The 143396-nt window shown below is 40.5% G+C and overlaps 8 protein-coding genes and 1 long non-coding RNA gene across 16 annotated transcripts in view; 2 read left to right on the forward strand and 7 right to left on the reverse strand.

The window, feature by feature from the left end:
- Positions 1-806: 806 nt before the first annotated feature.
- Positions 807-2772, reverse strand: LOC139066272 (uncharacterized). The gene is made up of 2 exons (XR_011519205.1): positions 2681-2772; positions 807-1524 (listed from the first exon to the last, which is right to left on the reverse strand). It is a non-coding gene; the product is annotated as an uncharacterized lncRNA (long non-coding RNA).
- Positions 2773-17365: 14593 nt separating this feature from the next.
- Positions 17366-19274, reverse strand: tmem18 (transmembrane protein 18). The gene is made up of 5 exons (XM_015947353.3): positions 19093-19274; positions 18885-19002; positions 18258-18312; positions 18088-18181; positions 17366-17993 (listed from the first exon to the last, which is right to left on the reverse strand). Exons 1-5 carry the CDS (start codon positions 19183-19185, stop codon positions 17895-17897), a joined length of 459 nt encoding a protein of 152 aa, XP_015802839.1. The 5' UTR covers positions 19186-19274; the 3' UTR covers positions 17366-17894.
- A 12-nt stretch (positions 19275-19286) lies between these two features.
- Positions 19287-21382, reverse strand: LOC129165258 (required for drug-induced death protein 1). Its single transcript, XM_054747966.2, has 2 exons — positions 20979-21382; positions 19287-20020 (listed from the first exon to the last, which is right to left on the reverse strand). Exons 1-2 carry the CDS (start codon positions 21327-21329, stop codon positions 19883-19885), a joined length of 489 nt encoding a protein of 162 aa, XP_054603941.2. The 5' UTR covers positions 21330-21382; the 3' UTR covers positions 19287-19882.
- A 3371-nt stretch (positions 21383-24753) lies between these two features.
- Positions 24754-25519, reverse strand: LOC139061879 (structural maintenance of chromosomes protein 6-like). Its single transcript, XM_070541784.1, has 3 exons — positions 25294-25519; positions 24976-25172; positions 24754-24826 (listed from the first exon to the last, which is right to left on the reverse strand). Exons 1-3 carry the CDS (start codon positions 25399-25401, stop codon positions 24754-24756), a joined length of 378 nt encoding a protein of 125 aa, XP_070397885.1. The 5' UTR covers positions 25402-25519.
- A 1952-nt stretch (positions 25520-27471) lies between these two features.
- Positions 27472-39260, reverse strand: ak9 (adenylate kinase 9). Of its 2 annotated transcripts, XM_015947354.3 has the most exons (33): positions 39135-39260; positions 38947-39044; positions 38771-38834; positions 38651-38703; positions 38494-38590; positions 38227-38336; positions 37982-38143; positions 37533-37658; positions 36014-36088; positions 35781-35888; positions 35439-35578; positions 35078-35373; positions 34813-34928; positions 34600-34744; positions 34253-34399; positions 33986-34098; positions 33698-33904; positions 33349-33612; positions 33131-33252; positions 32823-33030; positions 31700-31765; positions 31052-31237; positions 30726-30944; positions 30401-30617; positions 30117-30318; positions 29829-29975; positions 29197-29414; positions 28868-29064; positions 28602-28771; positions 28389-28487; positions 28211-28313; positions 28016-28130; positions 27472-27842 (listed from the first exon to the last, which is right to left on the reverse strand). In XM_015947354.3, exons 2-33 carry the CDS (start codon positions 39037-39039, stop codon positions 27637-27639), a joined length of 4791 nt encoding a protein of 1596 aa, XP_015802840.3. In that variant the 5' UTR covers positions 39040-39044; positions 39135-39260; the 3' UTR covers positions 27472-27636. The 2 variants fall into 2 exon arrangements, with proteins under 2 accessions (XP_015802840.3, XP_070399408.1); XM_070543307.1 differs by lacking the exons at positions 37533-37658; positions 37982-38143; positions 38227-38336; ... (3 more) ...; positions 38947-39044; positions 39135-39260 and adding an exon at positions 36950-36970.
- A 264-nt stretch (positions 39261-39524) lies between these two features.
- Positions 39525-109933, forward strand: fig4a (FIG4 phosphoinositide 5-phosphatase a). 3 transcript variants are annotated; one of them, XM_015947355.3, is made up of 23 exons: positions 39525-39917; positions 41493-41591; positions 42365-42488; positions 47316-47472; positions 47805-47855; positions 48258-48421; positions 49389-49517; positions 53467-53567; positions 53944-54106; positions 59364-59461; positions 66159-66292; positions 67926-68042; positions 68851-68896; positions 69871-70019; positions 70865-71031; positions 76484-76622; positions 79726-79784; positions 82196-82343; positions 82509-82592; positions 83279-83474; positions 101062-101150; positions 103925-103999; positions 109552-109933. In XM_015947355.3, the coding sequence occupies exons 1-23, from the start codon at positions 39855-39857 to the stop codon at positions 109727-109729; spliced, it is 2730 nt and encodes a 909-aa protein (XP_015802841.3). In that variant the 5' UTR covers positions 39525-39854; the 3' UTR covers positions 109730-109933. The 3 variants fall into 3 exon arrangements, 2 of the variants coding, with proteins under 2 accessions (XP_015802841.3, XP_054603942.2); XR_011515987.1 differs by lacking the exon at positions 39525-39917 and adding an exon at positions 106509-106688 and having other exon boundaries at positions 41220-41591; positions 109552-109640; XM_054747967.2 differs by lacking the exon at positions 39525-39917 and having other exon boundaries at positions 41220-41591.
- A 9527-nt stretch (positions 109934-119460) lies between these two features.
- Positions 119461-121499, forward strand: gpr6 (G protein-coupled receptor 6). The gene is made up of 2 exons (XM_015947357.3): positions 119461-119598; positions 120333-121499. Exon 2 carries the CDS (start codon positions 120349-120351, stop codon positions 121354-121356), a length of 1008 nt encoding a protein of 335 aa, XP_015802843.1. The 5' UTR covers positions 119461-119598; positions 120333-120348; the 3' UTR covers positions 121357-121499.
- Positions 121500-129589: 8090 nt separating this feature from the next.
- On the reverse strand, positions 129590-131012 carry ccdc167 (coiled-coil domain containing 167). Its single transcript, XM_015947359.3, has 4 exons — positions 130854-131012; positions 130606-130700; positions 130300-130352; positions 129590-130131 (listed from the first exon to the last, which is right to left on the reverse strand). Exons 1-4 carry the CDS (start codon positions 130899-130901, stop codon positions 130013-130015), a joined length of 315 nt encoding a protein of 104 aa, XP_015802845.1. The 5' UTR covers positions 130902-131012; the 3' UTR covers positions 129590-130012.
- Positions 131013-138749: 7737 nt separating this feature from the next.
- The window catches only part of wasf1 (WASP family member 1), a 74414-nt gene continuing 69767 nt past the window's right edge, over positions 138750-143396 (reverse strand). For all 5 annotated transcript variants that reach the window (XM_070543329.1, XM_015947360.3, XM_015947362.3 and 2 more), the window contains 3 exons: positions 142843-143022; positions 142001-142566; positions 138750-140592 (listed from right to left, as the gene is read on the reverse strand). In XM_070543329.1, the coding sequence (XP_070399430.1) occupies positions 140435-140592; positions 142001-142566; positions 142843-143022 (904 nt within the window). In that variant the 3' untranslated portion in view covers positions 138750-140434. The remainder of the gene's footprint in view (positions 140593-142000; positions 142567-142842; positions 143023-143396) is intronic.

A 143396-nucleotide genomic window follows, 5' to 3' on the forward strand; every position in this document is an offset into this window, starting at 1 on the left:
AGGTTGATGATGAGCAGGTTGTGGTTGCTGGGAAAACTGGGCCTGGCTGGAGCGGTGGCATGACAGTATTTTATGAATATAAACCTGCATCTTTCTTACAGAAGTAATGGGGAATAAGCTAGTTATGGTAGAAATGTCCCACATCTGTATTACTAACATTGTTTTTACTGTTTTATGTTATGTTTGCTGTCACTGATAGAAATAAAACAAAGACTAATAACAACAACTAACTTTGAAAATCATTAGAAAATATTCAACATTGATGCCACTTGAAATAAAACAGTAATAACAAAATATATCTGGTAACTGGAAATTTGAGTTTCAAAATGTGAATGTTTCACCTGGAGTTGTGATAAATTAACATTTGAACTTCCGTACAAGTTAGTCAAATCAATAGTCGTTATGGCGAATCTGCAAGCAAGCTAGGTTTTGGACGCAAACATTAGTCCCCTTGGTCTGCCGGAACTGGAAACTTGTGATGCCGGAGGAAACGAGACGGTGCTAAACACCAGTTGCTGTTTCCAAGTTCCAAATGTTTTTTTATTGTCTGCGTTTCCAAATGGTGTTTTTCTTTTTTGAGTAGTTTGTCCCAAAGTTGAAGTGGTAGTAGCTGGCTGATTCTCATTCCATGATATATACTATATCTGATACACACACCAGTGGTGTTCTGCTGCTGAATATGTGAGTGTGTAAGAAGACCTGTGGAAGTGCGGCAGTTTGGCAAGACTGACAACCGCATGGTCCAATCGTTGCTTTCAATCCCAAAATATTATTGGCAGAGGTTTTTAGACAAATGTGAGAGAACCTGTTTCTTATTTTTTTTATCTCCACAATATATCCAATTCAATGAAATTCCATTCAGTTAACAGCACCAAATCACAACAAGAAAGAGTCGTATCAAGTCACTTCATAAGATAAAACATTCCAATTGAGTTCAATTCATTATGCCAATGAGTTAAAGGTTTCTTACATAAAGAACCCGCATCGAGTCACTGACTTGTTGTGTCAGAGACTTTAATGCCATCCTCACAGCAAGCATGTAGTGACAGTGGAGAGGAAAGCTCCCTTTTAACAGGAAGAAACCTCCAGAGGAAACAGCCATCCGCCATGACTTATTTGGGGTTTGAGAAGACGGAGCACACAGAAACACGCACACACACATTTATTGCTATGTTAAAATAATGTTAATAGGAATAAAAAATGTTTAAGCTAAATTGATTTCCAAATTTTTCATTGCAGCTTTAAGCTACAGTTTCTAAATAAGTATCAAATTCTGTTTAACTATGATTAAAAAAATAAACATTGAGAGGTTGAGTTGAGGTGGCTCAGGCATCTGGTCAGGATGCCTCCTGGACGCCTGCCTGGTGAGGTTTTCCGGGCACGTCCAACTAGGAGGAGACCCAAGGGAAGACCCAGGACACGCTGGAGGGACTATGTCTCTCGGCTGGCCAGGGAGTTGGCCCAAGTAGCTGGGGAGAGGGAAGTCTGGGCGTCTTGGCTTAGGCTGCCCCCGCGACGTAGTGGCTGAAAATGGATGGATGGGAAAAAAAAGTATTTTTTGCAAATATCCAAATTTTTCATTTCATTTCATTTCATTCCAGTTTAGTTTGAGCGCGTTTTAATAATATGCAGGAACTAACCTGCACTCTGCAAAGCAGCTGACCTACAGGTCAAACCTTTAATAGATTTTTAAGGCGAGGTGAGGTCACCAAAGTTATTTACTAACATAACCGCATATTTGAAGCTGCTTTGCAGCTGTACAAGTGTGCAGTCAACTCTGCTGAACTTACACTCACATTCCTGCTAGAACAAACACATAACAGCTGCTCTCTGAGTTTAACCTTGTCTCACAACAAGGGACTGGCTCTTGTGTGCAGCTATAAAACCTGCTTAATTCATGATCTTTTTTTCATTCAATAGTAGCAAATAAAATAAATAAATTCCTCCAATTTGAAAGCAAAGAGATACTTTTATGTTTTAAAATATGTATCTTAGGTTTTGACTTAAACTCATTGTGTCTTTTTTGTTTTTTAGTGTCAAAAACTCACAGACGCTCGGATTTTCAAACTATTCATGCAAAAAAAAAATTTAGTTTATTTTCAGTAACGGTGAAATTTTTGGTGCAAGTGTGACAGGGTGACTGTCACTTTATCCTGATTGGTCATGCGCCCTGGCTGAGGGGGATATCCCTTTGGCTAAGCATGCATGACTCCCACCCGGGAGCCTGGGGGATCGAAACCCGCCCGGGCCCCCATCTCCCCACCCTGCCACACAAGCAAGAAGCAATCAATCTAAAATCTTCATCCAGAAAGAACCAGGTAACAACCTCAGCAATGTTGGAGTAATTCCTGGAAAACAGAGTTAGGATTTGCTGAAGATGTTTTGTTTTTTTCAGGATTAATACCAGCTCATTATCTATGACCTCTTTGATTTCCCTTCACAAACCTGAGTCAAAACTCCAAATTAGAAGAGGTTATAATTATTTCTACTTGAAAAAAATAAAATTTTATAAAGCTTTTCCTTAAAACTAACCAACAAAAAAAATATCCAACACTGACATCAGTCCATTTAGACTGCTCCTGGTGGTCACCAGATACAAAAAGTGACAGGAATTGAAAAGAAAAGGTCTGCTGCTTTACTCTCTAACTGGAAGAAGACCACACACACCACCCATACGTACGTAAAAGAAATACGTCATCTGCAGCAGAATGATTGTGATGTATTTGAAACATCATTCTGCTTTTGGAGGCACCCTGTCTGCTTCCAAGAGGCCAGAACTGTTGATGAAAACACATACACATTTCTCATTTTTGTGTTCTCTTCACAGAAAAATAACAATAACGCATTTTGAACAAAAGCAGCATTTCTGGTTAAGATGTTGGGGAAATTTGGGACAAAGTAGTCTACCTAAAATCAACCTGCACTGGAACCGATGCAAACTTTAAAGGGGAACTAGACAGTTTAGGCTTGCTTTTAGCACCCCCTAGTGTCCCTTTGTAGAACAGAAAACAAAACCAATCTCCTTGCTGTGTGTACGTTTTTTTAACACGTTAATCAAACTGCTGAAATGCCTCCTTGGCCTTCATTAGTTTCTACAGGAGTGATTCATCTTTGAATTAAACGAATCAGCTGCATTCACGATCTAAAACACGCAGGAAACGTGCTGGAAGCAGCACCAGGCATGCCTGAAGTTTTAAGTGGAACATTCTGGCCACAGGGGGCGATAGGGGCTCAGTGGCCTTTCATTAACCCTGTATTTTAGCACAAACTGGCTCAAGAACATGATTTAAAAATATGAAAAAGCTGCAAAGAATCCCGAAGTGTGTTTTTTTTAAATGCACCAAGATTCCTATATTCCGACAAATACGCAGCTCATTCCTCAAGATTATTTAAAGAATGGCAAATCTTTGTTTTGGGTTGTTCTGGTGTAACATGGAAAAGAACAAGATAACAGGGTCGTGCACAAAACCTCCATATCAAATCATTGTTGATTTAAGATAAATAATTTGTGGCTTCCTGATTATATCTTTTTGAATTGCATCCATTTAAAGCTCTAACCAGTTTATGATGCCTTTGATCTCAAACCAAATCGCCAAAATTTAGTTTTAATAACGGAGTTTGTATGAGAAAACACACTTAGTGAGAGCGTGTCATTGTGAGTTTGTCCCTAAATCCTGCCTTTTGTCAATAACATTAAAGTTCGTTTACCCACAACTCTGGCCAAAAAACACAGCAGTTCTCATTAATGTCTGGTTGTGCTTTAAAGAGTAACACCTGGCTGGAGAATATGGTGAATGAAGAAAGAAATAAGAGGGTCAAAATGTGTTGAATTTTTTATTAAATGAATAAAAAAATTCCCTTCTTGTACTTTCTTGTGGAAATATATCAGGTCTGACCAGATTAGCGACTCAACCATCTCGATCCGCTTGTCGGACGTCTACAAGTGTCGTCTAAATAGCTCAGAGCAGCAAACTTCTTATTCACCTGAACTCTGAACCAGCCTTAACCTCATTTGACTTTTATGGATACACTTTCCTTTTATGTGTGTTAGACGTCGACGGTGATCTGACACGCTTCTTCCTAACCGCAACACCTTTAAATACATTTCACGTGGATGTAACTCAAGCATAAATCTGGTTGTTAATAGGAAGCAGGTGGATGAACACTGACGCTTGGGTTGGTCACAGGCATCTATTATTTTACTTGCCAGATGCTACGGCTGTAGCTCATTACGAGCAGATGTATCCATATTGTGAGACGAGACCAACTCCAGTCAGAGAAACACAATCAAATTACATTTTGTTGAACTTGTGACAGCTGGTGAACTGTGAATTGGAATGTTTATTATGTGAAGTGCCTTGAGACGACTCTTGTCGTGATTTGGCGCTATATAAATAAACTTGAATTGAATTTAATTTAATTTGTGGTTTAAACAGACGGGTAACGCCGCAGAGCTGTTGATATTCAGTGTTTAAATGAAAAGAAAGAACTGATTTGAGGAATAATTCAAATGCTTTAAAAAGATTAATATCTTAATTTTAGAATTAAGTTCTTACCAAACAAACAAGATAACAGCTAACCACAAATCCAAACAACCCCTTAATCCCGCTCTGAACTTGAGACAGTTCTCCACACCTTCGTCTCCTCACACAAACTACTGTAACTCTCTTTTCACGTGTCTGAGCAGAACCTCCCTGAACCGTCTACAGGTGGTTCAGAATGCCTGTGCTCGGCTTCTGACCAAGTCCTCCAAACACACCCACATCACCCCGCTTCTCCTCCAGCTTCACTGGCTGCCAGTCAGCTTCAGGGTTCATTTCAAGATCCTGGTTCTGGTCTATAGGGCCTTACATGGACAAGCACCATCTTACATTGGTGATCTTCTTAGTCCCTACACCCCCAGCAGGTCCCTAAGGTCCAGTGATCAAAGCCTACTGGTTGTGCAGCACCAGGCTAAAGACCAAAGGTGACAGATCATTTGCTGCTGTGGCCCCCAGACTCTGGACCTCTCTCCCCTGAGCCTGAGATCAGTGGACTCAGTGGTCTCCTTTAAAAAGCAGCTGAAGACTCACCTGTTCAAGCTGGCTTTTGTATGACCTTCACCACTCTCTCTTTATTCTGCTCTCCCCACCTATTCCACCTTCCTCAGGATCCACTGATTTCCCTCTTTACTGTTCACTCTCTCTCTTTCTTAAAATTTTTTCTTTTAAATCCCAATTGCCTAATTTTGCTCATTTTAAATATATTTTTAAACATTTTCTAAATGCTTTTTTATATTTTTACATTTTTTTTTGTTTTTGTGAAGCGCCTCGTGATTTTTATCTTGAGAGGTGCTATAGAAATGATATTTTCTTCTTCTTCTTCTTCTTAAACAATTATAACGCAGAAAATATGAAATAGCTCTCTCCATCCATTTTCCTCCGCTTATCTGGTGTCGAGTCACGAGGGCAGCAGAGAGGCCCAGGCTTCCCTCTCCCCAGCGACTTGGGCCAGCTCCTGGGGGAATCAACAGATGTTCCCTGGCCAGCTGAAAAACACAGTCCCTCCAGCGTGTCCTGGGTCTTTCTGTAGACCTCTTCCTGGGTGGACGTGCCTGAAAAACCTCACCAGGGAGGCGTCCAGGAGGCATCCTGATCAAATGCCTAAGCCACCTCAAATGGCTCAATGTGGAGGACCAGCGGGTCTACTCCTAGCTCCTGCCGGATGACGGAGATTCATACCCTATCTCTAAGGGAGAGCCCAGTCACCCTGTGGAGAAAACTCATTTAGGCCGCTTGTATCCACAGTGTCATTCTTTCTGTCACTACCCAAAGCTTATGACACTAGGTACGGGTTGGAACGTAGATTGACCGGTACAACGCCCGCATCACTGCAGACCCAGAACTAATCCGCCTATCGATCTTGCACTCCATCTTTCCCTCATTCGTGAACAAGACCCCAAGATACTTTAACACGTCCACATGAAGCAGAGCTTCGTCCCTGACCTGGAGAAGGTATTCCACCCGGATGCCTCCACTTCTAAAGTCAAAACTACGTCCATGGCTGCCTGACACCTTCAACAATATGATTCTAGTTTAATCATCTTATTTCTGAGATGACATCACAATCCAATCAGATGTAACAAACTCAAACACATGAAGGTGGATTAGATGAGACATCAAGAGAAAATGGTAAAAAAAACAACAAAAAAAAAACAGTTCTGTTGACATCTTGCAGGAAAGTTGGAGTGAAGGTTGCCAAAAGGCGGCTTCTCCTCTACGCTGACAGAACTCACAGCTGCAGAGGAAACGGCGAGGCATCTTTGACCCACAAAGTTCTAGAACTCATTGCAATAATGGCCTTTGATTCATGCAATACAGACAGGAGCACCACATTGGAATAAGTGACAATGGAGACGCTGACTCTTGAGTGTACATGTCCAGACAGATGGATTAATAGGTGGATTTCATTCAGCAGATTCTCCACTCTCAACTCCATCTTCGTGCATCCTGGAATCATTCTCTGCAGGAAAGTGGGACTGAGCATAAAGTTGACTGCAGCTTGATGAATACATGGTTAATGACCTCACATATTTCAGTGTGTTTGTGTAGGGGCGTTGTTAAAAAGGTCCGCCCATGAATTTACGACATTACGTTGGGAGTTTGACTCACTTGGCTGAAAACACGACAACAATCTGCCTTTTTTGATATCTTTAGGATTCTTCAGTGAATGCAACGGCCTCTTACCTCTGATATTAAAAAAAGTGAGGTTTTGTTGGCTGTTCATTTCACATGTCAACATCTCCATCACATCATAACCTCCAGTCCTTTTTTTCAACATTTTTGGGCTGAATCTTGGATTTTTCCATCAAGCATCTTACAGGCCTGTTTGATTTGGCACTAGATTGAAAAAAAAAAGGTTGATAAATTGGGTGAAAATCAACAAAAGACGAGATTGTTGCCGCTTGTGAAAGGAAAAAACATACGTGAAGATTTGAATTTTCAAACTGCCAAAAAACCAGATTACAAACATCTGCAAAAGCAATAAATGCAGGAGTGTGGCAGCAGATAGCAGGGAATTAAAAATAAAATAAAAATCTACATTTCTTAGATATTTCAGGGTCGTTTTTTTTAATCTTGTGAGTTTGCAGATTTTCAACATGGCTAGCGCGTCTGTTGATCCAGTATATTTATTGCCGTCTCCTTTTTACTGCCTGTATTTACTGTCTCGATGATGTAAGGAGTTTATCAACAACCATGTGGCAGAAGCTGCGCTCGTCAGCTGCAGCTGCCCACAGTGCTACTGGATATCTGAAAGCAATACAAACCAGCGGGAATGTGGGAATGTTCCCGGCGAGCAAAGTCGAGGTGGGGCTCTAGGGAGTACGGTGTCTGTGATGATCTCATCTAAAAATATAAATCAGACAGTGTATCGGTTTATCTGGCTTTCTCTTCCAAGCACACACATCTGTGCTGAGAAACATTCATCAATCTCACCTGGAGCATAAGTCATCCAGTATCAGGTGATTTTTAAGTTTTGATTTGGAAACTGCGATAAATAGATTTCCTTCCAAGAGAGCACATCTGTTTGGAGAAATATGATTTCTGCACCAAGTTGCAAGATTTCTTCTAGGAAATGAAATGGAAATTAGAATCCGCTGATGTGTTGGAGCGCAGCCGACAGCCACTCCTCTCACAGTCAGGTTGAAGATTTAAAATCCAATCCAATCCAATCCAATTTTATTTATAAAGCACATTCACAAGGCATTACAACCAAACAAGGCGCTGTACACTAAAAATTTTAGTTAATTAAACCAGCGTTATACAAACATACAAACAATAAAACTTTAAAAGGTTCCTGACTTTCACTTGCATCGGTTCCTCGTGCTCTGACATCAAGCCAAAATAGTAAAATAAAGGTTTGGGAGATGTTTGCTGATCAAAATATTCACACTTAGTGTTTGTCACCACATAAAACAATGATGATAGAGGATTATTGTCTCTGGTCTATAGTAAGTTATACGGGCTGATGCATGACTCACCGTGCGTAAGTTTGTGTTTGAGTCACGGTCGGCCCCTCCAGGCTTTTAGTCTGGATCCTGGAGACGGACTGCATTTGAGAAAGCAGAAAACGCATTAGTACATTTCACCAGTAGGATTTATATGTTGTAAATGTCACACGTTATGACTTTTCAGATCATCCTGGACATCCATTTTTGATATTTGTGCTTTAATCTTAAGTGGATAGTGGCTGGATTTATACGTCCCCCAGGATGAATAACATGTCTACTAAAATATTTCTCTATAATCATGCATATCACGTTGACTTATTCATAAGCACACGCTGAGTGAGTCATCCGCCACTCCGTCTTCCATCTGCTTATTGCATTACAGAGCATGCTCAGACACATGGTGACTCAACCAGCTGGTAGACACTGCAGTTGCACCATGCTCCCAGCAGGGTCAAGTATGATGGTCTTAACTCGAAATGGCAAAATAGGCTAACCCAGTTCAATGTCTCTTTGTAATTGTTGAATCATGACCTCTGACCTTGACCTAGTGAGACATGCAGGGCTTTAGATTTAGTTCTGGGTTCTTATTTGCTAATTCTTCAGAATGAGGCATGACAGAATGCTTTTTGAGATCTTTTAGCTTGCTTCACGTTGTCGGACAGGTTCTAATGAAGTGGTTCTTAATCTTACAGGTCTGACAAATATTAGGCCTAGTGTAACGATTAAATTTACATATTATTTAATGAACCATAAAATGTGAGATTCCATAGGAAATATGAAATCAACCTTATGGATCTTTGGGTACTTTTATCCAGAAGATTGGATCTTTTTATTGCAGGGATTATGTAACAACTTCGTATTCACTCAGAGACAACAGAAAGAGAGTCAAGTTTTAAAAGTTTAAAGATTTATTACTAAACAAATTAAACTAAACTAACTTTAAACACTAGGTGTATGGTGTCACTAAGGTGAAGTAAGACTGAGAATGGTGTATGTGTGAATATGTTCAGAACCAGCAGATCCGGAGAAACAATTTTTGCTGATGGAAGTGAAGATGATGTTTCGCGCTAAGCTTTTGGTTTGGAGATTATAACACACATTGAGACGCCATTCTGCCGGCCTACGTACCCTTTGCGGAAGTCCCCGTTAGATCAGGAATGTCGAGGTCCAGCTTGACCTTCTCTGGAACCGAAGCCGGTAGGAAAAGCAGCGGTTGCCGGCCAGACCGGTCTTGAGATACTTCCGGGTCACGACAGTTCTATTGTCATCTAGCGAGACCCAAAAGGGGGGTCGTGATGGTTCAGCTTTTATTCTGAAAGGAAACGTTGCAGCAGGTGGAACATGCAACAGATTTAATCCAGCTTGTCGTTGGTTCTTTCGGCTGAAGAGGAAAGTTACGGATTGGCCACTCCGACAACTTCTCTAGAATGCTTTGAACTGAAGTTTAAGCTGATGTGGGCATAGTTTTATAATTTGGATGTTTTGATTTACGGTCAAATCAAAAAAGGACAGATTTACCAAGCACCACCAAAACCTTGCCTCCGTCAGATCTGGAAGATTCTGATTGGATCAGAAAAAGCAATGTGTGATGTGGCTTAACCTTACGTGTAATCAGTCTCTAGTGGAAATATTTAAAGGTATATTACTTATTATATTCTATAGGATTATAATATCAAGTAATTAATATTTTCATTTCACAGATTGGTTCACATTTAATTATTGGCTAACACTTTGTTTGATTAGCTGTATTAAAAATAGAGTTCTTCTGATTTATTAAAAGAAAGAGTCCTTTGTCTTCATTCTTCTCTTGAGCTGGAAAGGAAACACCTTTGGTGTGTTCTTGCTGTGTTTAGTTTCCAATTCCATCTTTCAGTTCTTTTTAAAGCACAGAAAAGGTGTAATTACCTGCAACGTTTCGTTTGCGGCTGCAAACATCATCAGACTGACGCCGCAAAGGAAACGTTGCAGGTAATTACACCTTTTCTGTGTTTTAAAAAGAACTGAAAGATGGAATTGGAAAGGAAACAGTTTAGACTAGGATTAATATGATTAATCATAAATATTTATTAATTCAACAAGGGAGGCTACTGCATTTTTACTCCGAACTAAATTTGTTTGCTATTTTAAATCTTTGAGAGCTAAAATAGTCACAATATATGGTCAAATATTACCGTTGGCACAATTGAGATGTCCATTTTCTTAAATATGAGTTGTTTTTGTCAGCCTGAATTTATACGCAGAAATGAAACGGTTAGATTCAGTGAAGCTCCGCCCACCACCGCTCCGACAAAACGCACCCACAAGGTCATCTTAGGTCAGGATGCTGTTGTATTCTCCCTGGTAGTCCAGTTATTAATGACTACCTTGACACTCTAACCACTGGACTATCAAGTCTGCTACAAAACAACACCTAACATACATGTCAGGTGCTGGCCATTATATATGTCTATGCAGACAAGATGCATGGTTTTTATGGCGATGTTTTAATATATCAGAATATCAGAATATCCAGGTTTCAGAACCGAGATCATCTTCTCGGAGACCATCTTCAGGGAGAGTTTTCATTCAGGCGTTTTCCCGAATTTTCAAAGTAAAACTATAAATTTGCAGCTGATAAAGGAAAAATGGATGACTGCAGCAGAAAAATGATTTGGGGTTGTTTTAATGAGGAAATAACAATATCAAAGGGTAAAAAACTCAAAAAGTGGATTTTCCATTTTGCGTTTACTCCGGTTCTTGGTCAGATTTCCAGATGTGTTTGCTGATCTGAATGATTTAGATATGAATAAAAAGCAAACATGCTTGTATTGTGCGAACTCCAGCCATTCTTTTTTTTTCTCTCGTTAATTCTAATATTAACATTATTGGGCTTTGTGCATTTATAATAACCAAGTTTATACAGGCAAACACTTTTTCTCGTTGTCTGCCTCTAAAAACACACAGCATGAATTTTGGATGGTAAAACAGCCAAATTTACCCTTTCTGGTTTTCAATTTCAAGATAAATATTGCTTAGGTCATGGGGTCAAAGTAGCACTAGAGCTGCAGGTTGCAGACCCCTGAGTGAATAGAATAGAATAGAATAGAATAGGATAGAATAGAATAGAATAGAATAGAATAGAATAGTTCCCAAACTGGTGTCAGAAGCAGTTTTATGGCAGCACTTGCTGTGGTCTCCACTGAATGGAATAAGTACAACAATCAAATGTGCAGAAGCTCTGATCTACCAACTATCCCAGCCTTTTTTTTTAAATTACACGTTACAAAAATCACGCTTTAAATTATTTACTTTTTCCAGTTATGGGGTTTCTTTCCAAGCCGGAATAAAAATGCTAAGCGGTAATTTACTTACTCCCAAGAATCCATCTATTACTTTTTCAAAACTCAGATCACCTCCAAAAAAATCAACTGTTACTAATTGTGTTTTTACAGCTCAGTATTTAAAATTTAAGTTTGATATAAAACTCACAGCTATGTTTTAGATTATTTATTTACTGAAAACCCGGATGAAATCGTTACAGGAGCAGGAAAACCTCTTAAACCTGCAGGATAGAGGGAGGATTTCTGTCTGACTGCTTTAGCGTAATGCTAACCTGGAGCTAATGATGTGTTTTAACTCATAACGCTCAAACTTTTTTATTTTCTGCTTATATACCTCAAACAGTAGCCATCAGAATGAAGTAAAAAGCTTTAATCGTAATTTTTTAGGTCATAATCTAAACCACACCTTTCTTCCACTCAGAAAACGATTTCAAAACAGCAAGGTAAAAATATTTAACTTCTCAATAAATCTGCTTTAAGACGATCTGCTGTGCAGGAATGTCAAAGCTTTTGTTGGGTTGTATAAAATAATCTCTTAATGAGCAAAACACTGAAATATACACAAAATGCTTGCCACACACCAGATGATCACAGGTGTCGAGATTTGAAGCAGAGGCCAAAAATAAACTGCAGACAGAGCAAAAGAGTAGTTTTACTGTTTTCTGGCTTCCTCTGTTCTGACATGCACCAAAATCATAAACCTCATCATTAGAAAAGCATTGATTTTATTTGTGTAACGGATTACTCATATGGGTTTCTGAGTGTTTATGGATGATCTGCAGGTGCTAATTTTAATGTTTCAAGCAAGAAAACCTGCTTGATGTGCATTAATATAAAGAAACTAAATTTAATCGTATTATTTGGATAACATTATAGGACAAGTTGCTCTTAAAGTACTCATTTAAACCCTTTGCATCGTTTTGTTCTGTTGTAAATGCATATTCTGCAGAATTTATTTTACAACTCGGATTATTCATTGCTGTGCTTCAGCGGCAGACTTTGGCCTGCTGATCAGTGAAGCCACGCCACCAAACACACCCCTCATTGAGGTCCGTCTGGGTTTTTACGAGTATTAGTTCCAAAAGGACCACCAGCACGTCCTAATAGTTGGCAGGAATGTAATTGACGTCATCACAGTGAAAAGATTTCTTGGTCTGACAGAGGTTGATGCATTTTTAACAAGGATGTTAAATCCACAGAAGTTTTGGAGCTTTAATCTTTATGCAACACATTGCAAATGCAACCAAACTCTGGAATTTACTACACTTCCTAGGTTTTTAAACAAATGTAATTGTATTGTTGTAAATGTGTTCTGTTTGGTGCACCTAATTCTAGGAGCTCTACCTCTTTAACAAGATTAGCACTCTCTTCAAAATCCATCCATTTTCATCCGCTTATCCGGAGTCGGGTCGCGGGGGCAGTAGCCTAAGGTGAGAGGCCTAGACTTACCTCTCCCCAGCCACTTGGGCCAACTCCCTGGCCAGGCGAGAGACATAGTCCCTCCACTGTGTCCTGGGTCTCCCTTTAGGCCTCCTCCCGGTTGGATGTGCCTGGAAAACCTCACCAGGGAGGCGTCCAGGAGGCATCCTGACCAGATGCCCGAGCCACCTCAACTGGCTCCTCTCGATGTGGAGGAGTAGCGGGTCTACTCCGAGCCCCTCCCGAATGACCGAGCTTCTCACCCTATCTCTAAGGGAGAGCCCAGCCACTCTTTGGAGAAAACTCATTTCGGCCGCTTGTATCCGCAATCTCGTTCTTTCGGTCACTACCCAAAGCTCATGATCATAGGTGAGGGTAGGAATGTAGATCGACCGGTAAATTGAGAGCCTCACCTTCTGACTCAGCTCTCTCTTCACCACGACAGACCGGTACAACGCCCGCATCACAGCAGATGCAGCACCAATCCACCTATCAATCTCACGCTCCAGTTTTCCCTCACTCGTGAACAAGACCCCGAGATACTTAAACTCCTCCACTTGGGGCAGGATCTCATCCCTGACCCGGAGAAGGCATTCTACCCTTTTCTGAATCAAGACCATGGTCTCAGATTTAGAGGATCTGATTCTCATCCCATCTGCTTCACACTCGGCTGCGAACTGCTCCAGCAAAAGCTGAAGATCACGTTCTGATGAAGCCAACAGGACCACATCCTCTGCAAAAAGCAGAGACCTGATCCTCAGGCCACCAAAACGGATGCCCTCCACACCTTGGCTGCGCCGAGAAATCCAGTCCATAAAGGTTATGAACAGAATCGGTAACAAAGGGCAGCCTTGGCGGAGTCCAACTCTCACTGGGAACCAGCCCGACTTACTGCCGGCAATGCGGACCAAGCTCTGACACCGGTCATACAGGGACCTAACAGCCCTTATCAGAGGGCCTGGTACCCCATACTCCCGGAGTACCCCCCACAGGGCCCCCCGAGGGACGCGGTCAAACACCTTCTTCAAATCCACAAAACACATGTAGACTGGTTGGGCAAATTCCCACGCACCCTCCAGGAACCCCCTGAGGGTATAGAGCTGGTCCAGTGTTCCACGGCCAGGACGAAAACCACATGAGGTTCAACAATCCGATGGACCCTCCTCTCCAGAACCCCTGAATGGACCTTACCAGGAAGGCTCAGGAGTGAGATCCCCCTGTAGTTGGAACACACCCTGCAGTCCCCCTTTTTAAATAAAAAAAAAATCTCCTGTTTTAAATTTTGTACATGTCCTCTGCCCTCTAGCGGAGCTTCTAAAAACTACAGATGGCAAATGTTAATATTTTATTAAATATTTCTTTGATTAATATAACTATTATATTATCCTTATTAAAGAACTGGTCAATTTGTAAAATAATTGGAATGTTTAATGGAAATTTACTGTTTTTGCAGCATTTTAAAAAATCTTATTAGCTTCTTTTGTTAATATTTAATTAACCTTAAATTAACAAACCAAAAATAGTCTGGAAATGTTTGACACATGTCAGTGTAGCTGGCCCTTTCACACTAAAATGGGATTTTTTTTTCTTTCCTTCTGTTTAAATTTGAGCAAATTATTTACAATTTAGTTAGCTTCTGGTGAAATGTGCTGTTTCATAGGGTGGCTTGTATTTGTATAGCGCCTTCTTAAGGTTCTACAACCCCCCAAGGCGTTTCACAACACAATCAGCCATTCACACATTCACATGCTGGTAGGGGATGAGCTACGATGTAGCCGAAGCTGCCCTGGGGCGCACTGATAGAGGCGAGGCCTGCCGAGCACTGGTGCCTCTGTCCCTCTGACCACCACCAGCAGGCAAGGCGGGTTAGGTGTCTTGCCCAAGGACACAACAGCAGCATTCTCAGGATCGAACCTCCAACCTTCCGATTACCGGACAACCTGCTCTACCGCTTGAGCAACTGCTACTGCCACTGCTACAATATGACCATCTGCATGAAGGAGTTTTATTTTCTCACGTTTTTCACAATCGCACCAGACTGGATGTCATGCAACGATCCGTCCTACATGAACAAGTCCTTGTGAAGGATGAAGTGCTGAATTTGACTTCTGCATCTCAAACTAGATGAGTTTCACTGCCAATGTTGGTCAGTCTAGTCTAGTGTTTTATTTTGTGAAAAAAAAAAAATACAAAAACCTAAATTAGTTCTTTGTTTGCTAATCTTTAATTTTCGACTGAAATGGACTCAACAAAAAAGCAATGCCACACACACGTTTGGGACAGTGTGTATGTGTGTGTGTGTGTGTGTGGGGAGGGGGGGGTTAACACCTGCTCTTGTGCACTAAGTGAGGTCAAAGTGCAAACCCTACATGCTTAATGTCTCCTGGAACCTCCTACGCCAGAGCTGGAGTCTTGACCAGTCTCCACACATCACCACCTCTGACTGAACAACACACACATTCCTCTCCCTCCCAGTCCTTTTTGATGCGTTCCAGTGCCTGCAGTCCAATCATTCACGTCCAAACCTAATGCATCCTGACAGATGAATGTGCATAAAGCATGCCAACTCATGCCAGATTCATCTGAGAAAACAAATAAGGAGTGATAGAGATTTTCTTTAAAAAGAAGCAGCATGGTCAGGGGAAACCATCCTTTTAAACCCTGACAGAGATAACAGGTGATAAATGGAGTGTGAGCTGAAGATGTTTCTGAGGTGTAGACAGCTGTGGTTTTCATGTCATTGAATCTATGCTGCCGTCTAGTGGTGCACTGTTAGTAAGTGTGCATCGACGTTCTTTAACCTCCTCATTGACGCTCCAGAGCTGGTATAAACCAGAGCAGTGGGGCATTTGTTACTGACATGAATAAAATCAGCAGGTTTTAGCTGATACTGGTGGGTGACCCTCATCGGAGATGGTGTCATGGTCTCCGTCTTTTAAGTTATTTTAGGCCTTCCTATGGAAGAAATGCATCACTATTGTAGGAATTGAATTAATGACATAGAATTTTAGTGTTGGGTAATTTATGTTATTGAAAAATGTTTTTAAGTAAAATACAACAGCAAACATGTTATACGTAAAAACTCTGCAGCAGAATTTCATTTTTAACCCTCCCACTGCCCTAATGGGTGTGACCCCATGAGGAAAGTTGACCACTGAGCAGGGTTGATGGTTTGTCCCTTGGGTCCACGTGGCAGGGGTGAGGAGTGAGCACCACCTCACCCCTGCCACGTGGACCTCAAGGAACAAACCATCAACCCTGCTCAGTGGTCAACTTTCCTCGCGGGGTCACCCATAAAGACAGTGGGAGGGTTAAAAATTCAACATCCAAACTTTGGCAGCAGTAATTCAACAAAAGCCGTCACCTCCTGGGTGAGCCAAGACAAAGTAATCATCACTCGATCGAGTCATCAGAGAGGCGTAATTTGATTGGCTAAAAGCCACTCGACTCGATTGAATGGCAATCATTTGGCTAGGTCACCTTAGTTGTTGAATCTTTGCTGATACATTTTCTACATTCAAATTCTGTTGTTGAATTTTTGAAGATAAAAATCTGTAGAATTTTTATGAATGAAAAAATTTGCTGGTGTACAATTAAGATATATAATTTCACAAAATAAAACTTCAATATCATAAATTCAATGTCTTAAAAAAGTAATTCTGGTGTATTTCTTCCATATTTTTCCAAAGAGAAATACATTTTATTACAAATTCTAACTATAAACTAAATTACTGTCTTCTTAAGGGAGCTTTGGCCTTGTAAAACTCATAGCAGTTCATGCAACTTTGTTTTATGAATCGTTGCATTACCAATATTATTTTCATGATGCATTTATCCGGTTTCACAGATGAAAGCATCCATCCATCCATCTTCTGAACCTGCTTGTCCATGTAGGAATCGGGGGGGACTGGTGCCCATCTCCAGCGGTCAATGGGCAATCAGGCGGGGTACACCCTGGACAGAGAGCCAGTCCATCACAGGGCAACACAGAGACTCCCAGGACAAACAATCATGCACACACACACACCTAAGGACAATTTAGACAGACCAATTAACCTAACAGTCATGTTTTTGGACGGTGGGAGGAAGCCGGAGCACCCGGAGAGAACCCACGCATGCACAGGGAGAACATGCAAACTCCATGCAGAAAGATCCTAGGCTGGGAAGTGAACCTAGGACCTTCTTGCTACAAGGCAACAGCTCTAACCACTGCACCACCCCAGATGAAAGCAGTTTTTGCTAAATTATTTGTTCATTTTTTGGTGCAAATTAGCTTATCACATATATATTATCAATAGGACATAAATACATAACTTAAATTTAAGTATGCAGATTAGTAGGAATTCACCTGGTAAAACTCCAGCAATTCATGTTTTTTACCCATTTGTTAAAATACAAACGTCTGTGTTGATCTGAACCCAGCGAACAATTGATGGCAGCTGAGGCAACAGAATGCCCAAAGTATCATTGAAACCTCAAGCTACTAGAAAAAAATGTGTTTGGGGAAAAATAAGACTTTACTAAGATCAGACCAGGTTATATAAATGTTTGAAGAAGTCTAACCAAAAAAAAAAAAAGAAATACAGCTTTCAGATTGGGCTCTGGAGCAACTATTGGTGTGACAAGCGTAACAGAGTTAAGAAATGTGGTTCTTTTTTAATTGATCACAAATCAACACAAAAGCAGTCACGTCTAATGTGTCGTCATAACAGACTATTTAAATTCTAACAGATACATTCGTCTTTAGCTGTTAGACACACAATGACAAAGCCCCATTCTAATTGTTGTTACAGGAATACAAGGAGGTTCATCTAACACCCCCTTGTTTGAGAACACTTCAACATGTTTCTTCTCTGATTTTAATCTTGAACCAAACAGCAACACAAAAGTTCCTTATGTTGCATTTTGAAACATTAAATACGAAACAGCAAAACGTCTTTGGTCTCCATAAAGATTTAGAGTTAAAGGTCCACTCAGCAGCATTGTTTAACCATCACACCAGGGACAAAAATAGCAGACAAATTTCTGACATTATGTCCATGAGACAAAAGTCCATTTAAAGTCACAACGTAAGATTCTGCATTTACTTTCCAAAAGTCAGGATTAGTAGGGGAGAAATTGCATTAATGCCCCTAAATGAAGTCCATGTACGGACATCAGTGGGATCAGTCATTCTTATCTCTCTTCTCACGCCGTGCTTTCCTCTTCAGCTGAAGTGTCTTGAGTTCAGTCATGGTGGAAAAGGTTCTGTGCACCCACACCATCTGCCAAAAAAAGGGACAGATTTCCATAAACCAGTGGTAAAACTGGCAAATATGCTGCTGTAGTGTGTTCAGATGAAAAAAGGTTCAAACTTACCACAATGATGATTGCATTGAGCAAAAGAGGAACAGAGTAGACCAGAGAGATGAACATGCCCTTTGAGTCAAAATACTGGAAATTAGAAAAAGCCCTGAGAGAAACAAATACGTGGTTAACTGTAGTTTTACAAAGAGAAAAGTTCCAGATACATAGATATGTAACCTTACTTCCAGTTCATGGCTGCCAGCTCATTTAGATATTCAGCACTGTAAACAAGGCTAACTGTGGAAAAGAGTCAGATTGAAGGAAAATTTAGTACAAAAATGCCACTTTCCTATCGTATTCTTGTGTCAGCAGTATCAGGTCATATTTCTCTGACACTAATTTGAACTAAACCCCCCCCCCCCCCCCCAAAAATAAATGACCCACTAAGAGACAGGCTTTTCTATTAAACACAAAACATATCAGGAGACACGTCACCCATGTAGAACAGTGAAATATTAGTAAAAAGAGATGTTACTACACCCAGTTCAAACAAACAGTCATGTTTGAAGGCCAAGATGAGTTTTGTAGATTTATTATCTACTCTTATTAATAAACCTCATAGTTGCAGAGACTGATCTTGCATAACTGAAATAATTTAGCCTCAAATTGTGTAGAAGGGTTGTTATCCAGGTGTCCTAAATTATTTTTGTCAACAATCACATTAACATTTTTGCTGATTACCAGCCTTAATACCTTAAATTAAATTTAAACCACCAATTTAACACTATATAGCATTAAAAAGTCTTTCTCGGACCAGAAGTTTTCATGTACTGATCGGATTCTTGTTGTGATGGGGCTTGAACACGTACCGATGAGCAGAAAGTGGCAGATCTGAGCTCTGTAATACCTGCAGGACACTACAGTCAGAAACAAACACACAACATGAAACACTATGAGTCCAATAAGCCAAGGCTCCGACCACTGCACCTGCGAACCAAAACACAACTATTAGAAGACAGTCGGGAGTGTGTCAGCTAGCATTAAAATGCTAATTTGTGGGAATAAAAATCAACTCACAGACATGAGAAACGTCCATATTGACGTTATTCTCAAGTTGCTAAATCCGTCGATAGGGACTGAGCTGATATTGTCTGTTTTCTGCTGCGTCATCTTCAAAAAACACCAATTTCACTCCTAGCTTAGCTTTAGCTTCAAGCGAGACGGAAATGCGGAAGTAGCAGACGAATGACGTCGCAGAGACAACCAATCAGTTGGTTTCAAAATGTAAACAAACTTAAAACTTTATTTTCATTAGACCTTTTTACAGTTTGTTGATCAAAAGACGTTCAAATGTACTTTTATGTTGCTGTACACTTATTGATAATGCAGAAATGTCTTTTTCTCTTTTGTACATTTATTAACTATTTATTAAAGGGATATTTTCTATGGAATCACAAAGCTTTTCTTTTCTTAATCACTTTCTGCTTCTCCTCATTTGTCCCACTCATAAAAATGTCCCAACTTAATCACTTACAAATACATACTTATCACTGACCTCTTGAGTCAACACATTTGCTAATATCTGACAGATTCCACATGAAAATAATTTTCAATAATGATAAAACTACTTAAGCTAATCCTTAGCTTGGCTATCTGTTTGATGTGCTTTTCAAAGTAAATTTAATCATATTACTGTAGTAAATAATCAAAGGAATAAAAAACAATATTTTCTTTACATTCAACTTAAAAACAGACATACTTAAATGTATACATATCCAAATGCACCAACATATTATAATTAAAAAGTCTGGTCAGAGTCTCTTGTTTTCAGCTTTATACAGTAAAATCTGAATCCATGCACTGTAGCTTATGTCCTGCTTCTGTCATGGTGAAAATCAGGAGAAAAAGCAGCAGCCACTGTGATTGGAGTCGAGTAGGCGAGGGCAAAATTATAAAAGCCAAGCATCAAACACTTCCAGGTGGTTCGAAGTGCCTTTCCAACATTCTGAAGGTAGAAAAAAAAATAGTCAGTTAAACACAATCATTTTGATTCTTTCAGTTTTCTCTGGTGATTTCTGGGAACTTTCAGAAATCGAGCAGGATAAGAATAACAAGGTCAAGATCTGACGCACAACATGATTTCATATCTGTAAATGTGGCGCTTTTGGACACAATAAGAGCAGCAGGAAAAGAAATACGCTCTCCTCTTGACAAGAATGTCCTGTGAGCACTATTGTCTTGTGTATCCTGAACAGGAAAAGGCCGACTGGCTGCAGCAGAAACAGGAAGTTAAAAAAACCTATCAAAATAAAGACCTTATTCTCCCAAAATAGGAAATCAGGAAAGCTCAATCAGCTAGTTTAACAGGGAATAAAACTGGAAATTGAGACAAAGTAATGTTATTTATAAATAATGTGAAATTAATCTGCTGTGCATGATTTCACAATTTATTACACATTTGTACGTGCAATTTTAAAAAGGTTTGCTTCAATATGCATTTACCTTTAGTTGTGCATTTCTATAATAAAATATCAGGGATACAAACGTTAAGTTATGACACGTTCTGCGAGACATGTTCTGTTTTTTATTTTGTATGTTTTCTTGTTAAAAACAATTAAAAAATACTTGTTAGGGGGAGTTTAAATGCAAATTAGTGTGAAAAACAGAAACAATTGCAACAGAGTGAAGTAAACTTCAAATATACTCAGCATAACGGTTTAATTAATAGTGTTAATTGGATCCACCTGGAATGGAGATTTTAGCATCTTGTATAGTTTACTTTGTGGTTTTTAAAATACTTTTCTTTTACAAAATAAAGATGCAGTACTTTCTTTAACCCATCCAACCTGAAACAAAAACCCAAACTCGTTAAAAACACATTTCTGTATCTCCAGCTACATCATCACCATCATCTACATCAGGAAAAAAACTCCTAATTACATATTTAAAAAGAAATTACCAACCTTCTTCACTTTCTTGTAGTTTTCATTCTTTTTCTTCTCTTTCACCTCATCATCCATCAAAGGCTCATACTTCTCTGGTCCAATGGAGAAGTGTATTTCTCTGTGTCGCCTCTCATTTGGTCTGCTGTCATCAAACACTTTCTGGCCGTCATCACAGCCGGATTGATCCATGCAGTCGACATGTAGTTGGTATTTTGCTGAACTCGGAGTTCCACGCGACCTTGTTGCCGAATTCCTGTTAAACAGCCTTGATGGAAGCGAAATGTTCTTCATTTTATCTCCTTGGTCAAGATTTAAAAAATGTAAGGACAGGCGCCTGTTAGCTGAAGAGGTCAGGTATGCTGTCAGCATTCGTTATGTGAATGAGTCTGGGATGCATTCTTCTGATCTGGTGTGTGTGTGTGTGTGTGTGTGAGTTTGGCATGCAGCCCTTAAAGGTGCAAATCCTTCTTCCTCACAAGACTGACCTCAAAAAGGTCTCTGAGCATCAAGTGAAATGCTTTAATCAAAGAGGCTGTTAACCTGTGAAAGTCGAGTTAAGTGCAGGCCAGTCTAGAACCACACACACTCCATCCACACTGAGCCTAGGGCGTTTCATCTAATCTGCACTTTTCTTAACCTTTGTTCAAAGAAAATAGTGAAGCAGTATCGTTTCTTGATCTACTGCACCCCGTCCAACCGCTTAGAGGTATTAATAACGGTTCCGACAGTTAATTATGTCCAAATACTCCATAATTCTGATCTTAGACAGAAAATTATTTTCCATTTCAAACATTAACATTCCTTGTAAAAAATACACAATTCAGATAAAAGAAAAAATATATAAACAATTTTACAGGAACACAATACACGATAACCAAATAAATAAGTAAATCAATAAATAAAAGGCCAAATCTTTGTATTTTATTTCTTTTACTTAAAAGGTGAGATGAAACAATTTCAGTTCATCAAATGAATCCATAAAACAGCTTAATTTATTTTAACCAGAACTTTTACTCTTAGTTTATACTTTTCCCCTTTAATTTTAAATAACATCTGTAAACATCTGGGAAGGAGTTTATAATAAGATTTCTGAGGCAGTGGCGAGCTTGACTGAATCCTAAAACCGTGCTATTCACTCTGCCCCCGGTCAGGATCCTCGACTTGGAGGATGTTGATGCTGCTGCTCGTAGGGAGAGAGCTGGGGGGGTGGGGGTGGGGGGGTAAAAGGCATGACCTTAGTTTAAATTCCTCATTTTTAAATAAAAAAATCTGAGTTTTTTCACCTTATTATGACTGATTTATCACATTTAATGTTTTAATTTAACTGTAGTTTACCTCATGTTCTGCGTGAAGAAAATGAACTGTCTGTGGCGCTGGCTGGCACCTACCTGCAGCATCATGTCCAATGGCTGGTAATGATTGTCGGCCTGGGGCCTCTGAGAACTTTAATTCAATTCAATTCAATTTTATTTATAAAGCGCCAAATCACGACAAGAGTCGTCTCAAGGCACTTCACATAATAAACATTCCAATTCAGGTCAGTTCATTAAGCCAATCAGAAATAATGTTTCCTACATAAGGAACCCAGCAAATTGCATCAAGTCACTGACTAGTGTCAGTGACTTTACAGCAATCCTCATATTAAGCAAGCATTTAGTGACAGTGGAGAGGAAAACTCCCTTTTAACAGGAAGAAACCTCCAGAGGATCCTGGCTCGGCATAAGCAGCCATCCTCCACGACTCACTGGGGATGGAGAAGACAGAGCAGACACACACACACACACACACACACACACACACACACGCACGCACGCACGCACGCACGCACACACACACACACACACACACACACACACAAAGACAAGTAATGTGTCTATAGTTATATTGTGATGTCTGAGTAAATATTCTATTTGGTGAAAGATAAACTTTATTGTATTTATTCTGGTGAATTGATAATTAAACGATGATGATGCTTTTGAACACCTTCTCATCTTCATAGTTGTCGCATGTGAAAGCTCTCAGAAGGCTTTTAAGACATACTTCAACAGCCAGGGCCAGCTCTGGGTCCTTCAGACTAAAGAGGTAACCTGAAGAAGGAAATAAATATAGATACAAGGTACAACAACGTTTATTAACTCATTCACTGCCATTGACGACTAAAGTCGTCATTTGCATTTTTTTTTTACTGTGTGGGCGTCGGAACGAGCCCCCACGCCGGGACAACAAACATCCCAGCTCTAAAGCTGACATCATGTCATCCGCGTACGTAACACGCCACGTGATCAGGAAGCTGAAAATCCATGTGTTAGGAGATCATTTTGGGCCGCTGCTGTAAAAAAAAAGTGAGGCACGAGTCGGAAAAGCTTCTGCCGATCACAATTCGACTATGAGTTTTTAAAGAATGGATAATGCTCGAAACTCGCGGATTTTTCCTGATGTAACAGGTGAGTCTCCGCTTTGTTTTGGTAGTTTTGGTAGTTTTGGCGTTGACATCATCATAGCACGCAACTTTCTGTGACTCTTAAAAAAACTGTGAAAACGCTGGCAGCGAAGGGCTTTTCTGATCAGAAAATGGCTGGCAGTTAATGAGTTAACTCTGTTGGTTTTATAGGATCAAAAACAGAAACAAGCATGACTTTAAAAAGTATTACAATGAAATCTATCATTATTAGTGTTTTATTGTCTAATTATTTATTCTGAATGAAAATTTAGTAAACAAAACAGACAAAGACAAGGGAAAGAGTCTTACCCAGAGGTCCTCGGGGTGTGTGCTTGAACAGGCCTTTTCTGTGGGCTTCCTCGATGTCACTGAGCAGTTCCGGCATCTGATCTCCAAAACGCCGAAGTCGATTAGAGCGGCTGGCCATCATAGTATCTAGTGTCCTTTTGTTTGCTTCAATGGATCTCCGGAGAACATCAAATTCTTTCCTGTAGATACGACAAGAAAGAAGCATTCCACCTCTGTGTCAGCTCTGAGGGAAAATCTGGAGTTCAAAATAAGAACTAAACAAATCTGGAGCCTTTTAAAGGCTGCACTGACAAAACCTTTGATTCAATAATGCATACAGCTCAGCTAAACTTCTCTCTGTTGAAGGTGGCAGAAGAGACCAACACATAACCGTTACAAATGTGTTATTGATCCAGATACCTCATCTTCCCTTGTTCTTCTTTCATGCGGCTGCAGGATGGTAAAATGGTAAATAGTAAATGGCCTGTATATATAGCGCCTTCTAGAGTCCTGGAACCCCCCAAGGCACTTTACAACACAATCAGTCATTCACCCATTCACACACACATTCACACACTGGTGGGGATGAGCTACAATGTAGCCACAGCTGCCCTGGGGCGCACTGACAGAGGCGAGGCTGCCAAGCACAGGCGCCACCGGTCCCTCCGACCACCACCAGCAGGCAATGTGGGTTAAGTGTCTTGCCCAAGGACACAACGACAGCGACAGACTGAGCGGGTCTCGAACCTGCGACCTACCGATTGCGAGGCGAGCACTTAACTCCTGTGCCACCGATACTGGTCAATCTGCTGGCTCAGAGTGGAGCTCTGATGTTCCAGGTTATCCAGCTCAGTCTGAATCTGCTCCACACGCTCAGTCCTCAGCTGGCTTTCTGGATCCATCGTCTGAGTGATGCTAAAGGGCAGAAAAGGTGATCGATCACTACATTTAAAAAACTGGGAATCAAAAAAGGCATTTTCAGAACTAAAATACAAGATGAGCAACCATTTAGTAGAAATGAGACGATGAAAACCAAAGTAACATCCAACCTAAGATGGAGATCTTTTAAACGTGAGGACAGCTGAACTTTGTCCTTTTCCAGATCTCTAAGATTAGTTCTACACCGATGGATGACGAGCTGGAATACACACAGAAAAAAAATACGGTGTCAGTGTGAGAACAGCTTCATAACTTTTAAACAATGCGAGGAAGGACACAGGCTCTCCTAAACCAAACCAAACCCATCAGCTGTAAGGTTTACCAAGATGGTTGTACTTAAACCCTCACCCCAAACTCATCAGAAGTGTCTGAAAACTTTTGAAAAGGGGAACTCCAACCTCGCAGGTCTTGAGGAGTTTGTTGCGTTTTTGGGCCTCTGTCTCAAGTTCAGCACATTTAGGCTGAAGCTCCCCGACTTGCTGGATGATCTCCTCCAACTGATCCTGGATGTGCTTGAGCTTCTGCTCTGCTTGCTCCACCTTATTCTGTGAAACGACATTAAAAATAGAAGGATGTTGGAATTCCAACAGAAACAAACAAAAAAAAAAAACATTTGCTTTATCAGACATGAGGAATTGTCAGAAGAATATCATAAAACTAGTTTACCTTCCATTCATCCACCTTCTCATCATATTTCTCTGTAGCTCGTCTGTCACACTGCAGCTTTTCCTTCATCGGCTCCAACTCCTTCTCCATCTCAGACACCTGAAACATTTATAAACAGGTATATTACAACGCACCAGAAGCATAAGGCCAACTGCAGATCGCCTCACCAAAGCCCACGCCATTTGTTTCTGTAATTCCTCCAGTTGAGTCTGCACTTCATTGATTGACGCCCAGCTTGTGTAACGATCCTCTTTTCCAGGTACTTATGCTTCAAGTCCTTCAAGCACTGAAAAAAAATCATCTGTAATTATTGAACACGATTTGAATAGTGTAGCTGAATCCCAGCCTGTCTGCTAAAGTCACACATACTTCACCCTTTTGGGTAAATATCCCCTCTGTGATGTGTTTTGTGGTTTTAATGTAAATGAAGTAATCTTTCATCTGCTGCAGTTGGGTGGCCTTCATAAAAAACTGCAGGAAAAAAATAATAAAAAGAGATTAATTGAAATCAATATAGTTTATGCATGGACTCGGGTCATTTGTTTTTTTACCTTGTATTTGCCTCCTTCTCCTTTAGATTGCAGGAAGTGTTTGCTCATCTCTTGTGTGAGAACTGATACTGGATTGTTAACCTTTGGGCCAAAGGAGAAAAACCAACGACCACCTCAGGAACACAAATCTATTCTGCAATCATGCAACACCTGGCCTGGAACTAGTGGCTGACAAAAACCTTAAAATCCTAACTTTTTTTGAAGAGATGCACATCACCATTCGCCCTTCATGACAAAGATCTAAACGGAGATCATATTATGAAGTGAAAGAATCAAGTTATTCTAATCAAACCAGATTTTTTTTATGAGTGACTGTTACGTTCCCCGGTAGTTTGTGTGAAGTATATAGTTGTGTTTTAATTTTATTTACTTTTCATGTCACACAACATGGATCCTCTGAGAAAAAGGACTCTTTGACTGCTGCGGAGTTCAGGACCAGCGGCCTTGTGTGAACTTTGCCCCAAATGACATCAACGGACAGCTCCGGAGCAGAGGCTGCAGCTGAGGCGGATTGGGACTGATTGCGGTTGCCACATGAGGAGGATAAAACGTCGTTGGAACCATTACACGAGGAGCAACTCCTAACCCATGGGTTGACTCCACTCCACGCTCCCTTTCTCTGCTAATTGGTTTGGTCTGCGGACGTCTTGAGAAAGTGCTATCTAAATGAGAGTAGATCTCTGTACTTTTCTGGTCCAAACTGGGGAGAGGATTTGTTTTAAACTTGGTGGTATTTTATAACTAGCTTTAGAATCTTTTTTGTTTTGTTTGTACTAGTTAAAGATAATTTGTGGGTAAAGAAATGCCAGCTATTTTTGTTTTTGTGTGTAATAATTCCTGGTCCCAGCTGTGGGGTTTTTGTTTTTGTTTGTAAATCCTTGTAATAATAATTGAACACAAAGAAAGATAAATTATTATTTTACAACCTGTTTCCTTCCCAAGTCTTTCCCAGTGTCTACCCAGTTGAATGGGCTGGGTTATTATGGAACTAGGATTGGGACAATATTCAGCGTAACTTGTACCAAGTTTTGTAACTTCAAACATGTTTCATCACATGTAACTTTGGATTCGTAACTTGTAACTTTGGATTCGTAACTTGTAATTCTCAATTCGTACTTGTATTCTTGTTTTGTAACAGGAACATTGTATTTTGTACATGTATTTTTTATACAAAGTTACAAGTTACAAATCCAAAGTTACAAGTTACGAATCCAAAGTTACATGTGATGAAACATGTTTGAAGTTACAAAACTTGGTACAAGTTACGCTGAATATTGTCCCAATCCTAGTTCCATAGATTTTCTTAACTAGAGTCGAGAACGTAATAGTGACTTCATGTAATATTAAAGCCATGCTCTGCAACTTTTTCATATCTTTAAATCATTTCTTGAATCAGTGTGTGCTAAAACGACCCATTACAGGATAAATGAAATGTCACTCAAGACTTCCACTGCCACTTGTGGCCAGAATGCCGCACTTGCAACTTAAGAGTGATAATGATAATGATGATGAAACTGAGTGTTTTTCTCACACTATAATTATCAAAATCTATGATTGTTACATGCCAAATTGTCCCACGGGTCATATGTCAGATTATAGTTGACCAATAAAAACAAAGATCCTAAAATAATGCTTCAACCTTTATTTCTGATAACATACACGTTTACACATATTTTATGCAGCTCCAAACTAATGACTTATTAAAGTCACAACAACACTTTTAATGTAAATATTATACCAGCTTCTGAAAAATGCTGGCATATTTTACGAGAAGGAAGGAAAACAAGCGTAGCTACAGGTCGATTTGAGGTCCTAGGGCTTCAAGTGCCAGGAATCTGTTTAGTTTGGCTTCAAAATCTTTGGAGCGTTCGCCTGGAGGCTTGTAGGCCCCTCTCATTTCTGAGCTCAGGTAGGGGATGAGTGCGCAGTCCTCCTCAAACAAGGCAAGCTTCCTTTTGTACATCTGCCGAACATGTTCTGGACTCTTTGGATTAAAAGCTTAAAAGAAAAGTTACACAAAATTTTGATTAAAAAGAAAGAAAGACAGGAAAAACAAAAGCTTTAGAAACAAGATGTTAAATTTGGGGGAATGCAAATCTAAACAATTCATTTAACTGACTCACAATATTTTTTGTGATATTTAATTTAAACCTGCATCATCTATAGCTTACCCTTTAAATGGTAGGCGACATAGATTTCAGCTGATCTCTGTATGCTGAGGAAAGGGAACTTGGGTTTGAAGATCCCAGCAGCTGTCATGGCCTTAATCAGCGGCCGTGCCACTCCCTACAAACTCAAAGAAAACGTTAAACTCTCAACGTGCTGTGCTGCTAATTACAGTTAATGTAACTGTGAGGTGGCATCACCTGTTCCAAGTAGCCCATATTTGGAAGGGAGGTGAGGGAAACAGGCTCACAAACAGGAGGGACTTTAACGGGAAGCTTCTGGTCCCAGTAGGTTTCAGGAATTCTAGAGAATGAGTTAAATCCATTTAATATTTTTTGGAGAAACGGTTTCTATATTTTGATTTTAACTATTAGATACCTCATGAATGTATCCTGTTTCTGTTTGCTCTCACAAATGTAGATTCGCTCTTTGTATTCCACCGCATACTCCAAGCTTCCTTGAATCAGAGCTTCGTATCTATAAAGAAAATTATTTTTTGAGGTTTAACATCTGTATTGGATTTGTGTGTTTTAAAGACACACACAACTGGATGATATTTTCTGAATTATATTAGGTCATTAGACTGAATACCTCTGTTTTCCATCCTTATAAGTAACAGGGCAGAAGCCTTGCATTTCGGCTTGTTGTGGGAACTTGGCTTTCACCTGAGCCTCGGTTAGCTTTCTTGGCAGCAGGTGGGGTTGTGGGAGGGTGTGTGGGCAGTTAGGCGCCACGAACTGATCAGGAGTCGACAGGAACTTCTGTTGTCGGGTGAAAATGTAAAAATGTTGTATATAGTTAGACTTTCCCCCCTTTCTGAATGAAACTGTCATCCGTAACACCTCCAGAACACCTACCTGCAGATGGTTTTGGTCACATAACTTGTAATAATGTGTCCTGTACTCTGCGGCATGAGTCAAGGCTGTATCGTCTGAGAGGTCAACCAGGTGCTGATGCAGAGCCAGACAGACAGGACAGTACTGGCCAAACTCTCCCAGCTGACAGGCCAGCTGTTTGGGTGTGATGCACAACCTGCTGATGCAGGCAGCTCGCCCTGTTAAACAACACAGGGTTAGAAAAATTAAACCCACTCACCCATCATTCCTAACGTTTCACCTTTTGTTGAAATTTAAAGATGCTACACCAACATTTGCTCACCTAAAAATGCAAATGATTTAACACTCACCACTTTGTGTCCTTTCTGTGTAAGACTGCATGCGTTTCACGCTGATGCAGACTTCCTTCAAAATGTTAGTAAAGATCCACCATTTGTTCTTCGAGCCATTAAAGATGAACCAGTTCTGATGCTGCTCTTGGTAGTAGCGCCTCACGTGTTCCACCTCCTCCTTGAAATAGTCAGAGGAGTTGTGGAGGATTTCAGAGCCGTCGTTCTTCAGGTGAGGTCTGTAATGAGGGGGGAGGTGAGCAGGACACATTTTGTTTGAGTTGGCTGTCTTATGGGCCATTCCCATCTGTACCGGGTCGGCCCGGGCCGGGTAGCCCCAGTCGGCCCCAGCCTGGCCCGGTTGATTCCACACATCCTTGTCTTAAGCCCATGTGGGCTGATTCTACCCACCAATCAGAGGCTTGCTCTAATGGAAGGTGTGAATTTGCTGTCAGCAGTGGGTGTGTTGGCCCTGGTCGGCCTGAAGCAGACCCCCTCGAGAAGAGGGCTGAGAATGAGCCTTGGTTGGCCCGGAAAAATACCAGGCCACCCAGATATGTAAACAACCTAAGCTACCCGGCCAGGACCGACCCGGTACAGATGGGAATTGCCCATTATAGTAACAGTTCTTTACTAAAAAACAGATCTCTTACTGTTTGGGCATAGCACTGTCTTCAAGGCGTCTTTTGTTCACCTCCACCTCATCAAGCTCAAGCTCTACTACAATCAAAGGGATGATGCTCTCAGACTCCATTAATTTAGCCTGGCTAAGGGTAACTGGAAAGCCATCCAGAACATACCTGAAATGTGCAGGTTTCATGATCAGCACATGTAAGACTGTGGTACTCTTGTTTAAACATCAAAATGCATTCCAAAGATTTCATGAAGGTAAAATTAAAACAGCCTAAAATGTAATAAATGTAATGGACTGATGATTTTACCCTCGCAAGCTGCAGACTGGATTTAGCAGTGCCACCTTCAGACACTGAATGGCCAGTTCATCAGGTACAGCACGACCCTGCGAGAGGTAGCCTCCTATCTGAACCGCTAGCTCAGTGTGACCCTGATCGTTGAGCACCATATGCATGGCGCTACCGATGGACAGATGAACCAAGCCATACTTTTGAGCGAATGTCTCTGCCACTAAAAAAATAAAAAATTAAAAACTGAAAATGTTAACGTTGAGAATAAAAATATATTCACCTTCAGCTTTTCCGCCTCTTACCTGTTGTTTTTCCAGATTTAGGAGGCCCGAGGACAGCTATTTTTATTGGCAACGCTGGAGGGGGCACAGGCTGCCGAAGGTATTTTAAAGGGTTGAGCATAAATTCATCGAGGTTTTCTTTGGATGCAAAGAAATAGATGAACTGATTGTGGATGAGGGGGTATGTTGTGTTGAGAGGCCATTGCGGAAGCACAGCCGCATCTCTGGTTTTGTACAGCTGCACGTCAGGGTTGCGCATGAATAAAAAAGCACATTAGCTTATTTGCTCAAAACAACACCACAAAGCAGAAAACAAATGTATTGTTGGCGTTCCTGTGGGGCCTACCTGGATGGGGTCCCAGAAGCCAAAGGCACTGTGATTCTTATAGCAGGAGAGCAGCAGCTTGTGTGCAAGGCTGACTGAGATGGGTTGACACGTTTGGAAGAGTGATTCTCTGTTTACCAGCAGAGGCTGGATGCCTCGGAGTAGGAGATGCTGAGGAGTCTCGTGCTGGCGTGATGCACTGATTTTCAATGTGGGTACTTTATATCCCCTGAGAAGTTGCTGTCCAAAAACAACAAATCAAGCCTTTATGATTATAAGAATACTTCACAAAATCTGGACCTGATCTACACCAGTTTAAGAGCCTTAAGGAATTTATGTCTGTGTACCGTCACGCCAGCAATGTTGGTTTCATCTGTTTCAAAACGCTTCTCTATTTTCATCTCCAGCTCCCTCTTTACATCATCGCCTTCCATATCTGCCATCTCTTCTTCCTCTTCAGAGGAAGATTCTTCTGTGTCATCTAAACCTTCATCTTCTTCACTAGAATCTTCCTCCTCTTCTCGTCCTCTAAACTGTTTTGTTGGGCGTAAAGGGGGAAGAAGAAGAACAAGAAAGTATCATTTCTATAGCGCCTCTCAAGATAAAAATCACGAGGTGCTTCACAAAAACAAAAAATGTAAAAATATAAAAAAGAATTTAGAAAATGGTTAAAAATATATTTAAAATGAGCAAAAATAGGCAATTGTGATTAAAAATGTTAAGAAAGAGAGAGTGAACAGGAAAGAGGGAAATCAGTGGATCCTGAGGAAGGTGGAATAGGTGGGGAGAGCAGAATAAAGAGAGAGTGGTGAAGAAGGTCACACAAAATCCAGTTTGAACAAGTGAGTCTTCAGCTGCTTTTTAAAGGAGACCACTGAGTCCACTGATCTCAGGCTTACGGGGAGAGAGTTCCAGAGTCTGGGGGCCACAGCAGCAGATGGGTAGAGGATTAATCAATTCTGACAAAATCTGTTGTTAATGATGAGTTCACTCACCTGTACCCTGGCTTGGTGTTGTTCTTGCCCTTCTCTGAGTTCAGCTCTCTTGGAGATTTTCATTTTCTATATCAAACCAAAAAAAATAGTGTCAAATACTCCTATAATTAACTGGAAGCAAATGAGTTCAAAGGTGTTGAAAACTTGTTTAAGTAAACAACCTTTGTTCCCAGAGCTGTGCTTCTTCTTAATTCTCAGTGCAGATAGGGGGAGTGTGCATTACTTGTATGTGTGCGTGCATGTAGTTACATGTGTGTGTGTGTGTGTGTGTGTGTGTGTGTGTGTGTGTGTGTGTGTGTGTGTGTGTGTGTGAGTGAGCCAAAGTTTTAATCATTGTTGGTCATTCACATGTGAGTTTATGACATGATTGTGTATATAGGTTTTATGGGTTTTACAAATGTGTAATTTGGATGTGTTTTTAGAATTTAGAGATTTTAGTGCCGGCTGCTTCACAATGCTGTCTCGAATTGCCCCTCGGGGACTAATAAAGTTGTCTTGAGTCTTGCGTCTTGAGTCTAGTAGGAATGAATGCCTTGTAAGTCATACTGATGGTAGTGGTGGTGGGTGGGGGGTCAGGATTTGGAGTCTTTTACAATTATATATATATATATATATATATATATATATATATATATATATATATATATATATATATACATATAATTATACATTATTTTTGGCCCATTTCATCTTGAACTGGATACCAGAAATGTGATTTTACCACAGACTTGCAACATGAATGTTTTATCGCCACAAATGAAGGAGCTCTGCTGTGTGGTGGAGCTGCTAATGTTGACGTTTAGCTTCTACTAACTGAAACATTCTCTGCTGTTTTCTGGACGCTAAACCAACAACAACCTTCCCCGTTGCAAGTCAAGATGGGCGAGTCCATGAATGCTAACTGACAGCGTGACGTAGATCTGTCAGGATTTTCAAATTCTAGAGTTTCACCGTCTGTTTCCTATCAGAAGCTAATGCAGGAGATAGGTGTAGGAGACTATTTTTTGTTTAGCCTGCATGAAAAACTCAGAGTGAACTATTATAATCAGAAAAAAATAACTACAACATGGTTTTTCAATGTTCCACACCTTTTAAGTTAACAACAAATGATTTGTTTTGTCACCTGAGTCATTTTTGCCTCATGCCTGAGATTCTGATATCTAAGATGTTGCATACGCCATTTCTCCAGGTCGATTGGGAGCAAGTGCTTTTGGACAGCTGTAACATCAGTTTCCATGACTGCGACAACATCAGGGTAAAGGTGTTTTTCCAACATGAACTTTGCTTGGTTGATATCATGAGGGAAGCCATCCAAAATGAAGCCTGTTGACCTACAAAGCAAAGAACCTCCAGCAGATATAGTCATATTTTCTCCAAAACAAAAGGATTCAGGTTTATCTTTGAGAAAAACAAGCTGAAATGTGTAATTACATGAAAGGCTCTTGTTTCCAGAAAGGTGTGACGATCGTTTGCAAGACCTTGGAACTCAGTGGCGCTCCATCAGATAAGTGGGCTTTGATAGCCAGTTCAGCTCCAGTCATCACCGTCTCCGGCTGTAGACGCAAAAACAAAGATGGGATCTCTTATGAGGATTGGTCAGCTTTTCTAAAAGCTAAGAGAAGGAAAGAGTAAAAAAAATTAAAACTGACCTGAAAGTCTGAACAGTTTTCCATCTCTTTCTGGTCTCCCTTCTTAGATCTCTTCATAGAGGCTTCCAGGAACTCACATCTCTTCTCTATCAGCATTTCCTCATCAGAATAAGTAATTTGTTTCTTTGTCTTGGCTATGATCAGGTTTTGGAGCAGTTGTCTGAAATTTATATAGAACAGCCCCAGCTCATGTGCGACGCATTCACCATGAGCGGACTTCTCTGAGCCTCTGACTCCCAGTAAGAGGACTCGTACGGCAGGAGGCTTAAAACAGGAAGAAAAAAAACACGATGAGGGAATTTCTTCTCATCAAACAGCTTCTTTCTTCCTGTTGTTTTGTCGTTTTTACCTGAAGAGGCTCAGTCTGTGCAGTGAACAGCTCAGGCTTTTGAATGAAGGAACGTCTGGCTGTACTGTCAGAAAAGTAGAAAGTCCTCTCGCGGTACACAGTGGGGTACATATCCATACAAGGCTGCAGGACGTTGTGATGTTTTAAAGCAACAGGGCAGAAATGCTTGGTATCACCTAATAATCTTTTGGTTGTTTGGATGCCTCTCTGTGTTGTAAGAATAAATAAAACACACTTTTCATTTGAAAATCGCTCATTTTTAAGTGCAAGTCTTGCTGATTTACTAACTTCATCTTCATCTTTCAATTCGGCATCATCGTCACTGTGCTCTTCAGCCTCGGCATCCTCATACTCCTGCGGGTCAGTATCAGACAACATTCTGGCCACGTACCTAAAGGGTTCTTGTCGAGATCAAACGTTTCAGCAAAAGACCGGATTAGGTATTTTTTAACAAAATGCGACACTTTAAATAACTTTGCAATTACTTTTAAGAAAACGTAGTAACAAGTAACCGTTAAATAAAGATATGTCTACTTTGGAGGGTTTTACACTCACTTTCCATCTGTTGGATCATCTCTTGTAGCAAGTTCTCAGGGCTTTTGCTCTCAATCTCTAAAATGCAGTGATTGTCCGGTAGAGCCTGCTCCATCCGAGTCCACTTGTTCTCAATCCGCAACTTAAACTCCTTCATCTCGGGGACGCCTGGATAACCAAGTTCAAAATACAAAAACAATAGGACTGTCTCCGAAAGTGAATGACTTCTAGATGTACATTGACTAGTGTCTCTCAGAGAGTTTGAGTAAAATCCCTCCATGTTTTCATGAGACGGCTTGTTGATAGACAGGCAGGACACACACCTGCATGGAAATAGCCAAAAATGTTCTGAAAAAGAAAATGTCTACCTTGATTTCCTTCGTCTCTGAGAATGAAGACTACATCTGGCATTATGTCAGCGTCCCGTAACATTTCAACGTGGGAAGGGTTGTTGGGGAAGTTGTCAAACACCCATCCAGTCTTGGCCTCAGCATCAGAGTCCACCTCCTCTATCTGCAACATCAACTGTTTCCCTCCTTCATTTGTTTTAATAACAATAGCCTAAATGTTGGCTTTCAAACCTCTTTTACGCGTTTCTTCAACACATCAGCAAGCAGATCAAAGAAAGAGGAGCTCCGTTTGACTTTCTCCATGGCATAGAACACCATGGCCTCCACGTCTGGATGATCCTCTGTCACTGATAACAGCACAAAAACATTTGATTCAGGCTCACACCTATAAGACTATCATTTAAAAATACAAATGGAAATGTGTGTGTCCACACACATTAGCTAGAAAAAGACTAATTTTATAGTGACTGCATGTAAATGTGATCACATTTCTCACCATCCTCATTCACGGCCTTTTTGATTTTCTCTATGGCAGCCTGCACTGTCTCCTCTTTGACTTTTGCAAGCATTTCCTGTCGAGCCTTGGCAAACAGCTCCTCCACGTTCACTACCACAGCACCAACGTGCTGAGCTAGAAGCCTACACATGGTGCTCTTCCCAGACTGAGGAGGTCCAATGATGGACACTTTGCAGACGTTTCGGGGCATAGGCGGGAGTAAGTAGCATCTGGGGTTTGTGACAAACTTCATGTAGGCCTCCTGAGATGAAAGGATGTACAGCTTGTCCTGGAAACTAGGGATTTGATATGAGAATTAGACAGATGTTTTCCAGGAAATAAGTTGCTCGATGACACTCACCCTACAGAAAATTCTATGTCGCCAGGAATATTCTTGCCCTCCTTAAGCGCCACAGGACACGTTTGACCCCAGCGGCTCCTTCTCCAGAGAAAGCCAGGGGCCACTGTCCTGGAAGAACACATCGTTTTCAGAAGATGTTCCTGTGGAGGAGAAAAAGTACTGGTTATGTGAATTCTCCATAAAGAGGTTGCAGGGGAAGCAGCATTTAAGCAGAGAGGCCCAGACATCCCTCTCTCCAGCCACTTGGACCAGCTCCTCTGAAGGAATCTTAAGGTGTTCCCAGGCCAGATGCAAAACATGTTAAAGTCAATTATGAAAAAATAAATAAATAAAATAATAGACCTGCTGGTCATTGCTCCCTGACTGTATTTCATCCATCTCGTTGTTGTAGAGCAGCACTGGAACAGGGACACGCTTTATAGCCATAGATTCAAGCAGGGTCATCACAGCCTAAAATGGAAACATAGAAATAAACGTAACTAGTTAACATACAATTTATGTTTACACACTGAAGCGAATACCAGACTAACGCTATGTAAAAACTAAACAAATGGCTTGATGAAGGAAGTATTTACCAGATGGAGCTCTTCAGGTGTTTTGTTTCCATCGAGATGCAACACGTACAGATGCTTTTGCTTTTTCACGTAGTCCTGAGAAAAAAATCATCAGAAACTACTTCAAAATGCAATGATAAATGACCCGCACTTGTATAGCGCCTCTCAGAGTAAGGACTTCAAAGTGCTTTACACTACATCATTCATCCATTCACACACACATTCGCACACTGATGGTGATGAGCTACAGTGTAGCCACAGCTGCCCTGGGGCGCACTGACAGAGGCGAGGCTGTCAGTGAAAATGTATTTATATTTTAAAAAAGCTTTTAGTTTCAGGCTTCATCTTTTAGAAATCTGATGTTTACTATACGATTCTGCTAATACCAAATACAAGACATGCAGCTATGAAACATTTGCATTGTTGTATTTCAGCTTAGAAATATTTTATTGATCTGATGTGTGTTTGATGGCAAATTCTAACTCTAAAAGTTTTGAAAAAAAAAATTAAGAATGATCCAGATTGTTCCACTCTTTGCACAAGGATGTGTATTGGTGAAATCCTGGAGATATGACATATCCTGCTATTTCGCTATATCAATGTTTTCTTACATCCCTACTTTGTACCATGCTTGTTTACAAAATAAAAGTGTTGTAAATCTTCAAAGAGTGACTTGGTAAAAAAAGAAAGTGCAGGGTATTGTCACGATGAGAGCCAGGAGGAGGTTTAGACCCAAAATGCAGAAACACCAGACGACACGAGGCAGGAGCGATTAGTAAAGTAAAGTCCCTTTATTTTGATGGGAACAAAAATAATCCAAGGGCAGGAATCAAACAATGTCCTAAAAATCCTGGAGACCATAGCTTAAAATCCAAAAGGGGCAGGAAGCCAAAAACATAAATCCAAAATCCTAATACATAAAATCCTAGAGACCTAGTACTCCTGTAAAGAGCAGACCTGGAGAAATCCAAAACCAAGAGACCAAGAGAGGGAACGAGGCAACGCTGACAACAAACAATGGACCGACAAAACATCGAGACACAGACAGGGGTTTATACACTGGGGAGGATGAGAGGGAGATGAGCTGCAGGTGTGTGGGGAGAGAAACCAAGTGAAAACAATTAACTAATCGGGGAGGAAACTAACATGACCTAAGAGTAAAACCTAAAGACAAGAAGAGCAGAAAGCATAACTAATATTCTAAGGGGGAGGAAAACCACAAACACCGGTGGGAAAAACACACTAAAGAGACTAAAAAAATGAACAGCTGAAACTAAAGAAAAACACTACAAAAAGAAAAACTACAGGGGCGTGACTAAGGGGTACCACGGGAGCACTGGACCTGGGAGGGAGATACTTGGGGAGGGAAACCTAGAGGGCTGAAGATCTGGGGACAAATGAGGATCACAAGGAGACACATGAGGGAGACGCAGACAAGGACACATGAGGGCGCTAGGAGACACAAAAGGAGAACCTAGAGAGGGATGGAGAACAAAAAGAGACACATGAGGGGAGACGCAGACCGTGACAGGTATCTTACCTCCAATGGTCTTAGAAGTGTTTCCTTGTACTTGTTAATTCTAGTTAAAGCCTCTCTGGGCAGATTTTTGGGCATCCACACCAACTGGTCAATATCATTCATTCCAGTCTTTAGAAGCTCCGCCTCCTTGATAAAAAAACAACAACACATAATTGATTTGGAATTTTATTTTGGGGATTTATTCTTAAGGATGTGTAAATAGTCATATCACTTGCTTTGATTTAAAAACGTCTAATATGAGTATGGTGACACTTTAAATTACATAAATGTAGTAGTCTCTGTTTAAACTGTAGATATGATTTTGTTATTTATTTGAAGGTTTGTACATGGTGAAACTTTGTAGAAACTATTTTATAAATTGTAAAACAAAATCTTAAATTTTAATTAAAGGAGAGAGGCAGAGGCAAAAGACTGAGAATCATAAGGCTACACACTAAGAAGCTGCTCACCTCAAATTCCTGTTCCTCCTCATCATCCACCAACTGGTTTGCATTTCCCTTCTTTACAATGAACTCTTCTTCACGATCCCAGTGATCCCTGCTGTACAGATGCCCCGTCACTGGGTGCTGCTTCAGACTCGACAGTCTTTTGATAAGGTCGTTGTCTGGACACTGGTGAAGGACAGGAAAACTCAAAAATATCTAGATTTGCTCAGATGCAGCTCACAAATATAATTACAGGAAATGAAAATAACCTTGATATAAAAGATGAAATCTGGTGCTGGTTTGAGGTTTTCCATCAATTCAGTCAGATCAGGGATCTTCTTGCATTCCTCGGAAAAAGGAAGCCAACTCAGAACATAACCTGTGCACAGTAAACAAATGATCACTAACAGAACATGTTCCTGCTAAACCTAGCATAATCAAACATCTCTTGTATGTTGAGATGTTTTATTTTTTTATTTAGCACGCCTGACCACAGTAATAAGATATGTTGGATACACTCTGACAGCAGAATTTACCATAATGCTGAACATCAGGTGAGTTGAGTCTGGCAAGCACCAGCTGCAGGACTAAATCTTCGGGTATACATTCCCCCTCCGATAACATGTTCAGGATCTGAAATGGTTCAACAGAAAATTACAATAAAATAATAAAATCAAACCACATTTCACCTACCTGTGTTCCTTCCTTAGTCTTGTCCTTAATGTGTGTCTGGAGCAGGTCAGTATCTGAAAGGTTTTGGAAGCAGAATTTGTTTTGTGCAATAACAAACAAACATTCTAAAGCTATACCTACCGTCAATAAGAACACAGTGCCAAGACGTTGCTATCATTTTGGCTAAGGTGGATTTACCAACACCCTGTGATAGAAAGTGTATACATTATTAATTAAAAATTGGATACTTCACTGTTGGGATAGGAATAAGCTGTAACTTTTTGAAAGTGTGTAGAGTTGTAAATGTAAGAACCTACTGGTTTTCCAAAAACGACGAAGCAGGTGGGTTTTGCCCGAAGGCGATCTCTCTCTGATTCGTCTTCTATTTGGCAGTCTACTAAAGCGTCCATTTTGCCTGTCATATACAACAAAATACTCGATAAAACCTCAGAAATTATTTTCTAAACAGTTGTTAGACAGTTTCACTGACGCAAAAAGTACTCACGTTTAAGTAAAGGTAATCGTTAGTAACCTTTCATCAACACCGGCCTAGTTTTAGCCATCGACATAATATACGTTTAGCATAACGTCTTCACAACTGCCTAACGCAGAATCGTTACCATGGCAACTCAAAACTCCAGGAGCGGAGGGGAACACAATGGAAACGTGTTAGTTTAATAATATGCCTGATAACGTTTTTGGTTGATTTTCATAAGTTTATTGTGTTTATTCTTTAAGTACGAGCACTTATAAACTCACAGAATCTCATATGGAACGAAGAACGTCAACGCAAACGCGAAATGCCAGCATTTTTCTGATGGCGTTAAAAAACAAAAACGTGTGCTTTTTGACCTAGCGAGACACCATATCAGCCGGCACCTCGCTCCTGACAGTCACATGACCGGTTGGCATGAACCTGAATGTTAGTCTAACAGGCGTGAATGGATAGATATCAATTAAAACTTTACTAAATGCGTTCTAAATAGTTTTTTAGCAGCTAGCGGAGATGTTTTATTATAGCTCGAGCTAATTTTTGTTGTTAGTTAAGCTAGCAGGCTAAACTACTGGTGAGTCACTATTAGCTTATTAGCTAGTTTCCTGAATGCTAAATGGCTCACAACTTCCTTTAATTATTATTGTAAAGTTTTGGATTTAAAATTTGGGTACAGTTTACCCAGCCGTTCTTTTGTCTTTAGTTTTTGTTTTGGAAGAATACAGCAGTAAAATGCCTCAGGCAGCGGCTGTCATCAGTGGCATTCAGAGGATGGTTCTGTATGAAACGAGAGCTGTAAGTGCATCATGTTCTTATTTATTGTCATAACAAGAGCAACAGAGAACTAGGACATTACTTTACATTTTTAAAAGACAAACAAACTAAGTAGGTGTCTTTTGATTGGGAAAACACAAAAGTTGAAAATGATCCGAAATAAGGAGAAGTGGACTAAAAATGAATGGAAAAAGAAAAAGGCATTTTGAATAACTGGATAACACATTTCTGCAGAAAAAAAATTAAAAAACATACCGGGCCTGATTGTTTTTACCAAAATGGCATTCAAAGAAATTACTCAGAGCTTGTGACTTTTGCATCCCTTGGTTACTTGAAGATATTTTGAAGTCTGACTTGTTTGTGTGCTTTTGTACGGCTTCCAAAAACTTTATAATGGCAAGCATGAGTATATATATATATATATATATATATATATATATATATATATATATATATATATATATATATATATATATATATATATATATATATATGTATATATATATATATATATATGTATATATATATGTGTGTATATATATATGTGTGTATATATATATGTGTGTATATATATATGTATATATATGTGTGTATATATATATATGTATATATATATGTGTGTATATACATATATGTATATATATATATGTTTATATATATGTGTGTATATATATATGTATATATATATGTGTATATATATATGTGTATATATATATATATATATATATATATATATATATATGTGTATATATATATGTGTGTATATATCTATATATATATATATATATATATATATATATATATATATATTATTGCATACCCAGCAGACCCCTTAACATCTTTTTCAGCTCAAATGCTTTCTTCATAGTTGCCATCGTAGGGTGATTGTTTCTTCTAATCACGTTTTGTAAGCCATCTTCATTCATTTATGTTTACATTGAATCTAATCACTTCTGCGTGTGGAGGGAGAAAGGCATACGTCTGAGCACTTGTCATAAGCACTAGATGGCAGCAAAAGGTTAATATTGAAGTTTTCAATTTAAACATTTTGAGCTCCCTCCCCAAACATATTAAACACACACTTGTGCATTTTTCTTTCTCATTGTTTAAATTGGATGTTGCATAAGCAGAGCAGCCATACATGTTGATTTAAATATGATATCAGTAATTTCATTGGTGTATAAACAAAATGTGTGATCACAGTTAAATAGAATATCTGTCACGGGGATCATTATGATCTGTTTCTTGCTTCTTTCTTACTACACAGTAAATTGATGTGAACTATTACTGGGAAAGAAAAAGACTGTTTGATACTGGGAAGAGCGGAACAGGACAAAAGGCTGTGATGGTTGCAAACTGTACCAATACACGATGCTCTAATTTGACACGTTTTAGTGAACAAAAAATCTCTCATTTTGCAGCCAAGTATGAGATAAAATAATGACATGATAGGAAGGAGGCATGGAAAGGATGCGCCAGTGTCAATCACAATCAACTAAATGCTGTGCTCTAATGTTTTTTGGGCCAACATTCACTGTATTTTTATGCATTGCTTGTATTAATCTGCCATTTTCATCCTCAAAATGTACTTTTCAGAGATATTTCTTGGTAGGGAGCAATCATGCACAGACCAGACATAGAGTGTTAAAGATCGACCGCACAGAATCCAAAGACCTGGTGATAATCGACGATAAGGTAAGCCATGACTTTCCACCAAACCTGGTTCAGTGCTTAACTTTTTACTGTTTATGCTTATGTAATACATTGCAGCACGCCTAAGGGGACATTGTTCAAGCGTTCAGCTAGTCCCGAGTGTGTTGTCCATAAGCACGCTTTCTTTTCTTCCCCGATGCTCATTACAGAGCCCATGAGCGGGAAGTTGATTTGTTTTTCCTTTTGTAGTTCATTATAATATGAATGTGTTTGTTACCATGAAGCATAAATGACTAAAACTGCACCAGTCAGAGCCTTTGGTGCTGTGAATTTACACTGACATCTTTCTTAGAGAATATAATGGATTTTTAAATCTTTTGACTGTACTAGTCAAAAGCAGCAAAGAACAACTTTATAATTGTTTTCTTTATTTAGTTATTTTTTTAAAGACTGTCTCTCTGGATTAAATTAAGCTGTTGAGCCTATAGAGAAAAATGTAAATAATTACATTAAAACCTGCTAATTGATTAGATTGATAAGTTTGCATGGTAGTAGTTTTTAAACACTATTTGATGGAACGATCAAGACTCAAAAGACCAGATAGATGCAGAGCCTTCTTTTCATTCGTGCATTTAAGATGCATCCATGCAATTAATGTTTATTATTTAATAAAAAGGAAAAAAGTAAAGAACTTCAGTTTTTTTGTGTGTGAAAATAAACATTCTGCCGTCCTGAAGACAACACTCAGGGCAGAAAATCCCAGAAACATCTGTTCAATATCTGCAATGCTTAAATTGTGTTTATTTCTTCTGAAGCATGTGTACAACCAGCAAGAGGTGCGGGAGTTGCTTGGCCGTCTGGATCTGGGCAACCGTACCAAAATTGGCCAAAAGGGTGGATCTGGCTTGTCCAAGGCCGTGTCAGCTTATGGTATTGTGGGTGAGTGCAGTTCCCCTACTCGTCTTTCTCCATGGCAAAATAGCTGCCATAACAGTGCATGGCTGTGTGAATAAATAACTCATCTTTGAGAAATTACTTTTACATCTGCATGCGCCGACCTGGTATTTCACCTATTGGAAACAAGCGATGGAAAATGCTGAAATGAAAAGAACACCTGTCTGTACAATGAAGAGCTCTGATGTATCGTACAGTGCTGTAAAAAGTATTCGATCCCTTATGTATTTCTTCTGTTTTTAAGTTTTTGATTCACAAGTTTCAGATCAGCAGAAAAAAAATTATATAAGGAAAAAAATATCGAGTAAATGCAAAATTCACACAAACTATACAAAGCAACCTATATCTATATGGAAAGATAATTCACTCATCTAAAACAAATAATTGGTTGTATAACAATTACAGCTAATGATGCTCTCGCATCACTGTGGAACCAGGCCTTTGTGCAGAATTGTTTTGATTCAACCACATTAGTATTTTCAGCATGAAAACACGAGAAATTCTCCTTCATTAAGTAATCAAGACCTTGAAGCAGCAAAGCCACCCCAGACCATCACACTACCACCACCATGTTAGTGTTGGAATGAATTGTTAGCTTAGCAACAAATGAAATGAAACATACCTCCCAAAAAGGTTCATTATTTTAACCTGATGACTAGAAATGATTTATCTTCTTTTTGTACTTTAAACAAACATATTATGTCATCCAACAGTCATCTAATCATCAGTGAAATTGAAACACATTGGAAAAAATGACTGAGATGCCATTAAAACTTGTGGACAATGTTGCATTCACATGATGACACGGAAGATGCCAGCAACAAAGAAAAACACCTAATTATCTATGTGTTTCAGACAATGGCCCACAGACCTAGTTGAAGCGTTCCTGTTAGCTGTTCCAACGTTTTCTCTCTTTTGATCCAATTTATTGAACACAGATCACACTCATTTTCTCAACGGAGCCTTGCTCTCGTTTTCTAAGTTGACAAAGCGAGGCTTACATGAGCGGTTTGTGTAACAGATCACGTGATTAGCCTCTCCAGTTGTTTATTGTGTGGAGTCTTAAGTGTGACAGCACTGTGAATTTCATACATTCAGTGCATGATCAGCGCTCAAACCCTCGGCTTTTTCACACTAAGTAGACAGAACAAAAGATGTTCCCACAAGTCTTTGCTGCCATTGCAGCAGGACTCCAACTATGTTTCCTAATATTGAGATGTTTCTTTTGCTCTCAGGGATCACAATGTATGCTTTTATTTCCCAGTGAGCCTAATAAATAGAAAGCAAGAGAATAATTTGGATATCCAATTTAACAAAATCATGAATCCACTGAAATGGGTACATTTATGTTTAAATATGAAAAAAAAACCTACAGTTTTTTGTTTTACAAGCTGGTATTAAAATAAGAGTGAGATATAATGTTATCTGAGAAAACCTTCTCTTGGTTCACATGATAAGTATCATCGTTCTGAATTTATTTGTATTCACATTTGGTTTGCAGGTTTTGTCATTCTGACCCATGTCTCGCAGAAAGGAACACTGAATGGAGGCAAACTGTCACCCAGCATCACAACAAACGACACGGGGAGAGTAGCTATTTAAATGGGCCATATCATGAAAAAAATCCACTTTTTGGAGCTTTTTACCATCTGATATTTTCATTTCCTCATCAGAAATACCCCCACATCCTTATTTGTATTTATTTTTTGCTGAATTCGTACATTTCTTGCCTCAGCTTCAATTTTTTTCACATTTAAGTTCCTGCCTGCAAATGGACAAAAGTAGCATCATCAGGCCCTGCTCCTCCACCTTAAGCTAGTCTCCAATCTGAAACCTGCCTCCCCTGGAAGTAGGTCACTAACGCCCACCTTCTACGAGTTGCAAGAAAAGGGCGGTTGATTTAATGCTGCAGTTGAGATTGTGACCTTAATGTCTAAGAGGACATTTATTTAAGTTTTACTTGCCAGGCTAACAGAGGACTGCTTTAAACCTCCACCAGTGAATATCCTGACAAATTATTTCGACACTGGGGACAAAATAATGCCGTAAAAAACACATTTTCTGTCCACAAAGATGCATAAAATGGCCAGCACAGGAGATGTGTGTTAGGCGACTACTCTTTTGGGCCAGGCTTGGTAGCATAGTGGTTTGAGTACCTGCCTTTGCTTACTGTTTTACAACGGTTGTAACTTTTTTCTTCTTTTTTTAGCTACACTTGTCAGTATTATGTTTTCAACCCTTTATTGGAAAACTGTTTAGAACTCATGTTTAACCCTCCCACTGTCCTAATGGGTGTGGGGTGTGACCCCGCAAGGAAAGTTGACCATTGAGCAGGGTTGATGGTTTTGGCAGGGGTGAGGAGTGAGCACCACCTCACCCCTGCCACGTGGACCTCAAGGAATACACCATCAACCCTGCTCAATGGTCAAATTTCCTTGTGGGGTCACCAATAAAGACAGTGGGAGTGTAAAAAAAAATAGTTTTTTTATTTTTTATTTTTTACTTTTTAACTTTTTACTTTGTGTGTTTAGAGCCAGTATGAGTCCATGTGAGGTGAGCAGAGTAAATCAACTAAATGCTGCTTGAAAATGACCAAATTCAAAGATCTTTAGAGACAAATATTTTGCGGGGGGGGGGGGGGGGGGGGGGCTGGGATGGTGGGCTGGTGCCTATCACCAGCAGTCAATGGGCAGTCAGGCGCGGTACACCCTGGACAGAGAAGCCAGTCCATCGCAGGGCAACACAGAGACACACAGGACAAACAATCATGCACACACACCTAAGGACAATTTAGACAGACCAATCAACCTGACAGTCATGCGCATGCACAGGGAGAACACGCAAACTCCATGCAGAAAGATCCCAGTCCGGGAAGCGAACCCAGGACCTTCTTGCTGCAAGGCAACAGCTCTAAAGATCTAAAAATAATCAATAAATCTAAAATGTAAAAACATGAAATTTGCTTCCGCTGGCTGAATAAATTACCGCCGACACTGGGAGTCGAACTGGCATCAGGGCATGGCAAAGCAAGGTGAAAGGCAGACTGCTCGACTACCAAAGGCAATAGGGAGCCAAAGTCACGCCCATCTACTTCAGGACTATGGGTCCCCTGAAGAACGAAAATATGAAAATGGGGCCCAAAATGCTGTTTTCTAATTCCACTTATGTGCCATGGTTATATGACGTCCGTGAATTTTAAAGAAGCATTTTGATAGCAAGAAAGCACTTATTTTTGCATGGGAGTAAAAGCTAATTTAGGTTTTGTGTGAAAATAAGACCAGGACTACAAATGTGCTTAATGAAATTGACGTCATCAAACCAGACACGGAGAGAAACTGAGGGAAAATGGCTGTAAATTCTGTGAACTTCAAATTAGGGATGCACCGATACCGATACTGGTATTGGAATCGGCACCGATACTGGTATCGGTGCCGATTCCAATACCAGTATCGGTATTGGTAAAAGTTAACCGATACCAGGAACCGATACCAATGCAGTTGCTTGAAAATGGCTTCACTGTAACTTGTCATTTCTGTTCACCTAATATTTTAGTTTTTTAATGATTTCCATTCATATATTTTACTTTTTATCTTCCTCACAGTCTCTTCCTGTTGAAAGCAGAGAAGAAAATAAAATCTGTATTCCAAATCATTGCATTTTTTTGTGTGGTGGAAGTATCGGTATCGGTAATCGGCATCGGCGAGTACCCAGATCCAAGTATCGGTATCGTATCGGGTTGGAAAAAAGAAGTATCGGTGCATCCCTACTTCAAATCCTTCGTTCAGGAGGAAAGAACCACCATAAATCTGGCCATGTGGTAAGTAGCAGCTACGCTAAGGGGAGAGGAGATTATGTGTATGCGACGTGCCGATGTCTGATTTGTAGTCATGCTAATTACGAACATTTACAAGCTGATAAATCTCAAAGTGCGTGACTGGCGTGGTCGAAACGCCCATCATTAGTTTTCATTTGAACTGCACTACAACATTTGTGTGATCCAGGGCGTAAGGCAAAGCAGATTAGAAAATAGCTCTTTTAGCTCCGTTGACTTGCATTCATTTTTTGTTCTTCCGGGGACCCGTGAGCCGACCGGAAAGGGAGGAGACTCGGGCTCCCTATACAAAAGCAACCTTGTCTAAGACGATGTGGTGGGCACGTTTTGTCAAAGCGGGTGTTGGCGGAGCTTCACTGAAACAGACCGTTTCATTTCCTGGTATAAATTCAGGCTTCAAAAGTGTTTGACACATCAGCTCATACTTAATAATCAAATAGCTTAAAACTGATTCCATGTTTCTTTTTCCAAGGTTCGATCATACATGTTTAATGAAGAAAAACTTAGTAAAAGAAAACAAACGTAGAATTTATCAGGATAATAAATATTTAGTAATATGAGTTGGCATCAAAGTGGGAATTTTAACAGGGGACTCATTTTTATGATTATTTGCCTTGATGAGGCATTTCTAAAGAAAATGCTGGCATCGATTTGTGTTTTGGGTTAAGTGCCATGAGAAAATAGGTCCTCCAAAGCTGAAAGCAAATCATTAGTCATGTTTCATGATGCTGTCTGGGTCAGATTTTAATTATGAAAACACATTAACCAATTTTCTTACACAAAAGCAGACTCAGACACATATGAAGAGACTCTGCACTTGTTTGTAAACCACCTGAGCTGTAGATGATTAAAGGTTGCTCTTAAAAAGTAATCTTCATTCACATCAACTTTTTTTCTACAAAGAGTTGTACCTTTATGTAGTAATTAAACGAAATTTGAACAGGATTTGATAATAATGTGTTTTATTTCTTCTCTGACAGGGTTTGTACGTTTTCTCGAGGGATTCTACATCGTACTGATCACCAAACGCAGAAAAATGGCTGACATCGGAGGTCACTCTATTTATAAGATTGAAGACACGTCCATGATCTACATCCCTAATGATTCTGTTAGAGTTGCACACCCAGATGAAGCGAGGTATTGTCTCGCCCACTCCATCCTCTTCTTTTTTAAGATTTTAGATGATATTAAAATCTCAAATTTCATAGCGAAGGAGATTTTTTGTTTCTTCATCTCATTGTGTTGGATATCCAGAGGAAAAGTGAAAACTTTCTGAATACATCTTTATGAGAAATGATAACTAAAAATTTCTGACCCAAAAAAGGAATTTTGTGTCTGTTTTCATACGTGGACAAAACTTCACGAATGTGAACTACAGTTGCTTATTTTTAAAGATGAGATAATCGTGATAAGTTGTTCCGCTCTCCTGCTGTTAAATGTGTGGTTACTGACTGAGCTTTATGTTACAGATATGTGCGGATTTTTCAGAACGTAGACCTTTCTAGCAACTTCTACTTCAGGTAAGATATTAAGTCTAATTTCTCTTCAATGAAATTACAAAAGTAAATTAATTATTATCCTTGAATTAAAGAAAACATTAATAACATTGTTCGGGAGGCAATAGTTAAGATATTTACAATACAGGTAGAGTGCTTGCACTGTATAATATCTAACTTTTTTTGGTTATGATGATTTTTACTTTGAAGAAAACTATATTTCTAGTGCATAATTTGTTAGAATTTGTCTTGCTGCAGGTATTTGGCAACAAGTCACTCTCTCCTGATATGAAAAACTCTTGATATTTCTTGTTGCGCATGCATGAAAGTAGTTCAAAACACTATTTCTGCAGCAGTAACAAATTCTGGGGGATTTATGGGACAGTACAGCATGTTCTTCTGTCACATCGCCCTTATGCCCTGCAGCTACAGCTATGACCTGAGCCACTCGCTGCAGTACAACCTCACATTGCTGCAGAGACCTTATGAACTGTGGTCGTCAGCAGATCCTGCTGCTGAGGAAGAGGTGTATGCTCAGAGCAAGCAGGACAGCTTTGACATCTTTGAGGACGAAGGTTTGCCAACACAAGGTGAGCAGGGGTTACAACTTTTCTTGAGTCTTATTGCAATGACGATGTTCTGAGCTGAAGGCCAGGCTGTTGTAGTTGCTGTGAGAATTAGCCTGTAGAGTATAGGTTATACACTCAGTAAATATAGCAAACAAAAAAAGTATCATGACAACATTGCTACTTTGGGAATTTCTGTTTTTTATTTTTGTGTGTTACAAGTAAAACCTGATACTCCTTCGAGACTTTAACTCATCAACATTTTTTTTATTAAATGTAATGAAATCTAAATTTAAAAAAAATACACCATAAAATAGGTTAAGTGTGAAATATATTTAGAATTTACCATTAGGTGTTATAAATTGGGCTCAATTAAATGAAAAAGCCTAGAAATCCTTGTAGGAATGCATGTCACCTGCAAAGATTCATTCCATTGTTTTAAACTTAAGATCATCTTTTGTTGAGGAAGGATGGGGTTGTGTAGCCTGGCAAGCCGTCCTATATATGTGACTATATAGCCTGGCCACGCTCCAATGATGGCTCTCAGTCGTGGGGTGGGATCAAAAATGATGTTATAGCCATTTCTGTGCTTGTTAAATGTAGTTGGGCACAAGAATCATCTTAAATTGGGTTGACTTCTTAAATTAGTCACCGATGATTACTTTCTGAAAGTTTCATTACAATCCATCCAGTGGTTGATGAGATCTTTTGTAACCACTAACACACACACAGACAAAACACAACAGCAGATTTCAAGTCATAGATGGCTCATTTAAATGCATATTTAGTTGGTGAGGTTTTTTACTTTTAAGATATTGTGTAAAAAAGGCGTGATCCTTGGTGCGATTACAAACATTTCTAAATAACTCTCGATGTTTTACGTCACCGTTTTTCCCTTTCTAAATATGCTCTCAACCGATTAGTTTGACTCATCCCAGTTTAGTAAAATGATCCAGTGTTATTTTTTTACGTGTCTATTTTTCCTCCACAGTTGTTTACAGCCTCCAGAACGAGCCGTATTACAAGTTTGTGTGGAACGGGAAGCTCCTCGAGCACATCAAGGACATAGTGCATCCGAACTGGCTCATGTACATAATCCATGGCTTTTGTGGCCAGTCGAGTATCCTTCAAGCACTGACAGGTCAAGTGTGTTTGCTAGTGTGTGTGTGTGTGTGTGTGTGTGTGTGTGTTTGTGTGTGTGTTTCAACTTTATTTCTAGTTGCCACAATCTACTTGTTGCTATGGGTTTCAGGAGAAACCTTTACAAAGTGTGCTCACTTTAAAAGCATAATCTTGAGTCTTTGTTTGAACGTGACATCTTTGAGCTCTGATGGGTTTAACTGAGCACACACAGGTAAGACGACACAGCTGTATTTCAGCGACACTCCCCCCTTCCTTTCAGCCCGGCTTTAACTTGCCGAGCTGCTTTTGGTCCCTCGTCGGAGCACGTGGATCTCACTTGTGAGCAGGAGCGTGGGATTCAGCCCTTTAGTAGCTTTAGCAAAATAAATACGGCGTTAACAGGTGAATAGACACTGGTAATTGCATAATCTGTCCATCTGCTTGCTGCAGGAAGGAGCTTGATTGCCAGTGTTTCACTTTATTAATGCCTTTAAATGTTTAAACTGAGACCCAGAAAGCTGAGGCTACATGAGTAATTGCCTTAGGATTTTTGAAAAAGCTTCTGCTAGATTGATGCATGGTGCACAGCTGCAGAGAGTAAATATTCTGATTCATGAGGATAAAGGTTTGCCTTGGGCTCAGGATTCAATTTCAAGTCATTTGCCATCACGTCTTATTAACTCCAGCCACATTAAGCAGTTTAAAGTGTTACGTTTTACCACTAATGCTCATAAATATTTATACACAGACTTCAGTTTATAAGTATTCACAGTGAAACATCAATGTTTTTCTTTTCATGAGAGGGTGGATAACGACTGAGAGAATATGTGGGAAATTTTAGACCTTTCCTGGAAACTGTTTGACCTTCGCTTCTGCTACAGTGAGAGGAGGAGAAGCACAGATGATGCAAAGTGACGATGCACAGATGTTTATAGGAAATAAAAAGTGCATGCACCCCTAAGTTTAAACTCAAGAGAATGCAATGGTTGAAAACATTGTAAATGCAAACCATTTTTCTGTTTGTTCTGTGTGAGTGTAAACGTTAGAAACTAGAACATTTCTGAAGACTCCCTCTAAACGTGCCAGTGGCACTCGTGATTATGCAAGCTGAGACAAAATAACATCTTATAAACTGTACAAACGTATTAAGAAAACCAAGATCAAATGCTAATAAAGCTGCTGCCAGTGGCTCGTTATGGTCACCATGGTAACAGCACAGCTGTGCCTCTCAGTCCATGACAGCAAACTTAAGCCTAGTCCACACGTAGCCGGGTTTTTTAAAAACGAATATCCACCCCTCCAAAAACTTGCATCCACACCACCTCGTTTAAAAAAAAAAAAACTCTGTCCACACGTACCCGGATAAATACGTTGTTAAGGACATGCCAGACCTGTAGGCGGCAGTACTTCCCCCGTTCTTAACCTCGTCCTTCGTCTGTGGTCTTCCGCAAGGAGCAGTAATTCTGCTTGCAAAAACAAACAAGCAAAAAGAGCTTGGACAATTGACAAAGCGAGCGCAGCTCTGAGGGCATCCATGCTGTCGGCCAGTGTAAACACAGGTCGCACACATGATGTCAGCATTTTTTTGTCGCGGAAAGTGACGTTGCGGACCTTAAAACTCCGGTTTTGTCCGTCCACACGCAGACACCCAAAACGGAGAAAACGCAGATCTTCACTTTGGCCGGAGTTTTTAAAAAGATCCGTTTTCGTGTGGATGACAGGCCAAAACGTAGAAAAATATCTATGTTTTGGCAGATCCCCGGCTACGTGTGGACAGGGCCTTAATGTGAGGCAGCCCAGAAAGCAAACCTCAACCAGTTGCTGCGCAAAAACTAAGGCCCTGTCCATACGTAGCCGGGGATCTGCCAAAACATAGATATTTTTCTACGTTTTGGCCTGTCATCCACACGAAAACGGATCTTTTTAAAAACTCCGGCCAAAGTGAAGATCTGCGTTTTCTCCGTTTTGGGTGTCTGCGTGTGGACGGACAAAACCGGAGTTCTAAGGTCCGCAACATCACTTTCCGCGACAAATAAATGCTGACATCACGTGTGCGACCTGTGTTTACACTAGCCGACATCATGGAAGCCCTCAGAGCTGCGCTCGCTTTGTCAATTGTCCAAGCTCTTTTTGCTTGTTTGTTTTTGCAAGCAGAATTACTGCTCCTTGTGGAAGACCACAGACGAAGGACGAGGTTAAGAACGGGGGAAGTACTGCCGCCTACAGGTCTGGCATGTCCTTAACAACGTATTTATACGGGTACGTGTGGACAGAGTTTTTTTTTAAACGAGGTGGTGTGGATGCAAGTTTTTGGAGGGGTGGATATTCGTTTTTAAAAAAACCCGGCTACGTGTGGACTAGGCCCAAGTCATACTGAGAAAATTCTTGAACTTTGCTGATGATCACAAATGTATTTTTATGATTTTATGGCATTTAATGTAGATTAAATAAGGATTTATAGAACCTTTACTTTTAGTATTAAAGAGAATAATTTGAGCTAAACTTTAGCTGAAATCTATGTCAAGTTGGAAGGAAAACCATAAGTTGTAAAGGAGTGGGAAACATTGCAAGTGGAATAGGACAAAAATCCTAAAATTTTGATGCAAGATTTGTGTTTATACTAAAAAAAAAAGTTTGGGAAGTAAAATGTGTATATTCATAAAAAAAATTAAACGTGATGAATTTGGACTCATCAGAAAAGTCGAAACTTTTCAAGATGTGGGCCAAAAACGGGCCACATGATTATCCATCCGTCCATCCATCCATCCATCCATCCATCCATCCATTTTCTGAACCCGCTTGTCCATGTAGGGGCTGGTGCCTATCTCCAATGGTCAACCGGCAATCAGTCGGGGTACACCGTGGACAGAGAGCCAGTCCATCGCAGGGCAACAAAGAGACACACAGGACAAACAATGACACACACACACACACACACACACACACACACACACACACACACACACACACACACACACACACACACACACACACACACACACACACACCCCAAGGACAATGTAGACAGACCAATCAACCTAATAGTCATGTTTTTGGACTGTGGGAGGAAGCCGGCGTACCCGGAGAGAACCCACGCATGCACAGGGAGAACATGCAAACTCCATGCAGAAAGATCCCAGGCCGGGAAGTGAACCCAGGACCTTCTAGCTGCAAGGCAACAGCTCTAACCACTGCACCACAGCGCAGCTCTCATAATGATATATTTAAAAAAATACAAAAATGATTTCATGGTCGTTATGTTTTTCATTTGCGCTCTTCAGAGTAGGTCCAAAGTAAACATATTAGTTCAAATGTTTAAAAATGCAGGGAACAGCTTGCTGGAGAGAAGATTCTTCCTTCTAGAAATACAAATGGCGACTGCATGACATCACTTCAAGGGTTCGCTCTGGACATTCCTGATTTAGACAGTTGAATCATTGGTTGTGAAATCTCCCCAAGTCATAAAACTCAACTACGATTTATTCATATTATATTTAAAAGCCAAGTCCAACTTCTTGTCTGGCTGAAACTTTAAAGGATGATTCAGTAGTGAGGTTTTTCCCAACCCCACTGTTGGTGGTGGTGGTTGTTGTTTTTTTTAGAATTTCTTTTCTACAGCATATCTTATATTTACATGCTAACAAACGTCAGGCCATTTTCTTCCCAAAGGAGCCATTTTAAAGTTCTAAAGTTTTTTTTTCAAAGGTGCAGGGCGTATAATAGACACAAATCATGGCAGAAATGCAAACACATCAGTAGTGAGATGCTTCAGTGCTTATGCATTGGCAAGAAAAATAGAACTTCAATAAAAATGGTAAAATATAAGAAACCAGGTGTTGCAGACTTTTAAAATTCACCTTTTCTGTTTTGTATTTTATAGTTATGAAGTATAGATTTATTATTTGTGTTTATTGTTTTGTTACACCTCCTTTACCCAATGATCTCAGAACTGCTGATCTACGGTCGACCGGTTCACATCACCCTCATTGCCAGGCGCTCCAGCAGATTCGCAGGAACCCGTTTCCTGAAAAGAGGTGCCAACTGCGAGGTACAACGGTTGCTCGGGCAACGGGGACAATAGATAGTGGAGGCAAAGCTTAAGGCCATCAGGATGATTGAGATGACTCAAGTTGATCACGGGGGGTTAATTTGATCCACGGCCTCTTTCCTCACTATGCATAAGTGTCTGTGTGGGTGTATAGTGGGAGGAAGGAGGAAGAAGGAACTCTTCCTTCAAAAAAGGGTTTTTGTCCTCATTTTGGACTACTAATTCATTTTATAGTGCATCAATTCTTCATGTGACTCATACTCTATTCCTATTGCACACAGGTAGAAGTTGAGCTCTAATCAGAGTTCAGTCTTGACTTGTAAAAGGCAAACGTGTCTCCCCACCATCATGGTTTTATTGTTTTTTTTTTTTTCAGGGTGATGTAGCGAATGAGGTAGAGACGGAACAGATTGTTAACGACGCCTCAGTTATGTCCTTCACAACAGGAAGCTATTCCTCATACATCCAAGTGCGAGGCTCTGTCCCGCTGTACTGGTCCCAGGATATTTCCACCATGATGCCAAAGCCCCCGATACGACGTGAGATAGATTTATTTATCTTTAAAATGTTCTTTAAATTAAGTTTTTTTCATTACTTGGAACTGAGTTATGTTTCTTATATTTAGTGATGTAAGAAAATAGAGATAAACTGGAATATTGTGGTATTTAGTGTAATGATACTGAATCAATATTCAAAAGCAATGCATTGATTTTTTATTTACATGCAAACATTTTGTGTATTTCTTTGGTGCGGTGCAATTCACACTCCGACTGCTAGTTGGCAGCAGTGTTTACCACCTTGATTCTTACCAGACAAGACCTTGTGGTTACACAGGGTGTGTGTTGGAAGTGTCTGGCCCGAGTTTTACAATTAAACTCGGTCTTAAAAATTGCACATATTGTTTTGATGTTAGTATCGCAATATATAATATGGTCTTCCCTGTGTTGTGATTAATAACCTATCTCTAGATTTTTGCCAATACACACTGCTCTTTATCTAATGGCATTATCACTAGGTGTGTCTGAAATTACTGCTAAACCATTAATATCGATCAAAGTCGGCATTTGAAACTTAATATTGAAAAAATATCAGTATCTGTTTTCTGTCTTTTAATGAGACAAACTTTACATACCATACACATAATATACATCAAACTCTTCAGCTGCTTCTCTCTCTCAAAATGTCAAAATATGACCAATCAGAGAAACAGTTTCTGAGATATTTTAGTTTATTTAGCACAACTTGTGAAGTTGAAATTCGCCTTGTCTAGTGAACGTACGCTGTCATTACAACACGTAGCTATGTGTAGCTAGATAGCTAGCAAAAGACTAAAACAAGAATCTTCACCCAAGGCTTGCTTTTCTTATTTGAAGATCTTTGTAAATGCTTTTATCTCCATAGCTGCAATTTACATCCATCCATCAATCCATCCATTTTGTTCCGGTGTCGAGTTGCGAGGCAGCAGCCTAAGTCGAGAGGCCCAGACTTCCCTCTCCCCAGCCACTTGGGCCACCTCTTCCGGGGAAATCCCAAGGCGTTCCCTGGTCAGGCGAGAGACATAGTCCCTTCAATGTGTCCTGGGTCTCCCTCTAGACCTCCACCAGGTTGGATGTGCCCGGAAAACCTCACCAGGGAGCATCCAGGAGGCATCCTGCCCAGATGCCCGAGCCACCTCAACTGGCTCCTCTCCATGTGGAGGAGCAGCAAATCTACTCAGAGTCCCTCCCGGATGACCGAGCTTCTCACCCTATCTCTAAAGGAGAGCCAGCCATTCTGTGGAGAAAACTCATTTCGGCAGCTTGTATCCGCAGTCTCGTTCTTTCGTTCACTACCCAAAGCTCATGACCATAGGTGAGGGTAGGGATGTAGATCGACCGGTAAATCGAGAGCTTTGCCTTCTGGCTCAGCTCTCTCTTTACCATGACAAACCGCTACAACGCCCGCATCACTGCAGATGCAGCACCAATCCACCTATCGATCTCGTTCTCGTTCTCCATGCTTTCCCTCACTCGTGAACAAGACCTCGAGATACTTAAACTCCTCCACTTGGGGCAGGACCTCATCCCTGACCCGGAGAAGGCATTTTCCCTTTTCTGACTCAAGACCATGGTCTCAGATTTAGAGGTTTCTGCAATATACAGAAACAGAACAAATGCATTACTAACTAATACACACAACTTGGGGAGAATGAGATTCAGTTGTTAAGTATGGCACTTTTCCTATTAAGTAGTTGTCATTTTGCACAGAAAATATCTAAAATCTAAGCATGCATGAAAAGAGATATGTGATGTTGGTAACCTAAAAGGTTTTAGATTTTTTGTTTTTATGAGAGGGAGACTCGGTGTAGATTGATATCAGAAGAGTCAGACAATGTCGGCATATCGGATATTGGTCAAAAAGCCAATATTGAGCGTCTCTAATTTATTATGCATATTAAAAGTTAGCAAAGCAATCCAGACATAGTACTTTTTCATGATTTTAATTTTTTACTAGAAGGTAAAACAGAAAAACAAATTTCAAGTAAGACAGGTTTTGTAATAAAGCCCGACTTTTTAACCAGTATCAAAAAATATCAAAGAGACGGAATAAATTTTAAAAAGTAGATGAGGACAGGGTGACCTCCTTCTTCATCCACAGTCTTATTATAAACAGAATAAAAGCACAAAACCTCAGTCAGAGGGAGGTGATTCGTTCCCTGAGACTGATGACAAGGCGGCTTTATTTGAATAAGCACATTTTATACACAGATGCAATTCAATGTTCCTTGTGAGAACAGCAAGGACATAACAATAATGTGACAGCACAATTAAAATACTCAAATAAATTTACACCAAATTAAATACACAAAATAATTTCAGATTTAAGAATCAGAAAAAAGACGAGGCTGAGCAGTTGCAGTGCAGAAGGTGAAGCATAAGAAACATGCATAGGCTGATGAATACATGATGATTTAAATGTTACTGGAGTTGGGGCAGATCTGAGTTCCTAAGGAAGCTGATTCCATCTGTGTGCAGCATAGTAGCTAAAAACAGCTTCACCCTCTTTGGTTCTGACCCGGGAATCTAAAAGCTAACTTTTTCTGAAGGATCTCAGAGCCTTGATAAATCCAACACGTATTGCCTTTGAGTGATTTATAAACTAGTAGCAGCACTTTGAAATTGATTCTACAGTTTACTGGTAACCAGTGTAGAGATTTAGGAATATGAATAAAGATCTCTGAAATGTAAAATAATATTTTATTCTCTTCAGCAGCATCACATGAAAAATAATAAGGGTATGAAAATGGATAACACAACCGGCGTTTTATTTTTCCAAGCATAATACTCCAGAACACTTCCGCGCTTCCATTGTCGAGCCGGCAGACCGGAGCTGCGGCAGCAGGGTTGTCGGTGCCTGTCGTGGTTGGCAATTCCCGAACCCACTAGTGGACACCGACGGTTAGGGATGCCATCCAGCTGAAGAAAGAGTCCTATAGGTGTCTACGTTCCTACCCTCACCTATAGTCACGAGCTTTGGGTAGTGACCGAAAGAATGGATACAAGCGGCCGAAATGAGTTTTCTCCACAGGGTGGCAAGGCTTTCCCTTAGAGATAGGGTGAGAAGCTCTGTCATCCGGGAGGGGCTCGGAGTAGACCTGCTGCTCCTCCACATCGAGAGGAGCCAGTTGAGGTGGTTCAGTTATCTGGTCAGAATGCCTCCTGGACGCCTCCCTGGTGAGGTTTTCCGAGCACGTTCAACCAGTAGAAGGCCTAAAGGAACTCCGTAGGAATGCCCCGAAATTGCTGGTCCAAGTGGCTGGGGAGAGGGAAGTCTGGGCCTCCCTGCTTAGGCGTCTGCCCCCGCAACCCGACCGATGTATACTCCTGAACATTTTTTAACCCAACAATAATCTCAGAAAGTGGTTCACATCGAGGAAAAAACACAAGCTGAGTGAAGTCAAATCCGCTGATAGTGAATTGAGGGATGTTCTGACCTCTATACTGGTGAACAAGAAAAGTGTCAGGTCACATCTATGTCTCTATTGGCACGTACACATTAGCGTCAGCACGGTCGCAGTTTGGTTGGGCTGGATGGCATGAGTTTGGGCTGGTACGGGAGGTGTAGTCTTCACATATAAATCCGAGGGACTTCTCAAGAATGCAGAAATCCCCGAGCCTGTGGGCGGCGTTTAATGCTCGCTGGAAAGTCCGCTTCATGATTCAACAGAATTAGTCCACTTTTATTCTCAGTATTGCAATTTTCTTCGACATGTAGAAAATGACAAGATTTTGAGTAAAAGCAGTCATTTCAAAGGAAGACCGCTTTCCATTTTTATTACTGACTCAGCAGCAAAATAGTTTGTCCATTTAATGGCCTCATTTAAGTGTTATTTACTTAAAGACCTTAGCGAAAATACTGAAGAAAATGGTTCAAGGCACATTTTCTTTCCTTGGGAGAAGTTCCTGTTTTTGTTGCAGTGGGGAATTGTGTGTGTGTGTGTGTGTGTGTGTGTGTGTGTGTGTGTGTGTGTGTGTGTGTGTGTGTGTGTGTGTGTGTGTGTGTGTGTGTGTGTGTGTGTGTGTGTGTGTGTGTGTGTGTGTGTGTGTGTGTGTGTGTGTGTGTGTGTGTGTGTGTGTGTGTCTGCTCTGTCTTCTCCATCCCAGTGAGTCGTGGTGGATGGCTGCTTATACTGAGCCAGGATCCTCTGGAGGTTTCTTCCTGTTAAAAGGGAGTTTTCCTCTCCACTGTCGCTGCATACTTGCTTAGCATAAGGATTGCTGTAAAGCAGGGGCGGGCAATCCTGGTCCTCGAGGGCCACTATCCCACATGTTTTACCGTTTTCCCTGTTTCAATACACCTGATTTGAATCAGCAGGAGATTAGCTGGCTTCTGCAGCTTGATGAGCTGCTGAATCAACTGTGTTGGAACTGGGAAATAACAAAAAGATGGAGGATACCGGCCCTCGAGGACTTGAGTTGCCCACCCCTGCTGTAAAGTCACGATGCAGTCTGCTGAGTTCTGTTACATAACAAACTTTTTACTGATAGGCATAATAAACTGAACTGACTCATGATTTGCTGCTATATAACTAAACAAAATCAAATGGACATGTATTTTAGATAAATCAGCAGTGTCACAAAGACAAGGTTTGAGCTCCGTTTTGTATTCTGACAGTTGCATGTATTTAGATAAGTAAATGAAAATACCTTAAAGCTATTAAATTGTGTTTTCTGCACCGAGCAGAAATACAGATGAAAGGGACTTCTAAACTGAGAATCTGCTGCTGCATTGAGGAGCCCATCATGATAGTTTTTCTTAAAAGTGAAATTAATTACAAAACTGGCTGACCCATTTCTTGCAGTCCCTCCTCCGTTGACCTTGTAGTCCTTTTTGCGTGTGGCTGCGGGTGTGAGGCTCAGGTTGTCGCAGATGGAAGCAATGAATTATTTTTGAAAGTGCAGAATGAATAAAAAAGGGAAAGAGAATGATTGCAGCTTTAAACATAAGTGCTCTTGTTATTTGACATCAGAATTCTCCAGCAGTCTCTTCAAAAGTTACAAACCTGAAAAATCATGCAAATACTTGACATAAAATCAAGTTTGGGAGGTGGGCAAGTGGAACTGCTACGTCATTCTGTTTTCTGTTTGCTGCTTAAGATATTTGTTTAAATGGGTTTTGTCCACATAAATGGTGCTGGTTGATGAATAGGGATTTTAGCAGCCTCTATTTGTTGTATATAAGTTTAAATTTAACTTTTTAGTAACTGTTGCAATCTCAATTAGAATTTAATTCGTTTTTTATTTTTATTTGTTACAGTGGACCAAGCAGACCCATATGCAAACGTAGCAGCCCTCCATTTTGACCAGATGCTGCAGCGGTTTGGCTCGCCCATTATCATACTCAACCTGGTCAAGGTAGCATGCTTTTGACAGACTACTTTCCAGGCATGTTTTAGACATTTTACAAAATAATTCTCATTATGGAGTACTCCTTTTGCAACTGTTAGCTTTGGTTAAATGAATAATTCTGCCTTTGTTATTGTATTTGCTGTGATTTTCTTCCTGAATGGCTTCAATTTGGATAAACAGCTTTTACATCCTACAGGACTGATAAGCTAATGGCGAACCCAAATGGAGCCAGGCATATCGGTTGAAAATATTATGACACAATTTAGTAAATCATCATACTGGTGTCAGTTTAACATTACAGTTCTCAAAAATAGGAAAAAGATCGATCAAGCTAACAAATCAGGGTAAAGAAATGATAATGGCTTTTTGATGTTCTTCATGAAGCTTCACACATTTAGTTTTTGTGTTTTGAGTAAATAAAGTTACAAATAGAAATCTCTATGCATTACTGAGGCAAAAATTGGTCTGTAAGGTCTGTGAGAGGTCTGTAATTTTTGTTAAAGGTACACTTCACTGTGTACAATTCCAGGAAATCACATTGTATTATTTTTAAGGAATTTATTTATATATTGCTGCAGAAAATAAATATTTAGCACCTTCAAATCTGGCCCTCACAGTCCAGGTACTACTTATTTGCAAAGCTCTTCTATCTGCCACTTGTCACATGTATTAATGACGCCTGTTTGAACTTATCTGTTTAAAGGACACGTGTCTTTAGGTAAAACTGACCCTGCATGGGGTAAGTTGTATTGTAGTCACAAGAGCTTTTCTCTGTAGTTTAACAGTTCTTGAAATTCTGTCTTTAATATTGATGTTTCTCTGCAGTTTTCTGTAAACAAACATAAGCTGATAAATGTCAGAAAAAGGCAAACCTGACTTTTCCCTCCCTATTTTCATTACATTACAGGTGCTGGTCATAAAATTAGAATACCACGACGAGGTTAATTTAATTCAATAATTCCATTCAAAAGTTAAACTTGTATATTAGATTCATTCATTACACACAGATTGATATATTTCAAATTATTCTTAATTATTTTAATTTTGATAATTATTACTGAAAACTAACATAAATCCCATATTCAATGTCTCAGAAGATTCAAATATCAAATAAGACCAATGCAAAAAAGGGGCAAGACACAAAGGTCATTGCTAAAGAGGCTGGTTGTTCACAGAGCTCTGTGTCCAAGCACATTAAGAGAGCCGAAGAGAAGGACAAGATGTGGTAGAAAAAGTCTACAAGCAGTAGGGATAACCGCACCCTGGAGAGGATTGTGAAACAAAACCCGTTCAAAATGTGGGGAAGATTCAGACTGCAGCTAGAGTCAGTACTTCAAGAACCACTGCGCACAGACGTATGCGAGACATGGGTTTCAGCTGTCAGCCACTCAAACAAGAGACAGCATCTGAAATGACTCACCTGGGCTGAAGACAAAAAGGACTGGATTGCTGCTGAATGGTGCAACGTTATGTTCTCTCATGAAAGTAAATTTTGCTTTTCCTTTGGAACTCAAGGTCCCAGAGTCTGGAGAAAGAGAGGAAAGGCACAGAATCCATGTTGCTTGAGGTCCAGTGTAAAGTTTCCACAGTTAGTGCTGGTTTGAGATGCCTTCTCATCGTCTGGTGTTGGTACAAGGTCCAACCCCATAGAAATCAATGGGGTATTGTGAAGAGGACGATGCGATACGCCACACCCAACAATTTAGACGAGCTGAAGGCAACATGGGCTCTCATAACACCTGAGCAGTGCCACAGACAGATCGACTACATGCCATGCCACGTTTCTGCAGAAATCCAGGCCATAGGTGCCACAACTGACTATTGAGTGCTGTACATGCTCATGCTTTTCATTTTCATACTTTTCTGTTGACCAACATTTCTAAAATACATTTTTTTGCATTGGTCTTAATTGATATTCAAATTTTATGAGAAACAGAATTTGGGATTTTCATAGTTCATCATCAGTACTAAAGAAAAACATTTGAAATATATCAGTATCTGTGTACTGAATGAATCTAATGTACAAGTTTCACTTTTTGAATGGAATTACTGAAATAAATCAGCTTAGTCATATGACCAGCACATGTATACTGCAGTAACACAACCATCAGTCCGTAAGTTGTATTTTATTTTGAAACGTAAAAATGATAGAAACTGAATGTGAAGCATTATGGTAAAAAGTGCTGTAACCCCCATCCACCTTTTAGGAAATTTAACAAAACATTGCATGATTCATTATCAGCACATTTCATCCTCCTTTTTATTTTTTCACCCTGGTGTGCATCACGCTGTACAGCTTCTATTGGGCACACGGCCATATAATTTGCAGCTTGGATTTCGAGCTCACGTTGTCACTCACACGGGGAGCTGTGAGACGAGGGACCAATCGCAGACCTCAGAGGTTCGCACAAGCTACAGCCATGTGAAATTTACAGACCTCGGGGAGTAAGGGAGAGTACCCCACTCCCTCTTTTCACAGTCCACTTAATTCTAAAAAGGGTGAAAAAAAAAGGAATACGAAATTAACCCTTAAAACCCCGATAGTCCATCACTGCCAGAGGAGTACAGGGGTCAGCAGGCAGCTTGTCAAAGCTGACATGTGAATGATTTTATTATAGGTAGCTGCCAGCTTTTGAGGGTGCAAAAAATAGAAGAGAAATAACAGGAAGAATACTGAGTGCACATGGCCAAGCATGTGAATGATTTGATTACCAACCTTTTGAATGTTTACCATTGTCACAAAAGTAAGTTTACAACTTTAGCGAAATGTGGATACATGAAATAAAGCCAGCAAAGACAAGAAATGAAAAAAGAAAATTTTACTCATCATTTCTATCAGTTAAAAACCATTCTCCAGTGCATTTATGTCCACGTGTGGCTGCAGTTTAATCCTCTGCTGAATCTGTTTATTAAGCAGTTGTGAGTGTATGTTGATGTGTGCGTGCAAGCTCTTGTCTTTGCTAAGAAAGTGTGTGTATAACGAGTTCCACAGAGTTTGAGTCAGGAAATGCTCTGGCTGTTTATCCGGTTGCTGTGCTGCTTTTGTCACTGCTGACTGGACGTGCGCATGGAGATGTGAGCTGCTTAATGATGCATCCATGCAGATTATCACCCAGGGTGATGGACCATAAAGGCTCAATGAAGGAATACACATAGAACTTAATGGATGGTGTAATGACGAGTCACCAAGACAGTCTAGGTAAAGTGATTCGACTCTTTATGAGGCATGTCTTTGGGAATAACTCGAGAAAAATAATGGCTTAGTTACAGGGTATCCGCGGGTCCTTGAAAAGTCTTAAAAAGTCTTAAATTAGCTTTTCCTAATTTAAGGCCTTAAAAGTCCTTAAAAATGACAAATAATCCTTAAATCCAGTTTCTACAGGTCTTAAATTACCAAAGACCCAATAAACAAGATTATTTTCTTTCCATAAAATTTTCGTGAATTTCTAGTCAGTGTTCAGCATTTTTGGTGTATGATTTTGGTGTAAGCGGAACCGTACACAGTCAGTTGGTTGTGAAAGGGGGCTATTTTTAGATGAGCACATTAGCTGGTTAAGCTAGTGGGAGCTTGCGCCATGGGGAAGGGCAAGTTTAATGGTAACTGGATGGCTAATCCCAAGTTCCTGACGTGGTTAGCACTGGTTCCTAGGCAATAGCTTGAAATTATAGCTTAAATTTGGTCAAAGTGGCCTTAAAAAAGGTCTTAAAAAGTCTTAAGTTTGGCTCCCTTAAACCTGCAGACACCCTGTAGTTAAAAAGGTACAAAACATGGATTTACACATCTTCATTTGAAATAGAATAAACTTTATTAACCCCACAGTGGATAAATTAACTTGCTACAGCAGCACATACACTTAAGAAAAGGAAGAAGACAATAACACGATTACAGGTAAACACACAAAGGCAGTAAGCTTTTATTGGAACCGTTAACCACTAAAAACAACACATAAAAAGAAAACATGTGTTTCCAGAACTATGCAACATAATGGACACAGACACATTAATGTACATTCGGCATTGCACAAGTATTGAGTACATACTAAATATTGCATTAACGTTATTGTGTAACAGATTAATGCCAGTGCCAGTAAAACTGAGGAGTCATACACTCTTACTGCAGAGGGGAGTGAATGACCTACGTGTGACAGGGTGAGCATCCTGTCACTGTATCCTGACTGATCATGCGCCCTGAATACTTGGCCACAGGGATGTCCGTTTGACTGACTGGTGAGCACGCATGACTCTCACCCGGGAGTCTGGGGATCGAATCCCGCCCGGGCCCTCGATTCTCCACCTTGCCACGTATGGTAGCGTGGTTTTACATTTAGCACTTTGCTTAGATCTCCTTCAGATTTGATTCAGACCCTAGTACATGGTCCAAGACAGTAGAATGTGTCCAGTTCTCAGAAAACTTAGAAAACCTCTTTTAGAATGAAGTCAGCCATGATACTGCTCTGTTTGCACTACATGGGTATTTGGTATTAGTATATTTGGCAGAGGTGTGACCAAGTCACTGCTTTGCAAGTCACAAGTAAGTCACAAGTCTTTCCAGTCAAGATTCGAGTCAAGTCCAAATCAAAGACAATCAAGTCCAAGTCAAGTCCAAAGTCGTTGTGGAAGTTGAAGTCAAGTCCACGTCCTTAACTTTGAATTTTCAAGTCGTAATCAAGTCATCTGTCCAACTTCAATTTAATGACAATGCTAATAAATACATTCCAGAAATAAAGCTTCTCAAAGCTTAATTTATTTACTCAAACAAGCAGAAAGTGCAACAGAAACTGATTATAAACAAAGTGCTGCCTCATTTAGCGGTACAAGATCAAACCCAGAACCAAGAATGATTTCTGATTTTTGTCCATGTCGTGCCACTTTTGTACTGAAATATCAAATATGCTCAAGTCATCATCAAGTCAACAGGTGCAAGTTGATTCAAGTCGCAAGTCATTGGCATTCACGTCTGAGTCAAGTCGTAAGTCTTATAGATTTTATCAAGTCAAGTCAGAAGTCATTAAAATAATGACTCGAGTCCAAGTCATGTGACTCGAGTTCACACCGCTGATATTTGGTATATGTTTGTTACTAGCATAGGTTAGGGATTCTCAAATGTTTTTGTAGGTAACACACTGATATTTTTCACATCAAGGTCATGCAGAAGTGTTGTTGATTGCTCAAAACGATCATCAATCTCTCCCAATGTGACAGGGAGCTCGCTGTGCTACTAACCTGATGATCTCACCCTGCAAACTGTCCAAAATATGGCAGATAATTGTTCTAGTGACGCACCAATATGAAATTTTTTGGGCCGATACTGATATCCGATATTAAGATCACTGTTATGGCCGATAACTGATATCGGCTGATATCGATTTACTGACATTAATGCTTCTAAAATCAGCAGATTTTGTATAGAATAAAAATAATTAAAGCTGAATTTACATTATTTACACACACCACACACATTTACACTTCTGAGATGATTACAATCACTGTGACGTGACTAAACAAATACACATCTCCCCCCTCACCCTCTGAAACAGGCAAACAAATGGAGACAAGATGAATAAAATATCGGTTGATAATATCGGCCCGTTTTTTTTATCGGACCGATACCGATATCGATATGTTAAAAATGACTAACATTGGCCGATACCGATATTGATGCCGATATATTGTCCATCCCTAAATTGTTCATTAATCTTATCTTGCTCACTTTTCTTCTTTAGTTCTGGGCTTTGCCTCTTGTTTGTAATACATTACATTTCGAGGTCTTACTATATAAATAAACTTGAATTGAACTGAACTTCATGACAAGCTCCTAGAAACAAGTTGCTATGCTGGGATCCCTTGCACCTGTCTCCATGTAGCAAGGCAGCTTTATTTGTATAGCGGATTTCATACACACAAGCAATTCATTGTGCCTTCCAGGAGCAAGAACAGCAAGGACATAAAACATTAAACTCAGTGTGACAACATAAAATAACAGATTTCTAAATCATATTTAATATACACAGATAGTTAGATCAAATGTAAATACACAAATAAAATTAGAAGTAAGAAAAAGGCTGAGCAGTTAGAGTGCAGGAGGTGTAGCATAGGACACTTTTATCAAAGGCCGATGAATTCATGAAAGTTAAAAAATTGGATTTAAAAGTTATTAGCATAAAGCTTGCCATCATTTTTGCTTGCAGAACAGGTGGGTTTAAACCTAACCTGAACAGACATCACCCATTCCTACTGTGTGCTTTTGAATTGGTGTCCCCAAACATGATAAATTGCTGCCCAGTTTTTAGTTCTGATTATAGGAGAGTGACAGGGTGATCTATAAATAGGAGCTGAAAAATCCTTTTCAGATTCCTGATGTACAATACGGACATGCAGTAGAGTGTGAGGATATATTTTCCTAAAATTTCACCAAAATCGATTTCTCAGCAGCCTATTTTCTTGGTTTTTGTTTTGCCCTAAGCCTAAAACAGACTTAACTCAGAGCCTGTAAACTGGTCCTTGTAGCTTTTGTCCTCATTTGAGGTTACTGCGGTGAAGACCTGAATAAATCTTGGTGAAAACATAAAAACGTCTACATCTGCTCCTAATATCAAAGGATCTTCATGCATCCTAAAGTGAATTATACCCACCCAAATATAATCTTTGCGTGGCTCCCTGATGATAGCAGTGGCCATTCATGCATCTCTTTGTTGTTGCACAGAAACGCGAAAAAAGGAAGCATGAGAAGATCCTGAGTGAAGAGCTGTACCCCGCTGTGATAAACCTCAACCAGTTTCTCCCTCCAGAACATCGCATTGACTACATCGCCTGGGACATGGCCCGTTATACCAAGAGGTGGGAGCAAATGAGGCAATGACATCTTTCATCAATGTAGCACTTTTCATCGTCAGATTCCAGACATTAATAAGTCATTTTAAAGCAACATATTAAGAAATGTGTATATTTCCTGCTGATTTATAAGTAAATTATTAACTGACCACTATAGCATTTTAAAATGGGCAGTTTGTTGAAAGACTTAACCAAATCATTTGCATACAATAACTCCATAGGTATCAGATATACCATAATGTTAATAATGATGATGTCTTGTGTTTTACATCCTGAAAAGAAAAATCTTACCTCTTTGTAAGCCTTAAAGTGACAGTGTGTATTTTTCCTGGCGATAGGGGGCAGTACATACCTAAAATGTTGCAAGCGAGCAGTATTTTTGTATTGGAGTAAGATTTTACCAACAGATGCCCATTAGGGTCAAAAAGCCCTGGGGAAAATAACATGCACACCAGACGTCCTTTCATCACTGGCAACAATTGAAGTGGTAAATGTGTAAAACAACATTTAAGAATGGAGAAAGTTTTGTAACCGTTTGTGACAAATCAGGAAATGCATTTTGTCCTCATGGGCTCCCATAGAAGAAACATGGCATCTAGTATGGCGTCTGCCAGAGACTTAGACCCGCTCCCATGAAGTTTAAGCCTGATTTTTATGATTATATGTTATGAAGCGGCCAATATATTTCAACAACTGGGTGTCATTTCATTCATTTTCAACAACATTTTGATGGATATTTCCAGAAATTAATGGTGCAAACTACACATTGTCTCTTTAAAGTCTCATTTCTCACTAACTGCGTGGCAATAGCTGTCTCAGTGCTCTTGACTACCATCTGCTCATGTTTTCCTCTCGTGCAGTGATTCCCAATCTGGGCTCACATGGTCTCCCACCAGAACCTGTCACCAGATCTCCTCTTGTTGTATAAAATTGTATGAAGTAATGCATTTAAGCCTCGTCACCGATCTCTTTTCAGTCACAACAGTAAGACTCTTAACGCACCTCATCATTCCTTTAGAACATTTTAAGTGGCAATTCACTCTTATTTAAGTGTCTTTATCAAAAGAGCCTTGAATACTCCAGCTGTAATGATGTGTCAAAGAGGTGCATAGAAATGTTTAGGATATTCAGAATTACTGTCAGAAACTGACATCAGCTGGCTCAAGAAGAGGCCATGGGTAGGTTGTTGCTGTGTTGAAAGGCTAGCTTAGCTCAAATGCCTTCACTCAGTGGTCTCCTTTAAAAGCAGCTGAAGACTCACCTGTTCAAGCTGGCTTTTGTATGACCTTCTTCACCACTCTCTCTTTATTCTGCTCCCCCCACCTATTCCACCTTCCTCAGGATCCACTGATTTCCCTCTTTCCTGTTCACTCTCTCTCTTTCTTTACATTTTTTTAATTACAATTGTCAGTATTTGATTTCATTTTAAATATATTTTAAACTATTTTCTAAATTCTTTTTTATATATTTACATTTTTTGTTTTTGTGAAGCGTCTCGTGATTTTTATCTTGAGAGGCGCTAGAGAAATGATATTTTCTTCTTTCTTCTTCAGTGTGTCAAACGGTAAATCCACAACCACACACACACAATTATTTAGAGAATATATTGGTAGCTTTCCAATTTCTCTTTGCTTTTTAGTAAATTATGCAACGTTTTGGACCGATTGAGCATGATAGCAGAGAATGTGGTCAAGCGAACGGGCTTCTTCATTAATCGCACAGACTTCTACTGTCACACCCTCAGACCAGACGACAGGTAAGTTTGTTTGTTCTGCCCTATGAAAGGTGAAAATGAATCATGTGTTAGATCACCCCCCCTCCCCCCCCCAAAAAACATCTTTCTCATACGAAGTTAATTTTTGAGTGAGTGCCTTATTCTTTCTGTAGAATAACTCTTATGAACAAATCCCAAGTTTGAAGCTGCCCTCGTAAATTATTAATGAAAATAATGATGGCAGCTTTATCGTGGAGAAAATTCTGCTAATGAGCTGATTCGATTGTCGTCTGTGTGCTTTGAGTTCGGCTCCTCCACTGTCTGCATACTTTAATCAGTTTCATTCCTTATTACCGTTCTGTTACGTAACCCTACAGCCAATATTTATAACCCTTTCTTTTACATTACATTCTTAGTTATGCACATTCATGCACCCAGCCACTTCTCCCATTCAGACTCAACCATCTGAAGCATTTATGTGTATGAATAAAAAATAGTATAATAACACGGCACCTGAAGCCTTCACCACACGTTAACTCACTTTAACCAGGTTCATGGAGTACATGTACTTTGCTTTTAAACACATCTCCTAAAATCAGCTTTTATTTGTTTTTTAACAAGTGAATAGAAGTGGAATAACACTACACAAATATAATTTCTTTTTGCACTTTGGAAATTAGTCAAAATTTTCACAAAAATGTTGCTAGAGTTGCACCTTACTCATCTACTCGGTTTGTCTGATGAATGTTTTTGGCTTTTCTAATAGCCTGGATCACAATCGTTATGTGACCTATGTCATTTTTCTTTAGTCATTTTGTTTATCTGGTGAAGTTTAATGTGATTTTTGTAGGTGGCGAGATGTTGGTGGACAAGTTACATCAAGAGGAAGGCTGCAGGTAGGTGACAATGACCCAAGGTTAATAGGAAATGTGTGTTGCAGGTTTTTTTTTTTTTTTGAAGAAAAAGGAAGGATAGCCAAAAACGAAATTAACTATAACAAACAAATGTAATGTCTGCTCTCTTTTTGTTTTCAAAGTTTTATTAATTCTAAGCCAAGAAAACTTCTTTAGTTTATCTGTTCAGAAACGTTCATCTGTTTTAGTGTAGCTGTGAAATTTGGACAAAGTATTGTCAAAGTTTAGTGGGATTTGTGTGTTTGGCTGTTATTTAATTGACATTTATTTTATTTTTGAGTTTTATATATTTTTTGGGGTCTATTTTAATTAAAAAAAAATACTTCAGCACTTTTAGTAACAGTTTATTTTAAAGAGCAAGTCAACCCCTAACAGAGTCTTACTCCACTCCAACTTCCTGTTTTAAAAATACAACAAATGCTATTGGCTGGTAGACCCAAGAGGGTGGAGCCGCTACCAAATACACACACACACACACACACACACGCACGCACGCACACACACACACACACACACACACACACACACACACACACACACACACACACACACACAACACTGTGACAACATAATGTACCAGCTAACATAATGATGTACCTCTTAGCCAATAGCGATGGAAGATTTCAATTCAAATGCAGTGCAGATTTTGTACCAGAAGAGGACGTAACATTGACGGTTTTAGGCAGAATGTTTAAAGTTTAATTAAGATGCACTAAAGTGCCAAATTATTGACTACGCGTGTCTACAACACGATTAGACACTCATTTATATAGTTTATCAACAAAAAGAGTTTTGATTTGGGGGCGACTTGCTCTTAAACAACATTTGCAGCAATGCTATTTAGCTTTATTTTAGGGTTATTTTTTGTACTTTAGATGTAAAACAAACATTTAAAGGTTCCAGTTCACATTTAGTCTGTTTGCGTCTGCTAGTTAATTAAATCCCTGCTGTTACAGACCGGTGTGTTGAGGACCAACTGTGTGGATTGTTTGGACCGAACCAATACAGCCCAGTTCATGGTGGGGAAATGTGCACTTGCTTATCAGCTTTATGCACTGGGAATGATCGACAAGCCCAAACTACAGTTCGATACTGACTGTGTCAGGTAAAGCTCAAGTAGTTAGTCAAGTATTCACCTGTTTATTTTGTATGTTTCATTTTTTAAAGTTATTGTCTAATTATTAAAAGTAGAAGGTGCCATATGTTTGTTGTCAAATATGTCCCCTTTAATTTATTCGTATTTAGAATATAAGTAAAGTTTAAGTCCCATAAGCCATCACACAATGGTGAAATTCATCTCTGCATTTGACCCATCCCCGTCGGGAGCGGTGAGCTGCAGCTGTGGCTGTGCTCGGGAACTATTTGGTGGTTTTAACAGTAAGATATTCAATAAATATAATTTAAATGCATACTTTGCAACTTTTCCTAATTTTAAATCATTTTCTTTAACCAGTATTTGCTAAAACGACCCTTTTCTGGGTCAATGAAAAGTCAGTCAGACCCCCACCGCCCTCTGGCCAGATAATTGCACTTACAACTTCAGAGTAGCAGGCCACCACCTGTTAGACTTAGAAAAAAATAGAGCTGACATGCATGGCGCAACAGTTTGGTTCCAGCACGTTTCCTGCATGTTTTAGATCATGATCACAGCTGATTTGTTTGATTTAGTGGTGAACTGCTCCTGTAGACACTAATGAAGGCTGAGGAGACATTTCAGCTGTTCAAATAAGGTGGTAAAAAGATAAAAGCACAGCGAGGAGATAAGTTTAGTTTTTTGTTCTACTAAATGGACACTAGGAGGTGCTAAATGCAAGCCAAAACTGCAGAGTGTGCCTTTAAAAGATTTGTCAGTTAAAGTCTTGGCAAATTTGTCACCAAATTGCAAAAAACAATTCATTATTTCCTGTTTGACACAAAGTTTATAACCATGTTTTTCTCCGTGTGGTTCAGGTTGTTTGAGGAGCTGTACGAGGACCACGGAGACACTTTGTCTTTGCAGTATGGAGGCTCTCAGTTGGTCCACAGGGTGAAGACTTACCGCAAGATCGCACCATGGACGCAGCACTCCAAAGACATCATGCAGACGTTGTCTCGGTACTACAGTAATGCTTTTTCAGGTTAGATCTCCACAGAAACACACATGGACATCAACATTCCTGTCTTCTCAATCAAATTTATACAAAATGGATTCAGACATGAACTATTCAGGGGTTTATTATTCAGATTTATTCGTCAGCTTTCATGTTTCTGGTTGCCGTGGAGACGACATATCGCCCACTGCACGCCACATCCTGACAAATAAACTCATTGCTCAAATAATTTGCCCGTGGCGAATCGTGCTGTTAGACGTGCTGCAGATATGGTATTTTTTTATGTTTTATTTGATATTTTGAAGTGGAAAGACCCCCCCCCCCCCCAACAAAAGGATACACAGTGAAGGATGGTAACCATAGAAACTTCAGAGCTGACCAAAATTTCATCCCAGTACTCCACGTTCCCCCGATTTGCACATTCATTTGTTTTCCATTGTTCAGCGGGATTAGAGACATTTTCAGTTGCTGTGAGGTGAAAGGCCAAAAACACTCTTATCAGTTCTATTATATATAAGGAATCAATAATCTCACTGTGGGACAAACTGGAGTAGCTGCAACAAAAACCGACTGCACTTCACCCAGACAGACCCCCCTGCCATAAAAAGTTGCATCAAATGTGTTTTCCTTTTTTTAATTATAGCATTAAAAGGAAATTAAAATTTCACAAATTGAGAGTTGATTTTTAAGCCTAGGTCTTGCTTTTCTTGTTCACTGCTTGGGAAGCATGTTTTAGATCATTTAGTGCTCTATATTGTTACCTAGAGGAATACGAACGTATTTTCAACCAGGATGTAATTGCTAATCAGTCACTGACACCGATGACGTCAGAGTTCTCATATATTAACTTAGTTTTTCATAAACGACCCCCCCCCCGGTCTCTCATTAGACAGCTGCATATCTATGATATAACAAGTTTACAAAGCTTTTTTTAATATTCACTACTGGGTTCAGAGAAATCAGGAGAAAAGTTATGTAACAGAGAAAATGGTGCTAAACTACTTGACCCACATAACTCCAGGGCCACTTCGAGTGTTAGATTTTTTTTGATTTTCCCTCACTATTAAAGAAAAAAAGGGTCATTGCAGTTGGATTGATTTGTTTCACCACTGTGAAACTATCAGGAGGCACTCCTACACAGCAGAGAGCTCCATCCTCTCTGATCTTCACTCTCCTGACCTAAATCATCCACGCTGATGGGAAGTGGCTGACCAAGTTTGCTTCTGTTCTGTGTCTCCAGACTGATTTCTGCTGTCAAAATGTCTGCAAACAAGTGAACACATTCTGTGCTCATCTACTCATGATTGTAGTTTAGGAACTTTTGAGAAGAAGAAGATCAGTGGATCCTGAGGAAGGTGGAATAGGTGGGGAGAGCAGAATAAAGAGAGAGTGATGAAGAAGGTCATACAAAAGCCAGCTTGAACAAGTGAGTCTTCAGCTGCTTTTTAAAGGAGACCACTGAGTCCACTGATCTCAGGCTCAGGGGGAGAGAGTTCCAGAGTCTGGGGGCCACAGCAGCAAATGATCTGTCATCTTTGGTCTTTAGCCTGGTGCTGCACAACCAGTAGGCTTTGATCAGTGGACCTCAGGGACCTGCTGGAGGTGTAGGCACCAAGAAGATCACCAGTGTAAGATGGTGCTTGTCCATGTAAGGCCCTATAGACCAGAACCAGGATCTTGAAATGTTTATGTTTATGTATTTAGCAGACGCTTTTGTCCAAAGCGACTTACAAGTGATAATCGGCATGTTGCCCTTGAGGCTAACAACAACAATAACAACAACATTGACATCAGTCATGGAGAGGAGGGAACAAGGAGTGGACGGTAGAGGGGGGGACGGGTGCAGGGAGGGTGCTAGTTAAGAAGATGCTCTCTGAAGAGCAGGGTCTTCGGGAGTTTCTTCAAAATTGAAAAGGAAGCCGCTGTTCTGGTAGTGCTTGGTAGGTCATTCCACATTTGTGGAACGATGCATGAGAAGTGTCTGGATTGTCCTGAGTGTGGTGTAGGCACTGCTAGCCGACGATCCTGTGATGACCGGAGCGGCCGTGCCGAGACGTAAGCCTTTGCAAGAGGATTCAGGTAGATGGGAGCCGTCCCATTTCGGACTTTGTATGCTAGTGTTAGCAATTTGAATTTGATGCGTGCTGCTAGCGGTAGCCAGTGGAGCTCAATGAACAGAGGGGTGGCGTGTGCTCTTTTAGGCTGATTGAAGACCAGACGCGCCGCTGCGTTCTGGAACATTTGAAGAGGACTCACAGTACAGCCTGGAAGACCAGTTAGAAGGGCATTGCAGTAATCGAGGTGGGAGATGACAGTAGATTGCACCAGGAGCTGGGTGGCATGTTGTGTTAGGTATGGTCTGATCTTTCGTATGTTATACAGCGCAAAGCATCATGAACGAGCAACAGAGGCAACATGATCTTTAAAGGCCAGGTGTTCATCAATCACAAGGCCCAGATTTCGAACTGCCTTTGAAGGAGCCAGAGATAGGAAGTCATTTTGGATTGAGATATTGTGCTGTGTGGATGGTTTTGCTGGGATGACAAGTAGTTCAGTTTTAGAGAGGTTGAGTTGGAGATGGTGGGATTTCATCCATTTTGATATGTCAGAGAGACAGTTTGATATTCGTGCAGAGACAGAAATGAACCCTGAAGTTGACTGGCAGCCAGTGAAGCTGGAGGAGAAGCGGGGTGATGTGGGTGTGTTTGGAGGACTTGGTCAGAAGCCGAGCACAGGCGTTCTGAACCACCTGTAGACGGTTCAGGGAGGTTCTGCTCAGACACGTGAAAAGAGAGTTACAGTAGTCTAAGCGTGAGGAGATGAAGGTGTGGAGAACTGTCTCAAGTTGTTTGAGGCTTTTTGTCCAATCACATCTCCTCAGTTTTGTTGTTGCAGCTAAGCTTCTGCATGGAGTCTGATTATATATTTAGTACTTATAAAAGGCAGATCACACTTGAATTAATAGTGACACTGCAAGGTGTTTGGCAAAATATTACATATTTAATTCACTTCTATGTTTCTAATCCAAAATTACTTCCGTTGCTCTCAAAGAAACTAAGATTTAGGCACTGAAAGTACTTTATTTATTTTGCTCAGTGACAACATGTGTCCTAGAAATTCTAAAGAAGTAAAAAATAACACATTCAGAGGCAATTATTTAAGTAGTGTATTCAGTTTCTAATTCGGTAAATATGATGAGAGTCACTGGTCATACAGATGTACTCATCGTGTTAAATTTAGATACTATTCATTTGCAGTAGCTAGTTTTGTAATGCCTGACACTGATCCAAATAAGCTCAAAAACAGTCTAGAGGCAAAACTTTGAATGAGCTCGACAAAATATTGGCGAATATAATTTTAAAATATTACACAACTATTTTACGGGTTGGCAGCGAGGTCTAAAAAAAGTAGGGATGATCTGAACTTTTGTGCTGTTTTGAGGTTCGGGGCTTTTACGACGTGTGATAAATGGTCACGCATTATACAAGTCCACCGAGTCCAGTGATTTTATGGGGTCTAAATAGCGTGTGATTATGATGACTACTTGTTATTGTTAGTCAGTGTTTTGTTAGAAACTGGCAGCAAACAATCGGCTCAGTTATGATTACGAAGCCTGTTATTATTTGAATAACTTGTCTAAATGCATTTCTTGAAAAGAAACATTTTCCATATAGCTTTTAACTGCACCTGCTTTTATGTCATTTCCAAGAACGCTGACGGCCGGTTATTGACTCATCGTTTTATTTCAGGAGCACAAACATCACGCTGGCATAACTGTTGCAAACCTTCATGTTCAAGGCTCAAATACATTTCTTAGACTTCTTACTCTGATTAGAAAATACATGAATGTCATCTTCATGGATTTTTGACCTCTGCCATGGATGCATGTGATGTTTACGGGTCGTCCCCAACTCTTCACAAATTTACTTAATGAATATCAGGCTGAGAATTATCCAGAGAGAAAAGCTTTGTGGCATGCTTTAATGGACCTGAAATTAGCTTCTAATTACCCAGCGTCACCGCCACAGCAGCAGACACGTGGCAGCACGATTGGACAGTGAATTAAATGACACCACACTTGGCATCGTGCAAAACACGTGCCATGCAGAGCCAACACACACTCAAAGGGATTGTCTCCCAGCCAAACTGATCTCAGTCAGGTGGTACGGAGAGTTTTCACAGGTCTGTTTCTCTGTTGCTTTAATTACGGTTCATTTAGTGTACTTTTAATTATCATGTAAATATTTAGCTCGGTTGGTTTTAGACAACTAGTTTTACTCACGCAGTGCTAAAAATGGTTATAACTTGGTATTTTTTTGACATTTGGTCCATATTGGCTTGGAAGCATCAAGCAGTTGCTGCTGATTTATTATCTTTATCGTGAATTTCCTGTTCCACCACATCCTACAGGTCTTTAACTCTCTTACGATAAAGGAGCCAGTTTGTGATGATTTGAGCTTTGTGATGTATTATCCTGCTGGAAGTAGCCATCAGAAGACAGATGGGTCCACTGTGGGGCATGTTCAGCAGCAAGGCTTTTTGTTCACGCTGTTGGATGTTTTCTTCTTTTTCTACCATCCTTAAGCCCAGTTGTGGGTGAAATTCACCAAAAAGCAACCATAAAGTCACTAAAATATACTTTCTTCTCTATTTTGATGTTCAGTTAGAACTTTTGCAAGCCATCTTCACCAAGTCTAAAAGCATTCAATAGTTTTATTTCAAGTAACCTAGACTTTTGGCTCATTTTGATATTTAATTGAACTCTTAAAATAAATGAGTTGATGTTTATTCAATGCAATTATTTAAACTAGACTTATGTTGATCATGCAGAAAAGGCAAAAATTAAACATAATTTATTGTACTTTGATATCCATATTTATTAAACCTTTGTAAATGTTTTTTGGGGATTTTCACACACCGTCTTCTAGATACTGCAGAGCTCTTCTATAATCAAACAAGCTGTTTCTAGGACTGAGAAGATAATAAAACAGGTGAAAACTATATATTTTTTCCACAAATCTATTTTTCTGATTGTATGAAATAATGCATAATGTCTTTCATACAACTGGGATTTCTTAGTAGAATCTGCATAACAGTCAATTTCTAAAGTTTTATGCTAAATTAACATTTTGACCTATTTTAGACATGCATATTGGTTTAAAATGATCAGCTGGAGGTGGATTTAAGATTATTAAAGAAAAAACTTGGTAGCTGCTGCTCCTGATGTGAGATCTGTGAACAACAACCTTATTTTTCATGTCTATCTTTTCAGCATTTTTCTGGACTTTTTTCATAGCTGAAGTAGAAAAAAATGATGAAAATCTATAATGTCTTGGTGTTAATTAGAACAATGAGGAAAAATAAGGAAAATTAATTGTTAGAATCCAAGCAAGTTTAAAAAATAGTGTTTGATGATCTTAATTATACATAATGAGTTTGACATTTACTAGTATGTTCATTTTATTTTTATTTTTTCCAGACGCTGACAGACAGGATGCCATAAATTTGTTCCTGCAGGTTTACCAGCCATTGGAATGTCGACCTCACCTGTGGGAGCTGCCTACTGACTTTTACCTGCACCAGAGGAGCACCATGGCCCTCCCCAACAGAAGACGCAGGTACAAACACACTCTTTCTAATGGATAACTACTTATAAAACTGCTCTCAACCTTCTATAACTGAATTGTATTTAAACCTGTTTGCAAACACCTCAATCAGAATTTTTTTTGTATGAAATCATTTTTGTTTACACCTGACATGAATGCTGAGGCAGTGCAGATGGTTGCCTAGGTGGATTTTTATTACTTTTCTCATTCGTCCATTTGGGTGAAATTAAGGTTCACAGAGTTTTGGCCTCCAAAGTGTGAGCTTCATGACCCGCTGCCACTACAGCCTGAGTTTATGGTGTTGATCACCGCCGTTGTAAAGCCACTGAACGGTCTGCAGCTTAAAAACACAGTTCGGATGGACACAACAAGGCAACACAAGGAGAAATCTTCAGGATTTTCAAAGAAATTGTTGCATTTGTTTTTTTTTTCCAAACTTTGCAAGGTCATTGGACAAAAAAAAAAGAAAGAAAAAATATCGAAAGGATCTTCTGCAGAAAGCATCTGATAGGTTTGCAAAACTAATTATTTTAAATATAGTTTTTTTTTAAAGAATGCAGACAAAGAGTGATGGGAATAAAAACTTTTTGCTGAAGGCTAAGTGAGTGCATTCTTTTCTACCAACAAAAGTTCCAAATGCTGCACTATGATAGTTACATTGGTGGAACTTTTTATGGCAGTTTTGGCATTTGGTTATTGATCTTTCAAGATAAAGCTTTGACCGAATTCAGTCAGACAGACGGCAGAGTCCAACAATGTGACTGGATGTCTGAACTCCTACAAGATTCTCATCCTGGATGTGGCTTTCCCCCAGATCACCCAGGAGGCTGCCGGACACATGAATGAATGAGTGAATGAATGAATGAATGAATGAATAGGGCTGAAGAACAGCAACTTTTCAGATGATTAAGATGTACAATAAAAATACTTTTGTTGAGGCCAATTGAATGAGAATTGGATGATGTCATTATGCAGAATTTATAAAAATTGGGGCGATGGTGGAACAGGAGTTAAGTGCTCGCCCCGTAATCGGAAGGTTGCAGGTTCGAGCCCCGCTCAGTCTGTCGCTGTCGTTGTGTCCTTGGGCAAGACACTTAACCCACGTTTCCTGCTGGTGATGGTCGGAGGGACCGGTGGCGCCTGTGCTCGGCAGCCTCGCCTCTGTCAGTGCACCCCAGGGCAGCTGTGGCTACATCGTAGCTCATCCCCACCAGTGTGTGAATGTGTGTGAATGGGTGAATGACTGATTGTGTTGTAAAGCACCTTGGGGGGTTTCAAGAACTCTAGAAGGCGCTATATCAAATACAAGCCATTTACCATTTACCATAAAACAATTTTACAATTCAGTGACAAGATTTGAATCCTGTATCGAATGAGACTTCTGGCTCTTTTTTTTTTTTAGTGTTTCATCCTGATTATGATATAATCTCACCCACTTGTGTCATTGAAATGTAAATTGATCTGTGTAGTGGAATACATTTGTTAATTATGACCAATAAGATCATATATGGAATCATCACATCTTATTGGCTCATAATTAACAAATGTATTCCACTACATCTGTATTTTATGTGTCACCTTTTGGAATCCTAGAAACCCCCCCCCCCCCCCCAAGGTGCATTACAACACACACACACACACACACACACACACACCCTGGTTACTAATATTCTGTGATTATTGCTTGGAAGAATATTAGTTAAAACATTTAATTTTCCTCTGGGAATATTAAATATTATGAAATAGTTTATCCAGATGGACTGACTTGAAAAGTTAAAATCTTTCGAAGTGGTAGATTGTGATACTAATAGATAGTCCATTCAATGGTCTCAGTTTGGAGAAAGGGATTAGTGTTCGGTGGGCTAATGAATTATCCAAGTGCTGTCTTGGCTAAAGTGGATTCATGAGCTCTTATTATTAATACTATTGATGATAATGGTTTGTTGGGGTTATATCATTCATCCTTTTGCTTCCCTTTGTCACATATTGAAATCATTGCAGTGAAGTAAATGACCACATAGCTAATAATACTGTTACGAAAATAGTTTAATAAACACGTGGTGCTTTTCACAAGAGCTTTTATTGTGAAGGGATTAAAGGAAATTCCACTCCACTGCTGCAATTTGACAAGATGCGTGAGGGAAAGATGGAGCTTGAGATCGATAGGCGGATTGGTGCTGCACATGCAGTGATGCTGGCGTTGTACCGATCTGTCGTGGTGAAGAGAGAGCTGAGCCAGAAGGCGAAGCTCTCAATTTACCGGTCGATCTACGTTTCTACCCTCACCTATGGTCATGAGCTTTGGGTAGTTACCAAAAGAATGAGATACAAGCGGCTGAAGTGGCAAGTGAGAGGGAAGGCTGGGCCTCTCTTCTTAGGCTGCTGCCCCCGTGAACCAACCCCATATAAGCGGATGAGAATGGATGGATGCTGCAATCTGATGGTGTCAGGGAAAAAAAGACAGTACTTCAGACTCAATGTAAAAGTACACAATCTGGAAATCTGGAAATTTTATTTTTAGGAATTTTTTTCTGTGTCAATTAAAAAAAAGGTCTTTGTACAAGGTTTAATTAAATGCAAATTCTTTCAATTCATCAATAGTTCACACCGTTTCTTTACGAGACAAGGTTACATTTTGTTTCAGCTTTTGACCCAGAAATGCTTCTCAGATGTGTGTAAGTGCACAAGAGTGTAATTCATCTTCCTTGCTTTCCATTTGATTTCACGCTTACACAAAAGTAGACCTAATTTTCTTTCACCAACCGCTAGTTTATGTCAGCACAATGGGTCCAGGAACCTTGCTTTTTATTCCAAGAAATTAACGTGGCTGGCGCTGAAATCCATTTAGAAACCAAGTATTGATCTATTTCTCTCACACTGGCATAAGTAGCACACCCTACACACTAAAGAAAATCATCATAAATGCATTCATTCATGCACAGCGTTGAATAGCAGTGGGATGTTTTCAGGTGTGGTGCAGTAGGTGGCCAAGAAAGGCCAATTTTCAAATCTAGGTTAAGCAAAGCCCTAGATGAGACTGTACTGACAGCAGAAAGCACATCAGTAAGTATAAATTTTCTCCTAACACATTGTATCTTGTTTTATATGTTGTCAGCTACACGCTGTGGTGGTCGGAGGGGATCTTGTCCTACCTTCCTGTTCCCTATGATGAAGGTATCAACAGATATTTACTTGTTTTGTTCTTAAAGACCAAGCTCACTTGATTTTTCAGTACATTTGCAGTGTTCTCTAGTATAAATCAATGCCTTGTGAGTTGACCCCTGTGGAAAAAGCTCTGGCGCTCCTGTTTCAGGAACTAGAACTTAGCGGAACAGAGGAGCAGAAGACAGCAGGTTTTGAAGTCTTATTCCATGATATTCGGACACTTCGCCTCTGATTGGCTAACAGCTACACGACTCTACCGCTGAGTTTGCTGTGCAAATTTGACGTTTTATCTCCACAAATAACAAAAGCCTGAATAAGTTCTGCCATGTTGTGGAGTTGCTAATGCTAATGTTTAGCTTCTACTAGCCGAGACGTGACCTGCTGTTTCCTGAACACTAAAACACCAACCGCTTTCCTCGTCGAGATCCTAGATGGGTGAGTCTATGAGTGCTAATTTTCAATATGACATTAAATTCCATGGCTTTTCAAATCCGAATGTTTCCCCGTCGATTTTCTATCAACAGCTAATGCAGGAAATAGGGGTAGAAGACTATTTTTAGTTTAGCCTGCATGATAAGCTCAGAGTGACCGATCATATTTTAAAAATAACAAGTAAAAACCAGTTTAACAGTGAACTTAGTCTTTAAATTTCAAAGTAAAAGTATGGGTAACCATTGATTTGACAGCAAAAACATGACATAATCTAAAACGAGTTTCCACCATAGGATACCCAGGCTCAACCTTAGAGGACCTTAGAAGATCTTAGCAACCACAGGAGGAGCTTGGATTATAGCAGCAACCTCTCTAGTTAGTTTGCCTCTCTGTGAAGCTTTTCAAGGCATGTCCCACTGGGATGAAGGACAATGAGGTCTCCCAGGAGAAGCTGGATCTGTTATCTATTATCTATTCTCAAATAAACAGCAGAAAGTGGACGGGCGGATATTTGCTGCTGATCAAATTAATCCCAGTCCACATTTATGAGCTTGGGCATCACCCTTAATCTTCTTCCTAGCCTCAACTATTGACTCATTCTAGTTGGTTGTATTCTGTGAGATGTAAGAATCACACGGAGACTCAAACTGTATTTTTGAATGCCAAATTTCTCCTACAGCAGCAATTACAGTCAAATGAGACCTGCAGGATACCAAGGTAGCTCGCACTTAAACTCATCTTCTGCTCATCCAAGTCCGCTTACACCATCTCCTCTGGTGATGACAGCACTCTTCGTTACCTCAAGTACTCGAAAATAAATAATGGAGATCAGAAATCAACATACTCGGGGGTGTTTATTATGTTATTCACACACAGCTTAACAGATCTGAAGCTCTTTGGACAGTTAGCAAGAATCCTCCTGAAGTGTGGGCTTTTTGGGGCTGGAGAGTTGACACCCACTTACTCATGAAGTGGAGGACATGCAAATTGCTGACACATGCCAGACGGGGAAAAACATCTTGGCAGACAAATTAGCTTTTGTGGTACTTTTGTCATGGTCACTGTGACCTGGAGTCCTGCTGAACCTTTACTCCGAAAGGAAACATCTGGCTCAATAACAACCAGATAACAGAACATTTTGGGGTAATCACTAGAATGTTTCAATTGAAATGGTTTTATAACAGGAGAATTGACACACACACAACTTTAGAAGTTGGTTACAAACTCAGCTAGACCTCTAGTGGGGCCCCAAGACTAGAAATATCATCCCTCCAGCGTTGCCCCAAACTCGTTCTCATGAACCAACCCTAAAATATTTAAACTTCCATTCCAATCCAATCCACCTTTATTTGTCTTGCACTTTATACACAACACTTTCAACCAAAGTGCTTCACACATAAATAAAAACATACCAACATCATTAAAAACAGTAAAACGTGGATAATATGTTAAAACATACAAAACATTGTAAAAGAAATCAAACGTAACACTGCTTAAAGACAGGAGTGGATAAGAATAATCAGTCAGTGTTAAAAGCCAGTGAATAATAGCGAGTCTTAAGGAGCGACTTAAAAACATTGCTCTTGAGGCAGGATCTCGCCCTCACTCTGGAGTTTTTCTTTTCCTTCTACCGTTATTTGAGTCCTGTTCCTCACCATTTAAAATGCTGAGGTGGCATTATGTGGAACAAAGATGGCTTTGGTCATCCTGAATATAGGTGTGTGTGTGTGTGTGTGTGTGTGTGTGTGTGTGTGTGTGTGTGTGTGTGTGTGTGTGTGTGTGTGTGTGTGTGTGTGTGTGTGCGTGTGTGCGTGCGTGCGTGCGTGCGTGTGTGTGTGTGTGTGTGTGTGTGTGTGTGTGTGTGTGTGTGTGTGTGTGTGTGTGTGTGTGTGAATTGTAGCACGATCTTATAATCTTATGGTCATATCCTGTATTTAAATTTAAAAAGTGATCTCAAGCGTTGTTTTCATGTTGTCTCTTTTATTCAGTTGCCTGTGACGACACGATGAAGAAAGTGAAAGTGAAGAGATTGAGCCGCTTTGATGAAAGTATCGACATTTACACAGAATTCTTCAAACCTTATGAGCTCACCTGCTTTGATGACACTTTCTGCATTGCCATGACCAACTCTGCAAGGTATACACACACACACACACACACACACACTGTTATGATGCAGATTTCTTCAACATTTATGTAGAATTTCAAACTCTGCTCAGCGGTGCACAAAGTGTTTGTTGCCTTTGCATTGTTGTTATACAGCAGGATGCCAACTAACAAGCTTTCTTTGTGCTTTTGAAGGGAATTCATGCCCAAGTCCGTGGGAGTGGATCCAAGTCCCTTCACAGTTCGCAAACCAGAGGAAACAGGGAAATCAGTTCTGGGGTCAGTGCTTTTTCAACAATGTTTACGTCAGGACTTTGGATGTTATTGTGTGTGTGTGTGTGTGTGTGAGAAAACTATGTCACCATGCCCTTTATCCACACACCTTCATTAGTCTTTGTGCTCTCAAGTAACCAGAAATAACGCTCTGTCCTTATTTCATGCTCGAGAACACACTGAGTCGTTTGTAAATGCATGTATATTTGGTATAAACAGTCATGCATCTAAACATTACCAGGAAATAAAATACACAGCCTATTGGTGTAAAAGCCTCTTGTGTTGGTGGAAATTAATTATCCGCATTACTGCAGCTCAGCAGTACTTATGCATGACCTGACTAATGTTTTGTTCTGATTCACTGTTGAGGGCAGCATGTTTATTTTTGACAGTTTGAAACAGCATGAAAGGATTCAGGTCTTGTGTTTAAAAGCCTATTTTCTTGCTGCTCGTGGTGAAATGCTAGCTCCTCAATCCAATGAACTAGAGACTTTATGTAGGTTTTCATGTTTGTTGTGAAGACCTTTGGACTGATCTCAAATGAGCTCGAGGACAGTGCTAGCATCTCAGAAGTCCTCTGACTCATTAGGTCCTGGTGCTTGTTAACGTTTACTGGATGTTTTTGTACCCAAATAAAGAATGCGAACATTCATTAGATACTTTTTTTGTGTGTGTTTGTACGTCTGTAACAGCAAGAGCAGCAAGGAGGAGACGATCCTCCAGAGGAAGACTGCAGCCAGCGCTCCTCCTCCTCCCAGTGAGGAGGCCATCACCAGCACTTCTGAGGACGACTCAGAGGAGGACCGGGATGATGAGGGGTCCGTGTCCCAGCGCTCAACTCCCATCAAACTGCTGACAGAGTCGGGGGAAAGCAGCCGCACACAGGAGGTATAAAATCACAACTCTGCTCATCAATTAGACTCATATAGATTAATGTTTGTACACATCAGGAAAAAACATTTATTGCAACTAGGGATGCACAATATATCGAAAAATTATCGTCATTGGGATAACAGGACGTGCGATAGGCACATCGCAAAGCACGTCAAAAACGGCGAAAAATGTTTGGTTCAACATTTCCATCCGTGTCATACATCATTTTTTTGTAAACCAGCTCTGTTTTTTACGCGCAAGTATTATTTGACCAATCAAATGTAGCCCTTCTGATATGCGGCCAATCAGATGGGTCCGTTCACGTAATACCAGGGTATCTGCGGGTCCTTAAAAAGTCTTAAATTTGCTTTTCAAAATTTAAGGCCTTAAAAATCCTTAAAAATGACAAATAATCCTTAAATACAGTTTCCAAAGGTCTTAAATTACCAAAGGTCCACTAAACAAGATTCTTTTATTTCAATAAAAACTTTGGGAATTTCTAGTTAGTGTTCAGGATTTTTTGTGTGTGATGTTGGCGTAAGCGGAACCGTACACATTCAGTTGGTTGTGAAAGGGGGCTATTTTTAGATGAGCACATTAGCTGGTTAAGCTAGTGGGAGCTTGCGCCATGGGGAATTTTAATGGTAACTGGATGGCTAATCCCACGTTCGTGATGTGGTTAGCACCGGTTCCAGGCAATAGCTGGAAATTATAGCTTAAATTTATTTAATTTTAAAAATAGCTTAAATTTGGTCAAAGTGGCCTTAAAAAAGGTCTTCAAAAGTCTTAAATTTGGCTCCCTTAAACCTGCAGATACCCTGAATACGCCCGCCCCCTATGTAGACCCTTAGGATGGAAAGCAACACCCAAACTGAGTTAGCGGCGCCATTCCCTTGTTCATCATGCTGGCACAGAGCAACGAACGCACTTTGGTGCTGAGGTTTCTGGAATCAGCGCTGCTTTCAAACGTGAACGTGAGTCCGCTCTGTGTCGTTAATAATTTTTACCGGGCTGACTCCGACACGTGCCGGTGAACCAACCCACCTTCATGTCGCTAGTGTTCCACCGGGTGGTGATGTTAGCCCCATGCTCCGGTTAGCTTCCAGCTAAAAGGCTACAGCACTCTCCTCCCAGTCCCACCCTGAGCTGCTAAAGAGGGCCTGGAAAAGTTCCCCCACACATCAAAGTGATTTTTCATTTATGAGCTTTTATAACCTTGTTAATCAGGATAGTTGATTTGCTGCTGCACATAAACTGTCAGTCAGAAGCTCTGCTAGCCGATTATCTTAGAGAAGCTAGTTCAGTTTGTTAGCTTGTTATCAGAATCATAGTTGCAGTTTCATCATCTGAGCTGCTTTTTAAGATCTAGGTAAACTTGTTCAATTTGGGGTTAAAAACAAACGTTTTCACATATTTTCCATGTAGTTTTTTGCCAGTTCCTCTTCTGAAAGGTAGACAATTGTTTTTTCTCTTTCCCTCAGAAAATCTTAATATTCTCCTAGTTTGGCCCAGCACAGTTCACTTCCCAATTACAGCAACAGCCTTATATCAGAACCACATAAGTGGAAATGAAATGAAAATGCTCAGTAGCAATGAGAGAATTTGCTGTTGCATTTAAGTGATGTTAACTATTATTTAACATTTAAACTTATTTTCTGATTTTTTTTTATTTATTCAAAAAACCCTGGTAAGGGATGTTTTTCTGTGTTTGGAGCATCAGAAAAAGTTTTATGGTGGAGGTGATGTTTTAAAGTCACTGAGAAACTGCATGCATGCAGTTTGTTGTTTTGCTGCTAATACAGTAGCAGGTGCAGCTGCATATTTTTGCAATAAAAATGTTATGTTGTAATGGAATTCATGCATTAGTTTTTGTTTGCTTTGAACCCAGAGCAGACGTCACACGCCAGACGACATCAACACTGCATACTTTAGTATTTGTTCATTTATCGCGAGTAATATCGATATCGCAGTATTAAGCACTGTTGTCGAATATCGCAGGTTTTCCTAATATCGTGCAGCCCTAATTGCAACAGTCAAATGTGATAGCCCCAGTGATTTCCTCTAGATTGGGCAGATGCTCAAAATCAATAAGTTCATAACCGTTGGGTGTAATTATTTTTCATTATGTTCGTCGAGTAAGTGTCTTTCTGCAAGTATTTCTTGCCAGTCCACGTCGGAATATGTGTACAGTCGTCAGGCTCTCTTACACATTCGGAGAGGCAAGATTTGCCAAGTTTTGAACACTAACGTTGAGATGTTAAGGGAAATAGGACTTCTGCGACAGCCTGCTAGCTGGCCTAGCAACTCACAGGACTCGCCTGCTACCCCTCCCTGGGCAAGGAGACGTCGAAAACGGTGCGCTAGGACAAGGAAGCGGGGCAAGCGCGGAGGTGTCCGAGTCAGGCTTGAGGCTAAGCCAACTCACCCAGCCATACCATCGATCCTCTTGGCCAACGTATGATCTCTGGACAATAAAATGGACAACATACGGCTTCTGAGATCAGCGAATCGCAGAGTAAGTGACTGTTGTGTGCTAGTTTTCACTGAGACATGGCTTAATGACAACATTCCGGACTCTGCTATACAACTGGAGCAGCTAGCATGCTACAGAGCCGACAGGGCTCTTGTAGACGGAGGCAAGATCCGAGGTGGTGGGGTTTGTGTTTACATCTGTGACGAGTGGTGTCGTGATGCCACTGTAGTACGCAAACACTGCTCGTCACTGGCGGAGTTCATGATCGTGAAGTGTCGCCCCTTCTACTTGCCCTGGGAGGTAAGTTCGATCTTGTTGGTCGCTACTTATATACCTCCATCTAGCAACAACAGCGATAGAAATGTGGCGCTGAACGGATTGTATCAGGCCATCAGTGAGCAACAAACAGCACACCCAGACGGTTACATCATCCTCGCAGGAGACTTTAACCATGCTGATCTTAAAACTGTTCTCCCAAAGTTTCATCAGCATGTACATTTTCCAACAAGGGGAGATAACATATTGGACCTGGTCTACACACAGGAAAATGGAGCATACAAAGCCATTCCCCTCCCCCATATCGGCACCTCTGATCACCTCACTGTTATGCTAATGCCAGCATAAAGACAGAGAGGGAAGGTTGTCAAACCGGTTATGAAAGAGGTAAGAGTGTGGCCACAGAAGGCCACCTCTGCTCTTCAAGACTGCTTTGGGTCAACTGATTGGGACATATTCAAGGAAGCAGCTACCTACAATAACATCATAGACATCGAGGAGTGCACAGATACGGTGAGCTCATACATCACCAAATGCATTGATGATTTAACACAAGTGAAAAGTATCACAACTCGAGCCAACCGGAAGCCATGGCAAACAGGAGATGTCCTCAGGCTGCTAAAGGCCAGAGGCAAGGCCTTCAGAGCTGGGGATGAAATGGGCCTGAGAACAGCAAGAGCAAACCTGTCCCACGGCATCAGGAAAGCGAAACAGGACTACACACACAAGATAACCTCCCACTTCAATGACAGCAAGGAGGCACGAAGCCTATGACAAGGCATCCAGGCTATTAGAGACTACAAACCTGCAGCGCGTAGCTGTGAGAGCGACACCACTCTGCTCAACAACCTGAACAGCTTCTTTGCATGATTTGAAACACAGAACAACACACGCCCACAGAAAACACCACCACCTCCACACGACCAGCCTCTGTGCCTGTCTGTTGCCAGCGTGAAGAGGACACTCATTACCATCAACGCCCGGAAAGCAGCGGGTCCAGACAACATCCCTGGCAGTGTGCTGAAAGACTAGGGATGCACCGATGGATCGGCATTTGATCGTAATCGGCCGATAGCGCCCCTATCGGTTTTGATCGGAATTTTCAAAATAGATCAAAGCAAACCGATCAGGTAGGGTTGTCACGGTAACTAGTGTAGCGGTAAACCCCGGTAAAAAAAAAAAGTTGACAATAATAATAACCGTCTTGTTTTTTAAAAAACTATATTATCTTGGTGGGTTTACCGTGGCTGCGGTGTAGGCGTGGTGACCCTTACCAGCCACCGTATCATCGGCTGAAGTTGCCGGCGGCTCATGCACGCTTTGTTTACAACAAAACTTTCTTGAAGCTAAAGCTGAAATAATGGTCAAAGGAGGAGACGGCAGCGCTCAGGAGGGCATTTATTATCCCTCAAAGAAGACAAAGTCGGAAGTACGGGCATATTTTAGATATTTGAAGAATGCCGAGGGAGTTTATAGAAGACGGACGGACGGCTATCCTGTTTGCAGCACGAGCAGAAAAAGTGTCTGTGAAAGGCAGCAACGCTTCATATCTCATGACACATCTGCGTGACCATCACCCACATCTCTGCAGTCAACGCAAGGCAAGTTAACGTTAGCGTTTTAGCTAAAATGCGTGATCCGAGGATTTGGGTTGAGGGAGAATGCAACGAGTCGCTATATAAAGCAGCCGCAGCGCCGCTACCTGCATATAAACCGTGTCACGGACACCCCCATGTTGAAATGACGCTATGCATTACGGGGCTCCCAGGGGCAGATAAGAGTTGGTCTCTCCCCGAGAATAATTATGAATTTAACAATGATTACTGCCTGATGACATTTTCCCAAATCTGCAAAGCTCACTGGAAGGACACAAACCGAGGACAATATTTTCCTGAAATACGGATTGCTCAAGTAAGGGTAAAAAAGTATCTGATTAGAAGGCTACTTGAGTACTGAGTATCATCTGATCTAATATTTTTAAATGATGACATCAAACAGACATAAAATAAGAATTTATGGGCAAATATTGGTATTTTAAAGACTAAAGGGAAAAAATGTAAAAAAGTAAACAACATAATTACAAAATAACACATTTTAGGCAAAATTTAGACACAAATTGAGGACAATATTTTCCTGATATACAGGGTTTATTTAATTGTGTGAAAATGTTGCACGTTTAAAAAAAATACCGCGATAGTACCGAAAACCGTGGTAATTTTGGTCACAATAACCATGAGGTTAAATTTTCACACCGTGACAACCCTAATACAGACCATTTTAGATTAGGTTACATTTCCTTTATTCCCAGATTATGTAGTTTGTAGCACTCATTATAATGTAGAAAATTTCTGGCCAATCCACGTGATCGGTATCGGTGATCAGCATTCTTTTATATCGGTATCGGTGATCGGCAGCAAAAAACCTGATCGGTGCATCCCTATGAAAGACTGCGCAGAGGAGCTGAAGAATGTCTTCACAGACATCTTTAACACCTCCCTGAGGCAAGCCACTGTCCCATCATGTTTCAAAACTGCCACCATCATACCTGTACCAAAGAAACCATCCCCAGCTTGTTTCAATGACTACCGCCCCGTGGCACTGACACCCATTATTATGAAGTGCTTTGAACGACTAGTCATGTCACACATCAAATCCACCCTACCTCCCACTCTGGACCCATACCAGTTCGCATACAGAGCGAAACGATCCACAGAGGATTCAATCTGCTCTGCTCTCCACCCAGCCCTAACGCCGGGGACACACTGGCCGCGGAAGCGCCGCGAAAATGGGACCGCCTTCATTCGGTGCCCTTGTTAAGCTATTCTATAGACCACATGGGCCGCCGAAGCGCCGCGAATCGCCGCGCGCCGGCGCTCCAGCCCGCTCCGTGCAGCGATCATTTCGGCGTTGGCTCTATTTTTTTCGCGAGCCGCGGGTGAATCGCGTCAATTCTGGCAGGAAGTCAAACGTAGACATAAGAGGAAGGCCGGTAAAGTTAACAAAATGAAGCATTTCAAAATAAAATTCCGCAATAGTCAAATGTGTTCGTAAACAGACACTGCAGAAAAACCACACGAACACGCACACACATACACACACATCGCACTTGTGTGCGTGTGTGACCACGTGAAGGGGTGTGTGGTTTTGGGTGTTTTTTCACCGGAGCAAACAGGACAGAGAGGCAAGCAGTTCGGCTGGATGACTTTAAATGAATTATAGAAGTTGAGAAACACAAGGAGCTGTACGACCCCCGAAAAACATGGTTATTTACGTACCCATTTCAGAAGAAACTGCTAGGATACAGCTGCAGAATTGGAGCGGGTTCCGAGAGATTCAACTGGCAGAAACAACTCATACCATAGGTTCACACACACACACACACACACACACACACACACACACACACACACACACACACACACACACACACACACGCACACGTACACGCACACACACGCACACACACACACACACACACACACACGCGTACAAACACTCAAACGTAGAGGAAAAGAGCTGAGAAAAGGCAGAGAGGAAATGGAGGACACCAAGTGTTTGAAAGAAAAACTACAGCTGAGCCGAGGCGCGCCTCGACTGGGGCGCGTCTGATCTGAACTGAGGAGCGGCAAGCAGCGGCCGAATTTCGTGAGCGATTCGCTTCGCGGCGCTTCCGCGGCCGGTGTGTCCCCGGCGTAACTCATCTGGACAAGAAAGACTCATGTGAGAATGCTGTTCATAGACTTTAGCTCAGCATTCAACACCATAATACCACAACAACTCATCTGTAAACTGGACAGACTGGGCCTCAGCACCTACCTTTCCAACTGGCTGCTGGATTTCCTCAGCCAGAGGCCGCAAGTGGTGTGTGTGGGCAACAAGGTCTCAAACAGCATCACCCTGAGCACGGGGGCTCCACAAGGCTGTGTGCTCAGTCCTCTGCTCTTTACCCTGCTGACACATGACTGCACACCAACCTACAGCTCCAACCACCTTGTGAAGTTTGCGGACGACACAACGCTGGTGGGGCTCATCACCAAGGGCGATGAGACCACTACAAGAGAGAGGTTGAGCTCCTGACCACTTGGTGCAGAGACAACAACCTCCTGCTAAATGTTAGTAAGACCAAGGAGATTATTGTCAACTTCCAGAGAGGCCACACCAGCTACCCCTCATTGACCATCGACAGCGCTGCAGTGGAGATGGTGAGCAGCACCAAGTTCCTGGGGGTGCACATCAGGGAGGATCTCTCCTGGACCACCAACACAGCATCACTGGCCAAGAAAGCACAACAGCGCCTCTACTTCCTGCGCAAACTCAAGCGGGCAAGTGCTCCACCACCCATCCTTATCACATTCTACAGAGGAACTATTGAAAGCATCCTCTCCAGCTGTATCACTGTGTGGGGCGGTAGCTGCACTGACTATAACAGGAAAGCTCTACAGCGCACTGTGAGAACAGCTGAGAGGATAGTTGGTGTACCACTCCCCTCCCTGCAAGACATTTACACCACTCGCCTCACCCGCAAAGCCATCACAATTGTCAGTGACGCATCCCACCCCGTGCACTGTCTGTTCAGCCTCCTGCCCTCTGGAAAGAGATACAGAAGTCTCCGCTCCCGCTCTACCAGGCTCACCAACAGCTTCATCCACCAGGCTGTGAGACTGCTGAACTCTCTTCCCTCCCAGCTCCCAGCCAGCAGAATCACCAGTGTGACAGAAGTATAGGAAGACAGACTGGACTCGACACCCCCTACCCCCCATCCACGCACACTTTCCAACAAGGAAATACTCATTGAACCAAGAAATGGGAAACATTCCTGATTGGAAACAACTACCTCTGCATTGCAATTGCACTCACCTGCTGCTATATATTTGTAGTATATTTTTTAGCGCTATTTACATTACTTATATTAATATTACTGCGGCTATAGTCTTATGCTGCATTAAAACATAAACCCCTAACTATCACAACCTGGGACTACCTCAAGTAGACTAGTATACTACTTCCAGGGAACACTGTTGGAACACCTTATTTAATTTATTTGATTATAGGTTAGGTCTTGTCCATCCTGTTACCTATTTAATATTACCTTATTGTTAGGGCTGCTTTTGTTGTGCATCTGCACTTTATGTTGTCAACGTCTACGCATGGGACAGTGTGAAACGTAATTTCAATTCCTTTGTATGACAAGCACATTTGAAGAAATTGACAAATAAAGTTTTCTATTTCTATTATTGCTTCCTAAAAACGAGAATCTACAATAACCTAAATATAAGTGATGTTTGCCGCTGGGAAATGTTAGCTCAGCTGCCTTTACTTTAGGCTTTTGCAGCATTTTGGTCCCCAAGTTGGGTACGTCCTGCTTTCGTTCTTTATTTTTTCTTTTCAATTTTCTCACCTTCACCTCATTAGATTTTCCCACAAGAAACTTGTGTTGTTCTTCTGTTTGCGTCAGACGTGAGCTTAATCAGCCACTTTAAGAGAGCAGAAGCTTCAAGCGGTTGGGGGATTGTGCTGATGCAGGTTGCACAGAAAATTGCTTTATTTTTTTTTAAATGACCCAATAATGTGATGATTATACCCAATTTTTTGTCATCTCTTCATTCTGTTCATCCTAAGATGAAAGTTTTTTTTTGTATGAAGTAAAAGCAAAAAAGCACACATGTACCTGGTTTGGTGCAGAAGTTGCTTGGTCTTAATCAAAGCTGGATTTAAATGGTTGTCTGCAAAACATTTCCTCATGTTTAGCTTCTAAGCAAATAGAAGTTCTCTGGATGTTTTCACTGTTTTTGATCCACAGATCTTCAGACTTAATTGCTATGACATCTGCCAGCTCATTTTTCATTATAATAGCATAAATAATCTCCAGCATTTTATGAAATGATTTGATGTAAGTAAGTAAGTAAGTAAAAGTTTATTTATAGACTGCCTTTCACAGATATAAATCACAAAGCGCTGTACAACTTGAGTAAGATCAGGGCAAATACCTCTAACCAATAAAAACATCAGAAAAACAATAGCAGTGATAAAATAGTAAATAAAATCAGGAGTAAAAACAAAGTGAAGGTGTGAACCCGAACAAAGCCATCTTTTAGAACATTTAGGGAGGGAACGCCTGGATGAAAAGGTGAGCTTTTAGATGATTTTTAAAGACCTCTACAGTGTTAGAGAGACGGAGCTTTGAAGGCAGACTGTTCCAAAGTCTGGGTGCAATAGTCTGAAAGGCCCTGTCCCCTTTGGTTTTCAGTCTGGTTCGAGGAACAGCCAGGAGGTTTTCAGATGTGGATCTAAGGTTCCGTGAGGTGGTGTGTGGGGATAAAAGCTCAGATAGGTAGCTTGGAGCCTGGTTGTTAAGAGCTCTATAGGTCAGGACTAAAACTTTAAACTGTATTCTATATTCTACCGGGAGCCAGTGGAGGGACTGTAAAACTGGAGTGATGTGAGCTTGTCTGCTGGATTTGGTTAGGAGTCTGGCTACTGCATTTTGGATGGCTTGAAGGTGTGAGAGGGAGGTTTTGCTGAGACCAGTAAAAAGAGCGTTACAATAGTCTAAGCGTGATGACACAAAGGCATGGATGGTTTTTTCCAGATCTGCAGTAGAAACCAGTTTACGGACTTTTGAAATGTTTCTCAGTTGAAAGAAACAAGAGCGGGAGACGGTTTTGACGTGTGAGTCTAAACTTAAAGCTGGATCAAAAATAACTCCCAGATTTCTAATGTTGGCCTTGGCTGATGGGCAAAAAGAGGCAATTTCTTGCTCCATTTTTGGCTGAAGTTCCGGGAGTGCAACGATCAGGGTCTCTGTCTTGTTAGCATTGAGGACAAGAAAGTTGCTGGACAGCCAGTTACTGATCTGGGTCAGGCAGAGTACAAGGGTGGCCAGCCTGTCCAACTGGTGTGGCATAAAGGACATGTAGAGCTGTATGTCGTCAGTGTAGATGTGGTAGGAGATGTCTGGGAAAGACTGAATGATGCCAGCTAGGGGAAGAATATAGAATGCGAATAGTAGAGGCCCTAGAACTGAACCTTGTGGGACCCCGCATGTTAGAGAGGCAGTATCTGAAGAGAAGGTTTCAGACTTCACTGTGAATGTTCTGTTGATGAGATAAGAAGAGAGCCAGTCTAGAGCAGAACCTGAAATCCTAGCCAGGGCCTTTAACCTGTTTAGTAGAACATTGTGGTCTACAGTGTCAAAAGCTGCACTGAGGTCAAGCAGGACCATGACAGAGCATTTCCCTGTATCAGCAGCCATCAGGAGGTCATTATGCACCCTTACTAGAGCAGTCTCAGTTGAGTGCTGCTTCAGAAAGCCAGATTGGAAGGGGTCAGAGATCTTTGACTTAGAAAACCAGGATCTGAGTTGGGTTTCAACAACCTTCTCAAGTACTTTGCTGATGAAAGGTAGTTTAGAAATGGGCCTAAAGTTACTGGTGGAGCTGGCGTCAAGGTTGGGTTTCTTTAAGAGAGGAGTCACTACTGCATTTTAAAGCAAGATGGAACACAGCCTTGGCTCAGTGAGCTGTTGATTATAGTCAACAGAGATGGACTGATAGAGGCAAGGGACCCGACTAAAACAGAGTTAAGATATCTGATGAGCATGATGAGAGTTTCATCTGACTGATTATTGAGTCAGAATCTGAAGTACAATACATATTATTATGTATTGTACTTAATGCCCCTGAAAACCCATCAGGAACAATTTCCACAGATTTTTAGCCACAAAAGAGCTTCTTATCCATACAATGATAAGAATGTGGTTGGAGATCCCTGCCAGGCAAACAAAAAACCTAGCTTTCCCTTTGTTTAGGTGCAAGAGAACATGTGCAGCCAGTGTTGCTTTGCACAAAAAGGGCTTGGCAGGTCTGAATATTAGTGCTAGTAATATTAAAGAATTCCCTTAAATTCTTTGACACACTGGATGCAACCAGTACGATCTACAGAAGCAGGCCACTTCTATTCCAGAAACTTAAACAGAGCGGTGTGAAAGTGTTTTCTCACAAATTTGATTTAAAAAAGTTATTACATTTAGATGGGAAATAAACTTTGATTGTAAAACAGAAAACCTGATTTCTACAAGGCACGTGATGTCTAATACTTCTCATAGCTGCCTCGATACTTGACCCTTCTAGCTAAATAGGTTACCATATGCTGTGTGTTTGTGAGTGTGTGTGTAGAGAAGGTGTGAGAACTGATCACAATCTGTCAGCTCTAAATCCGTATCCGTTTCAGCGCCCAGGTGGACTCGTCACATGTTTACATCCCCCATTGACCCGATTCTGTAAAACAGCAGGGACAACCAACACAGGTAGACAGACACTGTGTCAACAAGGTGTGCCTGACAACCTCAGCTTCAAATAGCTTAAGTGTTTTTATGTTTATAACCCCGCACTAATGGAGGTAGTTACGTGCAGTTGCTACATTTACAGCCATTGTGGTCAACCAGAGCATGGTGACACTGATTTTGTGTCCTAACGTACAGAAAATATGTTTGGTTGGTTTTCGAAGCTTTGCTGATTGATACAATAGGACGTTTTTTTTCTCTGCTCAGCTTTGAAGAAACTGTACAGAACTGCAAATTATACAGAGAATATTTTTTCAGGAGCACAAGCGTTTCTGTGAAACTCTTACTCAAGATCTTCCGCTTGTTCGGATGTTGAGAGCAGCAGCCCTTGAAGGGAAGCCCAGACTGTCCTCTCACCAGCATCTTTCATTTGCCAAATCTGGAGTTTGAGTGCCTGGTAGCTGGGCTTTTGTCAATGGGCCCCTGCATAAAATACTTACCTGGACCCATCCATCTGCAGATATACCACCTGCAGGATGAGCATGAGGTCCAACATGGATCAGGTCGCAGACCAATCTCTGGCAGTTCAAAGGCATACTATGCAACTTCTTCATCTTTTTAAATAATTTTCTTGAGCCAGTATGTGCTAAAATGACCTTTTACATGGTTGATGAATTGTCACTCAGACCCCCCACCACCCTCTGGGGCCAGAATATCGCACTCGCAACTTCAGAGTTGCTGGTCTGGTCCCTGTTGGAGTAAAATGGAGCTGACATACCTGGCACTGCAGTCTGCTTCCAGCACGTTTCCTGCATGTTTTAGATTGTGAATGCAGCTGATTTGTTTGATTTAGGGATGAACCACTCCTGTAGACACCAATGAAGACTGAGGAGACATTTCAGCTGTTCGATTAAGGTGTTAAAAAGACAAACGCACAGCGAGGAGATAAGTTTTACTTTTGCTTTTACTAACTGGACACTAAGAGGTTCTAAAAGCAAGCCAAACTGCATAGTATCCCTTTAAAAGGCTTGCTATTAAATGTTAGCACAGCAAACTGTTCTGTTGGCAAAAGCCTTAAAAGGGCACTACATGCGGAATAAGCCCAGACTTTGATGCTGTTGTTCCCAGACGTTTGACTCAAAGCGAGAGGTTCTTGAGATGACCTTCAGAAATCAAATTAAATTAAGAAAAATAGATAACCTAAAGTGTGTTTTTGTCAGAAGAAATAAAAATGGTTGCTGTTAACTAATGAAACCACTGCTTCCTGTAAGAGATAATGACACCATAAATAATATTTATCCTGTGCATGAAGTGAATGATCAGAATTACATTCATACCTTAATTTTTTAATCTACCATGGTTTTTAATTCTCTGGAGAAATCTCAGCGAGTCCATTTTAACCAACAGAATTAATAAAAAGTCACTCTTTCCCTCCATCCATCTGCACTCCTTTGATGAATTGTGGCTGGGTTTTCTGTCTCGTCAGGGCCTTGAGCAGTGACTCAGTCATGAATATATGTATTTCAGGCTGGACATCCAACTCACGTGTCAGGCTCACACATCCCGTGTTGCTGCCTCGGGCTTGTCCCTGAGAAATGATTTGGCGCCAGCATAACACACAACTGCTGAAATATTTAAACTTCAGATTATTACTGCACTTGCTGTAAAATTACACACACTCTGTGTTCCAAATCATCAAGGACGTCCAACTGTGTGTGTGCTTACATGGATCTGTTATGGATGTGCCTCTTTTTGATGTGATGTGTGTGTGTGTGTGTGTGTGTGTGTGTGTGTGTGTGTGTGTGTGTGTGTGTGTGTGTGTGTGTGTGTGTGTGTGTGTGTGTGTGTGTGTGTGTGTGTGTGTGTGTGTGTGTGTGTGTGTGTGTGTGTGTGTGTGTGTGTGTGTGTGTGTGTGTGTGTGGCTACCATTTCTATTCATTCTTCCCTCCAACATTATGCTGAGTACATTGTTGCAGAGTCACGAAACTGGTAACTAAATCAGTTAGCTGCTTCTAACACTTCCACATGTGCTGTTATGTAACAAGGTTCTCTCTGTCTTTACATTATCCTCTTTGTAAAACACAAGTGTAAAAGTTTATTTAAATGTGCAAAAGAAAGCAAAGAAGCTGTTTTGTACGTCAGTTCACGTCAACTTTGTCAAAAGGTAGTTGGTTGGCAGACAATCTGCATCAACGTGCAAAGCATCATTATCTACGTAAGTGTTTTAGTACCATCTAATTTATGAAAATAACATTCAGACCAGTGTCACTGGAAATCTGTGGTTGTCATCAACATACACCAGAACAACCCACTGGTTCCCAAAGTTGGGGTTGGGGCCTCACTGTGGGTCACAAAACCCGATGTAGAGGTCCTCCATGGATCTCCAGGAATCAAATGGCTTTGAAAATGAGTGCCATCAACATATTTAGACTTAGCTGTTTCGAAGAAATAAAATAGCTATCTTTGCATACTTTAACAAGCAGTAATCTGGGTGGGAATTAAAATCAGTTTGCACAGAATCTGAACCCAAATCTCAGCTGTTAGATGTTCCAAATTTACAAGCACATAAGTAAGTATGCAAAGATATCTGGTAACTATACTGCTACACCTTTTGGGTTTATTGATGTGGACAAAATTGTTGGTACCCTTCATTCAATGAAAAAAAAAAACACAATGGTCACAGAAATAACGAATCTGATGAAAAATATAATTAAAAAAATTCTATGAAATTTAACCATTGAAAATCAGACATTGATTTTCAACCATGCTTCAACTGAGTTATTTACCAAATTAAACTCATGGAACAGGCCTGGACAATAATGATGGTACTCCAGGCTGAAAATAGTGTGACCAATGGGACGTGTTAATTCAAGGTATGGCCACTAATTAGCATCACCGGTGACTACAAACTTTTAATCAGTCAGTGAGCATATATAGAGGGCTTCAGGTAGTCACTGTGTTGTTTGGTGACATGGTGTATACCACACTCGACATGAACTAGAGGAAGCAAAGGAAAGAGTTGTCTCAGGAGATTAGAAAGAAAATTCTAGACAAGCATGTTAAAGGTAAAGGCTATAGGACCATCTCCAAACAGTTAGGTGCTTCTGTGACTACAGTTGCACATAGTATTCATAGTGATGCACAGATATGAATTGTTTGGGCCGATACCGATATTAAGGTCACTGTTATGGCCGATAACTGATATTTGCTGATACCGATATACTGACATTAATGCTTCTAAAATCAGCAGATTTTGTATAGAATGAAAATTATTAAAGTAGATTTTACGTTATTATGTACACACACAACACATTCATTTACAATTCTGAGATGATTTCAATCACTGTTCACATGACTAAACAAATACACATCACCCCCTCACCCTCTGAAACAGGCAAACAAATTGAGACAAGACAGAAAAAGTATTGTTTAATATCGGCCCGGTTTTATTTATCGAACCGATACTGTTATGTTAAAAAATGACTAACATTGGCCGATACCGATATTGATGCCGATATATTGTCCATCCCTAATTATTCAGAATCAAGATCCATGGGACTGTAGCCAACCTCTCTGGGTGTGGCCACAGAAGGAAAATTGATGACAAATCAAAGAGATGGATTATCCGAATGGTAGCAAAAGAGTCCAGAAAAACGTCTAAAGAGGTCCAAGGTAAACGTCATGCTCAAGGAACATCAGTGTCAGATCGCACCACCAGAGAAGTGTGCTGGCCAGTGTCAGAAAGCTTGGTCTCAGTTTCAGGTCATGAATCTTACAACAGGACAATGGCCCAAAACACGCAGCTAAAAACACCCTAGTGTGGCTAAGAGGAAAACATTGGACTATTCTAAAGTGGCCTTCTGTGACCTCAGTCTGACCTCAATATTGAGCATCTTTGAAAGGAGCTGAAACATGCCATCTGGGAAAGGCTCCCTTCAAACCTGAGACAACTGGAGCAGTTTGCTGATTAGGAGTGGGCCAAAATACTTGTTGAGGGGTGCAGAAGTCTCGTTGACGGTCACGGAAACCATTGTATTTCAGTGATTGCCTCAAAAAGTTGTGCAACAAAGTAAGTTAGGTGTACCATCATTTTTACATAGGCTTGTTCCATGGGTTTATTTATTTATTTATTCCGTTGAGGCATGGTTGAAAAGCAATGTCTGACTTTCATCGGGTAAATTTTATATAATTTTTATTTATTACTATTTGTTACTTGCTACTTGTGAGATTCAAGTTATTTCTGTGACCAATGTGGGTTTTTCTTTCATTGACCAAAGGGTATCAACAATTTTCTCCACATCTGTAACCAAGCAAATAGATACAAGCTTCCTATTGGATAATAACTGCATGAGATGATTATCTTTCAGCTGGCAACACGTTATTTAACACCAACTGGTGCAATGAGTTACTTCACATTTCTTAAACAACCATGTGGAAAGGCACCTCTCGTAGTCATTGAAAAGATGTTAGTGAGTTTGACAAGAGTCAGATCATTGGCATGCATCAAGCAGAGAAACATCCAAGGAGATTGCAGAAATGACTAAACTTTGGTTAAGAATGCATTATTAAAAAGTGGTCTGATGAGTCCAGATGGACCCTGTTGCAGAGAGATGGTGCATCGGGGTAAGAAGAGAGGCAGATGAAGTGATGTACCCATCATGCCTTGTCCCCACTGTACAAGCCTGTGGGGGCAGTGCTATGATCTGGGGTTGCTGCAGTTGGTCAGGTCTAGGTTCAGCAACAGGATGTGCTCCAAGAATGAGGTCAGCTGACTGCCTGAATATTCTGAATGAGCAGGTTATTCCATCGTCCCTAATGATACAGGCATATTCCAAGATAACAATGACAGGATTGGTCGGGCTGAAATAATAACAGTGGTTCAGGGAGCATGAGACATCATTTTCATCATGGATTGGCCACCACAGAGTCCAGACCATAACCCCATAGAGAGTCTTTGGGATGTGCTGGAGAAGGCTTTGTGCAGCGGTCAGACTCTACCATCATCAATGCAAGATCTTGGTGAAACATTAATGCAACACTGGATGGAAATAAATCTTGTGACATAGCAGAAGCTTATCGAAACAACGCCACAGCAAACGTGTGCCATAATCAAAGCTAAAGGTCAACGCAATATTAGTGTGTGACCCTTTTTTGGTGGCTAACTTGTTTTGGCCAGGCATTGTGTTTGTGCATTGTGCAGTAAACTGAGGCTTTTATGAAATCAGCTCCACATCAACATAGGGCTGGGCGATATGGCAAAAATAGAATATCACGATTTTTCCAATATTTTCTCACGATTTCGATTTTCTCACGATTTTTTTCCATGAATAGCATAACTTCAATTGCGTATTAAAGAAGAGAAACATTGAATAAATAAACATTTATTCATATTAGGGATAATCAACACAGTGAAACTCACACCAGAGATGATAAAAGCCCTGAGAGAAACAATTACAAAAATCAGTTTTTCTCGTTTTTCAAGTAACTTAACATAAATTAAAATCGTAAACATATTTAAAGTGCAAACATGTCAATTGCAAACGTATTGTGCAAACATTAACTTGTTCAAAATACTATGTAGCTCCCAGTTGCTCATGTAGTGGATAGTTAAGCTCAAATACGGCTCTGATGTGCGGCTGAACCAGAGATCGCTTGTGGTAGCAAATAACTGCGCATTCTGAATATTTTCTGCAACTCTCACTTTGCATTCAGCGTACATGCGTGGAATGGCGGTGTTCGAAAAACACTTGCGGCTGGAAAACTCGTAGCGCGGATCCAATGTTTTTATCATGTTCTTAAATCCCACTCCTACTGTTCGCACGGGACACAAATCTTTAACCAAGTGGTACGTCACTGCATCTGTCACGCTGTTCCATCGTCTGCTGTCTCTGTCGTAGGGAGTGAGTTTTGTGTTTCTGTTAGCGTTTGCTGCCTGGAAGAAGCACTAGCCGCTGCAGCCGCAGGCTTTTTAGCTTTAGCTGCCAGCTGGCTCTCATTGTATTGTTTGGGATGCCTTCTTTTCAAGTGAGTTAACAAGTTTGTGGTGTTGCCATCACTTGCCTTGACTCTCTCCTTGCAAACTTTGCAAATGACGTTTCGCTGCTCTTTGTCATCTGGTGAAAAACCAAACCAGTTCCATATAATGGACGAGGCGTTCCTCTTCGGAACGAAAACCTCGTTGTCGCTCTCAGCTGCGGCCGAAGCCATGTTTGTTCACACACAGGTGAAAACAAGCGGGGCACTAATATATTACTGTGACTCACTCTGATTGGTTAAGGGTCAAACAAAGGCGTGTCATTCGCCTGAGGTAAGTTCCCTTTTCATTCAGAGGCAGAAATTCAACAGCAGAGCTGTGAATCGTGATAAAAAGTTCTCTCAAAAATGACAGACCGTCAGATGTGTAGATCGTAAAACGGTCTAAAATCGTCATATCGCCCAGCCCTACATCAACATATCATGTTGAGTTAAAGTTTTTTAATGATTAAACAATCTTACCTTGATGTGGCTCATTGGTGTTCTAGCCTTTTTCTACTAATTTCTTTAAGGCCATACCCTTTTCCTCTGCTCTTCAGGAGATCCAGTTCCAGCAGACAGCTAGGGAACCCTATGGTCTCCGTCTTGCCGAGTGTCCCACTGAGGACGACCTGCTCATTTACAAAAGGTAACTCAAACAAATTTTTTCCTAACCTATCTGCTGAAACCCTTTTGGATCTTGTTTAAGTTACATTAATTAAGATACTTTACATGAAAGGGCAGGACCATCGGTAGATGTGAGCCCTCCCCTCAGAGTGATTTGGGGCCATTCCATAAAGGAACGTTTCCAGCTCTGCCCCGCTCTCTGGATCACACTTCTGACCTCATTGCTCTTTGTCCATCTTTGTCCCTCTGTTCATTTCCCTGCATGTCCTCTGTTTAATTTGATCCTTTCTCCTCGGCTTCTCCCAGTAGTGACTGATGAATGGAAGTCCACAGGCTCAGAAATGAACATAACCATCTGTTCTTGGGAAGCTAACAGAGTGTTAGATACAAAATAATGCCAGTGATGGAGCATTATACTATTTCCATCTCACACAGCGTCCTTTAAAAGAGCAAGGACCACCGATTTAGAAAGATATTCTGGTACTCGTGTGTTTCATCAAAGCACCATTTGCTGTAAATGTGGAAACTGCACCTTTTGTGGTGTACGTATAAGAAAGCCAGCTTGCACAAACTTAAAGTAGCGTATAATGATGCATTTAGGACTCTGTTAGGGAAGCCTCGGCCCTGTAGCGCGTCTTTTATTTTGTAATGCCCAAGCTATAATGAGAAATTTGATGTACAAGTTTATCCTGCGGTTGAAGAGCTCTGAGAACAGTCTTGTCCGGATGCTGATCCCAGTTTTAGTGCAGTGCGTTTCCAGTCATCCATGTTGAGACACTGGTATGCATGACTTTTATAATTTTTGTATTGCTTTTGTGGTTTATTTTTTTGTGTTTTTCTTTGTTTTTTAATGTTCACCTTGGATGATGATGATGATGATGATGATGAAACCAGGTGGAATCATTCTGCAGCAGAGTAATGAGCTCCAATGGGCACACACATAGACGACCCATGAGAGCTGAATATCGTGGATTTTCTTCCACCCGACAATAAAAACAAACATTTCTAACATTAAAAATAAAACAAACTTTAAAGATAAAAACAAACATTTCTAATATTAAAAATAAAACAAACATTTTTTACTTTAAATATAAAAACAAACATTTCTAATATTAAATATAAAAAACAAACATAAAAAATAAATACAATTTTTTTTACTTTAAATATAAAAAGAAAAATTTCTAACATAAAAAAACAATTTTACATTAAAAATAAAACATTTCTAAAATTAAATATAAAAAACAAACATTAAAAATAAAAACAAACATTTCTAACATTAAAAATAAAACAAACTTTAAAGATAAAAACAAATATTTCTAATATTAAAAATAAAACAAACATTTTTTACTTTAAATATAAAAACAAACATTTCTAATATTAAATATAAAAAACAAACATAAAAAATAAATACAAAATTTTTTTACTTTAAATATAAAAAGAAAAATTTCTAACATAAAAAAATGTTTACATTAAAAATAAAACATTTCTAACATTAAATATAAAAAAAACAAACATTAAAAATAAAAACAAACATTTCTAATCGCGGTTACTTTGACGAATGCAGCGCAACAACAATCCCTTATCACACAAAATCAAAGATAATGAAATTGGATAACCAACACAGTCCAAACGTAACAAAGATTTTAAAGCTCTAGTGCTTAAAGATAAAAAACTATCTATTGTTACTTTCAGCACTGATTATTTTGGTTAAAACATTGTCAAAAATATCTCCAGTTGTTAACTACAAAACTCAGGGCTAAATTAAAATAGTTGTCCTTTTGTGATGCCTGAATTAAACTTTTATATATATATATATATATATATATATATATATATATATATATATATATATATGTATGTGTATGTATATATATATATGTATGTGTATGTATATATATATATGTATGTGTATGTATATATATATATATATGTATATATATATATATATATATATATATATATATATATATATATATATATTAATTATATACATATATCTATATACGTTTATAATGAAATATATATAATTAAATACAATCTGTTTTAAAGACTGCAGTATTGCATTTAAATATAATTTTGTGGAAACAACAACTTTCAGATGACTTAAAATAAGAGTCCCAAAATTAGGAGCAGTTGAGTCTCTTAGGATGGAGGGAAAACATTCCATGTTGATTTATTAATAAATATCCATGAACATCTCAAATTTTCTTCTCTAAATTATTACATTTTGCTAAAAAGAGGGAAAAATGGGCTGTGACAACAAGGGGGTTTCTGATGATGCTTTTTGGGATGAATCCAAGCTGAATCAATCAGGATGCTGATTCTAATAAGAAAAGGAATACGCCTCAGTTTTTGTTTTGCCAACATTTTCATTTTACCTCATCGATTTTAATAGCAGCCACAGCTGTAATGGAAGCAGGGTTAGGAATAATGTTAATGTCCCCCTACTGAAGCAATAAGAAAGCAATTGCATTTGTCATCAAAGCTGAAGTTCCAGAGATGTTTGCTAAAGCCAGAGAGCTCTTCTAGTCAGTGAGACGAGAAGAAAACCAGGAGGGAGAATGCTCAGCTGGTGTACTTTGTGTCTATGTGGATGTTAAACAGAACATTTAGATGAGTAATGATGATGAGATGTGAACATTTAGAGATCCCAGCAGGCATGATAAACACGATGTGGAGCAGAAGATTAAAGATTCTTCTGGATCTGAGTCTGTGACACTATTTCCTTCAAAAAATGTTTACATCTTTTGGATTATTTGAATGAATGATGTTTGTTTTTCATTTTCATTTCTGTAGGTTTGCTCATCTTGGGGAGAACCAGCACACAGTGGAGAAAACTGAACACATAAGCTTCGCCAACATCATTAGCTTGTGAGTAAAATGCATGGAGCATGAAAAAAAGACCGATAATGTCCCTGTTTACTAGAATTTCTGTGGTACTGTTGTAATGTGTCTGGTGTTTCAATCAAAATACAACAGGATCAAGATAATAATGCACTTTTAAAACTTGTTTTTAGAGGTCTTTTCTTTGTTAGTTAGGCTACTAATTAGCAAACAATCAGAAAAAAATGGTCCCTTTATCTGCAATTGAGGAAATTGGTCTCTTAGACTATTCAAAAGGCATACTTAGCAAATTTTTCATATTTATAAATCAATTTTTGAGCCAATTTGAGCTTTACAGGTTTAATGAAGTGTCACTCAGACTCCACCTCCCCGCACTTGCAACTTCAGAGTGCCGGGCCAGTCCCTTTTGGATTTAGTAAAATGGAGCTAACATGCCAGCACTGCAGTCTGCTTCCAGCAGATTTCCTACATGTTTTAGATCATGAACAAAGCTGAGTTGTTTAATTTAGTGATGGACTGCTTCAGTAGAAACTAATGAAGGCTGAGGAGACATTTCAGCTGTTAGATTAAGGTGTTAAAAAAGATGAATGCACAGGAAGGAGATACAATTCACTTTTGCTTTTACTAATTAGCACTAGGGGGTGCTAAGAGCAAGCCAAAACTGCTTAATATCCCTTTAAATTGTCCCAAATTATTATCCAATATAGATTTTTGTTGCAGATTTGCATAAAACACCTTTTGGTTGGCTTTATTGTCCATCCATCCATCCATCCATCCATCCATCTATCTGTCTGTCTGTCCATCTGTCCGTCTGTCTGTCTATCTATCCATCTATCTATCCATCCATCCATCCATCCATCCATCCATCCATCCATCCATCCATCCATCCATCCATCCATCCATCCATCCATCCATCCATCCATCCATCCATCCATCCATCCATCCATCCATCCATCCATCCATCCATCCATCCATCCATCCATCCATCGTCACTTATCCGGGCTTTGGTCACGGGGGCAGCAGCTTAAGCAGTGAGGCCCAGATTTATCTCTCCTCAGCCACTTGGGCCAGCTCATTTGGGGGAATCCTAAGGCATTCCCTGGCCAGCCATGAGACATAGTCCCTCCAGCGTGTCCCAGGCCTTCCTTTAGGTCTTCTCCTGGTTGAACGTGCCTGGAAAACCTCCCCAGGAAAGCATCCAGGAGGCATCCTAACTGTAGATGCCAGAGCCACCTCAACTGTCTCCTCTCGATGTGGAGGAACAGCAGGTTTACCCCTCCTGGATGACCGAGCTTCTCACCCTATCTCTCAGAGACAGGGTGAGAAGCTTTATGTCTTAAAGTCTTTGATGTCTAAAAATATTTATTGAAAGATGGGAGCAGATGAAGATGGTGAAGTTGGATTTGTTCTACTATTCTAGCCAGTTGATACTTTTTTTGTCACTACATATTTGAACACGTGTACCTCAGCACCCCTCCCCAACATGTGCTAGAAAGCATATTTGTTGTGGCCACATTCTGCCCCTTCAAAATACCACTTAACATTAGTTTTTCAAGGTGCTGTGAGAGAAAAACAACTCTTAAAAGGTTTCCTCCAGTCTTCTAGCTGCTCTTTTGTCTTTTGTTTTCACCCATGCTTTGCTTTCCCTCTCGGTTCAGCCTTCACCCTTTTCAGCGGCGCCTCTGCTGCGTACATGTTCACAACCGCACGTGTGATCACAACATGTGGCTGTGAATGATGATCTTTCTTACACGCTTCAAGGTGGACATACACACATAGAATAAATTCAGAGATTTCACAATTCAGTGGGAACTTCCAAATTCAGAAGTGATGAGTGAACAGTGATACCATTTACAATCCATAAATCAAGACAAAAATTGTTTATTTTCAACTGCATTCATTTGTTCAAAGGTCATTATCATGGTTTATTTATTTTATTCATTCATTTCTAGTTGCGTTTTCATGTGATGCATTTTTTGTCTAATTGCTTTTAAATTGATGACATGTTTATTTCCTTTTTAATTCTCATTTTATTTATTTAAAAACTTTTCATTATTGTGTCTTGGTTGATTCAAATATATTTAAGTTGTCATTTTTTCTTGTTTGGAGGTTTATTTCTTCTCTATTATCCAATTTTTTCCCCCTTAAGTTGTTTTATTTACTTTTCCTTCCCTCTGCTTTCATCTTTAGCTCATTTCATGAATTAATAATGTAAATTTTTTTTACAAATGCTAATATTAAATAATAAAAAAATGGAAATAAATAACTAAATGGGGGAATAATCAAGAAATAAATATCTTGTGAAAATGTAACAATTACATCAACCATTTTATCAATCAATGCCGGCTTTTATGACGTAGTAGTTTTCTGTGACATATTTGATCCAGATCATTGGGGGAGTTGCATAAAAGGAAGTATATTTGTATATTTGCTCTACTGTGTTTATTGTTTAATTCGCTGTAAGATCCAAGTCGGCGTCGTGAAAGAAAAGTTTCAGTTTTTATATGAGTTTTGTTGCTTTGTAAATGTGATCTAGAAGCTGCAGCCCCACTTCTGAACAAACACCCAGGCTGGAGAACAGCGCCGCAGAAGGATCTCATACCAACAGCAGCAACCGAGTTCTGTTTCCCACTGAAACATCAGATATGGCAGGAAGAGTTTAGTTGCAGCATAAAAGCAGGCTTTACGGACGCTGGGGGCCTGTTACAGAAATGAGGTAAAGAAAGTCACATAGCAGCCTATTCCTTCCTCCTGTGCTGCACGTTGGGAACACAGCATTCACAGTCAACCACTTTGCAAGAATAGTCTTTTATTTTTACTGGGAAGGTGTTTCTACTCTGTAGAATTATTTCATTAGAAATATTTGAGCACCCTGTCAGCATAATCATACAACATAATAGATTACACACAAATGTTAAAGATCTTTCTCATTTTGTGACCCTTCGGCTGTTTTTAGCATCATTATGACATGCATGTTGTTCGGTTTAAGGCAGGCTTACAAGAAACCTGTTAGAAATGTTTTCCTTTTTTTATTTTGCACGTCTTATTTTAGTCTATCAGTCCAGAGTGCTCCTGTCAGGCTGGTCCACGCGTGGCGATAGGTGTGTTGGTTGTTATGCAATAGTACTATTTGTAGGTGTTACAGCAGCCCAAACATGTGGCTGCTGTTAGAGGGTCTTTATTCCAACCCCTGCCTGCTGGGAAGGTCCTTTTTTGTCCATAAGGAAGAGGTAAAGCTGAGACAAACGATGGATATAAAGTGGAAAGGATATGAACCATGTGGAGAGCGTAACGGCATTGCTTCCATATTGGATGGGTTCCTCATTCTCCAAACTCAACTGGAGTCAGTGCAGGGTGGGCAACTACAGTGTGGCAAAAAAGTATTTAGTCAGCCACGGATTGTGCAAGTTCTCCCACTTAAAATGATGACAGAGGTCAGTAATTTACATCATAGGTACACTTCAACTGTGAGAGACAGAATGTGAAAAAAAAAATCCATGAATTCACATGGCAGGATTTTTAAAGAATTTATTTGTAAATAATACCGGCATACTCGTGGTATTAATTACTGTTCTGGCCTACGTGTTGGGATATTTATATATATTAATGTATTTAATTTATATATATATAAATATAAATGTAGGCTGTGCTGTGGTGCAGTGGTTAGAGCTGTTGCCTTGCAGCAAGAAGGTCCTGGGTTCGCTTCCCAGCCTGGGGTCTTTCTGCATGGAGTTTGCATGTTCTCCCTGTGCATGCGTGGGTTCTCTCCGGGTACTCCGGCTTCCTCCCGCAGTCCAAAAGCATGACTGTTAGGTTGATTGGTCTGTCTAAATTGTCCTTAGGTGTGTGTGTGCATGATTGTCTGTCCTGTGTGTCCCTGTGTTGCCCTGCGATGGACTGGCTCTCTGTCCAGGGTGTATCCCGCCTGTTTGCCCGTTGACCGCTGCAGGCACCAGCCAACCCCCCCCCGTGCGCGCGACCCTACGTGGACAAAATGGGTTCAGAGAATGGATGGATGGATAAATATAAATGTTTTTTTGTTTTTTGTTTTTTACTATCATTCCATACCACACGTCTAAGAAAAAGTGTTTTATAGTTTGGTAATCACCTTCCTCAGTAGAAATATGTACTACGGCAGCTCCAATAGGCAGTGCCAGTCCACAGGGCATCTACATATATGATGTCTGTGAAAGGAACACTGCGGCTAATTCTTGTCGAGAATAATCTCTGAGATCAAAGGTGCCCTTATTTGTTTCTAAGCAACAAAATGTTTTATCTTCCAATGATCAGACAACAAGTTAATAAGTTGTCTCACAGCTTCAGGACTGTTTGTTTCCCACAAATCTTAAGTGCATGTGTGTGACCTGCTCACATACCTTTTTAGAGCAATCTAGCTTACTTTTGAGTCTTTGTGCATTCCTGCCTCACTAAACCGGGAATTAAGAAATGTGTGCAGTTACCATGGTGACCTTGATGAGTCACAGTCAGCAGTTTTAACATTTTTTATCCTGGGTCTCTTTGCATTACAGTAGCTGCACCAACACCTCATGTTTTTGTTGAAATTATTAATCATTTTTAATCTTGTCTACATGCATCAAGGACCTCGCGTGATGCGTGCTCACTCATTCATCTTCCATAACTATTAATCCAATTACCAATGAATCCTACATGCATGGCTTAGTGCTGTGGCACCTGGAAAACGTTCACACTTGCTGAGTGAAAAGGCCAACCACCACCATATCATGCACACACACACACACACACACACACAAACACACACACACACACACACACACACACACACACGTTGAATTTAAGTAATTATTTTCACAGCAGCTGAAAGAACAAAAAGAAAAATTGGACCATTAAGTGTAATAACCCCCTTCACCTCAAACAGCACACTGGGTAGACATGTGACATTTAATTTTTATAGACGCCAACATGGCTTCCTGCTTTTTTGTTATTTGTAACATTTTGGTGCAGACGTATGCTCCGCAGTTGTTCTTTGAGTTTTCGCCCCTTCGACCAGCTACTTGATTCATCTGGAGGTCATCAGGAGGTCATCAGATCTTCACCATATTTTCGGATCCGAGCTCTTTGTTTACCTCGAGGTTTCTCCAGTCTGCCTGAGCATCTGCTTTGGCTTTCAAACAGCTGTTTTCCAAAGAGGTGCAGCTGAAGTGCAGGTTATTTTTGATCCATCGAAGCAGCTGAATATTGGACAATCTGACAAGCATGCAGTTGTTAATCCATGCTGAAGACGAGGAGGCACGCTGTTGTGATAAGCTTCTTAGAAAACATGTAATTCTGCTGTTATGAGCACCTGTCTGCACTATCCTCGTGTTTCTTCCATTAGCAGCGTGCTTTCTGCTGAGCTTTTTCACATGCTTGTGAGTCAGATGAAAATAGTTTTCTCTCTTCGGTTTTTGTCTAGTGGCAAATATAGAAAAATTTCTTCTCCTTGGTTCAACAAAAATGCACTTGGTGTAGCTCTTTCTTCTCCGTGAGTCATTTGAAAATGTTTTTATTTTCTCTGTCTCACATTTCCTTCATCGTTTTCGTTCTCCTTTCATTTCCAGGGTCCCGGTCTCACGCTTCCCAGAGGATAGCATCTACTCTGTCTCTGTTCCGCACGTGAACCGGGATAGTCGCGACGTGTTCGAGAGTCATGTGACGGCGGGTCAGGGCCAGGTGAGGGCGCTGTGCAGGGAGGACATGCTGCTGTACAGGGAGTACGTCAAAAACCGGTACATGTGAGATGCGCATCCCCGGTGAAGCAATCATCCGCTTCCGTTTCCAACTTTAAGACTCAGAAGAACTTTTTTTGTCGATCCAGCAAAAAGAACCTGTTTTTTTAGAAGTTATTTCAATAAACAGTCCAAGGACGATGCATAATTTAATTTAATACAAAAATGTTTATTTTGAAATGTTTTATTATTATTTATGACTGAAAAGATTACGTTTACGGTGCTCGTCCCTATTCTTTTATTTTAATTCCAGCCTTCTGAAGGCAGTTGTACAGATTTAGCAAATTTGAATCCTAAATATTGGAATCAAATTTTATACGGAGCTAGTATTATGTCTTATTTCACTCGGAAATGAGCTTTCCACATTTTCAAAGAACTTTTCAAAGTTCTTGGGCTCAAAATGGGTCCTCCGTGACATTTAAATGACCATTGTTATCATTTAGGACTTTACTTGATTTATTTTTCCAGCCTTTTATCATTCCAAAAAGAAAAATCTGATGTTGTTGGTCTGTTTTTTATTTTTTTTTATGTTGATTTATTGTTTCTGTGGACTTCAAAGTACAACGCTTTTTATTATTCTTGTAAAAAACACATTCATAAGATGTTAATGATCTGAGCTGTGTTAAATTAAACAGTTATTTATTAATACGGTGCTATGGTGTTTCCTGTAAGCAGTCTGCTACACCTTTAAGTAAATGTATTTAAACCTCGGTCCTATCATGCAGCCTCTTCAGCTCTCATCCTCTTCTTTTGCCACCCATCATTCCACTTCCCGTCGTTTCTGACTCACTTTACAGTTTCTCTTTTTTCTTCACACACTTATTGTCCTCAGCTTTTAATCCCAGGTGTTGGAAAATGTGAAATGTTCTCCGTTAGACGGTTTCAGTCATCATCAACTGGACTTTTCATTGGTGCCGCATGAGCATCGGGGAGAAGAGCTGGGCAGCGGGTAATTGGGCAATGAACAGCTCCGTAAAATAAATATTTTGTTTTATTAATGCCAAAAGAGAATTTAAAGAAATAAATGTTATATTCTCAACCCCTTCAGAGCCACTGGGATAATGGTGACCAGTGAATATTACACCACTGGTGTCTGGAGTCCTGTAATGACATATTTCACCTAAAGTGACAAGAGCCTCTCAGAAGGCGGCTCTTGCACGTCTTTATTGTTGCTTCCTACTTTTGGTGAGACCAACAGAGTTGGATTGCGTCACAACAACCTGAAGTTTTTCACAGCTCCTTTGTCACTGAGCTGATGGTGCTAGCGACTTCTCCTCTGTGACGCCCAAATGTGTATAAAGGTCTAATTAAAACTGCAGAGAAACATCTAAAATATTTAGATTTGCTGTCAAATACTTGATGGATGTTTTTCATCTTTTGTTTTTAATTGTCTAAACAGGAATAAAGGCCTGTTTTTTGGGGTTTGAACAGAGGTGAGAGGTCACGATGTGCTTGTTAAAAACAAGGGCTGAACAACGTTTATTTAATGTCATGTGATCAAATCCCACAGAAGTGTTTGGGTGCTTTTTAAAGGTTCCTTGTTTAAACATTTTCAGTGCAAACTTTTGGAATGAAAATTAAAAGTCAAGAGAGGACATGCTTAGAGATTAATATTAATGATGTCCTGGGATAACAGGATATCATTAATACTATGTTTTTATATAATAGAAAATGTATATACCGTAAATCCTCTAATAAAGGCAGGGCTTTTATTTACTCAAGCACATCCAGGTTCAGGCCTTTATTGGAAGGAGGCCAGAATTAGAGGCAGGCCTCAGTTTCTATTTGAGCAAAATAAACTACCAGTAGAATGAATAAAAACACAATTTTGTGTCTATTTGAACCTATAAAACACTAGGTTTGTTTACTGAAAATATACAGTTTACATTGTATGTACGTATGCATAAAGAACATTTACAACAAACACCGTTGTTTCAGGCTAAATCCCAGTATGGTAGCAAACTTAGCAAACATGCTGGTAGTGCATTGTAAACACTTGGTGATAATTAGGTTATTGATTCACAACAAAAGGCAACAGACACCTTACCGCTCCAGTTTAACCAGTCTTATTTGGTTAGAAGTAAAAAATAAAATCCTCCAAAATCCTCATCCTCCGCAGTTCCACGTTACAACACTGAGCTAACTGCTAAAAACATTAGCACTCTACAAGCTTTTTTCAGTGAGTACACATGAAAACGGTACCAAAATGTTTACCTGCTGTTTTTGTAGCTGCATTTCTAAGCTGTTCAATAAAACACCATAAAAACCTTTAGTAAACCCTTACCTGTGATGAAGGGATCACTGCGGACTGTAGCATTTTCCGTTCCGTTTGTGCTCATTTTGCAGCCGGAGATTATGATTCAATCAATCAATCGATACTTTATTAATCCCAGAGGGAAATTAGAGTTTCAGTACACACAATTCAGAGATCAGACATACATGGGCAAGACACATGACAAGAATTGGTGACTGGGATCCTGTTTCCCCCAGCGAGAGCAGCCATCTACGGCGCTCATCTACTGTACAGTCACAGGTGGGAGGGAGATCTTGGGAGAAGCAAAGAGTACATTGTACATTAACTCCTACATTTGATGACCTCACCCGGCTGAAGTCCACCAATCTGAAGGCGGGGGGTGGGGGTAGGTCGGGTTTTCACAGCATCTGTCTGCATTCCTTCGTGGGGGTTTTAGTTGCTTGCAGCTCAAGGCTACCAGGGCATCAGATTCAGATAACAAGACTTAGTTTGGGTCAGGCTGAGATAATTTTCCTCTCTGCCTTCAGTCTTTAAACTGATCATTCCAGTCCTTCAGTGAAGCCAATTTTGGGTTTTTAAACCTGTCCATACCGTCCGGTGACCCTCTCCGAGATGACATCCATTTTGCGCACTAATACCGGTATCACAGCTAGAACATTGTCCAGCTTACGATTCACCTCGAGTAACGTCCCAGTCTGAGAAGTCTCCACACAGACGGTGCTTTCCGTGGGTGCGGGTCGCCCTCCAATCGCTCCCGTCTTTCCAAATTTCCAGAAAACCAGATATCCTCCCACTCTCAATCAGGAGAAATCCAGTGATCATCAGACCAAATATCCACACGTCTTCAATGTCCTCAATGGACAGCTGGCTGAGGCATATGATCTTCCACTCCTTCCAGGAATCCAAAATATATCCCACCGGGTGTGTCCCCTGTGGACATGTGGGAGCCCCCTGCTCCGTTCTCATTGTTGAAAAAATCTTATCGATCGCGCTGAATGACCAGTTTATCAAATATATGGTTAGTAAAAAATAGTTTTTCAGAAGAAATGCAGAGAAGCGCTCTGTGGGCAGACAAGACAAAGAGCCTTGGGAAAAAAAGATAAGGGAGCGAAAGAGAGAAGCGTCTGAACTCCTCGAGTGCCTTGAAGAGAAAATACTATTCTGTCTTTGTTCAGTAAGTTTCAGTAAGTCCTTTGTGGCGCACTACTTTCGGGACACGAAAAAAAAAATAAACGTTTGTTTTTGTCCTGATTCCACGGAATTTGGGCATTTTTACACCCAGTCAACAAAGTAAATAAAGCCTGGGGCACACTGGAGACGGATGCGCCACATCGCGCCCACGATTTTGAGAAGTTAAGTGGTCACAGCACACGCTGCGCTGCTGAGCACTTCTTGGAAAGTTACGTGATAGTGACAACATCACGCAGGACTTGAGAGCAGGAAGCAGGAAGTGACTTGTTTATACGTGATCAGACTTTCCGTCGTGTTTTGTGAGACAAATTCTTTAACAGTAGGTAAGTACGCTATTTATTAAAACATTTTAAGATAATAGTACTTTGAAGTTATCAAACCTGCGGCTGGGTTTGTGCCATAAAGCCAGCCACTGTTAGAGACCGGCCTTTATTTACCCCTGTTGAGAGCAAGAACGGCTAATGTAGGAGACCCGGTCAGTAATGGAATACAGGTCAATATTAGAGGATTTACGGTAATTGAAACCTTATTTTGATCATGAATTGTTTATGTAGAGATAAGGAGTTATTCAAAGTCCCAAGTTAAAGGTACGGCGAAGGATGTTTCTGATTTTCAGGAAAGAACTGCCCTCTCTATGTTTAAAAAAGATGCACATGAGAGATAACGCTCAGTTATCCTCGTGCACGCTCTGTTTCCTGGTCTTCTCTTGGGTCTCCTCCAGGTTGGAGGTGCCCAGAAAACTTCACCAGGGAGGCATCAGGAGGCATCCTAATGAAATTCCATTTTTGGTTCTTTTTTAAAACACAGAAAAGGTTTCTCTTTACCTTGCTTGCTGACTGTTTCATTCGCGGCAGCAAATTTCCTCAGAGCTGACGCTGATGGTGGCGTCACTTCCTACTCCGTTTATCCCTATGGTTTATCCGCTGCAGCGCCCTCTGCGTTGTCGCCCTCTGCTGCCCGCTTTCCCCTCCACAATCGTGCATGGGACTGCATCATTGGAGAGGGGAGAGCGGGCAGCAGAGGGCGACAACGTCCTCCGCTGCCCACGGATAAACAGAGTAGGAAGTGACGAAACTGTCAGCAAGCAAGGTAAAGAGAAACCTTTTCTGTGTTTTAAAAAAGAACCAAAAATGGAATTAGAAATCAGACACAGCAAAAATGTACCAAAGATCCTTTTGAAATGCCTGAGCCACCTCAACTGGCTTCTCTCAATGTGGAGGAGCAGCAGCTGATCTACTCTGAGCCCCTCCTGGATGACCAAGCTTCTCACCCTATTTCCAAGGGAGAGCCCAGACACCCTGCATCTTTGGGTCACTACCCAAAGCTCGTGACTATAGGTGAGGGTTGGAACGTAGATCAACCGGTAAATCGAGAGCGTTGCCTTCCAGCTCTGTCTTCACCACGACAAATCGGTACAACACCCACATCACCAAGCCGCCTATCGATTTTGCGCTGAACAACACTCCCAAGTTCTCCAGATAATTATCTAATTGTTTAGAGAAAACCAAGAGAATCAGTTATTTACTCCTGATCTTGTGATATTGCAACTTGTTTTCTTTTGATAATTCATCTTATTTTTTAGGCAACTTTGTTGTCCTGATTTAAGTAATTCCTTTGAGGATGACTGAGCTTGTCCTTGATAGATAACCCAGTCATATACTTACCTATTTATTTAATGTTAAAGCACAGAAGTAGTGATTGATTGTAAATGTTTCCTAACCTCCCATCACTAGAAAAGTGATTGATCACATTTTTTATTTTTTAAATAAGATCTATTTTTACATAATTTCATTAACACGTGTTTGTAACTGCATCCTAGGGCCCGACACTTCATCCCATTTTAATGAGACGGTAACGAAGCTTTTAACCGAGCTATTTACCATAAAACCGAGGTCATTATGACATCTGCTGAGAAGCTGCTACAAAACAGTTGCTCGGACACATTCATCCAATTATGTGACTAAACTTGAGACGGCTCCACTCATGTTCTAAGTGACAGTGGTGTGTGTGTGTGGGGGGGGGGGGGGGGGGGGGGGGGCATCCTGGGATTGTTACAGCAGGTTTTCTTGGAAGAACTGAAGCATTTTGTGGACAAATCAGGTTTTTGCTGCTTCCAGCCTTCAAGGAAAAGCTTTAAAAAAATGTGTAATTATGTGAATTATCTTGACTGTTGATGACCTTTTCTCAGCCGTTCTAGTTTAATTTCACTATATCTTAGTGTTACCAAGTGAGAGGTGAGCCACTGCACCCCCTGCCTGCTGTTTGTGTACAAGCGTGTGGACAGGTGTTTGGAGACGGTTGTGTTGGGGGCTGGGGGGCGCCGCCTCCTAAAAGGGGCCTGTTTTGAAGGAAAGGAGGGCTTTTCACGTGAAGCCCTGTTTTTTTGTTTTGTTTTTGTGTACCTAATGGCAGATGTCTCATTACACTGAAACCTCTTGCCACACATGGATGTGGGTGAATAAATGCATTCAGCTTCTGAGATTTTCGAGCAGCTCGTTACAGGTGGTCCTCTAAAAAATAGAAAGGCTGAATATTTGGTTCAACCTGGTTTGTGGCATTTCAGTTAATTACAGCCACAGATAGAAAATCACAATGACAGATGCTGTTTATTTTTATCCTGATCACTGGTCGACCCATTTGATAGGAGTTACTAACACTTCATGTTATTGCTTCGCTTATAAATAAGGACAAGAAGGACATCGCATCTGCTGACAAAGGGCGACCAAACAACTGTTGCCTGGAAACCAGAACTGGTTACCATATTGCTTTGCTGCTCGAGTATCTCATCTATTACTTCAGATATTCAATTTGAAATTAAAACGTCCCAAAATCCTGGTACACTTAATAGAAACCAAAAACAGACAAATATCAAACAACTTCGTAAAATACAAAAATGTAGGAGTATTCCATATATCTGTGCGGAATATTTCACCTCATGATTTGACTTATGAGAGTTAGTCACAGGACAAGACACATTTGCATTAAAAAATTAAGGATTTTATTGGTTATTTTGCAGGCAAAAGAGAGTAAATAAAACAATTTTCTAAAAAATAGACAAGCTAAGCCTTTTCATGCCAGAACTTTCAAATTAACTATTACATGTTAGTATTTTCATGCAGAACTTAAGAATAATTGATACAAATGTCGTGCTCAGAGTATCTGAAGTGATTTTTTCTCTGCTATTACCATGTTAAATCTCAGCTCAATATCTGTAAAAATGAATGCATTCTAACATTTTTTGTCTTTGTTAAGTACCGTAAATCCTCTAATATTGGCCTGTATTCAATTAACGGCCGGGTATCATATTTTGGCCGGTGTCGGAGTCGGCGGAGGTGAATAATGGCCGGTATTTTATTGTGGCCGGGTGGAATGTGGTAACAAGCAAATACGGGGGGCGGTTGTGTCATCTCTCACTTTTGATTTGCCAGTGATAGACTGCGAGGGTAACTTTAACCGTGCGGAGACGAAGAGGAGGCAAAAATTTGATATCAAGTTCAAAGAGAACATGCTGATTATGCTGCAGAACACTCTGGGGAGCAGTAGCAGGGGTTGTATGAACTAGTCGACTTCACTATAGTGACTTTTTATGCCTGTCGTCGACTAGTCGCTGTCACGTGATAATGACCGGCAAGATGCAGCCCTCGGAAAAGACAGCAGCCTGCTGACAAGCTCCTGCGTGTCGGGGAGCAACGCGCTGCGCCAGAGCGTCGGTACTGACAAGTGATCGTTCATGTCGGCTCATTTCCTTTTATGTTTTCCGTTTTTTATTGCGCCTGATGCGTTTCGCTGCTGTGGAGCAGGGCGCATCACCTTGTCCTCTGGTGACGCACCGATCACTGATGCGGCCGCCAAACACCGAGCACTCCGCTGTTTTTGCGGTCGGTAGATCTTTTAGAACTGCAGTTTAAAGGTAACTCATGAGGTGAATATATATGAATCCAGGTAGCAGTTTCTCTTAAGGATTGAGAGGAGATGCAGGAAGATAATAAACAGACAGGACAGAAAAATAGTCAAATAAAAACAAGTTAGTTTTTGTACCTGGTGGTTGCAACAAACAGACACAATTGAAGGTAATCAGAAGTGAGGAACAGAAAATGAAATAATTATTTTAATGTTTAGAGCAGCAGGAACTCTGAGAGAATGCTGTCGCATCAGTGAGTTTGCGGCCGCTGCGCAGGGGAGGGGGGAGATGGCTGAAGCAGAAACTACCGTAGTTAAAAGAAATGTGTTTAACTTAGAAAATGTGGGTGCAATTTTAATTGTCAAAAACTCCAGCGAACCATTAGTTCATTTTGCTCAAATAGAAATAGAGGCCTGCCTCTAATTCTGGTCCTCCTTCCAATAAAGGCCTGGAGCTTGATGAGCTTGAGTCAAATACAGGCCCGGACCTGTATTAGAGGATTTACGGTAACTGTGGCAGCCATCTTGATTTAGGTTCAATTTACAAAGTTAATCAGTTAAAGATGACAAAAAGATCTTACCACTGGTTCGTGAGATACTTGATAAGTCATAGAAGCACATAAAAAAATTTGTAAATGGTGTGCGTATGTATGTATGTATATATATATATATATATATATATATATATATATATATATATATATATATATATACATGCATATACATATATATATATATATATATATATACATGCATATACATATATATATATATATATATATATATATATATATATATACATGCATATACATATACATATATATATATCCATATACATATACATATATATATATATATGCATATATACATATATTTGCATATACATATATATGCATATACATATATATATATATATATATATATATATGTATGTATATATATGCATATATCTGTATATATGTGTAAATATACATGTATATATATAAACATGTATATGTGTGTATATATATATATGTGTATATATATATATATATATATATATATATATACATATGTATACATATATATATACATATACATATGTATACATATATATATATATATATATATATACACACATATGTATACATATATATATACATATACATATGTATACATATATATACATATACATATGTATACATATGTATATATGTATATATATATGTATATATGTATATGTTTATATGTTTATATGTATATATATATGTATATATATAAGTATGTATATACATACATACATATATACATACACACACACACACACACACACACACACACACACACACACACACACACACACACACGTAAATATATGTGCGTGTGTGTGTGTGTGTGTGTGTGTGTGTGTAATTACCCACCCTTTGGCAGAGGATAATTTTCAAACATTTGATTGATTATTATACCAAATGGAAAATAATGTAACAAAGATAATTGCTTCTCTAATTTGGACTTATTTGCAATAGAGAAGGCTGTTTTACTAAAGTGTCAGAATGTGAACTCGGATAATACATCAAGAAATGAGCAGTTATGTTTGGATTTTGTGTTTTCTAATTGTCGAAATCCAAATAAAGATATTCAAAATAAACATTTAGATTTGAAACTAAATTTAGATTTTCTGAACAAAAATTAAAACCAAAAACTTAACTATAAACGTGACCGTTCAAAATTAAATATTTAGCTAACACGCAAATATAAAATATGTAGTGTGTCAGAAAAACGGCAGGGTGAAGAGATCCCCTATCTAATGTCATAGAGTGCCATTGAAGATAAGGTTGGAAGTTTTTATTTTTTTTATCCATATTCCTGTTTGGGTTCTCCCCTTCATGGGCTTACATAGACCCACATCCATTCAACATACTCTAAGGTGTTATATACTTCTGCCTCTGTTTTATGGCAGTCTGAATCTGCATGATTGCATAATGTTTGCATTTATATGAACATTTCTATATTCTCTAAATATGTTAACAATTTTATATATAATTTATATGTTTAGATTTAGATAAAAATTTCAAAATACAATTTAAAAACTGAATGTGGTATTTTGTGATGTATAGTTATACAAACGGTGCCCCATACAAATGGAGCTTGTTTTGAGGACGTCCCCCTGAGATCTTCAGCTTTCTTTTTGTCTGGTTCGGGGGAGACTAAAGACAACTCTTCCTCCCTCCCCTCTCTTCTCTACCATGACGTTACATGGGTTTAAAGCTCTTGTCGCGTGTCTGTCGCTCCTCTCCTCCTCCTCCTCCTGCTCACATCGAGCTGAGCATCAGCCAATGCTTCACGCCACTCTTGCCCTGGGTGCGTGTCCCATGCCTGGGAAGCACAACACAGCTAAGGGCTTCACTTGGAGAAGAAAAAAAGGACTAAAGGAGCTTGACGAGGAGGAAAACAGCACTGTGTCCTTATTTATCGCTTTGATGCCCACATTCTTCATCAGAGTGAGGGTCTCTGCGTTCAACGGAAGTTTCATTTCACATCATTTTGTCACGGAGGTGAGCATTCTCTAAACCTTTCAGAAATCAGCTGAGATCCTGCACATCATGTAAAATATACAGCAGAAACGCCATCTTAGCTTTAGAAAGGACAGATGGGAGCAACACGTGAATTCAGCTAAATAATTGTCCTGCTATTTCAGGACCACGGACAGCTCCTTTGGTGCTAGTGACACTTTTTAAAAAGGGGGGAAATTACCTCAAAAACCGAGTTTTAAAGAAAGTTTTATTGTCTTTTTTCCACTTGTTTCCCTCTAAGAAATTATAAAAACAAAACATAAATTTTGCACTCTTTAGTTTGGTAGATTTATAGATTTAATTTTGATGCTGTCAGCTCGATTTGTCTCTTAAAAAGTGGATTTTGATACATTCAAACCCTCACAACGGTGTCGGTGTAAAATATTTTTAAAACTTTTACTGGTTTAGATAAAGTTGTAGCATTTTGTGTTTATTATTGATGAGGAATTTGTGAGTATTGCATTATTTTTTAAAACAAGTCAGTTCAGGCTTATAAGGAAGTGTAAACATACTCAAAATCAGCCATTTTCAAATCTAATGTGGAAAAAGTGTATTATTTGGATTTTTTTTTTCATTTAAATTTACTAATACTGAAATAGTGTTTATATTTTATTATTTTTAGTAGTAGTTGTATTAGTATTAGTATTAGTCAGAGTATTATTCAGTGCATGCCTAAATAAGGTATGGGGACTTGAATGTTTGTTTCTTTTTTCCAGGACAGAAAGCAAAGCTATGAACGAGTCGTTGGTGGTGAACGACTCGTCTGCAACTCCTGTGACTGGAGAATCTCTCCCGTGGATGGAGGCTGAGTCGTTGGACCCAAACAGCAGCTTGGAATTCTCCACCGCTCCGTTAGAATTCCCAGTCAACCCGTGGGACATCATGCTGTGTATGTCAGGCACCATTATTGCCTGTGAGAATGCCATAGTGGTAGCGATCATCTTCTACACGCCCACTCTAAGGACTCCCATGTTTGTGCTGATTGGGAGCCTGGCCACAGCAGACCTGCTGGCCGGCATGGGATTAATCCTGAACTTTGTTTTCCAGTACGTCATCTCCTCGGAGACCATCAGTCTCATCACAGTGGGATTTCTGGTGGCGTCCTTCACTGCATCAATCAGCAGCTTGTTAGCTATCACTGTCGACCGCTACTTCTCCATCTACAACGCTCTGACGTACTTCTCAGAGAAGACACAGCAGTATGTGCACCTCATGCTAATTGGGACCTGGGGGGTGTCTCTGCTGCTGGGCTTGCTGCCGGTTCTCGGCTGGAACTGCCTCCACGATCCAGCCTCCTGCAGCATCGTCCGCCCTTTGACCCGGAGCAATGTCATGCTCCTAGCCACCTCTTTCTTTGTCATCTTCGTGCTCATGCTGACCCTTTACTTTAAGATCTGTAAAATCGTGTGCCGCCACGCCCACCAGATCGCCCTCCAGCAGCACTTTTTTGCCACATCCCATTATGTGGCCACAAAGAAAGGGGTGTCTACTTTAGCCATCATCTTGGGGACTTTTGGTGCCAGCTGGCTTCCCTTTGCCATCTACTGTCTGGTGGGTGAGAGGGAATACCCATCTGTGTACACGTACGCTACACTGCTGCCAGCCACCTACAACTCCATGATCAACCCCATCATCTACGCCTACAGAAACACAGAGATCCAGCGCTCCATCTACATGCTCCTCTGTGGCTGCTTTCAGACCAACGTGGCCTACAGGTCCAGGTCCCCGAGTGAGGTCTAAAACGGTGCTCCTTTACGTGTGTGTGTTATAAATGTGTGGATGTGACGAGACAGAGCAAAAAGACAAACACTGACAATCGGGAGCATGCTGCACTTTAATGTGTCTCAACACAACTTAGGGCGAAACGCTGTGAACAAGAATTCTGATTTTATTTATATAAAAAAGACGACAAACCTGTGAATGTACTGAAAAGAAGAAAAAAAAGAATGGAAAAGAAAACTTGCACTTTACTAAATGTTTTTAAAACGCCAAAGCAGTATTGTACAACCTTTAATGTGTTTAAATGTTTGAAATGTGTGTAAAGTGTGCCATTATTTTCTACTTATGTCCTTGATGTCCATTTTGCATCAGAGAAATAAAGGCATTAAGTCAACCTGTTGAATTCTAGTGTTTTTTTTAAAAGGATTTGCTTCACCTCAAGTTGTTTGTTCTTGATCCACTTCCACTTCCCCTCGTGTCAGTCCCTCTTCCATCAGAGTCCAGGTGGGTCTGTTTGAAGAGACTAATGGCACTTTGACAAAACAAGTACGTCACTTTGGAAAAATAGCATCCATTTACACCCAGACACGTTTCAATTCAATTCAAAGATACTTTATTTATCCCAGAGGGAAATTAAATCTTGTTTGCTCAGACCGTGTCATGTGACTGGAGACAGACATGGCTACCAGAAACGTGAAAACATCCAACAAGTGATCTGCTTTAGCATGTAGGATTTGTAAGAAGTGATCCAGAAAGCGGCGCACGAGAGCCCGCTGCCTTAACCCTTCTCATCTTACCAACGTCTCCAGTTATGACTCATCGCCAAAGTAGCTGCCGGCACGTGGATGTGTGTGTGTGACAAAGCAAGACCGGGAAGGATAATAAGCCCAATCTCTCCTCTCTGCCTGTTCTGTAAAGAGTCTGCAGTTGATTATCTGCTAGGCTGTTTGAACAGGTAGCAGCTGGCATCAAGCTGCCAAAAAGGAGCCGGGATGCTGCTGGACACCAGGAGACTAGATCATGCTTTGATGCTCAAACTGTTCAGACGTGTGTCTCTAGATGTTTCTGTTGTTATGAGTGCTTATTTAGTTGGTTTTGTTTCAGTTCACTGCCATTTTCTGTTGGTGCTCCCTGTTAGCGTGTCCTTCAGGTCAGCACTTTCCATGATTGCTTCCAAACAGTTTTTCACTTTGGCAGCTCTTGCTCAGCCTCTGATGGATACCGGCGTCCCACTTTCATATCAGACCAAAAGAGTCGCCGTGCACGCTCCTTCGCTGTGATCTGTAAGTGCCGGAACTGCCTTTAGTCGGCTCACGGCTGAGCACAAAGTGGGATAAAGGTGATGGGCGCTGCAGCTCTCTAATGGACCGCACACTGAGGCCAGAGCTGTTTGCTTAACCTGCTTTTTTTTTTCTTCTTCCCCCCAACTTAACAGATGTTACCTAACAACAAATCAGGCAAAAACCAGTTTTCTATACATGAAGTCATCATAGCAGCTGTGTGGTTTTTATCCATAAAATATAAATATTTAGAGAGACTGTCAAAAAAGACATCATCTATTTCCCAGGAACTCCTCCACTTCAGTGCCACTCAGTTATTATGTGTTTATCAGGGAGGAAAAAGGCAAATTGAAACAAATATCACAATAAATAAATAAATCATACTGACCTGGGAGAAGTTCTGGTTCCAGTTGCCTCAGACTGAGATCAACACGCTCTCTGTGATTCATTAACTGGCTTTAGCGGTTCCACGTCCCGATAACAAAAATGAATGTGAAACCACGTGAGCTAAAGCTAACTATTGGGAAATTCCAGTGGACATGTCATGTACTTTTATTAATGGCAATAAAATGACTTATGTGAGGCATCCATGCAGGTAAAATCACATCATTAATGGTGATAGTTGTCCTATTTGGTTTCATTTGACCGTCTTGTTGCATTTTTCTTAAAGGTTGCTGCTGTGTGGAGAATGTTTGCTGCCAGCCTGATTCAGAGCTGAAATAAAGTTTGTCTAAAGTAGAAACTGAGTTACATTTATCTGTTAAAAGGTTGTAAAAAGTAAAAATGTAAAGTTTTTTTGGTCAACAATATGTGATACTTTTTTTCATTGCCAACAATACAAAAAGACACAACTTTAGTGACATTATCAGTGAAGAATTGTGAAGCGTGTTTATAAAGTTTAAAAAGTTTTAAGTTTGTAAAACTTGGATGAGTAAAAACTTTTTTAAATGCAATAAATAGGTGAAAAAATTAAGCAAGTAAAAAAGAAGAAAAAAAAAGTGAAATTAAATCTTACACCCGACGGTTGAAACGTCTAATTTCTAAGTATTTCAGTCCCGTTCACAAGATTAGAAAGCTCAATCAGTAAACAATTTATTTACAACTCATTCTTTCCTTCAAATGTTCTCCCAAAATATTTGTGTGGAATTATTAGTGTACTTTTAAATCCCAGTTTCTGCAGATTTACAGTTTAGTGTTTTATTTCTAGTAGCAAAAGTCCTGTAAAGCATTCATCAGTTGTCATCTCTTCTCAAATGCAGAGATTAATGTTAATGACCGTGAAACTAACCCTTAGCCCTCCTTTTTAATATTGCATCTATAAGAGCGAGCAGAGGCTGGTAGACGCCCTGAATTATGTAACGCTTGATCGGCCGAGACCTACGCAGCCCTTTGAGCAATTACTAAAGTACACAGTCAAATGATTCCCTGATTAATAACATTAATTACAGTGCAGTAGCCAGTGCTCTCCATAGGAACATAACTATTACTGACTTCTCCATTAGTTTGATGGAAACTGCTTTGGTGTTACAAACAGGTGGTTTTTACTCCTGCTTCATATTCACATGAAGGTGATCTCACTGGGTAGTTAGAGATAGGAGAGATACAGGAAAAGAACACACACACACACACACACACACACACGGTTTTTGTTCTTGTGCCATTGGAGGGAATTTCTGTACTTTCTCTAATTTATCCCCAAACTTCCCGTGAAACGTGTGTCACCTCAAAATCCAGCACTTTTCATTACGGGGATGTGCTTTTTGTTCCCAAAAAAGATGACAAGTCGCCTAAATGCGACTGTAAACAAATTTAGGTCCCAACGACATGAGCAACACACTACCACACTCATTCACATCACAAAAGCTTTTATTGCAAAGCAGATTTAATGTTGCTCCTGTTTACCAGGTGTGTGTGTGTGTGTGTGTGTGTGTGCGTGCGTGCGTGCGTGCGTGCGTGCGTGCGTGCGTGCACCCGTCTTTACATCAAAGTGAGGACCAATGACAAGCTTTTTACCTGCAAATTGAGGATGTTTTGCTGGTCTCACTTTACAGATCTCCACTTGTTGGTTTTAGAGTTTAGGTGTGAATTAAGTTTTTGTTAAGGTTAGGAATAGGACTGGTTAGGGTAGCTGGGGGCAGCAGTAGCTCAACAGGTTGAGCGGGTTGTCCAGTAATCGGAAGGTTGCAGGTTCGATCCCAACTCCGGACAGAGAATTCTGCCGTTGTGTCCTTGGGCAAGACACTTAACCCACGTTGCCTGCTGGTGGTGGTCTGAGGGACTGGTGGCACCTGTGCTCGGCAGCCTCGTCTCTGTCAGTGTGCCCTAGGGCAGCTGTGGCTACATCGGAGCTCATCATCATCAGCGTGTGAATGGATGAATGATACACTGTAGTGTAAAGCACTTTGGAGTCCTTACTCTGAAAGGCACTATACAAGTGCGGGTCATTTATCATTCATCATAGGCACAATCCAGTAACTACAATGACGGTCCTCACAAAGAATGCTAGACCAGTGTGTGTGTGTGTGTGTGTGAGTGTGCATGCGTGTGTGTGTGAGTGTGCGTGCGTGTGTGTGTGTGTGTGAAGCCATAAAGTCCCTTTCCCTCTGTGTTCTTAGAAAAACACTTGGTGATGTGGTGACTAAGAGAGAGGGACATTTTTTAAGGTTTGATGATCTTAATAAGCGTTGTGGACGCTCCGCCGTACACTGGCTGAATCCAAGACTCTTGGTACCCGGCTGTACCGAGAGTCTAGACTTTAGAGTTTAGAGTTTAGACTTTAAATTGCATATAATAGAGCAAACTGTCCTCTTTGACTGTTGTTTTCAGGAGGAATGCTTAAATTGACATCCACGCATCAATAAGCAGCATAATCTTTAGTTGTTTTCATTTATTTTTCAGTTTTCAAAGGTTTTGATAAATTGGTACTTTTTAGACTGATTTATTATTTTTTCATTTAATATTATTATTTTTTATCTACCATGATCTGGTATCCTGCCTGTTTTATTGTGACATCACTTCTAGGTAGCATTGTTTCCTGTTTTATTTTGCAGTACTTTTTTTACTTCCTTCCTTCCCAGAGTCGTGTTAACTCTTTGCTCGCCCAGCTGGTATCTGGTCCCAGATGACTAAATATGTCATGTTTGAATGAAGCTTTATTTTTTAATAGTATAATATTTAAAATTTAAATAAATAGATCCTCGAACGAATCCAGCTCTGATTGCAAAATTCATTTGGTGACATTCACTCAAAATATTTAGCAGCACCACCTCAATTGGTGTCCAGATTTATTTATGGTCATTTTATTGACACTGAGGCCTAGTCCACACGTAGCCGGTTTTTAAAAAAACGAATATCTTCCCCTCCAAAAACTTGCATCCACACCACCTCGTTTAAAAAAAAAAACACTGTCCACAAGTACCCGGATAAATACGTTGTTAAGGACATGCCAGACCTGTAGGTGGCAGTACTTCCCCCGTTCTTAACCTCGTCCTTCGTCTGTGGTCTTCCGCAAGGAGCAGTAATTCTGCTTGCAAAAACAAACAAGCAAAAAGCGCTTGGACAATTGATAAAGCGAGCGCAGCTCTGAGGGCTTCCATGCTGTCGGCTATAGTGTAAACACAGGTCGCACACGTGATGTCAGCATTTTCTGTCGCGGAAAGTGACGTTGCGGACCTTAAAACTCCGGTTTTGTCTGTCCACACGCAGACACCCAAAACGGAGAAAACGCAGATCTTCACTTTGGCCGGAGTTTTTAAAAAGATCTGTTTTCGTGTGAAAAAACTCCGTTTTCGTGAGGATGACAGGCCAAAACGTAGAAAAATATCTACGTTTTGGCAGATCCCCGGCTACGTGTGGACAGGGCCTGAGTCGCAGCTGGTAGTAGCTTAGAATCACACTTAGATCCTGCAAAGTTGCACTAGATTATTCTTATCAACATGTGATCAAAGCATCTATAAATGCATAATTCTGCAATAATAGATTATCTTAAAGCTGAGAAATCCCTGTTCAGCCTGCATGAAAACCTCAAGAGTGACAAATTATAAGCAGAAATATAAAAGAAAAAATTCTCAGTTGATTCCACACATTCTTGCTTAGGAATGCAGTGAGAGAAGTTCTCAGCTCCTAGGTAATCAGCATGATAATGCTGTATGCCCAGGAAGGCTGATTCTACCCACCAGTCAGAGGCTTCCCCTAAAGGAAGGTTTGAATTAGAGCCGGCTTATTAGTCAGCAGTGGGTGTGTTGGCCCTGGTCAGCCTGAAGCAGACCACCTCAGGAAGAGGGCTGAAAAACAGTCCGGTTGCACCCTGATGCAACAGGCTATGCTAATGAAGAAACTCACTGTGCTATCCAGACCATGTGGAGCCGATGCTAGTGTGAAAGGGGCTTTAGAAATCAGTTTCTGCAGTGCATATTCTACATAAGGCTGTAAATAATCACTTGTTGCAGGTAAAAACTAAAGATGTTTTCAACAGACAAACAATGGAAGAGCATAAAATCCTTATGTGAAAAATCTTGGGGAAAAGTCAAAGCGCAAACCAATATCCCATCTAAATACCTATTCGAAGTCCATTTCCACACTTACGCTGTTAAATAAAGCAGATTTCCGCTCAAGCTCTTCATATTAACTCAGGTGAGGAGAAAATGTGGCACGCCGAATGAAATGGCTTTAATCATTTCCTGTGTAAAAGAGGTCATTCCAACCTGCAGGGGGATGAAAAGGCTAAGAGGACGGATCAAGAAGCTGTTTGAGTCCAGCTCTCGTTTTTACCAGCCTACCTCGTCAACTCATCTCCTCTTCCTCACGGTCCGTAACTCTTTAAGTTAGGACGTTAAAAAGCAGCATGACCTGAGAGATTCACCCCTTCCAGGCATCTCTGCGCCTCGTCATGAAGAATACCCATCACCTTCTCTCCTCCTCAATTTTCTCAACTCTGCTCATCTTCTCTCAGAAGAGGGTTTCATGCCCTCTCTTGCTAAAGCGTTGATGAGCAATGCAGAAATGATGCGTGGAGGACACATTCAGCCGCGACCGGCCTGACACGCTCATGAATACAACTTACACGATTCTGCGGTCGCGATGACTGAAATGCTCCTACCTGCATTTTTTTAAATCGACTAATTTGTAAGAAATGAGCCTCGGGTGCTTTTTCTTGTTCCTCAGGGCGAGATTTCCTGATTAAAGTGGAGAGTATTTGGGTAAAAGTGGTTTATGTGAGTGTGGAAAGCTGTCGTCATGGTTTCAAGGGGAAAAAAGAGCTGCTTTTGTTAGAAAAAATGCATCAGTTTAATCGTTTGTTGTCTCCAGCTCAGGGTCAGCTTCTTTTGGGTCACGATCCAGATGAAGGTGAGGGTCAGAACGTCAGCAGACCAGTGATTTTAGAGCTTTGCCTTTTGTTTCAGCTCCAGAACATCATCCTCATTAGCACAGATGAAGCAGTGAGGTGAGCGCATCAAGCTCAGCAGAGAATATCAAACCAATTAAGGTGAAACTGGCATAAACTTTCATTTGCCCATCTGCCTTGAGTGAACTGAACTTACATAATGACCTGAAAGCTCCAATGTTCTTCTGTTCAAAGAAACAAAGCATTCAAAGTGACATCTGGCATTTTGGTGCTCAGATGGATCTTTTTTAAATTATATTTATTAAGTTCTGTCCTTTCGTGAGGCTTCAGGCTCGGTGTATCGTGAGTCATAAAAGAGCATGAGGCCAGGCTCCGACTGAGCAGAAAACAAGTTTTCATTTTTCTGGTGAATTATTAAGAATTTTTGAAATTTTAATTGCAAAACTTCCAATGAACACTTCTAACCGAACCTCCGCAGGTAAGTAAATTCTCATAGGAAAGAAGTGCTGCACAATGCGTTTGTTTTGTGGGGCTGTGTGGAGATGAGTCTGAGTTAAACGAGGGTGTAGGAGGGAGGCTACGCTAACATTTCCCAACACAGTGAAGAAAAAAAAAATCACAAATCTGAGTAAATGTTTTGATTCTGTTATTACGTCTCGTTTACCATAACGGTGAAAAAACACTAATTAAATTGATCCTAAAAACAAGTAAACGCCACAGAAAAATCCTGGAAAGAAACACGGCTAATCCAGAATACTGGCCAACGTCTGAGACAGCAGCAGCTCAGGAATTAGAGAGGGTTGTCCAGTAAGTCTCTGACCACAGAATGCTGCTGTTGTGTCCATGGGCAAGACACTTAACCCGCCTTGCCAGCTGGTGGTGGTTGGAGGGACCTGGCAGACCTCCCCTGTCAGCGAGCCCCAGGGCAGCTGCAGCTACATCATAGATCTTCCCCACCAGCGTGTGGATGGGTGGATTACTTATTGTGTTGTGAAGCGCCTTGGGGGGTTGTAGAACCCTCAGAAGGTGCTTTACAAATACACATCATCTACCATTTAAAGTGGTTCTGGCCTTTTGGTGACACGTTACAAGCATCATGCTAAGAATTAATGACACAAATGTCATTATATTCTTAAAAGATTCAGTTCAGTTTGTTTCTATAGCACCAAATCACAACCAGTTCAGTTCAATATGTCAATTAGTACAAAGTTTCCTTATAAGAAACCCGGCAGAATGTATCGAGTCACTGACTAGCGTGAGTCATCCCCATCCTATGCAAGCATGTAGCGACAGTGGAGAGGAAAACTCTTAACAGGAAGAAGCCTCCAGAAGCACCTGGCTCTGTATAAGCAGCCGTCCTCTAGATACTAAAACATACTAAAACATTCCTGTCATCACCACTCAAAAACTCTCATCCCTTCGTTTATACCGTTGAGTGTATTTTAAAACTTAATTATTTCAGAGACATCCAACTGAAAACCCTCTTGTTTAAAATTAGACTTCTGTTAGTCTGTTTGGCATATTTTTCAGCAAGCTCTTGCGTACACACACACACACACACACACACACACACACACACACACACACACCATTCTTTAAAGCTGACAAAAAGTGAAAACAATCGATTGCATCAAATGTCAAGTTTGTCATTTATTCCTTTACACATGATGAGAAAGCAGCAATAGTCGTGGTGTTTTGTAAATATCAGCTGCCTTTCAGAAGGCAAATTATACATCCAGTTGGCTTATTTAATTGTAAACATTTTTTATGGCCAAGGTCAGTTTAAATTCTCAATTTTTAACAGTAAAATGCTAATGAACAGCAAAAACATTGTGTTTCATGGTGGAGGATCCAGTAAGGCAGTGGATGGAGCTGTTGTGGGTTCTGGCTGCATAGATTCATCCATCCAAATGAGCTAAGATGCTGCCATCTGAAGGAAAAACTGAGGCGGTTCATCCACTAAAGTCTCTGTCAAGATTCCAGATGGTCATCCCATAATAAGGTGTGTTGGGTTTATTAAAATTCAGATGGTCCTCTGAGATCCTGGACGGTTTCATGTGTCGGCCTCATTGTAGAAAAACAAGTAGTAGAAGAGGGCGCTGATGGCAAACAGAGCGACGGACACCAACATGTTCTTTCTGTTTTCACCTCTTAACTGCTGCAGCTCTTTGTCTAGAGACGAAACAGCAGCGGGTCAGGATCGTTGTCAGGTTTAGCGGACATTCTTTTCTATTCGGCGTGATTTCTTTGGTGTTGATCTGTTTTGAATCGATCTTGAAAACTCTTAATGAAAACTCAAAAGCGTTAAGATGTACAGCGATGGGGCTCAGAACAACTCACCCAGCCTTTGTACTCTCTTGGTTATAACTGCCATTTCCTTTTCAAGCTCTTGTCTGTGGAACACAGAGAGAAACAGGATTTCCTGGTGATCATTTAAAATGGAAAATCAGTTTTATCACTTATAAACAAATCAGACACAAAACCCACCTAAGTCGACACAAATGAATATAACAGATCATTTAAACAAATGATCAGAAAGGTGTGGCTTTAGAAACAACTGACTTGTTCTTTATATCGAAATAAAATTATACTTTTCATCTCTGACCCCCCCCCCCCCCCCCCCCCTACCCCAACTCCACCACTCACCTTTCTTCCTCGGAGAGCCCCCCCTTCCTGCTCCTAAACTCCGCCCGCCCCAGGTTGTCCTGGCAACGCTCCCGTTTCTCCTCCAAACGATCAATCTGCTTAAACAACAGTAAAAGGTGCTTTAGTTTACATTAAAGCTGAAGAAAGTGGAGCCAGACAGACGGGAGGGAACAAATCTCCACGTTAGCAGACGCTAACCGAGCAGTGACTGACGGAATGCAACAAATACAAGAAAACAACAGTTTTACCTCAGTGGCGATGCTGATTTTCTCACGTTTGTTTTTTACTTTAGCCATTTTGAGACCAAATGAAAGAAAGTGGCTGAATATCTACGGGCTGAACGGACTGAATGAAGTTGTGACAAGGCGGAAGTGTTTTACTTCTTCTCTATGATGTTTACGTCTGGGGAGCCCCTGGTGGGCGCTACTGCCCCCTAAAGGCAAAACCTGTCTTAACCGCTCATAAATGAGTCAGCGCTAAATTCATGAGTGGGCTCTATTTAAATTAAAACTTGGTCATTTAAGTTTAATAAGATGGTTGTGTGGAGTCAACGTGCTGAGTCTAACTAGCTAAAGAGTTTTTAATTAACTATATGTGAACGAGAAGGGTTTAGGGAATTATTTACCATCCTAATATTACTAAAACTGAAACAAAAATCTTTGTTTTATTCTGTTTGGAATATTAATAAAACGGATTATGATGGGGAGGAGGAGAGGGGACTAAATTAATGCTACAAGTCCAGTTTTTAATGCAGGAAGGCTGTGCAAAATGAGCACACAGTAACAAATTAAATGTTTACTGGTGTAAAATTTATGGAAGAGACCTTAAATCTACAACAGATATCCGAGATTAGGATTTCTTTTTATGTAAAAATGTGACTGCACACTTTTCTTAATGTGAGATATTTTTTGTGACCACCCATTCTCCCGCAGAGAACACTGCCACTCCCTTGCTATCTCCCTACTTATTGTGTGCATCTTTAATCCTGAGGTGATTTGTCGGCTTTGTACCAACAGTTTCTCAGTTTAATCCTCTCAGAACGCCCCTTCTCTCAGTGAAGACAAACCTCTTCCCCTTTTGACTTGCAGGAAAAAAATGATAAAAACCGACTTGTCTTTTATTTTGGATGGAATGAGACCTTTTTTAGCAATACATGCATTTGTGACTTCAGATATGCAAATATTTGTTTTAACCTTTGAGTTTCCATCCAGATTTGCAGACTGGTGTTGCAGCTCTTGAGCGTGCTCTGGAGGAAGAAAGGGAGCGGTGCAGGAGAAAAGAGCTGGTGAGGATGAGTGTTTTAATGCAGCATTGCTCAGAAAAAAGTCATAAATGGGTGAGTTCAACTGCAGGAGATGTGGGGACACATCTGGGTTCACTGCAGGATGTGTCCTCTTCTGCCCTTTGACCTCATTCAGTCTTCCACCTGTGGATCAGGGTGGGCCACTGAACCTAAAATGAAAAAACAAAACAAAAAAAATTATAACAAAAATATTCTGAATTAAATGAAGCTAATCCTCACCAGGCTTACATCATCAGAAGTGGTCATCCACACAGTGATGTGATTTGTGAAGCACTCAGAAGAGTTTTATTCATTTTTCTGCCCTCACTTTATTTGTTTAGAAGTATTCTGTGATGGTGGACTGCCTGAAACTGGGTTTGTCTCTGCAGCAGAAGATGTTTGAGTTTGACAGGTAAAAATCACAGAATAATGTGATGTTTGCTTTTAGCACTTGGTATTTTTAATTAGTTTTTGCTCTTTTTTTGAGTGCATGGACTTGAAGACTCCCAGAATGCCGTGTCACTTCTTACATCCTTGCTGGATGGGTGAGTGGGATTAGAGAAACATTCAGTCCAGGGTGGGTCAAACCCACTCAGGTTGTTGCTTTGTTGCAGGTAAAATCGGTGCATCATGGCGTATGAGCAGACGGGCAGTGGGGAAACCCACACCGTGATGGGACCTCACCAGCTGGATGGGATGCAACAGGAAGCACAGCAGGGAAGCATCTCAAAAGCTGCTGCAGACCTCTTCAGGTGACAGAGCGTCTCAGAAATATTTCTAAGGCACTAACCAGCTCAACCTTTCTTTACGTTCTTGTGGCTCCTAGGATGATCTCTGAGAAACTCTGTGGAGCTCTCAGTCATGGAGGTCTGCGATAATGAGGTCTACGACCTGCTCACCAGAGACGAGCACAGAAATGCAGCGGGTCAGTGTCAGGATGTTATCACCACCTCCTCCGGTGCCAGCTTGGTCCCCTCTCTCACGTCTGAGTGAGTACAGCTGATCTGAGGCTGTGTTAGGATGAAATGCACCCGTTTGATGTTTGGAATGGAAGTGAAACCAGTATCTTACTGGACTGTGACCACTGGTTGCCAGAGAAACAAAGCTGCAAGAAAATCTGCAGATTTTCTAATGTCTGAATTGGTGCTTTTTAATTTTGTGTACACATTTTGCCAGCACCTTTTGTGCAGGTATGCTAACTGCTGAGTTTTAATTCTGTTTCTTTACATCTTACTCCAGTTTTATTAGCATTTTGGTTGCCAACACATCCTACAGCTTCTAACACATTTTGACTCATGAAATCTCAGAAACTTTGAAAACATTTAAAGACTCTCGAGACCCAGTTTCAGCCCAGTGAGTACGGTTTCAATGGTATTCGTGGTAATTTTTCATTGCAGAAGCAATTAATTAGATTTGAAATGGCACAAAACAAACAGGAACCGTTCCGTCACTGTCCTTCAAAATGCTGTGCTTTTCAGTTTCTGGTTGTTCTTCAGGCCTGTTCGTAGCGCCTCTGAGGTGATGCAGATTATCAGCAGCATCCTGAAACTCAGAAGTGTCCCACTCTCATCTCATCACCCTCACCGTCTCCACCAAAAGCCCCAACGCCCTGGCTCTGGGTGAGACGAAGCTGCAGGAACGTGCACGCTACTCATTCACTTCCTGCTTTCATCACTCCTCCTCCTCCTCTTAGCTCACAGGATCCAGAGAGCCAAGAAGGACATGCAGTGGTCCACCTGTAAGGAGCTATCGGCCGTGCCAAACCTGCCACACAGCACTCACCGCCTCTTCATTCCCCTCCCCAAGCCGCAGCATCTCAGACTCCGTTCAGGACCAAGCTGCAGCTGGTGGACATGGCAGGGAGCGAGTGTGTTGGTGGGTTATCATCGTGATCATGAATCTGTTTAAATAGAAGCTCTTTCTGAATGGAGAATGTAAAAATCCATCAGCCACAGCTTTCCTTTGACGACTGAGTCAGGCATGACTGGAGTTTCTAGTGCGGCACTGTGGGAGGCGTGCTGTATAAACCGCAGCCTCTCGGCTCTTCCTGATGTCCTGGCTGAACAGAGGCCTCACATCCCCTACAGGAACAGCAGACTCACTCATCTGCTGCAGGACGCCATAGGTGAGACAACACACACCTTTTTGTCCCACAACACTGGGACCAGATAAACAATTCTCCCCTTTTATGTCTGTTTTTATTTTTTTTTTAATCCTCCATCTAAATTAGGAGACAAATATGTTTGTGGGGCAATCATCTGAGAATTAAAAAAATAATTTCTACATATATATTTAAAAAACCTAAGGTGGGATTTCCCTTTGCATTATGTGGCTTTTATCATTTCTATTAATGAGGGCTGTTGCATGCATTTTTATAGTGGAATGCAGCCCTTTGCATCTTTTAGTTGTGAGAAGTCGTCAACACGGGAGCACAAAATGCATCAACGACTTTTGGAAAGTCGTGGGAACCAAATAACGACTCAGGTTGGGTAACTTTCTCACAAAGAGTCGCTAACAAACCAACAGCTTGGAGACAAAACCAAGCACCAAGATTGCTGGATTTTATTAGAAGTCAGGAGAAAGTGTTATGGATGTGGGACTAGAGCAGCAGTCAGGATGGGATGTAGAGTTTGCAGAGCTGACACCTTTTAGATGCAGTGAGAACAAAGCAGGGGTTGTTGTGAAAAGATGGTGCAATCATGTGCATCTTCTCCCAGGATGCCAAATGGTTAGTTGTGAATGTGGAGAAGTCAGCTGTGCTGCTGCTGAAACGTGTACCCTTCTGGCCAGCCACAAACATCAAAGCAGCTCATCCTCTGGAGGTCGTCTCTCGGCTACTTTCCCAACTTTTTCACACTAACCACAGCTCTACCAGGATAAATAAAATGCTGGATGCTTATTGTTCTGGAGTTAGGAGCGGCCCTCCTCCCAGCGAGCCAAATTCCATTAGGACAAAGCAGCACTGTGAGGATTGAATTGTATGATCTCCTTCAGTGTTTCTGACACCTGCAAAGCTGTGAGACACCGCGGAAACCTCCTGGATTACCGTCTGCCTTACAGACAACAGTCTGAAAGGCAGAGTGTTTCAGCGCATCTCCTGCAAGTCTGCAGCTGTGACGTCTCTGCATTTGGTGCCAGTGGGGTCGGGTCCCACCAGGTGTCGCTCTGGAGCTTTATGCTGGCTTAAAATAATCAGTGGAAAAGAATTAAAGTTATAATGTATCAAAATCCATCATGTTACCATGAAGATTGTTATAAAAATGTGTATATATATATATATATATATATACACACACACGCATATATATATATATATATATATATATACATATATATATATATATATATATATATATATATATATACATACATACATGTGTGTGTTTTAGAATGCTGACAGGCTCGGTGGATGAGACATCAGATTGGAGAACACACCAAACCTCAGACTCAGCTAGCTTAAACCACAGGCTCTTGGAGGGTGCAGACGCTTTTCTTCTCCTCTCCTCCATATCTTATCCTCAAGGCCTTTGTCTGTCTGTGTGTGCTGGGTGCACGGCTGCTTCTGCATTTTTTCTGGAAATTGTAAACTGAAATCACTAAAATGGATCGTCAGTTGGTCTCTCAACGCGGTTGATAAAATGTTTTCAATGATGAGAACGGGAGAAGGGGCTCCCGGATGCCCGTCCGCGACACACCCAGTTGGACACATCGTGGACTCCTGGAAACAGTGGAACTGGGTCTGTCTATCTCAGCGGTCTGTGGAGGACTCTGAAGATGTGTGGATATTCGTGGTGTTGGTGTCAGGTTTCCTGCTCATTGGTCTTGGAGGCTACCTGGCTTACCGGAAAATTAACGAGCTGTCGAGGAATATTGGCCTGATCCCGGAGCTCAGAGATGGATTGCACCGCGCTGTGAATTCACAGACTCACATAATTGTCGAGATGAATCGTAAGCTTGGAACTTTGGCGGAGATTCATTCATTGGCACAAAAGATGGATGCCATCAAGGAGAGAGCGGACGAATCAGCACAGATTGGGATAGATTAACGTCCATTATTGGGATTCTGAGAGGTTGAGGACTAACAAACTGTAATACAGAGAGGAAATTATCTCTGTCTGGCCCCAAAACAATTTCTAATCGGAATCTGGCGCCCTTGAGCCTGCAAGGCTCCAACGAAAACTCCCCCTCAGAATATATGTGGAATGTGCCGTCGCTATGGCAACTCAACTCTGTCTCCTTTCCCAGCCTGGGCGGGACTGCGGGAAGGCCGCTGAAACGTTCCAGGGTCACTGCAACCCTCCAACACTCAATGCTCCTCCCCTATCCACACTGAGGTGACATGCGCTGCTTTATGTGGCTGCAGGAACTGAAGTGGGGATTGTCCCAACCCACCACCCCACCTAGTGGACACTTATGATGTGTTGTCTGAAGTCTGTTGCATATCTGTCTGAGGTGTTTTTTTGCAGAGCAAAGCTGCCATCCCTGTGGAGGGTAGCTCTGAAGTGCCTTTTTTTCCCTCCACCTGAACCAATCCTCATGTAACCCTCTTATCTTTATTAAGGTAGCGCGACTCAGGGTTGCGAATGACCACAGTCACCAATTCTTGTCGTGTGTCTTACCCATGTATGTCTGATCTCAGAATTGTGTACTGAAACTCTAATTCCCCTCTGGGATTAATAAAGTATCTTTGAATTGATTTGATTTGAGCTCAGGCTATAAACTGTTGGTTAGAAGGGCTGAAGATTCAGGGTTCAACTCCACGAGTGACCGTTCATTTTAAATTTTATATGAATGATTCAGAACATGAACAGCTCTAAAATAACAGATACAGCAGTCAGCTTGTGCAGCTCAGACAGATCTGCAGTCTGGATGATGTTGGTTCAAACCAACATGGCTGATCAGCATTTTAATGACTAAATCTATAAACAACAAGTTAAAATGTTCCACCAGAGCAACTGAAAGCATGAAGGGTACTGGTGGGGTAGTGGGATTGTTCATGTTCGTCAGTTACCAGTGGTGCAGAAACTGGTTCAAATGCAACTTCCCTGGAAGGGGTTGGTCTCGGGGGCCCAGTCCCCTCCCTGAGTTACTGAGAGGTAAAGTTGAGGGATTATGCTGGTTGGAATGGTGCCAAGCTGGAAAACTGAGTAAATTAGTATCATCAGTAATTTAGCCGAGGCCGTTTTATTGCTTTCACTAACTTGTTAAATGAGAATGATTTACTTAGTAAAATTCCACCTTAGCACCACTCCGACCAGCATAACAATCAGCAATCCAATAAAAAATGAAGAGAAGATTGCTTTAAGTAAACCTTTTGTGTTTCTGCACCAACAAATTGATAATTATATCTTTAATTTTTTTTAGCTCTTTAAAATGATGAAATGGTTCATTCAGCTTTTAAATTCACCGTTTTGTTGCAATGCTTTCTGTCTTAAAACTCCATCATTTGGTGGAATCTGAAATATATTTATTGAACTTTTGTAAAATTTATAAAATCAAAAAGTTTCTATTCAACATAAGTGAAAGTTTTAACATAATTTAGTCAGACTAGATTATAAGACGTGTTTAAACCTTTATGCACACATCGGAAAATTATCTGAAACATTTTTAATAATTTTACTCAAGAATCACACAAACGCTGTTTGAAGAAACTACAAGACATATAGCGCGCCCCTGGTCTGCAGGGAAGATTGCAGGAAGCTGAAGAAAATGATAAAAATGATTATTTTCCATCATTTAATTGTCCTTTTGGTTTAATTATTTTACTGTAACACCAACAAAGAATCAACCACAAAGCTGTAGGTGAAATAATCTGATTTCTTATCCCGCTCCATCTTGTCCACCACGTGGAGATGGCAGACTGCTGGCGATGCTGTGCTGACTCAGCCCTTCATCACAGCATCCCTTCACTCACTAGCTTTTGGAGCAAGGCCCATCAGGTCTAAAGGGAGCGACCCCGAAGGAGAAGTAATAATACGCTAAAAGTCAAGTGATGGGATGTCGGAGGATTGGAGGTATTTGGAGATGTCACTAAAGAGATTCAAAGCTGGGACAGAAATGTAATCTTAAAATTAACCCATTTGTTCAGAAAAGTGTCTTTGAAAACTTAAAGACCGATACCTTCATTTTACAGCCTTAAACAGCAATGTTCTGATGTTACAGCAGTTATTAAACTCCTTGAAGTTGTTTTTTTTTTATTGGGATTGTCGTAGAGGCCATGTTTGGCGACATGCCATTATGAGAGATTTTAGAATATCTTGGATTAACCTTTGAATCAAAGTTTTATGAAACATTAATGCAAACTAGAAATACTTTTGTGAAAAGATTTTGAACAATGAATACCTTAACAGTTGTACTTTGGCGAAAAGATATTAGTTTTCACCAAATAGAACAACTAACAGCTAATGAGCTAACCACAGGCAGGAAGTTACAAAGTAGATTTTTGTTTATTAAAAAAAAAATACTAAAAAAAAACTAATTTCCAATTAAAATAAACATTTTAAAGCAGTATTTTCTAAAGCTCTGAGGAAAGTGTTGGAAGTACAGCCAGGTGCATATAACAGTGGATTTTTATGTAAATAACAATGTATTATTTATAAAAATAACATTTGAGTGAACTGATATTAAATCTTAGAAATTCAAGCAGTTTTATTAAGGAGGGAGTTTTGGCTTGTCTCGGCAATCCATTAGTCAGCCAGTCCAGACAGAACTAACGGTAACAGATAACATCTTTTAAGATCTGAACAATACCTCTCAAAGCATATTAAAGGTTTGTAAACGTATCAAGCTACAAAAACAAATTTCTTAATGTAAAATAGGCAGTTAAGACTTCACTGATTTATCTAAAACAGCTTTAAACAGATTATAAGGAACACATTTATTTATTTCAAAAGCTCAGAAGTAGTTTGCTGGCAATTCATTGATTCTAACCAGCAGCTGCTTAGCTTTTACTGCAAATGGATGCAGATATGAATCGGTACTTAAAACAGCAAATTTATACATGCATTAGTGTTTTTGTCAGTTTCAGAAAATGCAGTTTATGAATAAAATTATGCCAAAAAGTATAAAGTGTTAGATTTTGAGTGAAGGGGAACGATGTAAAGATATACTACAGTTACATGTTAGCAGATATTTGCATTAAAATAATTATTTTCACATTTTCTTATAGATGTCTCTGTTTTAACTGTTTTAACAGAGGTGTTGCAGGATTTAATTATTAGTACTCATGCTCTAGTAATTATTATTTTTTACATGCAGCAGCCCAGAGGTGACAAATTAAACACTTGTGGGAGACGAGGCCGCTAAATCATGTCTTTGAGAAACTCAAACCTTTATGATGTGAAGCTGAAACGTAACATTAGATTTTTATTCATTCAAGCAAACTGTTACGGTCAACAGTTACATAAGTTATATGGTAGACATTTTCCATCTAACCTTTCATGTTTTTCTCTTTAAACCACCGTTTCTGTACCGATGTGCCCCCCCCCCCCCAAAATAAAAAAATAACATAGAAACAGCAAATCCATACAAGCGCAGGCAAGTAAGTAGTAACAGCACGATACATTCATCAACTCAACGGTACGTTTTGTACGAACAGTAAGGCGAAAAGAAGAACGGACGAGAATGATGGCAGACATTTAGTTTGAAATGAACAAAATCAAATGCAGCCTTCTCTCTTCCAAAACGTCATCGGACGCAGAGTTTCTTCTTCCGAACAACGGCTGAAGTAGCAAACAAGGAAAGGTTTGCTGGAGATCTGATAAAGCTGCCGTACCTGGTGTTGATCTGGCTCTCCTGATTTACTCGGGCAGACTTCTGCAGCTCAAAGTCACTTTCAGGATGCACTTTTGTGGCAAAGAGTCTGAGAAAATGACGGGAGACAATTATACCTTTAAAAAATCATGGCTTAGTTTATCTTTTTGACATTTCCACCATTTACAGAAGTGGCTCCGACGAAGCTGCTCCGACAGAAGAAAACTCGTCGCACCTTTCCCTGGGATTAGGCGGATTTGCACTCGGATGCTTTCCATCCTCCTTTAAACGTCACAACAATCACCGCAGAACAACACGATCGGTTGCTTCTTGTACGGTCAGTTTTCAACAACAAAAACAAACCCAGCGAGTGTTGAAGCCGTTCACTGGAAACTAGCATCCTGGTAAAGCTAAATGATTTAAAAGATAAATAAAAGAAAATTAAAGGAAAGCAGCGTTCACTCGGTTTTCTGCAACCAAGTGGCAGAATTTCGTTGAACTAAAAATAGACGCCTTCATATTTCCTTCCGTTTTCACATCTAGCAGTAAACTGGTGGGACTTCGTCACAAGAATTCCAGCAGAAATAAAACGAACGTCTCGTGGAACAACAGACAGAACGACAAGAGTGGAGACTCTCCACCCGATGTAAACCACAACAAGACAGAAATAAGACACGGTTTTTAAAAAATAAAAGAAAGAAGAAGGAAGTTTGAATGTGGAAAAGTGAGCTTCTCCTTTTGACGGCGAGCTGTCGAGGTCCAGGTCACCTGAACACGTTCTCTGTCTTTAACCCCTCATTCCATCCAGTCTCCTTCATCGAACTCTGACTCATCCTCGGAGTCGGAGTACTCCACGGCGATTCGCCGCGAGAGGATGGTGGCCACGTCGTTCCCCACCCGCTCGTGTTTAGCCTCTTGCTCTCGCTGCTCCTCCACCTTTCGCAGCTGTATGCCTGCAGCAGGAAAACAAAGAGAAACGTCATAAAACAAACAACATCAGCTACAAGAAAACGAGCAGATCAGATGTTTAAAAGTGTGGAACACGTCTCTGTGAAGCAGATGTCTGTACGAAATACCACCAGAAATGGAAATGTTGCCGAGTCCAGAAGGAATTCCTAGCAATCTTAAGAACACTTCTCCTCAGAAACACAGGTGCTGGTCATAAAACTAGAATATCGTGACAAAGTTGATTTTATTTCAGTAATTCCATTCAAAAAGTGAAACTTGTACATTGTTGTACACTTTCTTCTACCACATCTTATCCTCCCCTTCACCTCTTTGTTAATATGCACGAACACAGAGCTCTGTGAACAGCCAGCCTCTTTAACAATGACCTTATGTGTCTTGCCCTCCTTGTGTAAGGTGTTAACGGTCGTCTTTTGGACAACTGTCAGGTCAGCAGTCTTCCCCATGCCTACAAAACTAGATTGAGAGACCATTTTAAGGCTTTTGCAGGTGTTTTGAGTTAATTTGCCTATTTGAGTGTGGCACCAGCAGTCCTCAAAATAGAAAAATTTCATAGTATTCTATTATTGTGAGATACTGAATTTGGGATTTTCATTAGTTGTCAGTTATAACCATCAAAACGAAAGAATCTAATATACAAGTTTCACAGTTTGAACGGATTTCCTGAAACAAATCTACTTTGTCAGGATATTCTAGTTTTATGACCAGCACCTGTAATCCCTTCAGTGGGTTCTGGATCAGCTGCGTGTCAGCGCCTCTTCTGTCTCCTCGGTTGAACTCTCCAGGGAAAACTCGTTTTCAGCCTCTTCCATCATCATTCTTTCCTTTTTTTTGGGTCCTGACCCAAATCTCACGAGGCAGAAACATAGTTTAAATATACCATAAATGGCAAGCGTTACATAAAGGTCACGGCAAGGAGAAGAACAACCCTGAAGCTCCCGAGCATTCTGGTGTTTTCCCCTATTTTTTTTTCTTACTCCGAGGCATTCCGACGCTCTGATGTAAGCAGCTGGATGGATTCTGAACTCCAGAGATGTGACGTCTGCTCAGACTCAGAAAACTGTGCGGACATTCCATCACAGCGCGGATGAACGATGACCTACAGGATAATGTGGAAGCCACTCAGAGGGGTTTTAAATAAAAGTTCAAATCTGGGACGAACAGCAGGTCTAGGAACGATTCATTGGCTGAAAACGGAACGAAAACCAGAAGCTCAGCAAATCATGAGCTACAGAAAACGATTAACTCCAATTAATCTCAGTAAAATAAATGTTTGTGTTAAAAATATTTACCTACTTTACAATTTATCCTCATTTTATTTGCAATTTTCTCACAGATTCCTTCCTTTGTCTTCAGCGACTTTAGCAGCTTTTCCATTTTTAAACCACTTCTCACCTTTTCTGATGGCCTCCAACAGGACGCTGCGTGCGTCGCTGATGGGGGGCAGATTGGCTGGATGGTGCCTCTTTGTCACCACGTCATGCTTGGTGTGGGGAGGTGGGGAGGCCATGGCTCCTGCTGAAGGGAAAGCGGGCATGGGTGGAGGGCCTGACAGACAGGGAGGCGAGCTTCTTGCTCCAGGGAGAGGCAGAGGAGGTGGTGGTGGGGGAGGAGGCAAGATGGTGCCGTCTAACTGGGAGCCTCCGGGTTGACCCTTATCCAGGAGGTGCTGGAGACGAGCCGGGGACGAGGAGTGTAGGGGTGGCGCCACGGGCGGTGGGGCCGGGTGGAGCACTCCTGGAGCGATCTGGAGAGGAGCAGGAGGAGGCGGGATGGCAGGAGGCTGATGCTGGACCGGCAGGGGAGGAATAGGAGGAGGAGGGGTGCCTCGCAGGCCTGTGGAGGGTAAAGGCGGAGGAGGTGGTGGAAGAGGAGGTGGAGGAGGCGGAGGAGTGCTGGAGTTGAGGCCCGCTGTCCTAGCTGGGGATTGAGGTCTGCTGTCGGAAAAACCTGAACTGGAGCTGAAGAGAGAACAGAACATAAGGCCCTAATTTAACCTCTGATGTCACATTTTAATCGATCACATGTCGTGGAATTAATCAGTTAATTACGGCACCAAAACCCTTCAGACGTTCTGGTGTTTCTTTAACCATTGCCTCAGATCTCTCCCTCTGCTCAATAACCAGCAGATTTGGGAAAGTTGAGCAGCCTTTAATAAGCTCATTGATCCAGCGCTGCTCAAAGACTCCTCTTTTAATTCATCTCCACTCAGAGAAACCCCGTGTCTGCTGCCTCACCTGATCACAGAGGGAGGCTTGATCTCTCCCAGCGAGTGGCCGGGAGGAGGCAGCGGCGGAGGGTCGTGGGGTCGGGAATACATTCTGTCCCCGGTGCGGTTCAGCAGCTCGTTCATCTGGCTGTAGGGCAGCGCCGCCAGCGAGAAGGGCCCGTCCAACTGATCCATGTACAACTGAGTCCTGAGCAGACACAAATCAGATGATTAGATCATTTTATTAAGTAAAAGACGTGAGTTTACTTCTGATCCAAAACCACGCTGACCACTGACCAGCTGTTTTAGGCTTGATAAACACCAAAAATCACTGATGAGCATCAGCAGGTAAAATCATGATCAAATTAGTTTGTCCTTCATAGAAAATATCAACTTTCCACAGATGATCTACACGTGTCGCTCAGTGGTTTCCATTTACAGCAAAGTATTCACAGCATAGATGCATTCAACACATCCATAAATTAGCAAAATTCCATTATTAATTATATTGAAACGATAATTACAAATACACTAAGATGAGCCGGCTGCCGTTTATTTTTGTAGAAATGATTTTATATCATT

Source organism: Nothobranchius furzeri, chromosome 2, assembly GCF_043380555.1.
Source record: "Nothobranchius furzeri strain GRZ-AD chromosome 2, NfurGRZ-RIMD1, whole genome shotgun sequence".
NCBI lineage: Eukaryota > Metazoa > Chordata > Actinopteri > Cyprinodontiformes > Nothobranchiidae > Nothobranchius > Nothobranchius furzeri.

Coding starts and splice junctions, on each gene's coding strand:
- tmem18 (XM_015947353.3), bottom strand. CDS start 19,185: ATGACGCAGCAGAAAACAGACAATATCAGCTCAGTCCCTATCGACGGA. Junction 19,003..19,092: donor TATGGACGTTTCTCATGTCT/GTGAGTTGATTT, acceptor TTTGGTTCGCAG/GTGCAGTGGTCGGAGCCTTG. Junction 18,182..18,257: donor CTGGCAGCCATGAACTGGAA/GTAAGGTTACAT, acceptor TGTTTCTCTCAG/GGCTTTTTCTAATTTCCAGT.
- LOC129165258 (XM_054747966.2), bottom strand. CDS start 21,329: ATGCTGACAGCATACCTGACCTCTTCAGCTAACAGGCGCCTGTCCTTA. Junction 20,021..20,978: donor ACTACAAGAAAGTGAAGAAG/GTTGGTAATTTC, acceptor TTCTACCTTCAG/AATGTTGGAAAGGCACTTCG.
- LOC139061879 (XM_070541784.1), bottom strand. CDS start 25,401: ATGTTTCAGGTGTCTGAGATGGAGAAGGAGTTGGAGCCGATGAAGGAA. Junction 25,173..25,293: donor AGAAGGTGGATGAATGGAAG/GTAAACTAGTTT, acceptor GTCGTTTCACAG/AATAAGGTGGAGCAAGCAGA. Junction 24,827..24,975: donor ACACTTCTGATGAGTTTGGG/GTGAGGGTTTAA, acceptor TGTGTATTCCAG/CTCGTCATCCATCGGTGTAG.
- ak9 (XM_015947354.3), bottom strand. CDS start 39,039: ATGGACGCTTTAGTAGACTGCCAAATAGAAGACGAATCAGAGAGAGAT. Junction 35,579..35,780: donor CAGGGAGCAATGACCAGCAG/GTCTATTATTTT, acceptor TCTCCTCCACAG/GAACATCTTCTGAAAACGAT. Junction 28,131..28,210: donor ATATGGGCTACTTGGAACAG/GTGATGCCACCT, acceptor TTGAGTTTGTAG/GGAGTGGCACGGCCGCTGAT.
- fig4a (XM_054747967.2), top strand. CDS start 41,358: ATGGAAAGGATGCGCCAGTGTCAATCACAATCAACTAAATGCTGTGCT. Junction 71,032..76,483: donor CTACAGTAATGCTTTTTCAG/GTTAGATCTCCA, acceptor TATTTTTTCCAG/ACGCTGACAGACAGGATGCC. Junction 76,623..79,725: donor CTCCCCAACAGAAGACGCAG/GTACAAACACAC, acceptor ATATGTTGTCAG/CTACACGCTGTGGTGGTCGG.
- gpr6 (XM_015947357.3), top strand. CDS start 120,349: ATGAACGAGTCGTTGGTGGTGAACGACTCGTCTGCAACTCCTGTGACT.
- ccdc167 (XM_015947359.3), bottom strand. CDS start 130,901: ATGGCTAAAGTAAAAAACAAACGTGAGAAAATCAGCATCGCCACTGAG. Junction 130,701..130,853: donor AAATCAGCATCGCCACTGAG/GTAAAACTGTTG, acceptor TTGTTTAAGCAG/ATTGATCGTTTGGAGGAGAA. Junction 130,353..130,605: donor GGGCTCTCCGAGGAAGAAAG/GTGAGTGGTGGA, acceptor TGTGTTCCACAG/ACAAGAGCTTGAAAAGGAAA.